We start from the raw sequence: 121,896 nt of genomic DNA, 5'->3' as shown, positions 1-121,896 counted from the left end.
ATTTATATCGAGGAAATTGCGTACCGTTTAGTAGATTTCTTCGATTTATCCCTCCTACCTTATCATAAACATTTTAATTAAGCCCACGAAGAATCGGCAACAGATTGAATGGTAATTTAATTTCCAGGAAGTCTCCGACGTTGCAGTTCGCTTTCAGTTCAATTCGCAGTCTAAAAACGTATTCACGGGATCACCTTTATTCACAAGTCTGTCAGCGATGCTCGGCTGGAATAATAAACGGTAGCCGAAGAGGTCGACGCTGCAACGCGGATTATTTTTCTGGCCAGGACATAAAGCTGTCAGATACATCGTCCAGCAATCGTCACCTGCAACCGTAAATACGTGAGTTTGATACATCGTACTTTATTCCACTCGCATGAACTTTACGGAAACGAGCTGTAAACAAGACACGTGACGCAGGAGTCCTCTTACAAAAGTAGAAACAGAAGGGGTGAGGAACATTTTACGGTGGTAATCAGCCTCTCTATTGGCTGATTCTTACTGCGAAGAAATATCGACTGTCAGTTTTTAACCCCTTTTATAAACCCTGTTTTAAAATTAACCCTTTGCAGTTGTTTATCTAGTTTTTAACCAATTATTGATTTTTGTTTCAATTGTCCAATATTATATTAAATACAGAGATTCGTTATACGTTATTGCAAAGACAACGGTACCATGTTCGATACTGCACATCTATATTTGGTACAATTATAAATGCGAGTACACGTTGAAAATAGCTGGAGACTACATAGGGTTGAAACTGTAATAGTAACGATCAATATATAAAGGTATGTGAAGATATAGCAAGGGTTTAAAATATTCTTCTTTTACACTATTGAAGCGAAAACAAATTAGCAGCAGCAAAAGTTAATTCTTTGCACTAGAAATTATCGATAAACACGAAGTGTTATAAATAACAGGAAACATTGGAATTTATATTTTTAGCAATTCATAAAATATTGATTTTTGCATAGCTTGAAAAAGTTATTAATAATTCAGTATACTTTCTAAGAGGTTTTACTGCACAGATCATTGAAAATTCTTTTTTTACATTTTTGTAATACAACATTAAAGTAATAGCGTACTCTATACCTTCTAAGAACTTTTAAGTCACGAAATGAAAGTATGAAGAAAAGTTATCGACGAAAACCAATCTCCTGAAAATTCTTCAAAACTACAGTCGATATTTCCTCATTCCTTCTGAGAATAAAGGGAAGATATTTTTCCTGGTATAGAACTGTCAACAAACAGAAAACAGCATTCACTTGGTGGATATATTTTATGCACATCCATAAACAAATTCATGAAAATATTTATATTGTTATTGAATTTTCAATTGTGCTGGACCACCAGTTTTTCATTCTTTCTTGTTTTATATTGGTTTCTATTTTTTTGTTTGAAAAACGTTCAAACGAAGAACTGTAAAAACTAAATTGTAGGACTGTCTGTATTAAGGCTCCATTTATCACCTCGCAAAAAAAAAGGAATGGCTTGTCAAAAAACTACAGGTAGAAATGCATTGAAAAGCGTCCAATGAATCGAGTCGCTGTGAAAAACGCAGTCCTTTTTTTCCCTGCATTTAATTTAATTTGCAAGCCAAGGGGGTTGAACGATTCACCGGAAACTTTAGTAATTGATTGTGACTTTATTCGTGCGTTTCGTTTTTGTTTCCGATGGACAAAGAGAGAAGAATTTATCCACCGTTCACGATTCACCTCTCTCTCTCTCTTTTTTGCTCTTTTTTTTTAGTTTTTGTTTCTCATCCCCCGATCGTTTAAAAACTCGCGCGACGATAAATCGCAATTGATAAAATTCATTGCGCATTCTTCTGGCGGATTCGATTGGTGGCACAATTTTATTCGAAATTTACGCGTCGTTGAAAAACTGGCTGCCCGAATATACGAACCGCGATGTTTCGGCCCGCTCTTTCACCAACCATGCACATTCGATGCTGCTCGCTATATATGAAGCGATGGCCTGAAAAGGGCACGCATTTTTCCCATCGCAATGATTTCCTCTCGTCAAACTGTTCATCTCTCTTCATCTCGTCATGCTGCACATACATTTTGGAAATCATCCGCGATACAGCTATGCGCCGACTGCAAGGGAGAGCATCGACTGCTATCGGCTAGCTGTCTCGTGGTTGGGGGGCAAAAATATGATAATTATCAACTTTTGAACCATAATCAGAAGAAAAATATTTTTCAATAATTTCAACGCATTATTTTCGACATTTAATATTTGAAATACGATTTATGAAATACGATTCCAAATATCTGATGAAATGGTTGGTAATGGGAGCAAATGGAGCCATCACCTATGACTGAGTGATGGAACGTGGGAACATTTAATGGAACATCCGGAATCGTGGAAATAGAACTTAGGATTTTTGTAATAATTTCAAAGCATTATTTTAGTCGTATTCGATATTTAATCCTTGAATAATTAAGGTGATAATTAAAGTTACTGAACCACTCTATAGAGGTTTTAACGATTCTACCGACGTCAATAACAAATGAACCTAGCAACACCCAGCTCAAATAGACACTGTAGAACGTTGAATAAAGGATTCGACGAACGAAAGTTCAATTAAGAGAGAAGCGAATGAAATTCTCTAGATATGGATTAGGCTAACAAGGCTCGCCGATCGAATTGTAGTCGATGTTACCGGTGAAAGGTTCCATTACGCGTACGCGAATCGAATTTTACCTCGACTATTCGTCGCTCGCATTCAATAAATTCAGACTCGCGATCGATTTCAATTCGGCTGTCTGTCGTGAATTCAGAGATAATCGGGGTCGAATCGAGATGACACGAATGGTTCCTCGGTTGCAAAATTTCCTCGTTTCCCCGGGGATTAATCGAGCGTGAAGCGTTTTGCATTCCGCATTATCGATCCGTGTCGCCCTAAAGTGTAGCCGATTAAAAGTTGAGCGACGCGTAACCTAGATCAACGTTGGCTTACCGAAAATTTTCCGGACTAATGAAATTCGTCGCTTGGTTAAGTCACATCATAAGCTTCATATTTATAGTAACCTAAATCTCCTCTGGGACAGACTGCGTTCAGTTTGCACACTATTGAACGATCCACAACTAAAGTTAGCATGGTAAAGTTGCAAGTATAAAGTTAGAGTCTTTGAGCTGGCCTATTGGATGCGTCGCTAAAGTAACTTTGTGCCTTTTATTTAGTAACATCGTTTGATAGAATCTCTTATATTAATAGAATTTATATAAACATTAATTTAATAGAAAGTTTAGTTAAATTTTTTAAATTACCCTTAATTATTTATCTACTTTATATTTTATACTTCACTATGACACCTCTATCTAAATGACACATGAATTTTAATATTACTAATAATAATTAGATTTTCAGAAATATAATATTGTTTCAACCGATCAAGCTGACGTAACCCTTTATCGTACACCACTGACGTGAGAACTGTTTTTGCATGTATCTAGCCAACGAATAATTGGCTGTGTCGCGATTTTTAATCGGCCGCTAATTTTCGCGGACAAGAGTTGCCATAGCCAGTACCGAGCCTCGACCCCTCGGTTGCGATCGTTATATAATGTTTCGCCTTAATTGCGGATTCGACCCCTGACGGTCCGTACACCGGCTGGCTTGGCTAGCCTGCAACTCCCGGGCGATACACTTTTAATTGCGTCCAGATTTGCAATTTAGATTCCCCAGGCGCAGCCCGACGCCTGGCTCTTGCATATATCCGAAATTCGAAATTCGCTCGAGTGCGGACGGAAGACAAAATACCCTGTACGCATCCTGTCGAAGGGGAAGCCTTCGATCACCTCGGCTCTCGCCACGGAAAAACGCGATGTCGGCGTCGAAGTGTGCGGTCATAGAAATAACAGGAAGGTCGAATCGATATAGTAACGTTAGGGACGACGTTAGACGGTAGGAAGATTAATTGCCGTTAGAAAAAAAAATTTTTTGCTAAAGGGGTGTCATTCAATTTTAATACAACATAGAACTTAGAAAAATATTTTTTCTTCATTTCAGTTAATTAGTAAAGTATATTATCTATTGAAAAGAGGATTCCATCGAATATGAATCAACACGTGGTGCACCTTTGATTTCTTCGTACACGATCATCCTGAAGGGTAGCTTTCAGAAGCAAATCGTGCGTTTTACAACTGGCATAATTTCTTTCTATACACCTTATCTCTTTTCCAATATATGCCAGGCAGATGCTACCGTTCTTTCGATAAGATGACCGAGTATACTTGGTAGCGTATACCGCAGGGATGGAGAGATCGATCGGAACGGACGATTCTCCTTTTGAAGGAGCCGCCGTTAACCTCGTACAAGATCCTCGAACACCAACGATACGTTCTCATTCTCCGTATTGGCGGTGCAAAAGGGGGCCAAAGGCGTTCTCTATCGCGGCGGGTGTTGCCATGACACCATGAAACCTCCAAACCCCCCCCAAGTCTAAATCTTTCCCTCCCGCCTGCCCTTTCTTCCTCGTGTACATACAGCCCTACGGCAACTACGATTCCTTGCTTCAAATTTGCTGGAATCACTCGTAAAACACGAGCTTCCACGTACACCTAGCCATTCGTCCATGCTATTTATTGCCAGCAGTCGCGTTACTCGTTTCATTCGATTTGTCACCGTTCGATCGTTCGACTGCGATCTTTCTGATCGAGTAAATTGACTTTTTTATCGGCTTGAAGAATCGCGAGGATTTTTATTGTGCGGATAATTGATGAATCGCTTAGGAATCCTTCTATTCCGTTGCTTGTTTTAAAGTGGAAACGATTTCTGATTCCATTGGGGTGTATTTGTAAAGGGTTGAAGAAGAATGGTTACGAGTGCTGTTATTTTGTTGCGGATCAATGAGGATTGCGATAACTAGTTAATATCGAATTACGATGGGGCTTTCAGTTTCCTTGAGAGAATTATAAATATATTAGTTATCAAGATTTCAACAATTAAAATGAGTATAATAATTAAACGATAATTAAAATTCAGTTGTGGAACATATCAGTCTATAACAATAATGTCATAATTAAAATAAATAATTAGTACAAAATTCTATAAATTTTACAATCTTTGCGACTTTTAGTGTTCCATATCTGTTCTCAAATTCTACGCTATCAAATTTTATTAAATCTTGTCTTATTAAGTAAAACGGAAATCATATACAAGTTCCGTTTATCCGCTTATCAATTTCGAGTGTACAGCAATGCAGGCAACTTGGTGTTTATTCGTAAAGGAGTTCGTCTTCGAAAGGAGCCAGGAGAAGGGTGGTTCGTGACATAACACAAGCTAGTCTCGTTCTTCACCGAAGGGGTAAAACGAGGATCGCTCATGAAACGTTATACGAGCGTTCCCGGTCGAGAATTTTACCAGCGTACCGAATTCCGCGCCATTACGCTTGCAGAGCTTAAAGCCACGATGCAAAATCTCTTTCTGGCAAGAACTCGAAACGTCCCTATCCATTCGAAAATGCAAGCCTGGCTCGGATCCAAGCACGTTGCTCTTTCTCCTTTAGTCCTTTCCTCTTTGACGCCGCGTCTTCCGCGATGTCGTACATCCTACCTTTTCTGCGCATTTCGCAGTTACTCGGCCTACCCTTGAATACTATTCCCCAGCCAGAAGGTCCGGGCACCTTTTTTTTACCTTATCGTGACGCAACCTTCGTCGAGTGACGGATGATCGTTGGAATTTAGATAGAAATATTTTACCTGGCTAAAAATTCGTTCGTTGGGAACGTGAAACTTTTGATTAAATAGAATGCACGACGTTAATTAAAATTATCTTAAAATTTTCTCTTCGTCCGTCGAAATATTACCCCTGCTCGCGAACAATGCAGGAAGGTGATTTAAATCCAATCGGCAATAAATAATCAGCGATGATCGATGTTACAGGGTGGCAGCGAGAGCTAGCTTTCCTTCGTTATGAAAATTTACCGTTGTGTACGGGCGGATTTATCGGGGGTTGAATTTACAGGCTGCAGCTCGGCCGGGCAGCTAGCCTTTCCAAACGATAAATTTCTTGGACTTTATCCAGCCACGTTTATCCGTGTTTGTCTTACGTTTAAATTCGCCCGGTTTTCTCGCTCGACAGGGAAAGGGGTGGACACCCCTTGAGATTCTTTCCGCGGCATAGCTCGTCCTCGCTTGTGCGCTTAATTAGCCGAGAACACGTTCTGAAATCGTGTGCTTGCTTTGATCGTCGCCGGGCTCGAAGGGTAAACTTACGCGAGCAAGGTGTGCAAACCACTCTCACCCCGGTTTCATCTTCTTCTCGTCGATTCGGATCTTCAACTTCTTAACGCGGCTCGACTCGAGCAATAATGAAACGAGCTCGTTAAACCTTTCGTCCCGAGTGCTGCGCGACATATAGTCATTCTAAATTCCACAAGTTATACTATTAAAACGAAATTGAATACAACATTTCAGAGGGAAGAAAAAATATTCACGCGGCAACGGAATCGTAGGTACATCGAACATTTCTGAAGGAACAGTTCTTCATTTCTCTTGGCTGATAAACGAGCGCATCGATTCGGACCACTTTGACGATTAGCTAGGCACCCGCAGCCATTTTCATCGGCAGGATAAACTCGCCTCTCCTAGACCTCCTTAGCCTTTGTTGTTAAGGCGGTTCCGCGGCCAAAGAAGAAACAAGTCGTAAGGGTGTTTCAACGACGAGCAAAGAGTCGTGGGATAGGGTTGCGCAAGGGTGGTGATGGTGGGTAAGGGTAGTTCGAGGATGAGAAACAGAGGCAGTCTTGAAAAAAAAGGAAGAAAGACAAATAAAAAAAAAAGAAAAAGAAAAAGAAGGACAGAGACGGCAAACGGGAAAAGAAATTCCCATTACTTCGGGGGAGAGACGTCTAGTACCGTTCTTCTTCATCTTCCTTGCCGATGGTGGTGCTTCTCTCCTCTGCTTCTTCTTCGTCTTTTCTGCTTCCTCCTACGGGTCCGCTACGCGGTCTCCGAACCCAAAGGGACACGAGACACGCATGTGCCGGGGTCATTCTATCGATTTCTCTGCTTCCCGCGTTAGTCACGAGGAGGCGTAACAGAAGTCGCGCTCTCGCTGCACCAGCACGCCACCCAAAACAGCCTCGCGTATCGTCGCAACCGGGTTGCCTTTTCAAGGTTAACCGACACCTATATGTATACGTATACACAAAGAAAAGAGAACACGGTTAGCACCGAAAGTGCCGGAAGTAGTATCGCCCCGTCGAGTGTTCGAAAACAACCCCCTCCGGGTTCGCTTGTTTTTCTTCGTCACGTGCGTGCCGGTGAAAACGAACCCGTTCGATTTGTGATTTCGAGCGGATTCACGGGGAAAGAAAACAGTTGTGCTCGCAGTGTTTCCAGCCTTTGATCAGTGTATTTCTTTTTCATCTACGGTGAGTAATAAAATTATATTCTCAAGCCTTGTAACGTTCGATAGAAACGAAAATTCAAACGTGGAGTTGTCATGTTTTTTTTAAAAGAACGCTGACAGTTCGGAGCGAAGTGCGCGACTTTAAATTCTCCGTTTTGCCGCTTTGTGACGGATCGTTCTAGCTGGATAAGTCTGTCAAAATTGAACGATTGGATTGTATTTTATCGGACAAATAATGGTCGCAGTTAGAATCGCAACGTTGGAAGAATAAATAGCCAGGTTCTATAGGGGTGAAATGAGCTACGACGGTGATTAACCAAAGGCTAATTAACGCGATCGCGTCTACCGAGCCAAGTTTTGTTTCTGCTTCCGTGAAATTCTAGAACAGTCGTATTGTCCGGCGTAATTTCATGTAAATGGATAATCGATCATAGCGTCGATATCACGCGAACGTGAAACCTCCCCCTGCCGCTTTCATGCTTTTGGATACCCACGAGATCGTGCGCGAGGGTAATGACCAGCGTTTCTTTTTTGTTACTCGCTATTTTTAATCGCCGTTAACGCGGTGTAGATTAATAGATAATCAGGTGCGTGCCAGAACTAATGTTGTACATTAACAGCGAGCAACGTCACTTTGAATTTCAGATTACGCTTATCTTACTGTTTCCTAAATCATCATTTAATTTAATTTAAACATTCTATGATAACTCTAAAAATAACAAAATTCAACCTGTTCAATAAGCCGTTATATTTGAAGATGATATAAATCTAATTCAAAAAGGAATTGAATTGAAAGCTAGTAAATATTTCTTTGAAGCTTTTGCCATTCGATACTATTCAATTCGACAAAGGTCGACAGTGGTATGGAACGGTGATTTAAGGGAAAAATCGTCGGATGTTATCCTGAATGGTAGAATACAATTTATCGTTTTGACAGAGTGAATCGTTTGCCTGTAGAAACGCGATTGCTCGCGGTGAACCGGTCGGAAGAGAAGCGCGAGCGTACGCGCGGTACGACAATGCGGCTGTAGCGAGTTTTCAGAGAATTTTTCTCCCTGTTTCCGGCGCGCGATAAGCGCCCGTTATCTTTTGTCGCGCTACGATAATCCAAAGAACCGTCGTTTCAGTTCTTTAGGCAGGTCGGACTGGCAGGCACCATCGGCGATGAACTAAACGCCTGTGGCTATGTAACCAGGCAGCGTAACGTCGGCCGAGTAATTCTCGAGCTTGTTACGAGGAGCACGTCGTGGATACACAGAAGAGTATCTTCCTCGTTTTCCCTCTTTTTTACTCCTCCTCCTTCCCCATTCTTTTTTCTCTCTCTCTTTGTTCCTTCTTCATCGTTGCCCATAGACTCTGCTTTTCCTTCCATTTTCTTCCCCCTTTTTTTCCACCCGTTTCTTTTGCTCTCTGCATCTATCGCTTTGGCTGCGTCCTTTCCCGCGTAGCGTTAGGTAATTCGAAAGCAATTTGAATTGACGTACAGCCGGCAGAGGAAAGTAATTACGAGGCGATGGCGAGCGAGAAACGCAAATTCCCGACTAGCTAGACGGATCGTGTACACGTATATACCTGGCAACGGCGTGCGCCACGCACAGCGTGTACACGCCGTGATCTACATAACACTGTGTACACGTATACACGCGTCTCTATATTACGGTTCGCGGTTAGATTGATTAAAATTTACTATGCAAATTAGATTGCGCCTCGGAGCGGTGCAGGCGGAGCAGCGTAGGAGGAAGATCCGGCTTCAGCCCGCAAGCTGAAAAGATGAATCGTTATCATTAACGTTTTCAGCATCGGTAGCCAGCTGATACCGAGGTAGTTTGAACAAGAAAGCCATGGTGGATCGAAATTTCCGCTTCTTTAGAAATTCTGTGTACCGAGTATTACAATAACTTGAATATTTAAAAAAAAATTCTGCGTCTTATCACGCTGTGGTGTTATTCAAATTTCTATGGATACAAAAAGCGATTTCCGGTTCAAAATTATTAATCGAAACGTTATATTCTGAGCTCGGAGAAAAGTCACCCCTAAGGAAGAGTTTCTCGTTATTTCTTTATACTTCTTTGCACCCCCTTTTTGTAAACGCGGTATCACTTTCCTCCGAAAATTCCATCCAGATAATCATTCTACTTTCCCGACTCTTTTCGTTCGTTTTTCTGAAATTTTCCTCTGAACGATACAATTTTTTTTTCACGGCTCCCCTGTACGGAGGCACGTAACCATCGAAGAAATTCGTCTTTCCGCTAGATCGGTCGGAAGCAGCGCGATTCGCGGCGCGGCAGAGCCGAGGGTGCGCGAGGGTGAGTTTCACCCCCGAGGCGTGTACACGCGTGGCAGGCGAATTGATCGCGTTGGGGTAGAATCATCCATCACCGAGTGACAGAGCCGAGCTTACCCCCCTCTATGAAAAGGTGCCCCTCTTCCCTTCCTGACAAGAGGAATGGACAGAGGTGGCGTAGAAGGGACGAAAGGAAGGGTAGGTGTGCGAGAGAGGGAAAACGGTGGCGCCCTCGAACGACGGGCGACGAAGCAAACAACCCCCTCAACAATACCCAACAGATCCCACGGGACGGCGTATTCTGTATTTTCTCTTTTTCCTACCTCCTTCCCTCTACTCTTCCTCTCTTCGTCATGGTTTACCCTCGTTGCCGTTTGCCGGCTTGCCTGGCGACGCTGCTGACGTTGGTTTCTCGCGAAAATCGAACCACTTAATTGCGTGATCGCCCCAGCTTTAAATTGCCACCTCTATTTATTGTGATGGGGTTGAGGAAACGGAGAGCCCAGAGTGTGTCGCATAAGTCAGGGGTGTATTATGTGTGTTAAATTTAAGAAGCCAATTATTCTCTTCGAATACGATTATTTCTAAATAAAATGCGTTTTGAGAGAATAAATAAGATTTTAAGGGGTAGGTAAAGAAAAGCTTCAAAATTAGAGGTATTAATTCCATTCATTTTCATGATATTAATTAGTGTTTTGTTTTCACAGTTATTAGTTCCATTAATCAGGTGCTTGTGATTGAGTTATTCCAATGTAACTTACGATGACTTTCAGGCAAGAAACTCCTCCCTATTCAGACTACTAGGGTCAATAACACACATTTCGCAGTATCACCCTTATATGATTTATTACACTCAGCACAAAGCAATCTTCTTTTGGATTATTTCTATCCCTCGTGGAATTTTTCCAAGTTTTTACAGTTTCATTCGATAACACCTCAATAAATGCCACGATTCACTGCCTGACCCTCTGTATTGTCCGAGATCTCTCATAGATGCCAGATAGACCGATGCTGGTACGAACCAACTTCTAATCACCGCGTAGAAAATTCACGATTCAGCTAGAGCAGTGATTTGCCGATCGTTAGCTAGCGAAGCTGAACTTCTTGGTCGATGCAGTTACTCTATCCACGTCGAACGGTGCACTCTCCGTCCAGGGGTAGGTGCACCACCATCCCCTCTTCCATGAAGCTCGTTTCCCGGCATTGATGTGCTTCCTCGCTAGCACCATGGCAATTTTCTTGATCACGCGACACAAAGGGCGGAAATCAATAATACGACGCGGCTTAAATTGAAATGTAACTTCCAGTCATATTCTTTACCTTTTAACTAATTCGTTGAGTATACGGAATACGATGATGCTCGATTAATAGTCGCAGGCTGAGGATCTAATCGCGATAACTATTCAGACAGATACAATTTCTTATAATTTAGCCTTTTTTTAATTAATAAGAAATTAGAAAAGAATCTATGTTAGACTCTTCAAAACTAGATTCTAGACTTTTTCAAAATTCTTTCTTGGAAATTATTAAAATACGATCGAACAGATTGAAATGATGGTACTCTGATTCCGCGATACTTCGTCGAGTGGTATTCCTGGAGAAAAACCAGAGAAATCACTGAGGTCGCGATATTCGGAAATAGCAGCAGAGAAAAGCTCGCTGAAGAGACGGATATTCAAAACACACAGGAGAAAGAGGGAAAGGCTCTTCGCGGAGGATAATACTTTGAAAGGACCGGATGCGGATATCTCTCGGTGTATTATTGTAAACAGCAAGGGTAGTAGTACTCGCGTCTGTAAAGCGTCGTAAAGCGACGAGAGGTTTCGGCTAAAAAATTTATACAATTTTCCTCGGAGGAATTTTCCAAGAGGCTGATATTCGAAAATGAATATGTGTATCCGACACAGAACGGCGTATAAATTTTCTCAGTTAATACGTTGAAGGAAAACTTCATTCAACAGATGCGTTGAAGAGAAATTCAATTTGTGCTACACTGTGTTCTCGGCTACCATTGTACGAGGTGCAAGAGCCGATAACAGGATACAAAAGGAAACGTGGCCTAGATCAGAATTGCACTTCGAGTAGCGTGTACACACGCGATCTCTACCTTATTCATCCGTGGGCAAACTCTGCGCAGGCTGGAACGAGAGTTTGATACACGAGGTGAGGGAGCATTATGATCCCGTAATGGACCAATATTTGGATACGTACGATAGAACGTTACCACGATTCACGCGCGCCTCCCTTGCGGCTGTTCTGTTTGCCAGATAATAATTCAAGGATCGATACACGTCTTATCGAACTGGTTCTCGAATAAATTCAACTCTGCAGAAACTGGTATCAAAACGAATCTCTGTTCTCTAGCAAAAATTATTTCAAACTCGAATCCTGAAATTATTACTCCTCGAGTCGATACATCTTTTAAATCAGACGAAAAGAAAAATGAAAGAGGCGTTGACATACTTGGGTCAGCTCTCTGAAGAATGGATCGGAATTAAATGCACGAAGCGTAGGGACAGTCTGCTCTTTTAATGGACGAGAATTTCTAGAGCATACGCAGCAATCTTTCTATACATAGAATATAACAAAAAGTCCACGCAATCTTTGCATCATTTTGCTATACCCATCAAGCCTCGAAAATAGAGTACACATCTCGCGAACGACACAATTTTTCAATCCTATCTACATGACAAATTCTAGCAACATACCGAAAGCTAAAGATCGATGGTTTGAACGTTTCTTTATCGCGAGGATACCTACCGTTACGGTAGGTTTATGTAGCAAAAGATTTGCTTAGGCTCCCGTATTCCCCTAAAGTTTGCTTTAGAACGATTCCCCGTACGGTGTAGCCAGATTGGTTTTCCCTTATCTCCGTGTCTCTCGCGAACCTCTTCGCAAGTCGTTCGATAAGAACGTGGAAAGAACTCGGGAACGAAATCGATGAAATTTCTGAACGAGTTCTACCGGCAAGACTACGCGGGGATTAGTCGTGTAGAAATGAAAAAACTCGATGCCTCGTCAGCGGTTACATCGTTTCATTGCGTTCGTAGCCGGTGTAGAGTACTCTAGGTGTCTAGAGTGTCTCGATTCACCGGCTGTTCAGTCTCACGCGCTCGAGGATCCATAGAACCGTGTGTCGTTGTCATAGCCAAGTCCTCGGCCTGGATGCGTAAAGAGGTTTGCAGCTTGTCCTCCTACTCTGTTCAAACGTATCGATGCGATGCTGTATTCGCCTAAGTGTCTAACGAAACACACGGGTGTGAACAACACACGTTGCGTGTCACTGCTTATCAATTCAGTCTTCGTAACAATAGCACAAGACACTTGATAAAAATATTGAAACATTTTGATGGTCTGTGAAAATAATGAAAATTAACGAAAGCTATCAGATATAATTGGATAAAAAGTCTATTAGAAAATTCAAAATAGACAAACGATTAAGGGAAAATCCTCCAACTTGGGGGTGTCATAAACAAAAACAAAAGGGCATACTATCGAAGGCAACGGGGATTCTTATTCTAAATCTCTCCCTTAACGGTGCAATCAGAATAAAGAATTGATATTATTAGTAATTTACACCAGTAAACATCAATTATCCTTACAAATCTTCTATTAGATATAAAATAAAACTTGTAAAATTGCAAAAATTAAAGCAGCTGTGCTCGTAGAGTATAATGCGTGCACAAATGGTCGCACGCGACTGTTAAGATATTCGTGAAAGTAAGAGGGGTAGTACCGAATTTTACGAGCCCCTTTCCGCATTATCTAATATCGTAAACTATCCCGAACGACCATTACCAGATACTTAAGTTGGTAAACGAAGCAAAGCAGCGGCTCGTGCCTTCTTTTATCGAGTCCCCCGGAAACGGTGCCACCCTCGGACGCGCCACGGGTGGCGCCGTTAATTCGTTATATACGTCGTAACCAGGTCGAAGGATGTACGAAGATGAGCGACGGTGGTCGGCGACAACCCCAGGCTCGTACGAACGCGACAAGTGGCTTTTGGGGTGCGAGTTTTACGAGCGTTTAACTACCGATTTATCGGTCGTTGAAAGAACGAGACGCGTCCTAGACGGCAGACCTGTCTGTCGCGGTCTGTTCGCTTGCGTCAAGCCACGCCACGTGACACGGCTAGACGCTCGATTCGAAGATTTATCGCTTCCGATTTTCAAACGAGCCCCCAGTTACTCATTCCTCCCGCGTCCGCTTCCACGAAGCTGATGTCCCCGCACACGACACGGAGATTTTCTTATTGCCGTCCCGTGCGAGTGTCGCGGGACGGGTCAACATCCGTTCACCTCATCCGCTCCTCGGGATTCCTATCTTTCTTAGTCATCTTTCACGGTAGCGTTCCATAAAAATGAGCCTGTATGAAACAAAGAAATCCATACGATGCAGTGAACGATTGCTACCCGTTGAAATTATCGGAGAATTTCTTCGATGTTCGATCAATTGGCTGGAGATCAATAATGAAGATTGGCACCTTTATTACTAGTTACTACTAGGTGCCATTTTCAACTTAAGAATCAGATCTAAACAAACGAAAATTTTCTTTCTTCTTTTATTTGAATATTACATCTTCTAAATCTTCCAATAGGACATTAGAAAATTATTAGAAAACACAAATCATTTGATTCACCCATTAAAATCTTTCCAAACCGAACAAACGTTTTTTTAATTTTTGTCGTGTCAGGAAGTCAAGTATCTCGTCGATATATCATTAGAAAAGTTCTCCGCGTCGATTCGCAGCTAGAAATCAAATCGAACACGACAAAGTTGCATGCCTAAGCGGGTCGAACACGCGAGAGCGATATCGAGGAAATAGTTGGCGGAGAATTTGGAATTCCAAACGGTCGAGCTCTCCAGTTCGTACCGAGTGCTTCTGTCTAGTGCACACTGGATGTGTTCTGCGTGCATGAGAATACTTCGATCGCTGGCTATGGCGCTCTGCAACGGACAATTATCGATAGATCCGTGAGCTGGAATAAATTTCCACCTACGGAGTCCTGTGCGACTCGTAGGAAACGATCAGTTCCATGAATTTCGACGAGCCACCAACGGACGCGTGAATTAAGATGTACGTAGTGTCGCAAGCACAGTGTCGGCGAACCGTCCTGCTAAGTGGTCATTTTATAATATTCTAACGGGACGAGAGTGTCAAAGCTGTCGGTGTTTACTGTGACAACCACGGGACACTACCGTTACGCTCTGACCGAAACGCTTTCACGCTTGTCCAAGAATTTCCCAATGGAAATCAGATTTTCATACAAATTATTAAGACTTTCCAATCACGTACTTCTAAGATTCAAAGAATCGCTCTCGCAGAGTGTTTCTGATAAAATTAATTCGAGTTTGATCGACGTGACGACGGTTGTTCTTAAGATAGAAACTTGTCAATTAAGTAATTAAGGGATTTTCGAAATAGATAACAGCTTGTCTGTAATCAAATAATTTTATTTATTAATTAATAATTTATAGTATGAATAATAACGACATTTTCTTATTAAAATTCTAATTTTAATTTTCCTCCGCGTTCTGAATGGAGGATCGGAGTAGAAATCTCACACAGTCATTTCTGTGGATTACAACGCCGTGACTCCAATCAGCCGTTCATAAAAGAGCTTCTGTGTGACACTGTATCAGCAGGCTTTGGGGTCCTCGATGTCCAACACAGGATGACGTAAACGCTTGTTGATACGTCGCTAAATAACCGATCAGATAATTTTCATCGCTTCCATCGAATCTGTCAGAGCCCGGTTGTGCAGGCTGCGCGTGGGAGAACCGTACGGTGGGTCGCTGGGTCGGCCATTGGTATGAAGACGTAATTGGACCGGTTGACAGTTTCCGAGCATTCATTTGACGTATGACATGATTCAGGAGCGTCCAGCCGTTGTCACATCTTCAATTGCCTTCTCCGTCATAAGCAATCATCATCCTGCGACTCGCGAGAATCGTATCGCCTCGCTTTTGTCCGACTAGCAACACGATTTCCTTTCTTATCTCTTGCGTATATATACCGTGTTACGTTTCTCCTCGACCGTTCTCAGAGCTTTCGAAACGGAAGTTTCCGTGTGATAACGTTTTCTTTGGAACACTGCTGCGTTTCATCCAGAATACAATTATTATTGTAAGTTAAAGAGTTCTAGGAAACGCTTGTTTAGGAGTTATTTTTAAAAAGAGCTGAGAATGTGGGACATTTCTGTAGATAACTCTTTGAACCCTCAAACGGCGGACCATGGAGAGAGTCTCAATTTTATATTCCATATTATTTTCATTTTCTAAATTTTATGCCATTCCTTCAAATATTTAGTATTCTTGTATATGTTTCTTAAGTTTGGGTCTAGATTGACCCAGGCTCCGTTCTTCAAGGGTTATACTTAGCAGTTACGGTCACGTTAGACCCGTCATAGCCATTCGAAGTTTAATAATTCTTGACCGGCGAATTTCTTTCCTCACGATATCGGATTCCGGATTGAATCGTTCTCGCATGGAACAGCCGGAGGTAATGCACGATCCGCTTCAGCAAGTTTTCTGGGATAATATTTGGCCGGAGGAAAGTCCTTAATAATAGAGCTACGATACGGTTGGTATCCGAGGGCAAGATACAAGAAGTTAATCGTAGCATTCGCAGAGTCGAAGGAAAGGATGAGAGAGAAAGAGTGCAGCTTTACGTCGAGACAGTGATTATGTTAATCGTTACGCCGGTTCCAGGTATTGATAACGGTATATTGCGACAGCCAGCACGAGATCGTGCACCTTGCAGCAGATTATACCTGGCTAACTCGACGGTAAATAGAAACCTTACGCGATAACGAGCGCAACGTTTCGTCGGCGAGCTTCCATCGCATCAGGTGAATTATCAGCCTGGATGGTATGCTATTCGGTGTACTGAATGTGTCCGACCGTGCTTCCAGGACGTCGTGGAACCTGTTTATCGAACCGTTTAGTTGGAAGCGGTATTCTTGCCAAGTATTAATTGTAATTATAGACCCGGCGCTAATTGCACGTTATTAGATAGCCGAGTAGCTGGCAAACAGAGACCACAGTTTCCTGCGAGTAACCCGTCTTACTTCTCACGTGTTAACGCGACACATCCAGGCTACGAGTTGCTGGAACTCCCTTGCCTCGACGAAACTTACTTGCCTCGACGTGAATAGAGAATTTCTGTTCCGATGCTTTCAAGTGATAAATTAATGTAGCGAGAACGAGTTCTTCGACGCGCTATCCCATGTGCGATGATTTAATCAGTAGGTATATTTCTGTCTGGGAAAGTTAACGAGTTCAACCGTTCCGATTCAACGTCGATTGATTGACACATTTTATTTTTAATTACGCTTAGCTTGCTCACGGTATCGAAATATAATAAATTCTGGCTCCATTATTTTATCATTTCTACACTGATAAGGGCTGTCGAAATGACAGTCACTTTTCAAAGTTACTTTGAGAAACAACGTCATCAGGATAGAATTTCCAGAAACATTTTTCCTCCGTACGTGTTTTGAAAACACGTCGGTAGAATGTCAGGATTTGTTGATTTTAAATGTACACGTGTTCACGGTAGAACATGGACGCGGAGGGTTTGCACCTTATCAGTTCGGACGGGTCGTTCGTGCGAGAGAACATCGAAATATTGTGCATCGAGTCGTGTTCGAGATCGTATCCCGCCACCGGCGAAGAATATAACGAGTCCTGTCGACCCGGCTGGAAATTACATTTTCGTTTTGAAATCCGATGGCGTTTCGAGTTTACCGTCGCGTCGATATGTCCGTGATACGTATTGCATAATTGCGCCCACCCCTCCCTCCCACCCCGTGTATTCATATTCATAGAAACCGGCTGTTATTGGATTTTTCGATTGATTCGAGCCCGTCCACTCGATAACTATCCTCTCCCGGTGTAATTTCATCGATTTTTGCCTGTCGTAATCATCGATCGGTCCACTGTACCTTTCGAAACGAGCTTCGCTGTAATGCTGATTTATCTTCGCGTTGATATTCAATTTCATCGAGGATTAATCAAAATTTTCGATTCAATTACCGTACGGGTAGGAACAACTTAATATCGGTGGAGAATAAATAAATTTCTTGTCGATTATTCGTATTGAATCGATAATACGTGTTCATAGTAGAATGAGAAAAACGAAGAACCGTGGAGCTGGCTCGGAAAAGGGGATTACGAGATATAACTCGATTACAGAACCTCGAGTATCCTTTATATTTCACTAGCGTGTTTTCTTTTTCCTCCACTGAAGTACGCTTGCGACGGGGTTAATTTTCTACCCTCTCCTCTCCCACCCGCCACGATTTCCTGTTCTCGCTTCTCTCTGTTTCTCGATTCTCGCGATTCTCACCCCCCCACTTGCTAGCGTATACAGAAAGCGCGACCGATAAATGCAAGATGAAGATATTATCTCAAATAGCCGAGCTTATTGTATTCGTGAAAGAACTGAAACGCGGATACCGCTGTTTTAAATAAAAAAGTGTTTTATACAATTTTTCGTACGAGAGAACGAATTTCCTTTCTTCTTTATTTAATTCTCGAACGGCGAACCAGGAAGAAAGCCCCGATTTTAATTTAGTTATTTTAATTTCTCGCAAAATTTAACAAGTCCCTCGCTTTCTTATTACTCAATCAAAGATTGCAATTGAGATAAAGAGTTCACGTTCGAATCGATCGCTTCCCGATTGAGCACCGCTGCAACAAATCAGCATAACAAAAGAGTAGAGAAGGAACAATCGTAGGGCTTTGGCAACGGTGTACGTTGCAGTTCGCTGGCAAAAGGGTGTGCGTGTGGCCAGCGAAATCTGTCACCCGGATGTCAATCAATATTTCGAGGGGTTCCAGACCGCCCCCTAACCCCCTTTCCTGGCTTTCCCTTATTCGAAACCCTCGTGACGGTGGCTGGCTCTCTCCTAAAGCGTTCTGCCACGTAGATCAACGGACCGAATCCTGTCGGTCGTGTAGCGACGTGTTCGCGTTCGTCTCGCGAGCCCCAACGCGGTGATTAATTTCCACTAGGAAATTAATCAGACGGAAAGAATTTGTCGCGCGTGGACGCGACGCGCAATGATCCAGCGACAGATGGTAAGACAGGGTTGGATTAGAACGTTGGCCTCCTTAATTTACGACCTCCACCCACGACCACCCATTTGCACTGTTTCATAAATCACTGCTCGCCTCGTACGAATATCGAGTTGACACTGGTTTATTTGTTATTTACACTCGTGGTACTATAACGGCACGGGTAGATGAGTTTATTTAGCCATTCTCGAAAGCAACCGATTTTCTTACTAGAAAATCTGTCAGTCCTTGTTTTGTGGTTTACTCCTAATTATTTAACAGCCAACGGAGACGATGTAACTTGTAAAAAGAAGAATCTCGCCCTTCGTCCATCCTTCCTGTTAAGAAGAACAGATTCTCCAAGACATCTCGAAGAAGTCGTACATCCTTTCCGCTTAATTTGTCTCCGTTAAAGATCGATTTCGCCCGGTTGCTCGTCCCGTTGGCCTCGAACGATAATCTTCCGGTACGGTAGCCCGCGTCTCGTAAACAGACTGTTTAAACGATCGACTAACAATCGTTGATCGATCGGACAAGGCGAAGTACTCGAGCGGGAGCGTGCACCGAATAATTGCGACACAGATGTTACGGGCGTTCCTGGCGAAGAAGCTAAAGCGAAGCTCGAAGAAAGGGCGAAAGGGGATTGGTCGGGGAGCGTAGTCGGTAATTCACGAATTATATACATATAAGCTGAGAGGAACCCTAGGCGTGACGTCAAGCCCACCCCGGCAACCCCTCGTCGTCGTCATATAACCGTTAACGTTATCTGTGCTGCGGAATATTGCACGGGGGGATGGGGCGCCCGGGATAGGCGGTTCCGTCGGCATACAGGAACCCGTACATCGTGCATGTCCCTCAAAATAGAGTTACAAACTGTAACTACGTTTCGGTGCATTAATGCCGCGTGGGGGTTGCCACGGGTCCCGATATGCCTTCGTCGGAATTCGCGGGGGTCGAATCGATCGCGGTTACATCGCTTTTCACCAGGGGGATGAAGCTAGCGTTAAGCTCGAAAGAGCCGTAGGCTGGATCAGTAGATCGTCGTTTCATGAGCCACTTTAAAATTTAAATCGACCTTTCGCTAGCATCCAGGAAAATCCTGCATACCGGTGTGCGTATATTACTTTGTCCCTTTGGCGAACCATGGCCACGGCAAGACAAAACACTAGACAAGAGCACAAAGTTACGACTGGAGATCGGCTTCCATTTTGTCCTTTGCAATCTGTGATTTATGCAATATTCCTTCTTCAAATCCCTCGGCTACTTTTCCGTTCTCTTTCACCACTGTTTTACCGGTCTCGATCTTCTTTCTGTAATGGATATCGCGTTTATCAACAATTCCTGAGAATTATTGTTTCATTCTGCGAGAACATTATTTAATGGCCAATGATTTATTGTATTATACGTGGACCGGTGATTTGATCCTTCTGTACATTTCTCTTCCCTAGATTGCCTATTTCATTTCCATAGATATTTCTTTGGGATGGAATCCAAGCAATAAAATTTTCTTCCCGGAAGTTCAGACACAAATTGTTGCCGAATAAAGTATACTTACAATTCCGCTATGCAAATATACCGAGCGAAACGTTATCCTATATTCGAAGTACATTTTAATTTATATGAGGTAATTTCTGACGAATAATTAACGACAGAATTACACGATTAAGGAAAGTTTCCCGGAACGAACCAGCCGGAAATAAATATTCAAACAGCTATTTTGAAACGTTAATGAACTCGTATCTTTAAGAAGTTCGCAGGGGTACGCAGATGAATATTTATTTTGAATTTTCGCAATTTCATTCGAAGTCTGCTTCAAAAGTTTACGAGGGGTGGATTGTTCTCGACGTAATCATTGTTGTAATTTAAAGCAAGTCAATTTCGTGAAATAGTGCATAGCCAGTTTATTATAGATCATGAACAGATGCCAAAAGATCGGTTCAGCTTAGTTCGCCGTTTCGGCCCACTTTTCCGCAACGTTCGTGCAGAGTTTGTGTTACCATTCTCTCGTGTAAGAGGATTAAGATATTACTCGAGCGTGGCGGCGAGCAAGCGTCATGAAAACACGGGCTTTAACACGCTTTATTCGCTTCGTGAAAATTCACGTCTGAAAGTGCAACCCCATCCTTGCGCCCCTACTCGTGTCTGAGGGTTTACGCCGCGCGGAAAGAGGGTTGGCGAGCATAAAATCGCTCGTGTACACGCGCGTGCATACACCTACTTGCCTATACTCCTTCCTTCCTTCCTTCTTTCTTTTCCTCTCTGACTTCTCGAAACGGATTTCCGCCTCGTACGTCGTGCATTTATCGAAAATGTTTCTTCCGAGTTTGCACGGGAATAGTCAGATTTCGGGATTTAGAGGATGGTACGGGGGAAACGCTTTTAGGAGATATGAAATGAGTTCTTCCTTTTTATCTTAAAAGTGAGAGGTTATTCTTTAGGATTTATGTAGCCGACATACGTGCAAGAGAATCTAACAGTCGGATTTCGAGCATGAATACTCCGGAATGAACGTGAATTCTTTTTGAGATCAACTAATACATATAATTTTAAAAAATTCAAGTAAATTATTTTATTTAACTCTTGAACAGAGGGGTCTGAGTCAATCAAGATCTAAACTTACAAGGCATACATAGGTACTTATGCAAGGATATTAACCTAAAGTTAAATGTATAATTCTTAAACTGGCCTCTCTCCATGGTCCGCCGTCAACATCACGTATCAGTAAAACCGTATGACATTTTCTAGAAATAAAATCCAGGAAAGAAATCTCGGTATTTCTAACACAAAATTATGTACATCTACTGCAAAATGTGTTCATTATACTATCGTGACCGGAATTTCGCAAGTCTTTAACAATGTTCACCCTACGATCTGCATTCCATGAAAGAGGAAGTAACGGATAGATAGGGAGTAGCTACGAAACGATCCCACGAACGCGATTCCGTAGAAATGTACGGCAACAAAATCGTACGGTGCAGCATGTACATTCGAGAAATGAAACTATGTTGCATTCGAAGCGGTAGCAAGCAAGTCGAGTGGCGTTCCGTTTATCCATCGGCGCTCTTCCCGTGGATGCATTAAATTCCCACACCGATACGCGTCTTCGTGGAAGCAACGCCGTTACAGGACGCCACGTACGACGACAACCACGACGACGACGACGACGACGACGACGACGACGACGACGACGTCGTCGACAAGGATGGCGGCGGTGCTTTGAGGGCGTGGAGTGCCGCACTCGACGTGTCATACGGCGCCCTCCAACACTGGCGTAGTGCTGTCTTGAATTATTTGGACCGTTCTTTGGCTACGTTTTCGCGTGACACTAAAAGTCGTAGTTTTTCCTATCGTGACACCGTGACATTTTTTCAAATTGTTTTCACATTGTTTAACGTCATACTTTTATATGACATCAAATATTCTGAATTTTCGCTGTCACGACACTGTGACATTCTTTTAAAAAAAAAATGTTATATTAGTTGAAATATGAATTCCAGTTTGATCTTCTAAAATGTCATTTCCTTTAATCTGCAAATCTTAAAGTAAAGTAATGTTGCCTTGAAGTAATTGAAAAGACTTTAATAATGGAAGACTAATATCCAGAATCTAAACAAATAATTTGAAATTTAGAAAATGAAATTGAAAAGAAATTGAAAATTAAACTTAAACTGTCATCATTTCAGTAAGGGTTAATTTCCACGCAAGACCTCATCGTGAAATTTCGCTATCGACCCCCAGTAGCTCGTCTTCAATTCATAGATCCAAGCTATATAGAATTTCAATTTCGACGTGGAGGAGCTACGCCAATGGCAAGCTAGCCGGCAATAGCGCGTGGCGGCGTCGACGATAGGGGTGGTTCTCCCCTCTACCTCTTCTTTCCACCACCACCATCTTTTCTTTCCTTAGCACCGCCACCCTTGGCTGCTGCCCCCGGTGAGCCCGGCACAGGGCAGAGTCGTACTACTTTGATCGCCACTCAAACATTTTCGCTACCCACACCCCTCGGCAGCCTGTTTTGCCGGGGTGCTGCTAGCTTCTGCTGTTGCTGGGCTGGCTGCAACGGGGAACAGGGGGGGATTGGCTCGCTGCGCGTTGCTTGCCACCAACTAATTACAGTGTGGATCAAAGAATTCATCGACGCGGCCGTCGAGCCTCGACGCGGCTTCCACCGTGTACGTGCGTGGGCGCGGGGGTGACGTGCATACGCCCGATGCCGGAGGAGAAGAATGATGCAAGAAGGGCGCGAAAGGGTGAGAGCTAACGGGAGAGAGCCGGTAGCCCCTTGCACCCTGCCTACAAACCTTGTACGTTCCTTCTCTGCGTACATATGACGTTACGACTTTGTGTCTGAGTATTTCTGGAAACGTTACTGCAAACGGGGCTATATAATTCCCTGTCACACTCTTATACGATAGGCAATATTTGGTATAGGTTTCAATTCTACGAGGATCAGTAGATAAGTAAGTCACCTTAATTAACAGAAATAAGAATACAAATAGGTATCAAATATTTTTTATTGGTGACATAAATGTACATATACAGCTACTATTTTTCAACATCTGCAAAGAATTCGGGACCGATTTCTTAGCACCATTTTAATGTTATTATCTCTTCTAAAATGATTATCAGTCAAATTTTTCTTCATTTGACCAAACACATTAAAATCGCATGGCATCAAATTGGATTAAAGGTGGATCCTTTAGGCATAAATTCAGCCAGTTTTGGAGTAATTACTTATTGACTTACCTTCGTAGAAGTATATTTATATTTTTTATATTTCATTTATGAAAACATACTCGGATTTAAAAGAAAGGATTATACATGCTTTATTCGTCCAATTGTTACAAATTAAAAAAATAGTTAATGCATCAGTTTCTACATACAGAACACGGTATACTTGGTTTCGTTGATACGAACACCGGAAATTGCGAGGTCGGTAAACATCAGATTAGGTCAGCCATGGCACAATCGTTTGGTAGCTGAGAAAATAAAAATCCTCAGCCCGTGGAAACGCTTTTTTATTCCGCTTGCTCCAGATTCATCTCCCCCTACTGCATTGGCGTGCAATTAACAATGGCTGCGTATAATCCGTCGGCTGAGCCGACGCAGGGACCGACACTACGGCCTCTCGTAATAAATAATCCGGTTCGCGATAACAACTGGAAACTGTTTGCGGTAACATCGCTTTGTGCCGCGGGTCGTTTGAAAAACGCGCTTGTAAATTGCCCGAGTGGGCCGCGGGCTTCGTTTCAAGAACGCCCTGTACACAGCGAACCGTTACGTTGTTTTTCATTAATTCTAGAATAAAAGCCAGACTTTTTAAATTTACTCTTCAACGATGCGACTCCTCGTTTTTTCGCGTCCGGGTCGCAGAAATCTGTTCGTTCGACGTTTCGCCCAGCAGAAAACGAAGGCAGTGGCTAAATGAATACTCGATCAGTCGAATGATTTATTCACTCGCGCAGATGTCCGTTCGTCGGCCTCGAACGCGACGGGGAGGAGAGTTACCGTCGCGGTATCGATGCCACGTAATCAATTTGTATAACCAAACAAAAACTGTGCGCGTTGCTTTTTCTCCTTTTTCTTGTATTTCTTCTTTTTTTCCCATCCGTTCGTAACTTCGAGTTTCACGATGACATCGACGAGACTGGAGTGCGATAGACACTCTGTGTACGGCGGGTGACTTTTCAAACTTTTCTGATACTATTCGCAGGTACACCTTTTCAGGTGCGAGAACAATTGTTTCGAGAGCCAGCCAACTAATGAAAATGTTGGTTAGTTTCTGCTACGTAGGCTTGCGAGTTCATTTGCCAGCGGCTGAACGAGACCCAGACCCGATGCTTCAGATGCTGCTTCAGCAATTTTCACGTTCGCTAGCAATTGGGTACATAGACGGGTTGGAAATTCCGTTTGCGCATTAGTGGCACGCGAAACAGATGCTGTGTGCCGGGTGCAAACCGGCGACGACGATCCTGCCTTCCCGTGGAATCGTTTATGCCCTGACAGCTGTCGGGACGGCTCGAACGAAATTAACAAGTTGGACGAAAATTGGACGTGTTAACTCGTTGCGCTGCGACTGTCAACTTGGCTCACGTTCCAGGGATTAAATGTTCCATCGGGTTGCAGGAAGTGTCTGTTTCTCGGTAGGTTTAAGTGAAAGTGTCTCGCATGCGCAAGATGAATGGAGAAAATTTGGGATGGGTACTGATTCATCAACTCGATTCAATATTTCAACTGGAAATAATTTTCTCAATCCATAATCGGACACATCTCGCATCGTTTTTATATTTTCACACGACCCTCCATCACGCACCAAAAAATGATCCAAAGATTCGAAGATCGAATTTAACCTGTGACCAACGATTCTCCGCATAGAACTTCTTACAATCTTTCTCACGAACGTCTGAGAGATGTCATTTTCAGCTGGATAGCGCGAGCAGGGGGTGAAAGGTTCGAAAAAAGGGGAGCAAAAAAGAGGCGTCGTTGGTGACAGGCGACGAACAAGGGAACACATAGAAAATACACTTCTTTCCTTCCTCGGTATCTTAGTTAGATACACTTGCTACAGCCTCGATTCGCTTCGATCATCTTCAAGAACTTTTTTCCTCGCTAGTTTCGACCTCGTCTGATCGACGACCCTTGTAACCGTCCCTTGAACAGAAACGCGGACCTCGGAGAGAGTCTTCGAATCCAGGAGCAACGAAGCGAATATATTCTCTCTGACGGAAAATTGTGTCTCTGGATATCTTTGAGTCGTCTCGCTGTACTTGCGGTCTAATTCGACCGTAACGAGAGGGTATTTCGTATCAGAAGAGAGTACTCGAAGATCAGCGTGTCTCTGAAAGTAGATCACCGATGTTGACCGGTAAAATTCGTTGAAGCCTGTTCGAGGATGTTTGTAGCACGCTGACCCTTCGTGTTCGACTATGCGTGCGTTGTGTCATCGTACTCGACGATCTTTCGTTGACAGAGGGGCTTTTGGTCAGGTTCGCGTAGCTCTTCGTTCCTCTCGTTGTTCGCTGTGACCGTGGAGCGCGAATCAAAGGAAGAAGGAGCGACGACGAGCAGCGGGTGAAAGGGAGAAAAACACAGAGGGCTGGGGAACATTTTCATCCATCCACGCACGCGGAACGTCCACCGTCCAATTGCAGGAAGAGAGAGCGGAGGCTGGATAGTCGACGAGGCTCGGGGACCGAAATCGTAATTGGATTCGAAGAGGAGAAAGGCGAAGCGCGAGAGAGGCAACCAACAGATGGATAGAGAACGAACGGAAGGGAGTGGATGCTCTTCGGCTTCATTGGCCGACCCCGGCGATGTCACAAAGTATAATACGAACTAATTACCCCGTCGTCGGCAAAGCTGCACTCGACTGCCACTCCGGGGACAATGAGTGGCCACTTCCGCAATGTTTTCTGCATACGCGGCATCGAAAGCAAAGGCACGGCCGCGAAAGAAACGCGTACGATGGCGGAAGGGTGGGAAACGAGAGGAACCAAGCTCGAGTCTACGTGGGTAGAGGAGGAGCTGGAACGCAGAAGAGGATGCTGTAGCGAAAACGTGGGCGGCAACGGTTGAACGACAAAGAGGAAAGGAGGAAGAAGAGCTTCTTTTTGGTTGATTAGCCCCCGCGACATGGAAGACGGCAAGCCGAGCGGAGTACACCTATCCTGACGCCGGTCGTCACAAAGCCGCGACTCTCTCGTAAAGGCATAAATCAAAGCAGGTACCATCCAACCTGCTACGATGACCATCGTGCGAATCTTGCCGGGGAAAAATACTCGGTAATTAGCCCCTTAAGCATCCTATCCTCCCGTTTCCATCATCTATCTTCTCTTAGCAGCGGCAAGTAGCAGCCCTCCCCCTCTTTTGTCGAACATACAGCCAACGTTCGACCGCATTATCGTTGCGTTCGCAACGCGTGGGTGGAGAGTCCGGACCTATTTCCCTCCCCCACGGGATCTCTCGTCTCACCCCTCGCCACGCGGCGGACCAAGCACCGTGTCACATCTCCATCCTCGACGCCATACGCGCTCCCGTTTGGTCCCCTTAGCTTATACCGTACATATATACCGTACCGCGTACGCTGATGGAGAACACGAACGAGGCGACGAGGGGACATGCGGGGGCGTGTAGCCGTGGAAACTTCAAAGCTCCCGAAACGATTGTTCGGCAACGCTCCCGCGTGTTCCTCGTGTACCTCGAGAGCAACGGGGCGTTTCGAGGAGGGGGTAAAGTACCCACGAATATACACCTACCCCTTTGATTACCTCGGCGGTACTCTCTCTCCTTGGTCTTCTTTTTTTTCTTCTTCGAGCTTCGACAAAAAGGAAAAAAGAAATGAGTGAGTCGAGCGAAGGAGAGAGAGAGAGAGGGAGATAAAGTTGCCGGTTGCATATGCGATGGAAAGGGCGAGCCTCTCGTGCAGCGGGAGCTGTAAAGAAAGAGGAAAAAGGGCTGGAGGGTGGACGAGCACCGTCACCGAGATGAAGAACAAGATGCTCCACATGATGCATCTAGCCAGAAGGGCCGTTTCGCGAGTACATGTGGGAACGCGTGTGTGTAGTACGCCTCGTATGACTCTACGTGTGGCCCCGCGAGAGAAGCTTCGCCGGTGAAAAAGGTTCGTTGCTTCTTACGAGCCTCTCTCGTTTGACCCTTGTATTACGGCACAAAGTAAGAGCCCGCGGGCCTGATAATTAACCTAACCTATCGGTTCTCCGTTCAATTTATTCCGTAAACTTGAAGAATACCGAAGAAAAAATTAGCAAATTTGCTGTATCCTTCTTTCTCTGATGCAAGTATAATATATGATAAAAATTTGAACGGTGCAGAATTTAAACAAACCGTACGTTTCGTCGTTCCGCTTCGATACATTATTCAGACGTTCATTTTGATTCCACGCCGCTGGTAACGAGCTTGCAAAAGCAAGATCCACGGTGTTGCAACACCATCTCTTTGGTTATTAATTTCGCTTGCAGAATTTTTTCGACAATACCGGTCCGTCACGAAAGTCGATACGAGCGCGACCAGTTTCCTGGACAATGGCCACGCACGATTTCAATGCCGATTCACGGTGCTATTCATCAGGGTGCATCGCGCGGCTTATCTCGTTTCCTCGTCTCTCCGTACCGCGCTTGTGGTTCTCCATTGTGCCTCGTATCCTCGGGGTTGCAGTTCGCTCACGCGACGAAAGCGATGCACGCGAGAAAACGAACGCGGCTCAGCCGCGGAAGCATTTACAGCCGTTTAATCGTATCGCCGAAGGAATGTCCGATGAAGGAGCATAAATAAACAGCCCGGTCACCAGGCGTCGTACTTCCTTCGTCGTCTAACTACTTTCTTCGCTTCCTTCGCGCTATTTCTTCTTCTTTCTTTTCTTCACCCTCTTCGATTCTCTTCTCGCGTGATTCCGTCGTGAGTTCACCGATACTCCGAGCATCAGGGTCTAAGTACCTGCTCCAAAGGTATAACTCATTTGGTATCGGAGCCAGGACGGCTTTCCCTTCGACCCCAGCCCCTCCGTTACTATCGCCGAGAATTACGAGCGTCATTACCATTAGTCGCGGTAATATAGTAGACGCTCCGTTACTCTCGCGTCTAAACAAGATACGGTGCTCCAAGTTTCAGCCGGCCTCTCGTTGGCCGGTCACCCGTCTCCTTCTGCTGAAAGGAATGCCACCACGAACGCCTTATGCTTATCGCGTTAAATGGAAGCCAGAGCCGGTTGGAGTATGACGTCGAAATATACGCGACACGTTCCGAGAGCTGAAGAATCGCTTCGATTCCTCTATGCCCGAGGGTAGGGCTTTCTTCTTTGTGCCTTTGTAGCTGGAAACGCTTTGTACCGACGCGAGCGAGCAAAATTGCACCTTTTCTTGATTCACTTTTCTTAGCAATTTTTCATCATTCTATCAGTTAACTAGTGTTTAACCCTTGAACAGCCGTGCCTGGGTCAATGGAGACCCAGACTTGCGAAATGTATACAAGGATATTAACCTGAAGTTAAATATTTAAACGAAAGGAAGAATAGTTCTTGGGAGGACAGTGTAAAATTTAGAAAAATTAAATTGTGGCTTTCTTCATGGTCCGCCGTCCGAGGGGGTTAATATTCTAAGTCAGTTTAAGTAGGGTCCAAGTGCACCGTCAAGTAAATTTACTAACGAGGCGCTCGATAATTAAATTTTTAATACTTGTCGGCACGAATGAAACGGTAGCAGGCGTTTGAGAAGTCGCCGACGAAGAACAACGCCGCTAAATAAATGTTTGCTGTTGCTCGATTAAAAATGTTTGCCAACGAGGAAAAATAAAAACGGAAAGATGAGAAAAGCGAAGCCGCCTATCTCGCCACGATTACAAAATATTTATCTATCTGCACCGACGAGCAGCGATTCGCCAATTCGAACCTGGTCCCCGATTCACCTCTGTTTTTCTTTCATTTTTCCGTCCCTCGGTTCGCGAATTTAACGTTCAAAAACGCCGCTATCCGCGACACCTACCATAGTCGCGTGGCTCATCGAAAATTTACGATTCGTTTCGCGAGCAATAATCTCTGCTCACGTGACGCCGCAACGCCGCTGCGAATTATCCCTTAACCCTTGATGAATTGATATTGGCTTGAGTGTTTTGCCGCACTTTTTCCACCCCCACCATCTCGCCGGTGCAGTGTCTGCCAGAATCGTCGTTGAATATGCAATTGATTACACGATCGGGGCTTACCAATGGCCGTGATTAATTCCGATTCCACGGAAGCACCGCGCCGGCTGCGTGTTCGATTTAACATATTTGATCGATACCTGTGCCCCCCTCGATTATTCCCCGGCACATTCGCTCGGAATTATTGGCCCGTTACCGTCCGCCAGTTTCGTCGTTACCAGGATCAGGTTCCTTGTTTGTGAATTAAAAATTGCTGTTTCGAAGGTTGCATTTTATGGAGGCCCATTTCGGCTGAAACGAGCCAGAATTGTTGCGAATATAGGATGGGAGGAATAATCTCACGATTTAGGAGGTTCAGAGTCGTCCAGTTAAGAGGTGTTTGTATATTCAAGGAAGTGGCTTTTGCTCGTTTCTTTGTTACTCTATTTTAGTAGAGGATCGTAAGGCACATTGGTGCGAAAGGGTTTTGTTTTATTAATTCTCCCATAAAGAATAAACCATAGAAATTTTCCTCTCGTTTTTCTTTTCTTTGATAAATTACATCCCAATGAAAAAGAGGATTAATAAGCATGCTAACGTTCGAGTTTGAATATAACCAGCTATACTTAACATCCATCTCATAAAGTATCATGAATGCTGTTAATCGCATACCTCGAACAAGACATCATACATCAGAAGGGAACACGTACGTCGAAAGAGGATCGCGGAGGACGTGGATTTAATCCCGGGAAATCTCGTCCTGTCTTGTAATACTGATCGACCAGACGTCCTCGCAAAAACGAGTCGAACGTAATTAAGATATTAATAACTCGACGAGGGCCACGCCAATGATCGCCGAATGATGTCGAACAGATTTGCATCGGTTGGCCTTGAATTAACAGGCAACAATTTCCAACGAATCGAACCATCGAGGAGTTCGCGTGTGATCAACGAATGTTAATCGAATAATTACCTCCAATAGAGAAGGTTGCTTCGGTGAAAGAAAAAAGAAATAGCCGACAGCTTGAACGGTTATTTAGAGCCTCCACGCTCGCTTTATTCTTCCGATTGTTGAGGGCTGTGAATGAGGTACGACTGGGGTTAATTGCGCTGATACGAAGCTTTCTAGTTCGCAAATTTATGCGCAATTCAAATGGCTAGTATCTCGCGAGTGCAACGTGTCGGTGAAGAGTGAATCAACTGCGGATTAATATATCTTGTTACGGATTATTTCACGAACAGTTTATATCTTGAATGGTAATGAGACTCGCTTCTTTGCGACTCGCAATTTAATACGTTTGCACAAATTGACAGGTTCGATGTACGTACCTGCGTACATCACTTCCAATTTGTTTGCTTTTATTTGAACGAACACAGAAATTCCTCGAGAACCATAACCAGCCAAGTATGAAATAAAAATGAAAATTAGGGAAGTTTCTGAATTAGATTAGATTTTCACAATTTTTAGTGAAAAATATTTTATTCGGTACGTGAAAATGAGCTTTTTAATGAAAATTAACGACGGTCATTTAAAATGGTATTCTCATTCGGTACGTACTTTGTTCGCTTGTACATTCAATTTATTAACACTCCCTGGTTCGTTTCGTGGACATTCATAGTTCACACGTATTTCGCGGTTTTATATCGCCGTTTTTTTCCCGTCGACATTTATGAAGCTATAAAATGCACACCGACTCCTCCTGGAACAGCGCACTCTAAATTTTACAGCGTTTATATTATATTCAATTATTCACTGCTGTCGTACGTTATCATTTCGCAGTTGCATTCGTTTAGGTTGAAAATTTTCGACAATCCGGGTATGAGAGATTTTCCTTATTAATTTTCTATGGTCAGGTGGTAGTACAGGTAAATATTTTAAACAAGAATATTCTAAGGTCAGTCATTTTGGACTAGGAGTAAGAAAACTTTAAATACGAATTTCTTTTTCATTTTAGAATAATACACGCTATGATTTTGTAGAATTATTTCTTCTGTGATATTTTACAATTGTGCCAAATTTGAAGCAAATCAGCGTCCCGTAACGCATACATCCCCTCGTCAAAAGACGTTAATCTCCCTCTGCACCAAAAACCACCGTCACCCTATTCGAACGCAAAAAATACTTCCATCTTCATCGAAATCGAAGCGGAAGGAAAGAGCAGTCGGTATCAAGAAACGAAATGAAAGAGCATACTCTTTTGGAGCGTGTTTCGCGGGCGGAAGGCGAGCCGTCGAAGCGATCCGGGGCTGCTCGTATCCGGTCGCGGATCGCGCGTTTTCATCTATTAAAACGAGGGAGAGTTTCGCGAGCGGCGGTTTCTCGGCTCGGCTTGGGAAAGGTCGGAAGTCGTGGCAGATCGATGGCGCGAGGCGACGAAAGAAAAGCATCCGCGCGAAAGGGGCAGCCGCGTACAGGCGATGCGACGCGTCTTTATCGGCGGCGGTGTGCGTACCCTCGTCGAGCCGAGTGTGCGCGTCCTCGCACACACGCGTGTCAAAGCGTCGCGCAGAGCCGTGAAGGAAGTAGCTTCGGTTGAAAGGAGAGCCGTCGCGAGGAGAAGAGAGAAGGAGAATACGCTTGCGCGAGCTCGAGAGCGCGGTTCTCGCGAGCGTCGATAAAAGCGAGCGCTCACGGGCGGAGCGTACATTTCTCGCGCGCCTTCCACGCCGGCAACCCGGCCGACGTGAAGCAAACACGCGGCGAATTGTTCAAACGCTATTTTACTTACAATAATTTCAGTTTTATCGCGAGGACAAAATTTATCAGCGTTTGCATCGGTTGTTTCTAATTGAATTGACAATTTGGTGGTTTTGAAAGGACTTTGAAAAAAATAGAGGACTTTGCGGTGATGTTTTAGTGTCACTGTTGAACTAGCGTGACTATTTCATAGTGGAAGTGCGGTGAAGTTTAATGAAAGACGAATCGTGTCGATCCTGTTTGGACCGAGTTGATGGAAGTTCGTGGAGCAGGATCGTGGTGGTCGACGAATTGTTAAATCGTCAGGGGTGAGTTTTCCCGTGACATTTGTTCGGTGAATCGAAGCTTTCTATCGATGCGGTAAAACGTTACTATGTCGGGAATCCCTTGTTGTTGACTGTCTACGAGGAGGGACACGCTACACGCTCGAGAACACGCGCGACGATTTAGCACGATCTGATCGGAGCCGGCAACCAGGTAAGAGATCGACGAAACGTGGAAAGTAGATGAGAGCTCGCGATAGGCTTGTGGTCACGTTTTCTCTTGGGGGATCAGTGATTTTCAAGTGGTGAGACGATTGGTGATAACTTTGAAGGTTCTTTGGTTGAATTTTAACTTGCTTAGTTGATTAAATCTGATTAAATCAAATATTTGACATTTAAAATCTGACAAAAATAATTGTGCAAATTTTTATTAAATTGCTTATACAGAATACAGAATGCCTAATTATGAAGTACAATGAAGTTCAGGATGAAATTACGAAAATTATAAAATTGAGTATCAAAACATTAACTAAGTTTCAAAATTAGCTTATCAGGATCCTGTTAACACGATGATATAAAATCACCACGACTGAAAATGATTCAATTTATTACACAAACAAAATTACCTAACTCCTTCAACAAATTAGCCAATCTTACCCAATATCACCAATTAACTCTACTCTTACTTTCGCACAATCAATCAATTTTTCCTCGAAAACACTGGTGCACTACATTTCCGTCAGTACTCTAGAAACATATCCAGGTGAACGCAAAAACCGTCACGCGATACAAACATCATCGCAACATTAACTCTAGGAAAACTAGAAAGGGGAAGAATTTATCGAGCCTTCATCAGTTATAAAATTGAAAATATATTTTCGTTATCCAGAAAATTGTCGAGATTATTACTGAAGAAATAACTTCAGTTTAATACAAATATTATTTAAGAAATGGGATGTAGGAGGTTTCTTTTCGAAACATCCCAAGGAAAAAGAGAAAACATTCATTCGACGCGGTCGGTTTCTCGCATTTTGCCGCGGCTTAACCGGAACATTTCTAGTAGAAAAGCATCTTATCGAGACGCGTTCTGTAACAGGAAGAGGGTTGCGAGTGTTCCTCTTTGTTCGAGGGAGGCAACTGTGCGGACCATACCCCAGTTCGTCACGGATCGCCCCCTCGTAACGAGCGCTTTGAATCGGACACACTGTCACGTCGAAACACGACGTTTCTAAGTGGCGGTCCTGCTTCATTAAATTCTGTTATCCGTCGGACCGCATTGTCCGCGGACGCGTCCCCGGGACACCTGGCGGTCCGACTGTCCCGACAATGGAACGCCACCCGCGCATTATCTCGCAATTATGCGAGCGTGCCGCCTCGCGTATTCGAGCGATCACCGCCAGGGCGTGGCGGAAGAAGAGCCATGAGCGATCCACTCGTTACGACGCATTGAACCGGCTCGAAAAACGCGTATGGGGGTCGCGAACCTACCTCGAACAGGGTGAATTGTACTGCTGCTGAACAACCCCTTCTACCATTCAGAATCAACTGAAGTTGCACGATTAAAGGGGACGTATATAATTTTGCAATATGATTTTGTGGCGAGTCGTAAGGGACAGAGTGTTTGATTAACCCTAGGCTGGCGGATCCTAGAGATAGCGATCGTTCAAATTCAATTTTATACTCTGTATTATACTCACCCCCGGGGTATAACGAGGCCATGATTTAAATCCCCCAAGAAACAGTACCAAGTAACGTTGTCACACTGAGGGTCGTATCTAGTTAGATTCGAACCTACCTGCAGTATACAACACCTGGATCCAGTTTCCAAAAGCCACCCTTAGTACACAGTAAATAACTATAGCTACCTTCAGTGTCAAAAGGGTTAAAGAGACATAGTGACAGACCTGTCCGACCACGTTACGCTTCAATCTCCACTGGAATAGTCAAAGACTGTAGAATTCGATACGATCGAAGCAATAAGAGCAGCGTGTGCAGCTAGTACAAGGGCGATTCGCCAAAAGGGAAGGTGGTTAGCTGGCAAGATAAAAGGACGTCGTAGGGTGGTTTATACAATGGACGGGAGGAGACAGGTGTGTAGAGGAACAGTATCTAGGCGGTACAATTACCTGGCCGTAGAATTACCTACGGGCTTGTGCATCACAATTAATTCGTAATTAAATCCTTTGGCTAGGAGGCGTGGTCCTTTTCAACAGCATATAGAAACGTGGCTCATGCCCACCGGTTGGGTTGGTGGGCACCCACGTCCGACCGCTCGACGTACCAAACGACGTCGAGCGTATCGTCGAGCCGGGGTGACAGCCGGAAATAAAGGGCCGGCCGTGCATTAGCGTCGACGGTCAAAGGGTCGCTCGAATATCGACCGAGACGGTCGACAGCGTTAAATTGCCATTTGTCGGCCGGGGAATGCCTCTGATTAGTACGCGGAGGCTATCACCCAATATGTCGCTCGGCTGGTGAGATCGTCGATGAACATTCGCTATATCCTTCTAATAAAAACCGAGCCATTCTTCTGATACGCTATCACTACTATGAAAGACCGATAATAACCAGCAATGGAATATTAAATGAAAATCCAGGTAGAAAATTTATTGCCATTTTGGCTACGATTATCGAAACTTTCAGCGTTTATGAAATGTGCAGAAAAACAGGAGCGAAAGAGCCGAAAGACAGGGAAGAAAAGTGTCGAACAAAGGGTCGAGTGGATTGTATGGCAGAGGGGGTTGCAAACGAGTCGAATAGCCGATATTACGGCCCCGGGCGGCAATTCGTATCGAGTTTTCCGTGTTGGCCGACCAACTCGATCGGAAACGCGATCAGGATGGCGAAAGTAATTTTCGGACGATCGAGGCTGATCCGACGATAAGGAGAATGAAGTTGTACAGAGTGTCGAGCGTGAAATTTATTCCGCTATATCTATCCCCCGGCCACGGAAACGGGGGGAGCCGTTTTGCTTTGATCGAAATTGCCAATTTAGCCTCGCTATTAATCGTCTTTGTCGCGGATATCAGTGTACCGATTGGTCCTTGTTCGAGAAATAGAAATTCCTATCGACTTGTTAATTGACGGTGGAAGAGAAGTAGAAGCTGGATTATTTGACAAAGAATTTGATAAATTCAGAGGAATCAATGAAGTCCGATTTTCTTCAATTTTATAACAGCAAGAAGCTACAATCTGATATAGAGAAAAAGGGAAAATACCGATAAAATCGCGATGTCACGCCTGGGGCATTCGTTTCCTATTTCCTTTCGACCTTCTTCATCATCCAGGATCACCGTCGTTCGTTTTAATCGCGGCCAAGTTTCTTTGTTCCGCATAAAACAGTGTTCAACTTGACGACGCTTAATACGCGTGCTTAACAAGGCCCTGAACGATCGGTAGCCGCGTTTCTCGCGCATGATTACCACCTTATCAGGAACAGGAAAATACCTGACGAGATTGAAAGAGCCCCGGTGACTACATAAACATGCAGATGGAACTAGGGAAAAATAAAGCTGTCTGTACTTTTATGCGAGCTCGCCACATCCGTCTTGTCTACGGACGAATGTACATTACTCTGGCCGCCTCGGTTCACCCTCGATTCGAGTTCGCGCTGTCTGCATAGGGAAGCGACGGGGTTGCTGCCATCCCCCGTATAGTCTCCGCCTCGCTAACCCCGTATCCCATCATCCATCCTTCGTGCAATCGTTTTTTCCTTAAATCCAAGACGAACATCCGTTCTTTCTATCTCCATCGAGCCATCTCGCGATTTCTCTTCCGCGAAATAAAGCCAAGAGAAGAAAGCATCCCCTAACGGAAGCTGCAGACTGGATGTTAATCGAACCTCCTTTGCGACCGGTCAAAGCTCGAACACCGAGAGGAATTTAATTGTTAGGAAACACGCTCCTCTGGAATGTATTTGTTGAGATATCAGTGAGATCTGGTATGTTAGTGGTTTCTTGATAAGGCCTTCGTGCATAGACGCACGAAGAGGCAGGAACGTGTTTCTTTTAATTACAATTTATTCGAGGAAAAAGCCGTGTGAACTCGTGTTCTATCTCGCGATGCAAACGACCCGTTTCGAGAGTTTAGAAGTTGTTTGTGCCGGCTAATACGGTGACAAAATGTCTTCATAGATCGATCTTGATAGATCGGGAATGCCATTTGGATGCTCGATAAGGACGGTGAAACGTGCTCGAATGCTGCCGCACGTTTCTTTCGATCACGATTTATTTGGAGATACCGGTGAAAGTTTGGGAGGTACAGGTTTTATGGTATAAGAACGGACCACTCGAACGAGGAATTCGAAAAGTTGTCAGCTGGTACATCGGTAATATGTTTCTATAGATGGAGCACGATCGAAACGCGGATAGTGCGAGTCCAAAGATAAGGAAATGTAGTTTCGAGCTTCTGTTATGGTGGGACTTTATATATTTGTGCAGCTGTATTATCGAGTGCCAGAACGGCCCCAGTATTATATTAATTTAAGACAAACAATTAGCAATATTTTAATTTAATTTTGCATTTCATATTATATTTTATTTCAATCACTTCATAAATTTCTGTAGGTATATTTTCCTCTATGTTTGGAAATTTACTGTGTTAATCTGTGCAAGCTGTGAGAAGTTGAATAACAGATCATTTATAAACTGGTAACTAGCACTAAGAATATTACATTTGGCTGCGTGTTCGTTTCGAAGCTGAAGCATCATTTGCAATTCAATTATTTCGCGTTTGTAAACGCAAATTCAGAAGAAAGTTGCCTCCAAAGGAATCCTCGACGTCTATGGTCGTGCTACCACGGCAACGATTCATCTTTAATGTCTTTGTGGCACTCCGCTTTGTCTTCCAGCTCTATTCTTCACTTTGTTACCGTTCAAGTTTCCCGTCTATTTAAAGTTTCTACTTGCACGCAGCACTTTTCTATTTAATCTTGACTCAAGCTTCACTCTAATTCTTTCAAAAGTCTCTCCCATGGCTCGTGTCGTGTTCCAGCATCGACTGCAATTAGATTATCAGTCGCGATATCAAAGGATAAAGCGCGGCAACAAATCAAAGCGAAAAGCTACGTTGCCTTTCATTTTCGCGAAATCATCCAGGTAAATCACAAAGAGGTCCATTTTAAAATTGACTTCCATGGCTTATCAACCCATTACCGGTATCTGTTTTACCTGCACACAATAGAGTGTCAAAAACTTCATTTTTCATGCACGTTTCATCAAACATGTATTTTTCCTTTGTTTTTCACATTTTCCCTACTACTCTTTCAGCCTGGCAAAGAGTGCTACTAACGATCATTTTCAGTGATGCTTAAATTTCATTTTCTTTCTCAACTTTTTTTGAGAATGTCATGTCATGTCATGTTAGAAATAGTCGTTTTTCCCGTGGTAGTAAAATTATTCGAAACGCGATCGTTTTCCAAAGATGGCGTATCGTTTCTCGTCTCGCTGATAGCGCATGGTGACAAAAGGTTCGCGATCAGAGACACCCAGAAAGGGGTAGTAATATTACAGGTAGCTCTACCGCGGCGTGTAACTTGCAGGTACACGAAAAACGATAGTGGTACGCGTCACACGAGCCACACGATCCATGGTGCTCGTTAAAAAAAACCTCTGTCGCCTTATATACATATCGGAATGGCAGCAGTTCAGAGAAAAGCCTGCTAGGCCGCCTTTGTGGCCCGTAGTCGCGGACTCGCGTGAAACGCTCTGTATGGACGAGTTCCGCTCCCGCTGCGCGCTACCGTCAGCGTACCGCGCCAAGGGAAACGGTGTTCGTAAACTTTCTGTATTTTCATGCAAATTCTCTCGGTTCGTTCGTCTGTTCTTTTTTCTCACTTTATTTCGTTCCGTTCAGCCCCCTTTCTCTGTTTCCTCGTTTCTCAATGCTCGGCCGCGGTGTTCCTTATATTCCTCCTTTGTCCATCCGATTTCTCTCTTTCTCCTGGTGTTCCTTAAAGCGACGTAAAACTTGGCCTCTCCTTTTTCGTCCCCTCGACTTCGCGTGCTTTCTCGTCGAACGTTTTTTCGGTTTGCATGACCGAATAATTAGTAGTCGTCGTACGTTCGCCGACGGGGCCCCCTCCTTTTTTCGTATGCTGCTCGACCAGCATTCGGGACCACCGAAATGCCGTGGAATGCTTTCCACGATTTTCCTCGGTTTTTCGATGCCACGTCGACACCGGGACGTGGTCGAATCAGCACGCGGCCACGAGCTACGATCTCGTACGCTGCCACGCCGATGCTGCTTGAATGCGAATTACTGTTTACGGTTGGCTGGGACCGGTGACCCGAGGGCTTCCACGTTTACTTGATTGGTCTGGGAGGGTTGGGCGCGATTAGGTGGGCGCTTCGAGGAGAAATTCGAAGGTTGTATCAAAGCAGGTTCAATGCTACAGATGATGGTCTTGAAAATTTCAGAATATTTCCCTTATTTCATTCCAATCTTAGCGGGTTGAAAAATGTTTCAATATAAAAATTGTACGATCTGATAGAGTGAAAACATGATTCAAAGTTTTTGATATAAAAGTGTGTATTCTTGAAGTAGGGAATAAAAAAGAACATTCTTTTTCTGAAATTATTGAATAAATTTTTCCACCAGTTTTCTCGATATAATAAATCAAAGGTCTCCTAATCGATAAGCTAGTGTCCAGCCTTCTTTGTGTAAATTTTCCCCCTTGATACACCTTGCATTATCGTACCGTAAAATACGCAGCCGACCGAGGGGAAGCATCGATAAAATCAGCAGAAATTTGTTTCGAGAAAAACTCGATGCCGGAGCGTTATTTACCTAACGTCGAAAGGAAGTGGAAAGAAGGAAGACGAGCTACGAAAGGGAGGAGATTCAGATTTTGATGTGTAAAGGGGAATCAGCTCTCTCTCATCTTTTCCCGTAAACATTCAGGAAGACCAGACACGTCGAATTCATTCGTGAATAACACGTTTGTTCCTTCCAAAGAGGATTACGGGTTTTCCTGCTCGTAAAGATTTCGGCCCTACAGTTAAAAGCCGTCGCTTTACGCGTTCCCGAGGGAATCTCAGGACCTGACTATGCATCCACAATTTCAGAACGTTCTTGTTTGGGATTAGGAACGCGTTCGCCACCTCTGAAAATAATATCATTCCACGTTTTTAAGAAAGAAAAGAAAAACGAAGGAGAAAGAAAAATTAATCGGGCAAGGTGTTTGAATAGACGAGACTTAAATCCCTTCGGGGACGAATAAGTCCTTGTCAAAACACGATTGGAGTCGCTTTGTAAAAGCCTGTCACCGTAGGATTTTTCGTCGACCATTTTGTCGCCCATTTCCGACGCCTTCTTCGGCTTGTCGATCAAGATACGACAATTCTTCCTTTAATCCGTGAAACTTAAAGTGTCAAACGCTTTGGCTTCTCAAGGGTGATTAAGTCGCTTCTTAAGGATAGCTGTGAATTTCTTAATCTACTTCAAAGTAATTATTAATAATCGCAGTTTAAGATGACTTTAAATTTAACTCCCAAAATTCTAAACATTTTTACAAATTTTTCTTTTATAAAATGTTTCAATCATATATTGGAACCTACTCCAACTCTTCAACTAATAATAGAATATCCGGTTAAGGGTTAATATATCAGTCTGTACATGAAACTCATTAAAATCTATATCTCCAATTCGATTTGCTTGAACCCGAAAAAAAGAAGAATTCTACCGTGTTCATAATTTCCATCAATATTTTCTTGCACCTCGATGTAACGCAACTAGAGTTCCATTCAAGATACTCGTCCGAGCAAATTGTTCGCCGATAAGATCTTCGAGAAGCGATTATTTCCATCGGTTAACGAGCCACGAAAGGCCGTTAGCCATCGGCGATATATCGGGAAGGAAGAAAGCTGATTGAATTAATGTGTCCGCCGATGAGAAGGCGGGAAAGGGATGGCGATAGCGGATGGAAGAGGGAGGAAAATAATCGAAAGCGCGTAGCTCGTGTAGCCGGTCAGAGAATATCCATTTTATCCGTATACCGGATCCAGAGGATTGTTCGTTGGTCCGATCGTGTCCTGTCCAACGTCGGTATCCCGTCGTGCCTTGGTGGCTGCCACGCAAGCGATAGGTATCTCGTAACCGAGGATAAATTGGCATTATTTATATGCCCGTCACGCGCTTCATTGTCTCGTAGCTCGGCGAGTAGCTCGTTCGCGTAGCCGCAATAAAATAATAAAACGTCTGTCTTCCCTTTTCTCCTCTACACTCGCGGTATCTTCTTTCTTCCTCGCCTCCCTTTTCCGTCTATCGTATCTGGTTGAAAATTCCCTATGTACAGTAGCCTTTCTCGTCAAAAGGCGTTCTTATGCATCGATCGTCGAATGCGAATCATCCCTGCTCTCGGCCGGAAGAGGTTCTCTCTGACTTTGTCCAGGATTCCGGCAATTCTCGCGGAGCGAACATTTCAGGGTGGATCGAGGCGAACGGGATAGGAGAATTTAATTTTCTAGTTGATACAAAGGTAACAAGACGTCGTTACCCAACTTTGAGCTCGTTACCACGGCCGTGTATCACAGAAGAAGAAATTTCAGAACGTTTCCCTCTTTGAACGTCGGTCTGCCTCTCTACCTCCTCCCCCTTTCCACTTTTCTTCTCTCGCTCGTTCGCTCAGCCTTTTTCTTTCCATATTCGCAATATTCCCGTGGCTTCGTCTCGCGAGAGCTTTTTAAATCGTACCCAGCCCGGTTGCGCCGCGTTACCTTTTTCCTACGGCGAAATGATAAATTAATTCTACCCCCGTAATCCAGCCAGCGTCGCGCAGCAAACCGAAAAGATTTCTTTCGCTCGACGGAACGTTCCCTTCGGAGATTTATCGCAGCCAACCAAGCTCCGAGTCAAGGGAGAAAGATTATAATTCCCGGTCGTCGTACGGCCCCGATAAAATGGTCCCGACGAGAAGCGCGGACCTGCCCGAGACTCCGCTCGAGCGGACCTCGCGAGAAAAGGAGCACGCGAGGAGCAGGAAGTCCGGTATAAAAAAGGGGGACAGGAGAAGGAGAAAGTGCGAGACGGAGGTAGCGGACAGGGAGGACCCGTGTCTAACGCGGCGTGAAATCCAACGGGCACGCGCCATTTCACTTAGCCCAAGGCGGCTCCTTTTCCATCGGACCGACTACTACTTCGCTGCTTCTTCCTCTCCGCGAGCTTTAACCTCTGCACCTCATTGTCCCGTCGCCCGGGGTCATCGATTCTTCTCCGGTGGACGCTTTACGCTCGTCACGAGGATTCACCGCGCAAAAACCACGTTGCTCCCTTTTTGAAGCCCCCGGTTCGAGGATTTTTGTAGCAAACTGCTGTGAGATTGATTTCATTGCTTAAGAAAGAAAGTGACTTTCTGGGCTACTTTGGTTAATTTTCTTGTGATCTTAACCCTTTGCGGACGATCGATTGTTCAAACATATTGTCATGGTAATTTATAATTCCGTACATATTGCATTATATTCTTGATAAAAAATACAGCTGTAAGCTCTACTTTTGCAATAAGAAAATTGTCATTTTCTTGAAACGAAGTTTATTTATTCAGATTTGAGAAAGAGGTGTATGTTAATTAGCTTGATTATTAGAGGATTAGATTTTTATTGGACCTACGTGAAAACTATCTAGGAGTGTAAAATAAGGGTGTAGCTGTATGTTATGCATTTTAGGGTAGAATATTTATTTGGGTGTACACGGAAGTAATAAAGCCATAAAGTCTGCAAATCTGGTGGCCACATTTTCCAAAAGAGATTCCAATTTAAATAAAACTTCGAATTTTCTGCAACATCTGTCTCCATAGGTTTATTGTTACCACGTGTTGTTTTAAGACTGTGAAGAATTTTAAGAAACAATTTTGTAGTTCTATGATTATTTTCATTTAATTGAATTTAAATTAGTTGTCATCGACAGATGAAAAGTAGAAAAGAAATCGATAGAACATTCAAGATACGTTCGTGACTCTAATAGCAGAGGGTAGTTAAATATTGAAATATGAACCAAGGTGGAAGATTAAGAGTCTATTACTTACATTTTGTGGAAACCAGGATAGCTTGATATTCTTCCGTAATTACTCTTCTCACGGTAAGTCAATGTAAACCGAAGTCTAATTATTTCTGCTGCGATACGCCAAGCGAAGTACAAACTGCGCGCACTACCCCTCGCGAGCAGATATTTAATCCAAGTTTAATCCAAACCCTGGCACGAGTAGAATGCAAATAATTACCGCAACTATGGTCGTCTACGGAAAATTCACAACCTACCCGGTCTTTGTTTTCTCGAATTATAGCGTCTGCGAGCGCTAGACATTCCATTGTTTCGCGAGGGTGCAACGAAAGTGCCCTAATAAATTTTATAAACTTGTACCTCGCCTGCATCGTTTCTGCAATGTTCTGGTTATCCTTTCTTCTATAACTTGCCCCTAAAATTTTGCTTATTCCGTTCACACCATTGCTGATTATTCTCCAAAGTTATATACCAATTAGATTCAAAGCACATTTCTCTATTATTCCTTTCCATAAAGAGTCAACGAACTGTACCTAGTCGTTGATTTTTCGGAACCGACTAAGCGCAGCAAACAGTGGTTTTTGCAATCGTTGCAATAAAATTGTTTACACGCGACGATAGCCGAGGCCTGGTTAAAGGAACAATACGACGCGAGCGTTGAATTTCCATTTAAATTTTCGAGCTGAACGCGAAAATGGCCTCGGGCTATTATTGTACGCGATAAATCCGTTTGTTCTCTCGTTGCCGGTTTTTCAAAAGCCGCGGGAACTCGTGACGCGGGAAATAAAACGAGAGGCTCGTACACCCCGTAAAGTCCTTTATATGCCACCGAAATCGTTAATAGACTCGGCAGTGGCTGTAACAACGGGAATGTAACCGGTCGAATTCCACGGACGACCCGGCTCTGCGACAGTCTGCGCCATTGCACGCGATAAATTCTCATTCTTTTCTCTCTCGCGTTCTTCCAATCCACCCCTTTCCATTATTTCTTCTCTCCTTCTTTCTCCGTCCCGTGTACACCTTCCTATATACCGTTCGAGAGTTCTTTTCGCCACGCGGTTACCACGGACGGAGGGTCGAGGTGTGAACGAAGAACCACAAGTACCCTGGAAAGTGGCAGCCCTCCTTTACCCCCTTGTAACCCGATCTCCCTCCAGGACAACGGCTTGCGGACGAGTTTTACACGGTTACGCATTTTCCTCCCACGTTGCGGTCGACCGAGCCAGTCTCGTTCACCTCGCGGACGTTCGACGGGCTACGATCGGTCACGCTCGATCGGATCGTCGACGCCCTCTCCATTTACGAAGAAATCGTTTCAAGGCGTTCGAGTCCGCGATCTGGCGACTAGCCAAACCCTCGCGCCGCACCGTGCCCGGAAATTCAGGTGCAACGAACAATTGGCCACACTGCCAACACGTTTCGTTCCACGTATTACCTTTCCCAGCCGTTACATCATTCTTGCCGTTGCTTTTTACGAAGACAGCAATTGGTGATCGAAGATGGTTCGATTAATACTTCGAACAGGATAGGGGTAATTATAATAGTAATGACCCAGATGATGGGTGAAGGATAATAACATAAATTTTCTTTAAATGTCACAACATGGGTCCAATGGACCACCATGACATTATTAAGGTAATATTTAAGATTAACATCGCAAGGTGTTTTATACAAATTTCCAAGAAGTCCCAACTAACGCCAGCCTCTTTCCTCGAAACGAAATGAATACATCCCCGTGGAAGCAAAGACACGGTGGAGAACGTGCCGTATTGGGCGAATAAATCGCGCGATACGCGTATACCGGTGATTTAGTAGCGATAATTCCGTAGAAACGGACGGATTAACGCGGCCGATTCGGTGGATTTATCGGTCGGCCGATGAAATTTATTAGCGGCGCGTCGGGATCCTCCTTTCCTACGAGGATCCGCGATACACGGGGATACCGTTAATTAAAGAAGATTATATCCACGCTTTCGATCATTGCGATACAAGCAGGGTGGGGGATGGTCTATAGATACAAGCGGCGAATATACCAGACACGCCCTCGAACGATCGAAACGCTCGTTTGTTCGATCATTGCATCGCATTGTTGAACGTTCACCGTGAAGAACTATTCGAGATCTGAATTTTTAACGAACGCGCGGTAAGAGTTCTAGTCTAATGGGAAAGTTGGCAATTTATGCACGATGTTGGTCGATCGATTTTGCAAGCGATGTGCCGTTTATCCGTCCTTCGTACGACTTAATCGGGCAACGAGCTGCGAAGCTGACTCACCGATCGCTCCTCCTGTCACTCCACGAAGCACCGTTTCGTTCTTTATTATACGCTCGAAAACGGTGCAGAGCTGTTTTTTTTCGCGGGCGATATTTTGCATTCCTTAAGGGTCAGTCGAAAGCTCGCGTTGTCAGTACGTTGGTGGGCCGCGAGGTATTCGAGGTTCGATTTACTGCACTATGAAACCCGAGACACGCCTTTCGAACCGGTGTTCATTAGTCATCCGCGTCAGAGGATCACGGGATCTCGAGTTTGCAAGTATAATATAAGCGGAGATGGAGCAAGGTAATCACGAGCAACGTGTTACGAAGCCCTTCAAAATTTTCATGGGACTGGTCATCGTTCTTTCGTCGACGAAAGCTTCGATGGTACCATCGCGTCTCGTTCGCGATTCTTCCTCCGCTTAATCTCCGAACAGATACGCCAAGTCGAACGTGTGCCACCGAGGAGACTTTAATCTCGCTCGATGATCGTTCCCTCGGGATAAGGAAGCACCAGGTACACGCTTGTCCGAAGAACGAACTCGTGGGCGTGCGATAAACATCGACAAACGAACTTCCAGATTTCACTCGATCTCTGTGGACCGGGTAATGATTTTTCGAATGGTAAATTCGGTGTCAGCAGTTTGCTGTCTCGTTTATTCTTGGATTTGGAAAATAAAATTAGGCTTATTTTTTATCTGTCAGATGAGGTGGAGTTGAAAGTTTTATCATTGTTTAACTCTCGAACGGCGGACCATGGAGAGAGACCCCATTTTCATTTTCTAAATTTTATATTATTCTTTTTTCAATTATTCTTCTAAAATTATACATTTAATTTTAAATTTGTGCCACTATTGACCCAAGCTCCACTGTTCAAGGGTTAATTGATAGGTTTAAATCGGAATGAATCATGGAGGTGTTGAATTTTGTGCGAAGTATCTTTTATTCGTAAGATGATTTTTGTTACACAATGCAATAATCAATCTTAATTTTCGTCGAGATAAATAGGATGGATAGGCTGCCTTTAAATATCACCCTTAATGAATTTGCCCGTAAGTTTTCGTAATTTTCCATCGAGAAATTCAATTGCAGTCGAGATAACTCTCTTAAATGAATTACTACACTCGTTTGCCTGCGACCAAATTGATTCCACTTCGCGACACGTGCGACCGCTACTTGAACCCGCCACTTGGGAATTGAAAGAAACATCGGTGCATGTGGGTAGCACCGCGGGAAGCGGCGAAATTTCAACGATGTAGCTTCCGTCGAGTGTTTTCGGCCCGCATGCGGACTCGTTGTTGAAATTTAAGGACACCGCAGGCGTGCAGGACTCGTAACACCGTGTTGTAACGCGAAATCGAGGAGATCGGAACAGCTAGAAACCGGTGAACGTACGCCAGCTGCCTACGAATCGTAATTGGAAAATGACTAATACCTAGCGATAGCAACGTTCAGACTGTTTGCGCAACGAATCGGTGGTAAAAACGATCCAGGCAATTTCCGACCCTTTTTTGGCTATCAACTGGTCTCGTTCGCGACTCTCTCCTACGATCTCGTTACCCGAAGTTTCACTCGATCGCGAAATCGGTCAGCAGCATCGTCGTTTGCTGACTTCCCGGTAGACCGGATAAAACTGTTGATTAAAAGGCGTGATCGTAGATAAGAATTTCAGTGCATTAAATTGCAAGTATATTTAATCTGGTTTTTATACGATTAAAAATTTTCCTCAGTTTTAATTCGTGCCAGGAAATTAAGATTTTATACAGTATTCTAAGAAATTCGTTTAATAATAACCTTGTTTACTGATAACGTAATAATAGCCTGTCTTAAAGAAATAACAAGTTAAGTTAGAAAGGTGCAGCAGGAATTCAATAGAAATTGAGAAACCAACTACTAAACGGTGAATATGAAATAAAATTCCGCTTGTCCTCACACTCGTAATTATAGATTCTAGTCTGGAAATACTGGAAAAACGTTCACGTAGGTGCAATAAAAAGTGTTACACTCCTATTAATTAACACGGTGATTGCCGCGCTCAAAATGGGCATTTCTTACGAGACGTATCGAAGCATTAATTATTAAGAATAGGAATAGTTAATTTTCAAATTTCAAATGTCATGATTTTTATTTGGTACCTTATTAGTATAATAGCAATACTATTGAAAATAATATTTCTCTGTCTTTTTTTTTAATTATTAGAGCACTGACTTCCACTGCACTCAACGTGTTAATATCAAATACCTATTTTGCATTTGGATCTTAATACCTCAGACATCAACAGTAAGCAATCACATTTCTCAAACTACTATCTAGCATCTTCATTAATATCCATATGAAAACTTCTACCTCGAAGAGTGTTTCTTAAGCTTCGAATGGGAGGAAAGAAATGTCTGGCTGGTTTCGAGGCCGGTCTGCATGAAAATCAGCCTGCCAGCGATCGTTTTCGGGGAAGCTAGCCGCGACAAGTCCCGGTATTTGCTTAACAACCGGTTTTCGTTTGCTTCGTGATGCTCCTTGCGAGGCGGCTCGCGATGAGAACCCCTGGCATATCGGTCGTCATAAGTCACTCAGCGTGTGGCGTACAAGGTACATGGGTCCGTACGTAGGACCCGGTGGGCCTTTCTCCTCTTTTTTAGCCCTTTTTCTCCATTTCTCCGTCGCTCTCGCTCTCCACCGTAACGGCTCTTACACTCCGAACACTCCCAGACTGTCCAGGACATCGCGTCGTATCCCGCTGTGTCTCGCGTCAGATCTAAGTGGTTCCTCTCATACGTTCGCTCGCTGATCTCTGCTCTACCCTTAATCCAGCATCGAATTCAGCCGGTCCGAAGGAAGATGGAAAACGCTGATAATTGATTCTACCGGCGACCAGCAGCGAGATACCAACCGAGAGGAACCAGCAGCAAGGGACCTAGGGAGACAAGGTACCACGGATGGGATATGGATGGGAATGAAGGTCGTAGATCCACCGTGATTGGAAGGACCCGAATAACTTTACACTTTTATGTACAAACGAAGGACATTATTTTGTTCACAGTGATCTTAAGATACACTTCGGTAAATCTTACCGATTGATCTTTGATAGGTACCAAGTTAACACATCGACTCCTACGCTAAAAATGTTGAAAGTTTCGTGAAGCAATCTTCAAGTATCAAATCTTGTCTGTTATTTTTATTATATCTACTATCCATAATTCTAAATGTCTAATAGGAGTAGGATTTCTAATTATGCAAATAGAAGAATTCTTTATAGTATTGGTGATGAAATTTTATGAAAAACTACTTCAATTATTTTTACAAGTTTCAAATAAGAAATCAAAAATCATTTTGACAGATCTAGTTATTCTAGTGTTAATTTAGACGTTCCACTGGATCAAGATATTTCACTGGGAGTCCGCATAAATTATCGGTGTTAATTGGTAATCACCAACCTCGTAACCGACCGTATTCTTAATTATTACGATCGTCGGTGTCATAAGCGGACGATCCTGACCGTTTGCGGCTGATTTGTGACCGACATTCGTCTCGGCCAGCAACGTTGGGTAATTAACGCGCGATCCGGCTTGGAACAGCGGCGGGAAAGTACGGGATAACGTCGATAATTGATTCCTGGCGAGTCTATATCAAGCGCAAAACAGGCCGAACGGAGGCCGATAGACTCCGTTAATCCAACAAATAGAATTCGAGCCACCTCGTGTCCGATGCAGTTAAGCCAACCGTGTAGCCTGATCCTGGTGTGCGGATACAATAAGCTCGACCTGTACGTACGTTCTTTTGGATTATTTTCTACGCTGTCCTTAATCCGCCACACCGTTTGCTTTGCATTTATCGAGAAATCGAGCATGCGATTAGCACTGTTACATACGATTTCTGTACCTGCCTTTAGCATTTTTTATTTAAATTCGTCTGATAGCGAGAGTTGATTATAGGAGCAGCGAGGAATTTTAATTGATTATTTTCCTGTTTCAATCTCGTTTATTAATTTTACTAATTTCCTTCGGCTCCGTTTCCCTCCGCGTTAACTCCCGATCATTGGCGTCGAATTAATCAATCAAGAATCCCGTGTCGACGTTGCCGTAGCTCGAGTATCGCTGTCTACTCGATCGAATTAACACGACTCGTTCGAGAGTCCGTCATTCAATTACGCCGCGTCCCTCGTTTTATGCGTCGCGAAGGGTCCGTTGCATAAAAATCATTTATCCGCTCGTTAAAGATTGAACAGGCATCGGGGCGTTCGGACAGGGCAGCAAGATTTAAGGGCCTCGTAAAATGTAAAAAGAGGATTTTTGCGCTGCTTCATGGACGCGGGACTCTCGTGTTTCCGTTTTTCGAGACTGGCTTCTTTCCTTTCTTATATTTTCATTTTTTTTAAATTTTTTTTCTTATTTTTCTCCAGGCGTTTGCCGCTACTTAGGTAGACGACAGAGGGGAACACGTTGTACCTTGCGCGACAACCACGGTGTCGTGTAACACTTTATTCGAAGTCTCGTGTTTCCCAGGCAATATTTAATCGATCCTGCCACGATAGAAAATGAAATCCGTCGAGGATCTCGACTGTGCGCATCAAGTCCCAAGATTTGACCTCGCCTCGTCTACTGGGTCACGCGTGTCTCACGACGTACCCCAACCGCTCGCGAGTAATTATTTCTCTGGATAAATTGATTCGATTTGATAGGAAGGAGATAACCATAGACACGACCAGTGTTATGTGTAAAACTTTGAACAATTTTGATTTTCAACCCTTTGGATCCAATACCGATACACTGTATTAACTCCAAAGGGTGATAAAATAAAAAATTAATTATCAAAGTTAATTACGTAAAATAAAACAAAATTTAACAGGTATATTTTATTACTGTTCAAGCATTAATTTACATCTGTTTCGAATTCGTGCAACAATAATTAACAGAATACAACTTTTGATGCGTTTCTAAACCTGGACGATTTCTTTTGCTAAAAGAATCATCGCCACGATTATTTCATCTCACAGTCTGGAACACGAGGCACCGTTGAAAAGATGGAAGAACATCCAGACGGAGTGTTTCGCACGTTGTAGCGAATTTTGCCGAAGAAATGGCATGGGTCCGATGCTCTTGAGGCTTCCATCCGAAAATAGATCCGACGAGGACGGATCTGGCGTTCGGCTCCGGAACATCTGTGGAATCAATTCCGCACGACAACCACCGGGGTAACAACGAATTGATCCGTTATTCTTGCGTCTCTTTCACCCTGTTTCCGGTCTCGAAGATATTCCAACGGTGAAATATCTGACGCTTGTCCTTATCCAAATGTCCTTTCTGACCGTTGTAGCAGTAAATTCTCCTATCTTTCGCATAAATAAAATCCTGACGACCGTTTGATACCCGAGCTTGTAGTTTTCTGCCCGGCCAGGCTACCTCGACAGCCTCGAACAGTGCTAATGCGTGGAATCGAGGTCATAGATAAACGTTCTGTGCCGGAAGTCGACTGTCCATTCACAGGGGAGGTTGTTCGATTCTTTGAAAATTCAGAGAAAATTCATCAAATGGATACAGTTCTGTTTCTCTAAAATTCTTCTGTCCGAACTGATCTCGGAATGCTGTATCTAGGAATGAAATTCTTATTCGATGAAATAGATACCTGTAGTATTTTGTCTGCTGGAATTCTCCAGGACAGATAAAAATGAAAAAAGAAGTAGAAGAAATGTCAATTGTGATAAATAGTAATAAGTATCGCTAAGTAATAACCGACGTTCCAATATGATCTAACCATACTCGGAGGAATATTACAATTAGTAGTCACCTGCTAACGATACCATTGGTAATAAAGTGTTAATGTCTCCAAAATGTACCACTCTAGAGTTCTAATGGACATCTGAGCAAACGTTCGAGTTACACTAACTCCTTTTCAACCTGTGAACCCTTTTCTAACGGGTATACTTATGGAAAATTTCAAAATAATCTCTTCTACACGAAATGTTTAACGAATCTAAAAAGAAACAAACCCAAGGGCTACCATATTTCTTCCCGTCCTACCTAATCTACGGAGCATCGATCACACCGATGATGCGCCAAGGTAACATCGCGAAAGGCAAATAAAAAGTTGGCCCAACACTCGATTAGAATTTACAAATAGACACGTCAAATCATCGTGAACGATTCATGGTGAAAAGAAAACCGCTAGACGTACGCACAGTCGAGTGATTGTTGGAGGAGCCGTTCTTATAGCTCGTTACACAGAGATCCATCATCCGTTTGGCTTAATGTTTTACAATGTTGTTTGGCTATCCCATTCACGGAATAACAGAACTATTTCTCTTCAACGCGATTGTTTTGACTGGCGTTGAATGCGAAACGCTGGACGAACCACCCACACCTTTTCCACTCGTTGCCATTTTTCTTCCATTCGTTGCCCGTCGCGCTCCTCCTCGTCATCTTACTTCCCGTTGCTTCTTTTTCCACGAAGAGAGCCGGCTTCCGCTTGCCACTCGAAACGGACGGGATGGAAGGATGATGATCCGCGTGTGGAAGGAGAGGACGTACAATGTCTATTCATCGGCGATCGAAGATGGACGTCCCTTCGACTTGGCTCCCATAGGCTCAGCCTAGCGCCCATTGGAATATGAAAATACCGGCAGGAATTAAAATAACACTGGCACACCGTGAGCACCGCGATCTTAAATAATTCATGGAGCTTTTTTACAGCCATCGGATCTCACGGAACGCCCCGCGCTCTCTTGTCGGCCGTGATCGAGCGTTTGTGTGCCCTCGGCGCTGGTGGTATACGCTTCTCGAGAGTTGCTTGATTTTACTTCTGCTCTCGAGAGTTTGGTTACTTTGACATTTCAGTTTGGATCGGTTAACTGTTTCGATACGAAAGATTTATGTACAGGATGTTGATTGTAATGGTAATCGAAGGAAAATAAGGAACGAGCTTAACTCGGAATGTTCTGCGCAGATAATTTATGACGGTAAAAGTTTAGACGAAGAATAGCGAAGATAAGAAATAAACTCTTCCATTGTCTTCAGAGCTATTCGGATAGCTGATCTTGAAATGACTCATCTTTGCAAGCTGACTGCCTCATCATACATCTGATATTTTTAGTTTCTCGTAGGGTTTCGGCAATCATAGTTAAGGATGTTGATTTTCAAACAAACTTTATCTTCTGCACTTTCCAAGTGACTTTTCGCCTTTTAGATAACAAAGATAACTCTCTATTTATTTCTGTATTAAACCTTCGAATGCCTCTACTTGAAATTCTTTCCTCAAATTTCATTCCATGTTAATTTTCAATTCCTGGTACCTATAATTTTTAAGTAAACAAGCGATTTAAATAATTAAACGTATGTGAACATGAAATATAAAATTAAAGAGGCGCCGGAACGGGTCGGGATCGAATGTAATTTAAGAAACTGCCAGTCGCTTCGCTCCTTAAATCAGCTTGGTTATCATTGAACACGCGTCGCGAGATTTCATTGGCACGCTGTTCGCGCGATTAATCAAGCCGCTTGCTCGTGTATCAAGATCGAAAGTGAAACTCCACGGCGTTCGTTTATTAACGGAGCCTATCGATAACTGTATCGCGTTCGACCCATTTGTCACGACGCCCCGAAAAACGCTCGCGGCCTCGAGTCGAGCGACGGTCTGGCTCTCGGGCTACTCGCGTGTGAGAACCGATCCTACGCTCGTTCCTCGCTAAATAACGCGATCGTTAATTAACCGCGAGAGGTTAAAGCAGCTACCAACAGAGCGGGCAGCATCGTAAATTAGGCAACACGCGAGCGATTCTTTCGAAAGCTCGCCTCTCCTGCAGCAGGCAATCGAATCGACAACCTCGAATCCGAGGAACACGCGCGCGTTTAATTGGAGGAGGCGCGATTTACACGGAAATTCTTGCGGCTTTTTTTTCTTTAAGACTGGATAAATGATATTTCAGAATAAGTAGTTGAGTAGATCTATTGCAGCAATTTTTTATTAAAAAAAAGGCATAGCAACGAAATTACCACTTTTTACAAGTGTGCAAGAGATCCTATTCCGTATGAAAATCCCTGTAATCTTAAACGTGAGAAATGCTCTTTCTCGGTGCTAACAAGACCCGTTTTATTCAAAGGAAGAAAAACCTGAACTGTTGTCAAGAACAGAAGAGAAAAGCATTATTCTTCCATTGTTTGAAATTAATTACACCGTAACGGGAAGAAGACAGCGTTCCTGGCGCGAAAACAAATGTCGTACAAGCGATGGAAATCAGGGAACGAGTTACACGACGACTCGTCCAGGCTTTTCTCTTCGTTTGAACAAATAGAAATTCAAAGTCCCGATCCAGCGATTTATGAAGGGGCGCCGTTTACGGTAGTCCCTTGGTTATCGCCGGCCTAATCTCGATCCGCGTAAATCATCGATACCGTGGGGTCAGTTCCGTCTCTTCCGACTTCACCGTCTCTCTCTCTCTCTCTTTCTCTGTACACCTCTTGGAGCCAAAGCTGATTCCGTGTAAATCATACGAAACGTAGCCGCTCATTAAACCCACGACTGTACATTATCGCGTCGGTACGATACTTTCTCCACGGTGCCACGGCTCGCCACACTTATCTTTATTTATCTCGGCTGACTCACGGCTAACCACGCGTGTACACACGACGAGTATGTCCGTTCAGAGGTAGACGGGCATGGCCGGTGCGTGCAATAATGCGAGGATTTCTGTTCGTGGCACGTTCGACCGGTCGAACGTCGCCGAGGACAAGCAGATTCTGGATCCCTACGAGCGTCAGCTACCCGTGTTACCTGCCGGATAAAAAGGTTATCCGGTCGATCACCAGGATCGTTATAATCCTTGCTGGCGTTTCCATTCGAAACTTTGCAACAGGATGAACGTCGGTGAAGAAGCTGAAAAGCAGACAACTCCAGTTCTCTGTAAAAACTAAATGAGAGGTCAGGTTGATTCAGCAAATAGGCTTGTTACCAATTACTTACAGGTCGAGAGTCTACCTTGTAAATAGAATAAGTATATTTACTTGGAAGTTGAACATCTCTAAGAAATCTTGACAAGTTTGAGAAACTTGGTGGTTCTGATAAATTGGCTTCCTGCAAAGAGTCTACATTTCTTGGAAGATTGAATCGTTTACTTGATAGTCTTCGTAAATATAATAATTTGACAAATTGATTTGTAAAGTAGTTTGTTGCTGAATTTCGAACGACCTCCTTATTGAAGTGCTTCAATATATTGATTCTAAGGAAGCAGAAAAATGTTTGTGAAAGTATTGAAAAGTTTTGAAAACCAGTTAACTTTCATAAATTGCCTTGTACGTATTGATAGATGTTTGTAACTCTCGTTGCAAGTTTCCAAACGAATCGATCAATGTAGAACTTTGAATTGTTGAAAGTATACTTGTTTAAAGTTGAATATTTTTTGAAAGTCTTGGAAAGTTTCGAAATCATGTTAGTCTTAATAAATTGATTTCTATTATAAGTAATGATGGGTGTTGATACAAGTCTGTAATTGTGAATATTTTTAAAAGTCAGAGAATTTTAACAAATGATTTAATCAATTCACTTGTAAGTAATGAATAATTCCGAAGCCCGCGATCAGATACGATTTGCTCGATAAACGGGCCCCGTGTCGATTCCCAAGGACCCCGGTCTACGGGGCACCATAGAGTTCTGCTGAAAGTAGATGTGCTGGACGATAACCGGTAGCTCCTGCAGTTCGTTCTGGTTGAAGGTACTTCATTTTTCTATCTTCTTATGCTAATGGTCGTTCAGCAGAGATCTTATACGGTTTAGCTGCTAGTAACTATCCATCTGTGGGTCGAGATTTAAATTCAATCGTTCTTCTTCAGAGCCAGAAGCAATTCATTTTCCCACCAAAACACGGAGAATTTTTATGCACAAACCGTCATGGTTCTTTAAACAGAGTAAACAAAAATTTTGTTATTATCCTTTAACATAAATTATATTAATCTTAAGATTTAACTGAGATTGAAAGTTAATTATTTATCTAATTAGGTAGGAGTCAGGTTGGATCCAAAATTCGGACTATCTTCCTTATCAAAACTTATTAGATTTTTACTCTAAAAATTCTACTTATGAAAATGAAATAAACTGTTACTCGTATCTCAAGATTAAAATTCAATCATTCTTCTTCAAACCCAAAAGCAATTAATATTCTCCTATTAAAAGACGAAGAATTTTCCTGCTGAAACGTACGCAGTTGTTTAAACAGAGAGGGTAGAAATTCTATTACCATCTAGCAGGATCTAATCCCAACAAATTACCTTAATCCTCCAACTAGGATAGCAACAAGAACATCTACTTAGCGGGTATCGGTCCGTGCAGCGTATAGGTCCCATCGAAGATCGAGATAGCATGCTTGATAACCGTTCCTCGCTCCGGCAAACAGGAACGCGAGCTCGAATGTAAATTAGAAAGCCAAGTGGAGGCGCGTCTCGATAGGAAGGTGGTAAAAAGGTTCCAAGGACCCCCCACGGAAGCGAGTAATATCGAGAGACGCGACGGGGCCAGGCTCGTACGTAATACGAGAGTATCGATATGGCGCACGTGAAACGACCCGTATAGAGAAGAACCAGGGTGCCCGGTTACGAACGGATCTGACACGTCGGTAAATTTCCTCGGTGATCACCTGGCCGCGACTTTACGGCAAACGAAACAGTCCCGTCCCCCCGTGTAGCCGGTAATATTATGTCGAATTTACGGGGAGAAGTGCGTTACGACTTTATTATGGGACGCCCGTGCCAACCTGGCAGCGCCCACCTTCTCTCCGCGCACCTTTCTCCGAGCGAGTGAGGAACGCTCCTTTGTAAATTCCGGCTTTTTATAACGCTACCACGTCGTCTATGGGAAAAACTCGCCCGTGGCGACGAAACCCTGGTAGCCGTTTAAATCGAGCGAATTCGAGCGAGAGAACGGCTTCGAGTCACGTTCTCGCGCGGATACGGGAAGTTCGAAGGGGCGAGGGTGGAGGTTTCTGATTTAGTGAGCGAAATTTTGGGGGATGAAGCTTGAAGAGGTAATTGATTATCGTGGAATGGTTAATGATTATTTGGGAAATGAGGGAGGAGGATGTATAAGGGGGTAGAGTTGATATTGTCCTGTGGTAAAATTCATTTTATTGGAGAGGATTCATTTATAGTTTTGATTGATTTATGTATTACATTAATTAGAATTATGATGCAATTAAGGGAATCGTATTATTATAGCAGGTGGGGAAATTTAAAACTTTTGAAAAATAACAAAATGTTTTATTTAAATTCATAAACCACTTTTTATTTATTTTAAAATTCTTGATTCGAATAACTTGTTTATTATCAAGAAAAAACAAAAAGCGCCAGAATTTTTATGTAAACCTTTCCGAACAAACATTCGTAAATAATTTTTTTTTAATTTATAATTCAGTAAGTAAAATTCGTTCTCCTAAAAACTTCAATTTTAAACTACATTAAAGAATCAATCACCTTACAAATTGAAGGCCTTAGGCCGTAAAAAATCTGCATACAAAATATCAAGAAAATTGAGTCACCATGAATGCTGACCAACGTTTAACATCCTCGACGTTTATTTTTTCTGTTGTCTGAGATGAACGCAATAACGAGGAATGATTTTCAAAGTAGAATGCAGTTAGTGGCCCGATCGAGCTGCTCACCCCGAGAAACAACGTATTTAACGATGAAACGTACGATCGGCGATAAGGCTCGTTACGAGTCACGATACAATAAGTGGCAAATTATCCGTAAATTGCCACTTACCGCAACGCTCGGACGAAAAAATCTGAAACTCCTCGACGCGTCGAACGGAATCTTTCGCGGGCAGCCCACATTTTATCGGTTATATTGCGCGCCCACGGTGTTTACGATCTCCTCGCGAACACTTTCTGTTACAAAATAACGTTCGATCGAAACAAACGCGGCCCGGTTAACGCGAAACGATCTCTATTTTATTGATACCTTTCGAGATCTCTCTGTTTCCAGAGGAACTTGAGAATATCGATCGAAATTATGACGGTTCAATCGTTTCTCATTTTTATCCCCTCGATTTTACAACTTCTATCGCGAACAATGTATTTCTGTTGAGGAATTTATGCCTGAAATTTATTCACCGCTGTGTTGTAATCCAAACAACGTATTCTCTAAAGGAATGTATTTTGTGCTTTATTCGTGAAAGTGTGGGATACAGAAGAAAATACGTGACCTTTATAAAGTATTTCGAAATGTTAGATTATACAAGAATACGTGTGAATATAAATATAAAAATAAACAAATTTAATTCATGGGAGAAGAAAAAGAAATTCCCAAGTAATGATAAAATAATTCATAATTCTACATTCTAAAATACTTCCCAATTAAAATTATTTCAGTTCATTTTCTTATTTCACGATAGAAAATTTCAAATATTATCTTTCAGAAAGTATTTGAAATACTACTGAATAGAAAAGAAAAGAGAATTCTTGGGTGAAATAAGAAAAGCTATTACAAGAAAAGAAAGTACCTACAAAAACAAGGATTCAATTAAACGATCCAGCGTTTCGGCATTGAATCCGCGTCATTTCATCGATTGTAAAACGAACATCGCCGGAAAGCGTGAAGAGGGTGGAACGAAAGCTGGTCCCTTTCGAGCGGACGCGACGAGTGGCCGGTCGATCGGCTTCTTTGCATAAAAATGGCCACGAATTAAAGCTCTTTTCAAGCTCGAACATTCGACCAACGCGTGAATAGCAACATTGAGCGACGTTCCACGACTCTGGGAAAAAGGAAGGGTGGTTGGTTGCGGCCGATTCGTATAATTTCAGCGCTCTTTGTAAAACGCACACGTCCACGCGTTCAAGTCTCCGAATACGAAATTTTCGATCGTGGCGCCAACGTCTCGATCATGCCTATGCCGATTAAAAACGATCAGACAATCATTCCATCAAGTCGTACGTGAAAAATTGTATAATTATACATTTCATAACGTTGCACATAAAAAAAATGATACCCTTGCAATTTACAGATGCAAGAGTTTTGATTAAATTTACAAATTATGATATCGAATGTATTGATATTTGTCTCATCTCTTTTCTTGAAAAATTGCCTGTTTCCGGTGTGCTTGCAGGGCGACACCCAGAAAACCGCCGGAACGTTTTCGGTTACCGTAATAAATGCACTCGTTAAAAGGACTCATGGGTGTCTGTTGGCCAGTCAGAATTATCGAAGTCTCAAGGAAATCTGACCTCCTCGTAGGCGGCTTTGCGGTGCTAAGACGCGTCGCCTACCTGTGGCCTGTGGCATTTATTAAATCTTATTCTGGCATCTTCTGCCTTTCCTTCGTCTCGGGTTACCCCGTCGCTCGTATCCTGGCCGCGTTCCCAACCAGACGCATTTTAGATACCAGCTTCGATTTTGCTGTCTTTTGTTGCGCGATTTACGGCCACCTTTTTTTCCTCTTCATCTTTCTATTCCTTTTTTTTTTCTCTCCCTCTATCCCCCGGTAACTCGTCTCAGCCACCTGCTCAATCGAACGATGTTTCGATTAAACGCTGAGTGGAAATCGTTGGAGCCTCTTCCGTAGGGAGGGAGTCTTTCTTCCGGAGAAACGGAAGAAGATTCGACTAAGGGGGTGGACTTTATTAAGTTCCTCGTGAAAAAGTCCCCCTTTTCGTCGAGTGAATAGGGATTGGCGGGAGGGAGTAATATCTCCTATAATTCATCGTCATAATTTCGAGACAGCCAGGAATCGTATAATCCGGTAAATAGAAGCGGAAAGGTTAGCCAGGTCGGATGAACGTGTCTTTTTCATTTTTGATAGATCGTCCATCTTAGATGGGCGATGATTTATTTTCATAATTTATCCCATGGCCGTGTAGCTGTCAATATGGCGACGAACGTACAGATCCTACGGATAAAGTTCACGTTTCGGTTTCGAAAACAGTGTCCAGGCCATTTCCGAAACGATCCTCGTCCATCATCGTCGCGAGACAGTTGCGTCCTCGTTGCGAGCCAGGAGGTCGGCCGCAGCGGTGTTTGCAAACTTCTGTGAAACGTCCGGGTTGGGTGCGTCGCATACGCACCCTTCACGTGGCGAACAATAGGAAGGAAGCTTGGTTTCGAGCTGGCAAGAAAGAAACAAGTCCATTCTGAGTGAAATACGCGCGTAACTGCGTCTTTTTTCGGGAAGGCTCGAGCGAGAAATGGTGTCCAGAAACTGGTCGGGAATGGACGGAACCCCGCAGCGTCGGTCTATCGGTCATTTAAGTCTCTCTCCTTGTTCCCTGCACTCTTCCTTCCTTTCCCTCTTGCCCGAGTATGGCGGGTTTCAAGAGGAAAGGAAGGATGACTCGACGGTCGCTACTCGCTCCGACCTTTCAAAGACACGGGGCTTTCGAAACGGAAGAGAATAGCCCGTAACTTTAGACCAACTGTATCTGAAGAATTTTTGTCATTGGACGCGTTGCTTTCTACGCTCATTTCCTTAGAACAAGCAGGGCAGATTGGGACTCTTCATACAGTTTTTGGAATTTCACGTATTAACTTCTCTTAAATGTTACTTATAGAGTTTTTTCTTTTTTCTTCACGAATAGTATATATTTACAGTTACATTAATCCTTTACAAACGTAGTATTTGAGTTCTTAAATCAGTTTAGAAAAATAAACTAAGTACGAAAAAAGAAGCGAATTATTTTCAAAGGGTTGGAAATAAATAACACATTGCTTTGTAGTATTGGTAAAAATTAAAGAGAAAATTTTATTCATACAATCTTCAGATATACAAAGGAACTTGTCCTCATAATACTTAATATGCTAGTGGTTGCTATTGCTGTTCCAAGAGAGGAATACTTCTGTAACGTATCACTAAACCGTGAACAGATAACGAACCTCCTCGCTGGAACGCTCGAGCGTTGAACCGTTACAATGGAAAGCTTAAAAAACAGAGACTTGCTCTGTGGCAGAGAAGAAGAAAGGAGGAAGAACCGAGTGCGGGAGACAGTGTGCCCCGTATATATTGCACCTGGATCGCGTTCCACGTTGCGCCGATATGGTCGCGTTATCTGTCGGTCCCGACCACCCGGCCGCGTCCCGTCGTCCGGTCAGCACACGATACACGTTGTGTACACCGTGGAAGATAGGTCGCAGGAAGTCGTAATCTTTAGCTGCTGGAGTATCTAACCTCGCGTTTCTCAGCCCGTGACCAGGTTGGATGACGCTCGATTATTCACCCGTTAACCCGAAACCAGGCATCCATTCGCACGCTGAAACAATAAGCCAGGAAGTTGGCAAGTAACCCGTGGGAGCGATTAGAAGATTTGGAAGATTCGTAGAAACTTCTTAAGTAGTTTCTGGTGTACTTAGAACAATTCCAAGTTGAATTGATATTATAATTTTTACCGATACGAGATCACGAATGCTCGTCGTTTTCGCTCGGAAGCGACGAGCGAGTAATTCACGCGATCGAAGCGTGGCAACGCGAAACGTAAGCTAATTTCACGTCGAATGAAAGCGTCTAATGCCGAGACGAAGAGAAAATCCGTTTAGCTTGGGCCGGGCTTCTTCTCAAGATAAATTGGTTTCGGGGGGGGATTTCTAAAGCGGCTCCTACCGCGCACCAAGTTGGAGGGTGCAAAAGCGGATCCTTTTGTAGACTGGCGGCCCTCCCTCGAGTGAGGATCGTCGGTGACGAAGAAGACGACGAGGAGGACGGGCTGGACGCTGTGAATGTCAACCGTGACCCAACAATGGTGTACGAGGAAGATGGAGCCGGGCTGCGACGAGGGAACAGACTTTCCAACTTCCATCACTTACAAAAACCTGTATTTCCGAGCTGCCGGTGGACGACGCTTCTGAGGACTTCATCCCGATAGACCTAGGTCTGTCACGCGTTGAAAAACACGGGAAAACAGAGTTTCCTTCCCCGTTTCGGTGTCGGTGGTTGCTTTATTTGGTCGCGAGCCGATGAAAGCACACCGAGACAAGCACAGCTGTTTGTTACTGAAACGAACGTGGTTATAATTTATTTCAATTTTCTTACAAATTATAGTATAATCATCTTACAATCTTAACATTTTTACGACCACCAGCTCAATAAAATTTACGACCTCTGTAATTTTATGTGTGCTTTTATATCTTAGCAGAGTCTACTGATTAGATTATCTTTGAATAGTTTCATTAATGCGTCAAGAATACTAATTTATAAAATTTTTAACATTTACGTATTACGAAAATATTTAAATTGTTTCGTGATAGAACGTAGTTTTCAAAGCTTCCAACAACGTCGGAAATACACGTTTCCAAGCAACGGGATGCGATAGTTGGAAAGCACCTGAAAGGACTTCGTTCCAATGGGGTTCGCTCTGTCACAGGTATAAAAACATGGGAAAACAGAGTTTCCTTCCCTTGTTGGTCAGCAGTGGCTTCATTTGGATTCACGAGACGTAGAAACACGACGTGATTTCATCGAGTCTCCTTAAATAGGGAAACTCGAGTCGCAGAGACGCGAGGAAAAAGTCGATCGAGGACGGCGTGCAAAGTTTCGTTGGCACCCTTTTGTCTCGCCGTGACTTCCCTCGCGAAAATTGTTCGTTTGCGCAAGTTCTTAGGTTTCTGTCGGCGACGAGGACGAGAAGTATCGTCGCCGAAGGCGTTATTATGGAAAGTTCGCTTTGACGCTCACCCTCGGTCAGGAACACCCTCTCTCGGTTTCGATGAAAAAGAACGAAATTGAATCCGCGGCGGCCACAATAAATTCGTCGAGGAAAAACCGTCGTCGCAGACGAGCGATCGGTGCCGCTGAGAAAGATCGATGAAAAACGGAGAAAAGTTGATCGAAAAGTTTCCTCTTTCCACCCTTTCTCTTGAATTATTCGTCGCGCGGAAAGTAAGGGTTCCTCTGGCGAGCCGCGGCTCGTTCGAGCGTAGGGAGAAACGCTTTTTAGCAAGGAGCTAGGTCGGCAAGTCCGTTCGTGCTAGTGACTCTTAAAATTTAAGTTCGACGTCGAGTTCCAAGCATTGTTGGCCAACGAACAATCGTGAATTTCTTCGGTCGGATCGACTTTTAGCTAGACTTCAGTCGGATACTTGCTGGCTATTGTCGAGAGAAGAATCTTTGCGACTCGAGACCGTTAATTAATATCGCTACCGATCAATCAACGGGTCGCGACTCGAGCCCGTGTACTTTTCGAAAATCCACCAACCGAGAGATTCGATTCGAATCGTTGAGCCTTGATGAATTTAATAAGAAGTGTTCGCCCGGTTGACGAGCAACCATTTCATCGTCTCTCGCCGTCGCACCTTGCAACGTGTTCCAGCTGAAGAATCATAATAGACCACCTTGTGCGTGCGCGGAATTACAGTCATCGTCATTGTCGCGCTCCTTACCCGTTGGGGTGACGTGAGATCGTAATCAGAACCAATCCTCCGTCGTGGTCGTTCGTCATTCCTATGCACCATAGTTGGATGGCTGCCTCTCCGGTAGAAAAGAGCCAACCCTCCGTTTTTCCCGGCTATTCCGGGGTGAAAGTGTCCGCGTCCCTAGGGCTGGGCGAGTTCCCTCGCGGCGCAACGAGACGCCGAGGATACCGTGCAAGGGGACACATGGCGTGTACTACTCGCGATGGTACGTGTCTGCTCGTCAAATGGGATTTTTTACCACGGCGTTTCAAACGCAACTGGAGGAATAGTTAATTTTTCCTACACGATGACCGTGCAGGCTGGAAGCTACGAGTTAGGTGGGTCGAGAGTTATTGATGTCGAAAACGCAGGGTGCTCGTAGGTGGTCGGCTGTTTAACCATTCAGGCAAATCATTTCGCTTTTATTGCAGAAAGAGAAGGATGAGAGAATGGATAACCGTTTCAGAGAAATCTATTGCAGGAGTGGGATGCGTGTAATAAAACAGTTCGGGATTGTAATTTAGCTTGAAATATTAACCCTCCGAACGGGGGATCATTTTCCTTCTGGATAGGTCTCTAGCTGGTACTGGAATTACCATCGCTATTTATTTATTAAGATATCCTCTCGTAAAAATGATACATGTTATATTTGTTCATCTTGAATATTTTTGAAACACTTAAATGCTAAATTAACTGTTGACGAATGATGTTTCGAGAAATCAAAATACAACGTAAGTTTCATTATTTATTATCAATTGCAATGTTATAATAGTACAGTCATTATTAATGTATGCTTGCAAAAGAAACGAAAGTACCGGATGTATCTGTCACGAAACTGCAATATCCTGTATCGCTCGTCTCCTATTATTACTCGTGAACGAGTGTCCGTCGTCGGTCATATATCGTTCCATAGGGTCGCGTTAAAAAAGCAAGAGTATAAAGAGCATGCGAGAGGTAACGAGCAAGGGTGATTAGCATTTTATTGGTGACGCGTCTCGCGATAGCTTTGGGCAGAGAAATAAAGGAGGAAAGGACGTTAAACTTCATCGTCCATCGGACACGCCTTGTCGCTGCAGGTGTGCTCTGCTCGGACGTTATTTATTGCACAAGGTCCGCGAGCCTCCTACGAGGGGGTGTTTCGTTATTTATACGTCGGACGCGACGCTCATTTTTGCGCGGGCCGGGCCGGGCCCGACGCTCACGGAATTCGTCCTCGTCCAAAACGAAGACGAGCGCCGTCGTTGCAGCCACGACGACGCAACACCATCGGCGCTCGAATGCATCGGCTCCGTGGTCCATGCGACGTGTTTTACACACCGGGTGAAACCTTAGATGGGGATTGTTCGGGCTCTCCTCGAGGTCCGTCCCGTGTCCTCGAAGTCGCTAGTAGATACTCGATCTTGATAGGAGGTAGGTCCCGTGGAACCGGTCGTGACTGTACCTACACGAGACATCATTAATGCCACCGGGGAACGAGCGGCGAACGAAAATCCTCGTCCGTGAGGCAAGGGTGACTGCCGGGTGCCTTCTCGGGCCAACACGATTTCTCCGTCTGCCAGCAACCGGCGAAAGAGAAAGGGGGGAAGAAAGAGAGAGAGAGAGAAAAAGGAAAAAGCAAAGGAGCCAGGGAACGAGGCGAAACCTCTAGGACGATAATTAGCGATCGAGGGTCCCGAGGAAGACTCGGGCCATCTCGTTATCCACGCCACGGCGCCCAGCGTGACGTCATCGCGCGTGTGGAGTCTGCCGCGAAAAGGTAAGGCGGTACGCGTCGCGTGCACGCGCACGCATAAACAGGTGTGCATGTACGAGGCACACGATGTTGGCTGGAGTAGCAGGTAAGAGGGATAAAAAAGAGATAGAGAATAAGAAGAAAAGAGAGAGGAAAGCAGTTCAAATACACATAGAAACTGATTCCATGAGGTTACATAGAGGTTGAGAGAATCTTATGGTTGTGTGAGATACGCTGGTTACTGGACGAAAGTGGAGAGGGAGCATGCGCGGCGAAGCGTTCCGAAGTCGACCGAAAGGCTTCCCCCACCCTAGCGGTTGACTCGATCGGATCTCGGATCTCCGCTTTCGTGTTTCCTCGGTTGCGCATTCACGTCAGTGCGCTCTTGGCCGTTGTTAGGGGTGGTTCGTGTTCTGAGTCGATTACTCGCACGTGTATCGATATACCCGTCGTGGCTTGAACTAAGCGTTGTGTCGTCGGACGCGTCGCTAGCGGGAGCGTGCGCACGAAAGAAAATATTTGGAGAAACGTGTCCGGTGTGTCTGTGCGAGGAGGGGAAACGCGTTGTGTGATCCGCGCTGCCGTGTGCAAGCATTCGACTCTGTTCGCCGTGACACGTTACCGTGCATACGTTTTACGGAGCTGATTTAGTGGCGGGCACCGGCCTCTGGTAGTGTATATACACGATTCAACGAAACCACGAGATAGAGGGAGAAAGAGAAAACGAGAGGCTGTCCGTGTCTGCGAGAAGAGAAAAAGCAGAGACCGGAAGAAGAGCGTAGAATCTGTACGGTGGTCTGCTTTTCTCGAGCGCTGCTACGTTTGCTGTTTGTTATTTCGTTTTCGTTTTCGTTCGGCCGATAATGGATTAATTTTCGCCGGGGAGCTTACCCCGGCGGCGGCTGTACCCGAAGAGAGGCCCCCCGAGCCCCCGAGAGCACAGCACACAGCACCGCGGCCGGCTCCAGAACTCTGCGATAAATCAAGGTGAGATCCGGCTTTGTTTTCGAGAAGGGTGTTCCGATAGCCGGCCTACCATTGACCAGCCTCCTCGCCCGAACCGTTTCGCGTTCTCCTTTCTTCCGTTTCACTTTATCCCTAGCCCGCTACACTCGCGATTATCTCCGTCCCTCCACGAACGCTGCAAACGAGCATCCACCGGCGTGCAGCATATATTTTGCGGCCTCTCGCGCGCCTCTCTATCTCTCTTTATTCTTTACCCTGTCTCACTGTCTCCTCTCCGGGCTCCGCTGCACTCTCGTGCATAGGGACGAACGAGAAACACATGCACGCAAACTCCACAGGCCAACCGAGCCAAGCACCCTACGTTCTCTTTCGGTCCTTCTGCATTCTGAATACCGAACGACAGACCTTGCTTCCAATTCCCCTTCTATTTTACCGATGCCTACCGAATCTCTTTCACCCAACCCTTCTTCCGCCTCCCTCTTTCTACCCTCGTCTTTCCCTTCGTTCCACCTACCATCTTCTTCTTCGAATCATCCATGCAAATCCGAGTCTAATTTTACGGATATACTATCTAACGATAAACAAACTTGTATCAAATTGTCGAGTTGATCTCTTTTTGGAAATGTATTTGCTTGTCGCGATGCACGGTTACGGTCATGAAGGTAGCGATGGGTAGTGTAGCGATGCCAGTTTATGCGCCATTGTTTCCTCGCGGAACATAATTGATACCCTTTCGAGATACATACTTTCGCGAATATATATAGGCGCGCATCGATCGTACGTGTGAATCGAATACGCTCCGAGTTGGCTTTATGACGGGCTGGTTATCGGAGCATCACGCGGTACGTAAATAATATACTACGGCTTGGACACGAGAGGTATTATGGGCATACTGCTGAAACGGGTCAGGTTAAACTTATTGTCTGACAAGTATTGACGATTATAAAAATTACTTACCCCGTGGAAACGGAGTACTACGTTAGATTTCATATCGTCAAGTTTCGAGGCTTCTAACAAGGAACGATCCCGAACTCCGAAAATTCAAAAAGATTATGAAGCATATTCACAAAGTTTTCTAATTTTTTTAATTTTCTGGTTCTGGATCATTCCTTGTAAGTATAAGCCAGGTTCAATAGGAAAATATTAATATAAGAAAATGATAAATTATAATGAATTTTAGATGGAAATTTCCTATGTTACTTTGGTGTATAAAAACATTGTCACAGAGATATTTACCCAGAAGTGTTTTGTTTGGCTGCCGATCCGAATCTTCGATGCTCCATTTCGAACGATCGTTGCTCCGTTTAAAACATTTGGTAATCGAGGTGACAATTTCGATCGCGATAAATGACGATAGCTTACGGTGGAAAAATCATTTTGTGGAACATTGTGTAAAATCAGTGTTCATTTGAGCAAGTAACAATTTCTGGTCGCTGCTATCGCGAGTTTACTTATCTATGAAGTCTCGTTTGCTGAAAATGAAATCGAGTACCGAATGACTCAATAAAATTAATAGATTAAATGCCTCTTATGATTTATGACTGATATTCTTATTTGCAATGTTATCTCAGTATTGGATTTATTATTTTTTAGGAAGTCCTTTGCATTATCAATAAGCAGAGTGATATAAAAATTAATCATATAATTTTACTTTTAATCAACTACATCGATATAGTGTTTTAAGATTTTCTATAATTTACAGGCGCGAAATAAATTTCACAATAATTCATGAATATTAACAGAAGACCATTTAAATGATTTATAACAAGCTTAACTCGAACCGTGTTCGCCGTTTGAACGTGGAAAATAAAATTAGCAGAGGCAAAACAAGATCTCCCATAAATTATGCATCAACGATTCCAAATTTGGCCGGATGCTTGTTAAACAAGTAGCCAATCACGGTACACCAAAGTTAGCCGGACGAGTCAATGCTAACAAGGCTAATTTGTATACCGTGATTAATCAAAACGCGCGAGATGGCGAAGAACGTAACAAGCGTAGCAACAGCAATCAATCCGAGCAACGTGAAGGAGAATCGTCGTTGCTTATTTCGTGACACACAAGCGTCCGGTTGTCGTATATATCGTTTTTCTCGAAATTTGCATAAACGTACGTTCGCCGTCGTGCATAGATACGAGCCGTCCTTGATCGAAGTCCTTATTCGTAAACGGAGCCTCGTCGCGTATGAATAACAGGTACGCAATTACAAGAGCGAACAGATGTCATCGGTAAACAAAGTTGACGAGTCTGATCGGGTTCGGGCAGCGATTGTCGAGTATTAACAACACGAAAGCGTACGTTGGTCGACTCGTTTCTGTGTTGCAACTATACGCGAGCACCTCGTTCCGTGACCAATGATGATAGGCTAGTGATCACTTGGAATCACTTGGAATACGTGTACATACGCAACGAGCTGTGTAATTTAGAAATGTTAGAGAGTTTCGAAGGTCTTGAAAAATCCTGATCTTTCGCAAGATATTGATTTTATCAGTGTTTGAACGAGCAACAAGTTAACCGGTGAAAGACGGTCATTCTATCAGGTCATTTCATAATTCCTTTATGTAATTTTACTTTGTAAACAGATATATTAGATATGATCGTTAACGGGATTTTCTACTTAGGTAAGGGTAAAAAGTGCTGAAAAGTTCCTTTTGTATAGCTGTACTCAAAGTTGAAATGTTGAATTTTTTATTTCAGGTATTATAATTAGATATTTTTAAGATAACCAGGTATCTATGATATATCCAGCTAGACAAAATTAACCAGGTATTTCTAAGTTAGATAAATTCTAATACACTCATCGATTTTAATATAAAACCCATGGAAGTCTGTTTTATTTCACGTTCATTCTCTATTACTAAATAAGGAAGAAACTGCTGTTCACTCCAAAAATCTTGAAATCTCTCAAATGAACAAAGTAAACGAAAGAAATAAATCTACCAGACGGACGCATATTAAAGTCAATCTTTCCAAGTACACCAGGAATGAGGTGTCGAGCTATTTCAACTCTCAATAGATCTCGTCCGAGGGGCACATATATTTCGGCGTTGGTTCGGCTGTTAAACGGATGGAACGAGGTAGTTACGAGGAACGTATTCATCGCGTTGTCTCCGTTCGTGGTTGTCGGTGAAACGTGCCAAACGGATCGCGACGAGTCCGCGACATCACCCACCTGGACGACGATATATCACGCGAAACGAGCACGGTTCGACTTCTTATTGGCTTGGCAAGCACCGCGAACTGTCACTCGAGCTACATGACTAATTATCGTTGTCCCGTTTCGCTACCGTCTAGTTCACCTTTGCCGTGGCATACACTCATGCACGCACGCTTTCCCGCTCGGGATTTCTCACGCGGAGAAGCTAGACCGTGGTCCGGTTTCACGCGATTCGCACTCCTTTTTCGCGATCCGGTCGAACGGGTGCCAACACGGAGAACAAACTCGCTGACGCCTCCGGGTTGCAACGGAATACGGAACGATGTCGATGGAAAGTAGGCATAGATTGTTTTCTAACAACGAGACTAATGTATTCTCGGTTTCATTAATTCTATCATCTTTTTACTGGGTTTATTAACACCAAACCTATCAATACTTCGTGTATAATTATTTCTACCGTGAATGGTAAGAATGGCACTTTTTTTTTTACAAATTATAGGATTCTTGATTGCATATTTTCTACATATGTACGTATTTTAAAAATAATAGGTTTAATGTTAACACTAGGTTTACGGGCTACCTGTTTCTACGAAAATCTGTCAAATTGACAGGTGAATATAAACACGTATATTAAAAAAAATTGATTTAGTTACTTTAGAAACAACTTAATTAACTGCAATTAACGTTTCCCATCAATATATGGTTGTACTATTATTGATAGGAAATAATAGTAATTTTGTTTGTGAAATTCAAAAGTAATTAATATTTCGATTTTTTTAAATATACCAAATGGAATATAACACATCAAGATGGAAATTTTGCGGTTATCGAACGAGAATGTCACAACATATTTAATGTACGAAAAATACGAGGCGTTTCGATTTATCACGTGGGCGCGTTTCCGTTCAAACGACACGCGCTGACGAATAGATATCGGGGGCGGGCTGAAGGAAGAAAAAATATACTGCCGCAAATATCATCGCCGTCGCGCGGCCTGCTGCAAATTTAACGAGACCGTCGGGATCTCTGGGACAGGAAGGAAGCTGGGCGATAGTCGTAAAACAACTGAGAGATAAACGACAAACTTTTCTCTATTTTCTTTCGCCTTTCTACTTTTCCTTTCTCATTCTTTCGCCTCGGGTTCTCCAATAAAAGTTCAAACATGAATATTTCTGCTTTTGGTTAGAACATTTGAGGAACGAAATGTCGTTAATTAATTTTCTGTTTCGTTTCGGGGTAGATAGTTATTTGATACATAGTATTGCTTTTTTATGGGGGTTAATTAAATGATCATTTCGGTTGCGTTTGTTTTCGAGCAGTCGATTATTAGGTTCAATTGAGTAACTTGGTAAAATGAGATTTGATGAAAGTTCATGCGGGATAATATTGGAAATTTAATGATTAATTAGTATTGAACTGCAATAGAATATAAGTAGATTTGTTATCAAGTGTTAGTAATTAATTACACTGCAGCCAAAGGGTTAAATTTGGAGTTAATTTATATTCACTTTTACCTTCCTCCTTTTTCTATTACTATTTCTATTTTGATCGAATATTCATCTCGCCATCAACCCCCTTTGAACCACTCCCCAGCTACTTTCTTCAAACATATAATCTATTTAAAACCCGTTTTCCCATCATTTTAAACGGGCAAATAGTCTGTATAAACAGATACATAGGAGTAAAACCACACGGAAGTGTATGTTTTTTCCTTCGATCCATACGGTAGAAAGCGATGAGATCAGCGTGTTCGCGACTCGAACTCCGCAACCTGTTACTCGGATCGAAACTTTCTAGCTTCCATTTGTCATGTTCCTCTTCCCCTTTTTCTCCCATCATCCGACGTGTCTTAGCTTTTTTATCATTCATTGGACCGATCGAATCGAGCCATACGTCGGGGCACACGCGGGCCCCGAATAGACGGCTCCCGGAGTCATTATCGACGGCGTTTCGCGCGTCGTCCCACTTGGACCGGTGGCAAAAAACCGCGTTCCACGCTTTAGTATCCGGTAAACCTACATCCAAAGGTGTCTCCCATTATACGAACGGGTTCCCCGAGAATCCATGGCCTTTTTTGGTCCACCCTCGAGACTACCCGGCCCGTGAAACCCCATGAAAGGCGAAGGTGAACGATCCTACTCTCTTTCTCTCTCTCTCTCTCTCTCCTTCTCTGTATACACTCGCATTCTTTCTCTCTCTCTTTCTGTAAGTCAGCGTGAAAAGAGCGCTTAATGAAAGAAAGAAAATGTTTGGTAAGGGAGAAAAGTGCGTTCGAAAAGAAGACCGGCTTGTGACACGCTTTCAAACGAACACGAACAATGGCTGTTACACTACCTTCGGTAAAATCGTACGAACGGGTGGCTGAAAGAGGAATGGGAGAAAGGACAGAGGGTGGTTTCGAAGTTTTATTATCGTTTGAATCGTCGTTCGTCTACCATTGAACGAGTTGCCGCCGTATCGATCGTACGACTCGAGCTTATAAATTTATTCAACTTCGATGGCGGCTTAATTGACGACAATTCGACGACAACACTTTTTGTAATTCAGTCGTTACGCTCGGAAAGTATCTTCTGGCCGGTTGCGCGTCTAGCGTTCTGTCGTTCGTTACGCTTTTACCCTTTTATCGGTTTTTCAAGCTGATTCGAGACTTTATCTTGTATTTTATATGTTACAAGTAAAAATACTCAGAGTTTCTAAATGACGTATTTAACCAATCGAGGAAATTAGAATTCTGTTAGAATTTTTAAATTAATTAAAGCAAAACACAAATTACACAGGTAATTCCTTAAGGATGGTATTTTAGTCTCTTTACATTTATCTGCTTGCCTGTATATTAAAAATTCCAGTAATTTTCTCGTTACGTAAAACATGCAATCTCGCACTTACCATCTGTTAAACATTACCATTAACGCTAATAAGCGCAAAAAGAAAGGACTCGTGCTCGCGGAACATTAATATCAATTTCCAATTTTTCACTGTCTCCCTAACTTATATTCCTTGCTCCAATAAAATAACACCTAGGGGATATTGATTTATTAAAAATCAAATAAAAGAAACGAATAATTTACACATTACACCAGCTGCAAGGGAGAAAAAAGAGGACTCCTCTTCCTAGGTATCCTCTTGCAATGAAACCCGTGGTCTCGAACAGGTTAAACGAGTACAAACCTCCGGCGCTAAAAACAAAAGAGTTCCAGTTCTCTGCTGCAATAATGTCAGCTTCAAAGTATACATACCACCTTCGCGATCCCGTTGCACGATACTTATTTATTGCGTTAATTACAACAGCCTGCCCTCCCTTGTTACCCAGTATCGTCGCTCTGTTATTGTGAACGCGTTAGGCGGGGGTGGTACGTGGTACAGGCAAGACAAAAAGAAAGATAGATAGACGAAATGGAAGGGTGGTGAGGGGGTGCGTATCGCCAGGGGGTGTTCGTCGCGCGGGCCTCGGTGTTGGTCGTCTCACAGAGTTTGCTTTTCGCACATCGTCGAAGCATTGTGGTTAAATGAATTATTTTTTAACGAGGTGGCATTATGCCAGTACCAGCGTTGTTCCTCTCCCGTTGTTTTCCGGAAAAACTTGGCGAACGTGTCTCGCTGTACACGGGACTTTTTCTCTCCCCCTTCGCCTTTCTTCCCCTCTGCTCGAGCGCTTTTCATGTCGCGTCAAGCTCGCTTCTCTCCGCCCGCAACCCCAACCCCTTCCCTTGTCGCTTTTTTTTTTTAACCCCTCTTTTTTACCCGTTGCTTGCACACAGGCACGCAAGAAGAAGCGTACGCGACACCGTCTCTTTGACTCCTCTCCGGTGGGCAGGTGAAACCGTAATCGACGTACGAGGCACAACCGGGGAAGCCTCTTCCTCTCTTTCTCTACCTCCTTTCCTTCCCTTTTACCCCGTTTCACGATGGAAACCCGCAGACGGCTGGATTAACCTTACCCAGGCTCGAGCTGTGTATATCCCGGTCTCTCGTTTAATGAAATCGCGCGTTAAATGCCGAATAGAAGGTCGAATTAAGTGTTGCCTTGGAACACGGAGGCACAGGGACGCCCCGGGTTTCGAGGATTTTTGAAGGTAGCCGAGAATGAACCCTCTATGCGCTTCAGATCCTTTTGGATTCGGTTCGTCGGTGACTTAAAGTATTGTTATTGGCAAGGCGTGTTTATGAAATGGGTGTCGGTACTTCTTGGAATTTTAGTGGGATCCTAAGTCTTGTTATTCTTGAACTTTTGAAACTGTAGTAATTATTAGCAAAGTATTTTATTGAAATAACGATAAGCTATGGAATTGATAATTTTAATGTTAGTAAATAATTTTGTAGGGAAAAATGGAATTGTCAAGTTAATATAAATTTAAATTGTATTTTTTAGAAATTTTTAATTTAGTTTTTAATAAAATTATCTTGAATACGAAACAGGTTGTTGGATAGCTATTTTGTTTAGATTGAGAAACGAGTTGAGTTTTGATAGATGACGTTGCCATGCTAGATTGAAAACGGTACTTTCCGTTTGACATTATTTCCTTACTTATTAACTTTCCATTCAGCTCTGAAACTCTTATGTTCTTGGAATTGCAGTTTACAGAATGACTTCATTCGTGGTCGTCAGGAGCCAAGTCATAAATTTCAGTTTTAAGTTCTCGTTAAATATTGACGTAGCAATAATTACACGAAGAAAAATATATATATTCGCACAGTTATTGGAACTTGTTTTCCAATCCTGCGAATCCGGCTCGACACCTTATTTTCATTCACTTTTTACAATACCTGAGTTCTTGAAAATTACACGCTAGCCGGTTCGTTATAGTATATTTAGCACGAAGCAGTTATTTTAATTAACTGAAACAACCTGACAAATGTAGGAGATTTGTCATCATGATTGGGATTAAGAAGCAGATTGTTGCACGTATTCGTCTTCATTTAAGGAGATAGAGATCGAAGATATTTATTATTTATGTAGATTGCAACTGACAGTAGGTTAGTATCTGTACTTGAAACTCGCGTTTAATTCAAGAAAATCAGGTATCTTGTATTTATACTATATTTCATTGAACCAAGTGATTTAATTTCAAACATATTTTAATTGATAATCTTTATATTCTTGGCTGCCATACTAGATAGAAGCATATGTAATATTGAAACTCTGATTATTAACCCTTAATTGGCATCGTCTGCAACTGTTCAGTTCTTGATTCTGTGGTTGCTAAAATTTCTATTTTCATTATTTGCATAATTATTCGCATTATTTTATGTACTTAACAGTATATCTAAGGGAAGATTTTAAAAAATTCATTCTCATTCCGTTTGCTTTTTCTTTCACCAAAACTCCACCATACTAATTAAAGATTAATTAATTCTTAGATTTTTGAATTTCTAATGCTTCCCATTAGAATTCCAAATTATTAGTGCAATTTTAATGATTTTTAAAACCCTCTTTCTTTTATTTTCTAATAATCAACGTTTTAAATAATCTTGAAGCAATTGACTGAAATAAAAAACCAGAATAAATGTACAATTTTTCGCAATCCCTCCATAAGTCAAAAATCATCCCCCATCCCCTAAATCACTCAAGCATCGAGACAGCAAACCGTTCATCACTGCTCGTGTAAATTCAGCGCGCCCTCCCTACGTCCATTTACCAGGCAATCAGCATGCATTCTCCACACATGCCCGCGAATCCGCGTGCACACCTTTCACGTGCAACGCTAGAAACAAGATTCATCTAGTAGCGAAATTTTTTTCACCCCATTCCGCGACACTCGTCCCGGCAATTCCTACGTGCGCCGAGTCCACTTTTCATCCGGAGGTTACACAATTCAGCATAATTCCGCGCGTGTCCCTGCGGATCTTTTCTACGTGTGTTGGACGTCCGTGTAGGAAGCACGATTCGCGGAACAGAGCTCGCGGAGAGCCACGTATCTGCATAACGGGTGCGCGCCGCAAAAGGGTCGAAAAAAATGGGCACGGCGTGCTGGTCGTGGTCGTGGTCGTGGTCGTAGTCGTCGTCGTCGTTGTGGTCTTCTCCCAGAGCCATGCGAGTTAACACCAGTTGCGAGACGGTTCCCTCTTCTCCCTTCACCCTTTTTTCCCCTCGGTTACCGGCCGTTTGCTCTCGGTTGCCTGTTCGTTGCTTCACCCTTTGCCTCTTCCACCGCCTTCTTTCTCTTCCTTTTTTCCGTTCTCCATCGTCTCTGTTCCGTTCTCCTGTTCGTTGGCTCGAGAGGCTGGCTCTGGCCTGTGGAATCTGCATCGAAACGCGGCGGGAAAAGAGGAGGGACGGAGGGGGTAGGGATGGTCCCTTCGAGAGGTCAGGAGAGCTCGGTGAATCCTGGCGAGATCGGTGATCGTAACTCTTCGAGGGTGGAATCCGTGTGGTTCGCCGTCTCGTTCCACGAATGACCGATAGATAAATAAAGGAGATAGCGGTCGGAGGGGAAAGAATTGTTCCTTTGTTGTCTCCGTGGCTCCTGTGCGGCCGGAAGGGTACCAACGGAGAGAAGAGGAACCGCGATAGAAATTGAAGCAACAAATAAGGAGGGTCGGGGGTGGTTCATTGATAAGGAAAGTGAAAAATTTCTTAAAGGGATGAAATAAAAAAAGATTGATATTTTTGGGTTTACTATGTATTTATTTGAAGTTTTATTCTAAATATACAGAAATTATATTTTGCTATAATATATCACAGTAATATAGTTAGAGTCACGGTTTCTAAGCTCGTACACCATCCACTTGCCCTTCTCCGTTATCTTTTATCTCTCCAGCGTACCTTGTAAGAAGCTAAGAAAGAAAGGAACAATATCCTAGCGAAACAAAAGCGGCGGTTAAGGAGTGAAAGCTTAAATGTATGAATGAAGGAGGAAGAGGAATGAAAAGAATAGTAACAATAGTAGTTGAGAAAGAATCTAGCAGTTTGTGTGGGTATTAGTTTAAGTATAACTCACAGTTGAGTGGACTCCTTTAAGCAAGTAGATCTTGAGCTTTTTAAAAATCATGAAAATCTGCTACTTTTCACCATTTTTATTAAAATTATGAGACATCGAATACGTCTTCGATTTTAATCAAATTTTGAGAAGTACATAAATGAAATAATTACAGATTTCTACTGATGACGGTTCGATTTTCTGTCCATTGAACAAAGGTTCATAAAAAATCAACGGTATAACAGCTTTGAAGATTCTCCATGAGACTTCTGTTCTTGAACGCGCTATTTGTTTAGGCAGTGTTCGATACTACGCCGCGGACCCCTTTGAATCCCGAAAGTAACTCGAAACTGCTAAACGTTTACGGGCTTTTTAAGGCTGGCGGGCAGTTTGCGATGGGGCACGCGTTCGATAAGGATCAAAGCCACTTTGTCGGGCTGTTCTTACCGGGTACCGGTGAAACTCGCGATATTTTCCGTTCGGTGTCACGTTACCTGTGGAATCCTTGGAAAAAGTGCGGTAAACGCGAAGATTATACTGTATCATGTATCCTGTTTTCCCTTTGTGTAGCCCGTTTACTTGGAAGAATATGCACGAATCACAGAATTGACGGCAAAGTTAAAAAGTTTCTGAAAAATCATTTGAAAGAAATCATTTCATTATACTTTTCTTTCTTTATTTTTTCTTATAATTATTTTATTAAAAGATAAAAAAAATGTTTTTCTTACATGTTCCTTATAGAATAATTGTAGAAAAAAATTAAATTAAGGGCAGGAGACCGGGAAGGGGAAAAGCCTATTAGAATTGTTATCTTGTATATTGCACAAATTATCCGTGTACCATTAATTGAGAACCGCTGATTTACACTAATACTCAACTGTATAAAATATGACTAGGCAAAAGTACATTTGTAACGGGTTATATTTCTATCCTGTTATCGCAACATAGATATTGTTCATAAAATTACTGGTATTAATGGTTTGTACGTAGGTGGGTTGGGCGAAAGAATTTTCACTCGTTCTTCACGATCTGATCTTTATTGCTCTTTATTGCCCTCCGCTCTAATACGCGCTCTCACGCACACCGCCTATATTTTGCACCTGTTTTTCATCCTACCTCTTTCTCTCGACCGCTCATTCACTCGTTCCACCTATCGCCCGTTCGCTTTGCCGATCATTAGCATCTTCCTCTCGCTCGTTTATCAACACTTTCTCGCTCGTGTTCACGTTGGATTATCCGTTTCGCAAGCGTCGCATTTGCAATTATTATTTTCTATTTGCCATTGGTATTCTTAGACAGAAGGATGAAGCAACGAGGACAATATTCAAATGTCTCTGTTTAGTCACAGATGCTTAGAAGTCGTTACTAGAATTAAATTGCTTTGATTTTATCGAACGATCATAAAGTCATTGCAATTTTAATTATCGAAACAGTGTTAATTTAAACGAACATTTATCTATGCAATTGGCACGATTATGGTTCTTTGAAGTCGACGAAATTTCGCGTATAGTCCTTGCGGGAAACTGTTGGGTCGATAGCCTCGGCACGGTCGGAAAGCTTCTGCAAGGGGAGAAGCTGATGGTGGTGGGTGAAATGACGGTGGTTGCGACGACGCTGGTGGTGGAGTGGCGGCCCTATCGACCGTGTGCCAACGAGTAACGTCGTCGCCGCACCATAAGATTTCCCCTTACGGTCTTCCCGTCGCAACGGTGTCTGCAAGGATACCACCGCATATTTCCTAGACGACAGTCGAAACTTCCTTTTTCTTCCGGATCAATACCATCACAGCTCGCCGTGTATTCGATTGTGTTTTCGGGCTTGATAGACGCTTCTCTTTGACAGGGGTTGGTGCGCAATTCTGTTTTCTTTCCTGTCAAAAGAGATAGGGGGTTTCGCTTTCAAGCGTACACGAGGTGCTTCCTATTTTCAAGCAAAGGAACGAAAAACGAAGGAAAATATTTGTCGATTTCAAGGTGAAGTACATTCGGCGCAACTGTGTACAATAAATTTCAGGGATAACAAGTATTCATTACAAAAAATTACAATCTTAAAATAATAATTATATTCCTGCTGAAAATTATAGCGGCAATGATTATCGACAAATTGAACAACTTTAATTGACTTGCGCCATGTAATTATCTTCCTGTTAACATAGGCAATTTCAATATTGAATCTCATTGGACTTTCACCGTGAAATTACGTCCGCAAATTAATAATATTTGCATTAATAATGTCGGTGATCTACCGTGTCTCAACCGCAGCGTTTAATAACACGAATTTCATTATATTTACCTTGGAAGTGCGTTATTTAATCATGGTATTAAATTTGGATGATAATAAATTTGATTAAGAATTAATTGAAACTTTGCAAATGAGTCGAACGATCGCAAAAACGTAAGGGATGTCCTAGATAATGACGAATGCCCTTACTGTGTTACTTGTTGTGCACGCCCGTTTTGGACCCACTTCACTCGTCCGATGACCACTGACGCACCGCGTAAACAACCTCCTCTCTCGTCCGCATACGCATATAAAATCTCCCGGCGATTCCTGGAAATGGAAGTTCGAAAGGGGGTTGTCGGTGTTAACAGACGGACGGAACGCCGCTGCCGGTTTCGTGATAACCCGTAGTCGGGTCCGTAGAAGTGAGGCGGCACGCTGAAGCGGAGTCTTAATTAGTGTTTTCCTCGCGAGTCAGCGGCAAGAAGCTCGGCGGGTTGGCGATCCGAGCCGAAGAAACGACCTCGTAAGTCCTGTATTGGTCAACGGATCGGTAGAGTACGGCTTTGTCAGCGATCAATTAAACCGCGTTCGTTCTCTTTCTCTGGGGGTTCGGTGGAATCGCAGAGGTCGAGCGAGAAATGAGATTTCTCCGCGTGTCGCAGGAAATTCCGCTCGCGTCCCGCCGCGTGCATACGTATATATATATACATACGCGTTCTGTCGGCGAACAGGTACTTTTTTCCGCGATCGGAGAGGAGAGAGTTTCGAAAAAGTCACCGTTTCCTTAAACGAGCCGCTAAATAATGACGTACTTGCTAGCCTCGTTCGTCGTCCTGTTTTTCGACCGGCGTCCGTTTTAAGCCGCGTGATAAGGCGAGAAGAGTAACCGAACGAGCTGCCTCTAATCCAGCGATCGATGCTGTTTCGAAAAAAGTTGCTGCCCTCGTCGATACTCGAATGGCTTTACGAGCTTTTTATGGAGATCCAACGGCGATAAAGTTGAGCCTAGCCTTGCCGAGATTAAGGGTAAAAAGAGGTTCAGGTTGAACGGCAAGCAAGGGTGTTGATTTTATTTTGATTTTTATAGTTTCCGAGATATTTCAGAGATTGATGTCCATTTAAGCTTTAAAATCCTTGGGTCTTCTCAGGGGATGAATGTGAGGTAATTTATACAGTTATCAACCCCTATATGATTGACCCTTTTCTTAAAATAGCAAAAAATATAACGCATATATAAATTATAATTCTTTTGAAACAAAAAGTATCGGGCTGCGAAAGATAATTATATTTTATTATTTAACTCTTGAACAGCGGAACCTGAGTCCAAACTTATAAAACATACAAGGACATTAACCTACATTTAAATATATTTGATTGAAATAAAAATTCAGTAGCTTTTATTACAACACTCGAAGTATGTAATAAAAATTTGAAGTAAAATAAAGATTGGGAAGCTTTACTGCAGGGGATTGATCGGAAAAGGGTCAACGAACACAAGGGGCGCGTTTGTTCGGTGTATTTCCACGAAAAGGGAGGTCGATCGCGACCCATCGATAGCTCGGTGTCGCATCGACCCAACGGATGCTTCCTCCAAGTGAAATCCGCCAGGAGCCTTCCTTTAATCACGCGTCGACGATGAACCTAGCCGATTCCAAGCGAAGGAACGTTTAATCTCCTCTGATTCGGCCGTTTTCAAACAGTAGAAAATGGATAGAAACGTCGAGTCAGGCGTTTCCACGCGATTTCTGCAGGGAATGGGGCGATGATGCTCGAAGAAAGACGCCTGTCTAATTATCTTTGGTGTGTGTGTTTTCACTCGTTTCAACTCGGTACCTCATCTTCGCTCGAAGATAATAAATTTGAAATTTCTTTTACTTTTTATTTTCTTCATTTTTCGCTTGATTGAGCATATTGATCTACTAGCAATCAGCTTTTTATAGCCTTTTTATGCTTCATGGTTTTGAGGGTAATTCCATTAGAGAATATCTAGAAATGAACCTTAGAATGTTAGAAAAACAATGACTTGATTTTAAATTCATTTAATTGATTTTTTATCCCTTATAAATCATTAAAATTCACACAGGATAAAAATTAAATAAGATAATTTCGATTTTCAACTGCAACAAATGTAGATTTATTTGAAATATATGATTTACATCTTCTCAAGGTCTGAACGTTGTTTCTCGTTCTCTGCTTGGTTCAATACCAAAGATGAATGGAGGAGAGAAAGTGTTGCTCGTTTCTTGGCTTTTCTTATGCGCATACGAAAATAGGAATGGTATCAGTAATCATCGACCTTGGTATTCATGAAAGCAGCCCGTTGTAAATGTAACGAAAACGATTCACGTCAGTTTGAATAAATGATTCGATGGTTTTCCTTCAATAATTTAACTTCTCCAGTCTCCGTGACTCTGATAGGCTTTTCTTTGAAAAATTATTTGCTCGAAGCTTTAGCAGCAAGTGAAAATGAAAAAGAATATTTAAAGATGTTTGACTGAAATCTTCCATCAAACACGAATAACACACGTCTAATCGTATCTAAAGCAATATTATCTATCTATGGCGATTTTAGTGAATCTGATCAAACGCTACCTTGATCATGTCAAACAGTAAACGCGAGTTAAACAAACAGATAAGATAAACATCGTGTACTGCATGCTCGTTTTATCAACGACAAACCAGTCACTATTTCTTTTTTCAGGTTTCCTATCTCCTTGTCCCTTTTTAACAACGCGTCGTTAGACCTTTTATTTGTAGAAGATTTTTTTCTTCCTGTTTCTGTAGGTAGAACACGCTACCAAGCACAAGTTTGTTTAACAGATTTTCAAACATACCTTATGTACACGGGGTTCCGTAAATAGATAAAGACCGTACAAGAAAAAGGTGTATTAAAAATTTAACGTGACACGAAATTTCTTCGTTTCGACAAGAAATACATATCTAATTGATTTTTTGACTCTACAGTATCGTCGGTGCTCAGTATCATTTTTCTACATTTTATCAATTCACATTTTATCAAGGTATGCGTAGTTTGATAACAAATTAAAAGGAGATAATTTTTCTTAGAAGTGATTAGATAATAATTGACTAATTGCTGTGAAAAGTTTTCAACACTTGACAGCTACAGTTAAATATTTCCAAATTTCAATTTAATATTGTCGAAATCTTTTAATATAAATCATAACTGAATATTTTATTTCTCAAATAAAATATTATTGCATACTAATCAAATTCACCATTTCACGATAACAATCATTCCATATCGAAGACTCAGCCCCTCGCTTCCATCCCCAATCGAAAGCTGGAATATTTTCCCTATCTCGATGCAATCGTTGGAGCATCCTCCCAGATGATGCCGAATTATCGGAATCTTGCGGATAAATCCAGGAATATTCGTCTCGCGACGAAACTAAATGTAACATCCCCCGTGGGATCAACCCCTGGCCACGTTGGCGAACGACTCTATTGTTTCGCCATTTACAACCGCGTAAACGTTATTTCGCGGTGTTGCTTTCGCAACAAGCTTCGCTGTTGGTGTTTCTATCGGGCTGGTGCAGGAGGGAAAGAGGCATGTTCCTCCCCGCCGGGCTGGTTCGAGGGGACGAGCGGGAAAGTTTATCGCGAAGCAACGAACGGTTGACAGGTCGGTGATGCATCGGTAGCGATTTGCATTGGCGTCGACCAGGACGGAAACCAGCAGCCAGGCCTCCTCCTCTCATCCTCCTGGATATCTCGACTCCTCGTGGACGAGCAAAAACGAGCCGTGAAGGTCGGGAATTAACCGCTTTACCGTTGAGCGACCGGATGCCGGGGAGGACGCTTCTCGATAACTGGTCGTGAAATTCGGACGTGGAAATTGATCGGTTGATCGTTTGTTATTTCGTTGATCGATGCAAAAAATTTTCGGGCGTTACAAGTTAGATCCTTTACGTGCCATTGGCGTAGCTACTGCGACATGCATATGCAATTCGCAGAAGCGTTTCAATATGTGAAATTCAGGTTATGCAAATTAACGAAGAAATAAGAATAATAAATTCATAAGCATTTATCATTTCTTCTTTGCAAGATAAAATTTGTAGGTTGCGAAATATTCATCGTAGAAACATACCTAAAATGGTATAAATGATTTTATGTACGAATTCATAAAAAAAAATTAGTTATTTTTGTCAGATGATTTTAGTTCATATTTTATACACTGTATGCGTAAAGGTACAGAAATTGGTGCGAATATATTTCTTCAATGCTCAAGCATTTTATTCCATTAACATTCTCTATTTTCATTTTCATTCTATAGAAAATATCAATCAGCAATAAATACATCAATGTCCCCCAGTTGTCCGAACGTATCCAGCTATAAAAACAATGAAACAGTTCATTTATTATTCAGAAGCAGTATTGTTTCAAGCGTTACCTGATCCCACAAATAAAAGCATCGTGTACATAAACCAGTTGCTATCGATAGAGACGCCTATCTTCTAAAGGTGCCATTTATTGGCACATCGAACAAGTCTCCACAGTCGTTCTGCCTATTTATAGACGATAGAGCAGTCACTGTTGCTTCATAAAGAAAGGTGCAATCGATTTTCTCCATATTCAAACCTATCTCTTTGTCGATGTCCCTAAACCATCGATCAATTTCTCCAAAGCGGATACTAGTTGTACGGATTGAAAAGAATCCCTGAAAATCGCTGTAAAAGCCGGTAGAGAAGCTCTAAATCATATCCGTGACAAGAGAAGGTAAATTTCGGTTGTGATGCAATTATCAGGGAGGAAGAGTTTCGCAGCGGGCAACAGATTCCTCGCGTTCCGTTCGCTAAGTTCTCCAATTTGTCTCGCGAGCCACGCTTCCCACGCGCTTCAGGAGTCGTTTAGTCAGCCTTACAACGCTCGTGGTCGCGCGATTTATCACGTGTCCCTCTCACTGTCTCCGTCGCATTGTTTCCAACGATTCGAGCCGTTATCGATAATCCTTTCGTCGCATTCGTTACGTCTAGAATCAACGGTTTCGCCACGTCACGCTCGTGCCATTCCATCATGGTCTCGTATACTAGTCTCGAACCTAATTAAGTGACAACGAGCCGTTTAAAGAGCTTGTAAACACGAGACACACCGAGCCGAAGGTTTATCCGCTTGCACCCCCTCATTAAGGGAGTGCCGCATCCTCGCCATAAATCCAACTGGCATTGGGTTCGCCTAATTAAGGGCGCATGTGGACAACACCTTGGCCCAGTGTCTCTCGCGGGCTAAACTGGTCGGTTCTACCATCTTGATGGATAACAGAGCTTCCGCCATGTGTCCTACAATATAGGAGGATCTCTCGAAGTTGTCGAGGATCGTGCAGGTCGTGAAGAGGTATGGTTGGGTGTCGTTGGGCGATGCGCACCCTGGGTTCAAGGCTAACCGTGGGTAGGAGACAGATCGTCGCGGATAAGAGCAGCAAGAGAGGTATAACGAGCACACCAGAGGTCCGTCCTTTCCTTCTCATCCTCCTTCTATCATCTCCTTATGCTCGTTCTCTCTCGTAGCCTGGTCTCCGGTTCGCTTCAGTTTCTTTTTCTCCCTTTTCACGTTCGCTCTTCGCTTCCTCCCTTTTCCATCAGATGCGTCATCTTCGAACAAGCGAGAGCCAGGCTCTGGCTGGCGAGAGTGGGACGATGATTTACGGTCTCGAGCCTCTTTCCAGCTCCTCTATCCGCGTCGAGGTCGAGAGCAGGACCTTCCCTTCGTCGTCCTACCTGGCCGATCTTTCGAGCTGGTTTCACCGTAGTATATACGAGCCCGAGGTGCACGCCTGCTCGCTCGGTTGTCTGCTTGTCTGCCTGCTTGCCTGCTGGTCGCTCGTGAAAAGTAAACAGCAGACCGTGGCAACGACTTGCCATGGTGTTCCGGCGCGTCATCGTTGCACCGCCTCCCTTGGCCGCTGGCTAAACGATAGAGATAGAAGAGTGGTGAAGAGGAACGACCAGGTAAAACGGCTGTATGCAAGCTTTCTATCGAGACCAGGGACGCACTCGTTGCTCGCTCCTTCGAATACTCTTGTATGTCACCGTGGCACTTTTAGCTCTTTCTACTTTGTGTTTAGCAGTTTCAGGAAAAGGGTTGGAGATTCTTGTGGTATTTTGTTAGGTAGGATATATTGTTTCAATGTTCGGATTTCTAACAATTCTAGATTTACAGATTTTTTAAGTATTATTTAACCCTTTGGTTAGGTGAAAGCTGTCGGTGTCGAATATGGACGCAGATGTTACTATGTTACTAATTATACCATATGTTATCAGATTATAATGATGTGATAATACGATGGGAAAAAAATAAGTGTTATTGACTTAATTCTTATTTCGTAGATACAGAACGTTTACACCTAGAGTACTTAGCAGTGAAAGGGTTAATCTGATGGATAGATAGTATCTTACTTTGTATTGTTCATAGCAACGGTATCGTGGGGCAACGGTTATTACTTTATTGTGAAATCTAAATTGCAAATTTTTCCGATTAAAATCACAAATATATGGATCGTCAAAATATTAATTTTCCCATGAATCCTCGTGAAGCGACCGTGCGGTTTCGCAAGACGGGTCGAAGTAACCGTAGCAAGATTGGCCGATGATAAGTCGATGGTTGCGGCCCTGTTAAACACCGGCACGGCAAAACGGCGCTCGATAACGTCGATAGCGCACGAGTTACGAGCGTGTGTACACCGGGTCGTTTGGTGCATCCGCCCCGAAGGAAGGAGTCACGGCCTCGGTTGCCACGTCGAAGAGGAAACGTCGAACAACGGACACGCATCGGCGTCGTTTCCGCGACGGTAGCAGCAGCAGCAGCGACGGATCCAATTAACGGGGCCCAGCGAATCCATAATTCACTGCTAATTAATTAGCGTACGCACGAGTACGGCCAGATGGAAGGGGGTTAGGAGAGATCGAGAGTTGGTATACGGGTGAGTGGAAGCTAGCTAGCGTTGAACAAAGGAGAGAAAGAGAGAAGGCGTGACAGGGCCGTGTAATCCTTTTCTGGCCGCGTTTACTCATGCCCGACGAGACGAGCGAGCTGTAAACTCGCCAGCTAGGACAAAAGCGGCTACGAACCGCTTCTGTCCTCGTGGCACACCGCTGCCATTAACCCCTGGATTATTGTTCGCGGTGCAAAATGCCAGTACTAGTCGGTTGCTTGGCCACCGACGCGTTTCACAGGCAAAGATCAAAATGTCACTTGCGCTGGAGACACAATTGTCCAGATAAATGTTAGACATTCCATGGCTTCAACATTCTTACGACCGGTATTACGCGTTTTCAACGTCATCTTATCCTTAATAATTAGGGTTTTTAATTCCAAAATGATTCCTTATTACTACCTTACACAGATTTGTTATTATTTCTTACATATGTTACCGGCAATGTATGAAAAGCAGGCATTGTATAGAATGCCCGGCGTTTTGGGGCAAAGTATGAAATGTCAGAATTATTTTTCCTGGGCACTGTAAGGATTTTATAAAAATTAGTAAAAATTTTTAATTGAAAATTTCAATTTAGGGTAAAATAATTATTGTTTATATCACCCCCGACCCCGTTGTACTATCCAACCTGAGACACCCTGTATTTTAGCATGCAATGGGTCTATTTGAATTCCTATGAAAAATTGATAAAATAGGATTCGATTAGAACGGATATTCCCGGATAGATCCCTCCACAAATTATTTCAATTCATCATTCGCTGAGCTGTCTCGCTTGTCCATCTCACGCCATCCTCCTTCTCCTCCACCTCATCGCCGTCCATGCAGCACGCATTAAATCTCAGGGCTAGTATTTCGCGATTAACAAGAGTAGAAAGGAAAGAAGGCGCACGGTGTCGCGTGATCAGGATGCAGACAGGCAGTAATCGCACACCGGAACACGCAACCGGTATTTTCGGCGGGAACCGTGTGCCTAACCCTTCTAACGAGAGCCGCAGAAAACGGGCCAACGCGAGAGGTGTCAACTTTAAAGTGGATCCCAATACCGACCACTTCCTTCGCGTACTGGACTCCTCTCGGGTTTCACCTTCGCGCTCGACTCGCTCGAACGTGCAGGGAAAAGGGTGAAGGGTATACCACGGGAAAGAAGAAGCCGTTTGCTAAAAGGAACTCTCACCGTGGCCAGAACCCGTCGCTGGTTAGTATCCCTGGACCCAGTAATACGAATACGTGTTTGTTTTCTCGCGTCGTGAATACCGCGCATCACACGTTGTCGTATCCTGTTTCCGAGTCGACGTGGAAACACGCGTTGAAAGGGTTGGCTCGAGGCAGCGACGATTTGATGGGTTGAATTTCAAGGAATCGATGAGACTGAAGCTTGAAGACGACCTGGCTGTTTAGTTATTTAGAGCTGTTTAATTGGCGTTTCAGGTTGATGACCGGTTGAATCAGACTCGGTCGAGTCGATATCTTCAGACCGTGGTCCAAAATTTGGTTCTTGTATCAATGGTCTTATTGCTTGAGAGATATATCGTACACGAAAATTAATTATTAGAAATCAAATTTTAAATGTATTAAGATTCATTTAAGAAATACTTATGGCGATTACAAATATGAATTATGACAGTAAGTACAGTGAAATAAAATGTGAAGTGAGTAGGCTGGCGTCTTCATCCACTTACTGCGGTCTGACAAGATTTCGAGGCTGGCGTCTTCCTCTACTTACAGTAGTAGTGTGATAACATCTAATGACATAAAAGTGCCATAAATTAATACTTACTCTACGTTCATTTGAAGCTTGAAGTTTGATGACCAAATAAATGTCAACTAAATTAGATTGACGTTGCCCTTAGGAAATACCTACTTCATTAATTGTATCAGCACGTCTTACTCTATATTTTGATTATAAAAGTAAGAAACGAACTTATTTATCATGTTTGTACTAAAAGTATGAAATCCAGAAATTAGCCCTATTGGTCAATGCGTTGAGTATCCAAGTTTACCCGGTTTCATTTCATACACAAGCATTTCATTATGCTTCCAGGAAACTACTTCAGTCTGTAGGAAATTCGTCAGATTAACGTAATATACACGTGTGTCTGAGTGTTGCCCGTCTGTTTCGTATAACACAGCCTCGCGAACTACTCTCTCATTTTCCCGTAAAACCAAAATTACCAAACTTTTCTCTGCCTCGAACAGTCTCGACGCGGTGCTAAACTTTTACGATGCTCGTCGCTCGTTTTTCCGGTATTGCAACCGGAACACCTCGACGATTTTACACTCGCCGCGAGTGTTATCGTGAAAAATAACCTGCGCTCTAGCGAGGTCCGAGCATTTCTAAGATTGCTTTACGTGCGGCTCTACTCGTTTCCGGCTACGGAAACTTCTATTCTAACAAGTTTATTAAGCCTTTCGCGGAGAGAAAGAGAACAGCTACGTGTATTTTTCGCCTTCGGTACCATTAGACCAATCGAATTTGGACTTCGAAACTTTTTCCTCGGTGTTCAGGGTCTTCTTCGTACCATGTCGCCTTACAAGTTCAAAAAGAATCTGTCCGGAAGGTCGGCGACGCACGGTACTTAGACTCTGTTTTGACTTGAAGTGATCACTCACCCCTTTTTCTTTCATTTAATAGAATCATTCTCGACTGCAGAGATCTTTTCCAAACGATTCTTACTGTTTATTTTATATTTTCCAAGCCTGACCGGTGTTGTCGATCCATGGTCGACACTAATAACTCTATATATCTTGTTCCGGGACAGGCAGCGATGGCGTACGCTCCTTTTTCGAACGAGTGACACGCGCTGCGCGATTACGCGGTCGCGACCAATGGACCGGTCAATAAAAACCGTGTACAGGTATTCCTGATACTCGCCCACGTCGCACCGTCTACTAAGCTGAAATACGAGCTTGCTCTGTTCGACAGGGAACAGAGTCGTAGCCACCGTGAAATTGTTTCGCGAAGTTGTCTTTCCATTCGAGTCATATTGTTTTGGGGAATTGAATCTTATTCGTAGGGAACTGAAAGAATTTGAATTTCTGCAATATTTGCTTTATTTTAAACGCTGATTGTTTCAAAATCACTACTATTTTGAATTCTTTTTAACTTCATTACGAATAACAGAGCAAACAGAATACATAGTATATTTTAACTCATCAATTCTATTAAACCACTTCTAAAAAGGGGGTAAATTTTCATACACACCATCGAAATTCACACGTGATTAAGTTTCAACCTCGCTGGCAACATGCCTCTAAATTTCCAAACGGGGTACGGTTAGTATTCCCATGTTTCGATTGCCATTTTAATCGCAATCCGCGATGCATCGCGTCGATTAATGAATAGAGTACGTTCATGGAACAGAAGTCGACCGGAAACATGATGTACCATGATCGATACATATTCGATTGCATCGATTCGGTTCGTTTCTTTCGCAATATCGTGCAAATTACAGGGCTCGCCATCGCTGGAAACACGGTCCATTAATCACGGTTTTCCATTCGCCATGAAAATGGACATCGAACCGAAATGGACATCTGTAAGAATCTCTGACGCGATTCGTTTCGATACTGCGGTTTATTTCATTCGAGCCGAGTGTCGTGTTTCGAAATGGCTTTAATTTGAATTTACGAGCCACTTCTCGTGTCGCGATGCACCACCCAGTAGTGGCGTTAATTAATACCAGGACATCCGGTTATTAACACGCGGATCATGAATTGTGTTTACACGAATCGCGTTAATGATCGGTTAAATAGCGGCCGCGTGTCGCGACACGGTTTTGCGAAATGTTTTATGGGACCACCGGCTGAACGTAGCGGAATATTTCGTCGGTGGTGCTCGACGAGTATTTTGGGAATTTGCACATTGTGTTGCCTTCCTGTTGGAGATATTTGAATGTGATTCGCCATGGATTATGAATAGAGTAATATGAAAATGGATCAATTTATCAAGGATTCTTGTACCGTGCTTCCCTAGAAACACATGACTTTGAATTATTAAATATCCCTGTACTATGCTTCTCTAAAGAGACCAAGGATCCTTGCTTCAGACTATGCTTCCCTACGGAGATCATGGTTCCTCTCACTATACTTCCCTAGAAATTCCAAGAGCTAGAAATACTAAGCTTTCCCAAAAATTACCAGGAATCCTCATACTATCCTACCCTAAACCTCGCCACCAAGGATCCATCCGGTAGGTCGGCGACGCAAGGACTCAGTTCGTTATACAGCATAAAGCAATCAGATAAATAACTGTTCTATTGCAATCGTATAATTTCGCCAGATGCGAGGGAATCCTCGTAAAGATCAACTTCCATGGAGAATTGGACGTGAAGGGAGGATGGATCGATCGATCGACGCGACGAAAGAAACGCTATGACAATTTTTCATCGTACAACGCACCGCGTGTCCACCGAGCGAAGCGAAACTCGCGTTTCTTTCGCGACCAATCGACGTATATCTTCGTCGAACGTAAAATGTTCCTTCGACAGCGAACATATTTTACCTGTCCCCTTTCGTTCGGTTACGACGAGTCAGTGCTTCTCATTCGTTCGACGATAATTTTAATTAATTAATTCGATACACCAGTCTTTCCTTATTTTCAAACGAGTGGTTATATTAATCTTTGGAGAATTTTCGGGTACTTTGAATTCCATCCAGAAGGAAACGGGGGAAGAGGAATTCTGTTTGAGACTGCTTACTTGCGTGCGGTGGCCACTTTGAAGGGATAATTTATTATTGTCGTTATTTTTAATATAGAAAGCGTGAAACCCAACCGCGAAACGTGATAGTGAGGTGGAGGTATAGAGTTTCAAAGTGGAGACCTGTCTGTTAACTTCCTTTACTCTCGATATATTTTTAACGCTTCGTTATTAAAAATTTTCTGTGAGATGACTTTTTTTCATACAGTCTTGGATAGTTTCATTATCATTAATAAAAAGAAATTTCCAAAGTTTAAAGTTACCTTGCTGCTTTGAATAATTACGATATAAGATTGGTATAATAAAAATTTGTAAATTAAGATAATAGCAGGATCAAAGTGTTCTCCGGTGAAGGAATTTGAATAAAATATCGCGATATGCAAATATTGTGATTAAAAGTAAAATATCGAAGGATGCTAGATTTTTTTCTTAATTCAATATCTCAAGGCTTTATAAATTCCAGAAATTCAATATAGCGGCGAATATGCATGTGATTATCATATCAATGACTTCAAAATTTCATTTAATTTTGTAAAAGAGAATAATATTTCATATAACTTTTAAGAAATTTTCCTAAAACTGAATACCACTTCCAAAATCTCTGTACAAAAAACCACCCCTTTCATAGTATCGATTACTTTACCATCTAAAAATGCATCAACCCTTTGTTCCTCTCTGAAGACGTTTACTCTACGCGAAGAGAGGGTTGGTTCAGGATGCAGTTTTCAAATTCTGATCGCGGTTAACATTTTTATCGGCCACCCTCCGGTCGAGAAAAATATCTCCGCTCGTATATTTTTCGAGAGGTTGCCGGGGTCCGTGGCGTTGGTTCGAGTCGAAACGACCCCGTTGAAGAAACAGGAAAAAGAGCAAAGACAAAAGCGAGAACGAAGGAAGGAACGGCAAGAAACACGAAAAAGAGGAGCCAGGGAGAAGAAAGACGAGCCGGGCAAGCGCGAAATAAAACGAGCGTCATTCTGTCGCCGGATACGCGGCAGCTTCTCCACGCTCGCAAATATTTCCCCTATCGAGAAAGGAGCAACCTTGCGACAGACCTCCCGCGGTAACAGGATTGTAATTTATGCAAAAATCTTGTAGAAGGATCGAGCGGGGGTGCGAATAGAATTTATTCGCCGCCAAATTTGTTTCTTCTTTTTTTCGATGAATTCTTTGAATTAAACTTCGAACTTTATGTATTCAAAACAGACTGACAGGCGGTATATTCCATTAGGTAAATTTGGAAAAATCTGAGGCTTAATCCTTTGAAGTTGAATTGTTCTCAATCGCGCGCTCTCTACTGTGAAACCTACAATTTCTTTTTATTTTAATTAAAGTGTTTTTTTTTTCATATAGAAAAAAAATATCCAACAGCTAAAATCGTTTATCTTGCCACGTGTTTGGCATAGACTGACTCACGTCCAGAATGGTAAAAGTATTATGTCAGGCATATCCCGCCTTATGAGCGCAAAGGGTTAAAGGGTTAAGCTACTTAAAATAAAGCTATCTGATTTTTAATTATCACCTGTAAATTTCGACTGCCTTCTATTTGCATAGTCGTCTGTAAATAGTATCAAGTCGCGAACGACCATAGTTACCCTTAGTAGCGAAAGGGTTGAAATCGTTCCCTTCACTTTTGCTATCATTCCACTTCTTTATTTCCTCTTATCCTTTACATTTACCCTTTAAATATTCTTCAGGACTTCTTCGAAACTCGTCGGTCACTCATGGTAAACCGTACCCACCCTTTCTCCCTGTTTGAATTCTTTTTTCATCCCAAATCTCATACTCGCAGTATCTTTTCGCAGTTTCGCCGATCCATCATTTGACGACACGACTCGCAACGGGATACCGATTTGAAATTCCGCCTTAAGATTTCCGTCGCGATCGAAGGGGAGAATGAGCCGAGGAAACGAATCGCGCGTGTTTCGTCTATAATTAACGCCGCTGCCACCGATCAGACTTCTCGGAAGGAATTCATTTCGCTGTTTATGGAGGCCCATGTTCTTCGCCATCCGCCTTCTTTATTCATTCGCGATGAATTATACGATTCTTTCATGCAGAGTCTGGCCTTTTTGCCATTCTTGGATACGAGCGATTTCGGGGAACGGGAGATCGATGAATCGGAATGGTGATCGGTGATTGGCGATGCAAAGAAATGAACGGATATGGGTTCCAATAGAAAGTAACTCTTGAGATATAAGGAATCGATATTATACTTTGAATTCTCTTTTTCAACTATTATAAATTCTGGGAATTGGAAATGAAAAGGACGGGAACTTGAAAGAGGGATAGGGAGTGTCATCGTCATTTTCTCTGAGGAAATTTACTAAAATTATTATACTGTAATTATTGCAAAAATTATCCGCGTGCCATTCAGCTGGCTCTCTCGTACAATTAGTGGTACATGTACCACTAATTAATAACCGCTGATATAGTGTATAAAATTAAATTTAAATTGTGATTCGAAGCTTAATAAATGAGAGTTGTTAGCGTTTTCAAGGTGGTTAATTGTGTTTCAAGCGAGAGCTTTTTATTTTTGCCAAATTTTGGAGGGCTGAAGTGGAGAGAATGGCGGTGGAACGTGTTGCAGGGCAAAAGTGGCACATTTCCTGGCTAGAGGCTGTAGACGGCAACAGGTGTCTAAAGTTTTGCTCGTTTTGTCGAATATTGTTCGAAATAAAGGACCGTGGTACGTTTAGATAGCAGAATGTTTATTAAGCAAGTGAATAGAGACGACGCTTTAGCACAACAGGTCATGTTGATTTTTATCTTTTACTTTCATTCTGCTTAGCAGAGTGTACAAGATTTTTAAAGTTCCTGTTGCTTCTTGAGTACTATACTTATTCGTTCTCAGTGAAACTTTACTATTCTTTATTTTATAAGATTTTCTTAGTAGCTTTCATCTTTGGAAGTGAAAGAGCTAATCAAGCATACGAGGTTCAATCATCGTCAGCCGAATGATTGGTACCTTTCGAACCAGACATAAATCTTTAAATATGAACAGATTACAGTTATCCATCATTTTCATTACTCATCAGATTTTTTTTATTCCAAAATGAACCTACATACCAATAGATACAAATGTCCTCAATTTTTATTTTAAAGTGTGTATTGTCATACCTTTTATTAAAGAATTTAAACTTTTACCAAATTAATGATAAAAGAAATAGAAAAAAATTTAATTACATAACTCATGGTTCTTAACTTTAAATCTGTAATGAACTTCTTCAAAAATAATAATTCAGTCAATCAAATTTCAAGCTGAAGTTAAATAAAAATCTGAGGTTCATTTATCATGGTAATTATTTCATGAATTGACATAAGTAGGGGGTGAATAACCCGATTTACAGAAACATATCCATATCGTTGAAGCAAGCGTGGAATCAGCGATAAAGGAGCTTTTCAATTTCCTCGGTTAACACCTTAGGTCCTCGTTTCATGCTCGATAATCATACCACGCGAAGCAATAACCCGTCGAAGCTCCATTAGAGTTGCAAAAGGGGTCCTCGAATCGGACAGCGTCGCGAATGGATTAACAAGTTTGTTTCATCCCGAGCTGATAGGCTCGTTGCATCTTCGGTTATTAACATTCCGCTCGTTTCGAAGGTACAATGAAAGGAGACGAGTCCTCGGCGGAGAAGGTTGCAAGCGATTTCGTTGTCCCCTTACCGGATTCATGATTAATACGCCTGTGACGTGCGCGATTTGATATAAAACCCGACACCGTGGCCCGTCAGTTTTGCCAACTAACGAGCGAGCAGCGAGGCTGGCGCGTACCTTATCCATACCTCGCCATAAATCTCGTCGACCGCTTTGATTTATGCATCTTTTCGGCCCCGTCGTTTCTTCCTTCTCGCTTCTCCGCTTCGTCAGAGGCGCCTCCGGGCGAAACTGCCTTTACCTTTGACCGACCAGATTAAAAATCTCGGCGTCGCGCGTGTTCGCTCCCCGTGTACGCTCGAAACGCTTCAACTCTTCTCCTCGGCGACTTTTCGCGAGCTTCCACGACGCCGCGCCATGGAGATGCTCGTTCGCCGTGTGAGTTATGATCACCTGGCGTCGACAAATTGGCCGCGATCAGCGAGCTCCTTCTCGTCCCATCGTCAGACCTTTCTGCCAGAGAAAACGCACTCTCTAACGAGATAAGCTTCTAGAAGCGAGATGAATTCTTAACTCTTCCTGGCGTTCCACAGAAGCGGAACGCGACTGAGCATAATTTCTAGGGGTGCCCGGGTACTCGAAAAATCGAGTCGGGAATCTTTTTTTCAGTTTCAAATGATCTTTAGGTATTTGAACAAATTTTAGAGTTCCCTTCTATCCAACGCACCCCTAATAATTTTTGATTCTCGCAGGACGAATATCAATTTTCTTAAAATTTAGAAATTAAAGTAATACAATTTTCACGTTATTAAGAGATTTACTTTAAAAATTGCTTCACACGTTTTTATACATGTCCTTTATGAAAGATGTTGAATGATCTTTCGTTCGCTTGGAGCGGAATTTACTTTTGATTTTTCCGTTTGTTATACGGAGTGACGTGTTATTTTGACAGGGTGACTGTTCCGCTGCGTCATGCTTTTCGAATCGAAAGCATGCTCGGTGTGAGAAGAAGGAGAAGGTGATTGTTATTTCATGTTGGTTCGCGATGTTCCATTTCACTGGTCAGTGATTTGTTGTAATGGTTTGGTTATTTCATAATTCTATCGGATTTTGATTGTACAATCGAGCACAGTGTATTGGTAATACAATTACGTTACAGGGCAGATTTAATCAAGGTAGCATTAATAGTTCAATTTCAATATGAATTGTATGGAAGAATGGTATACATGTAGAATATTAATAATATAATTGCGATGCATAATTAATTCCACTCGTGATAACGTTAAGAAATTAGAATATTGAATTTGTAGATCACTGATATTGAATATTGGCAATGCAGTTAATGCGGCTGAAGAATTCCGATCGGAGCGATATCCGATATGATTTATTGCCTCTGTAGCTGGCTTTATTCAGAACGAGATGCTAATGAAGTATCAAGGATAACGTGAACCACCTCGGTCTATGCATACGTAATGATTTACGGGTGTAAAAGTGTTCATCAGCAGAACACATTGTTCTTCTAGTAATAATAGCCGAACGTTTCCATGATTTCCATATGAAATTGTTGGTGTTACTCTCATCTTGATCTGCATTGTTTGAACGGAAACAGGTAGTATGCATCAAGAATAGAAACTCATATTTAACGTCATGTAACGTTTCATTTAATCGTGGGATGCATTGATAAGAAGAAATTTATTCACAGTGAGAATAATTCGATTAATTGAAACAATATGAATTCGAATCATTCAATTATTTTTATTATTTTGAAAGATAAAATCTATCTGTACAAGGATGATCATTTATGTGGCCATTATAAATGCGAGGTTTGAGCAAAAACTTGGCAGCTCGAGTGAGATAAAAACTTCTGGCAGACGATCGATTCTTCTTCTTGCTTAACATTCTTTTGGCACTTGTTATCCTCTTAACATTTTATGATCTAATCCCGTTTATGCGATGTTTCAACGACTCACATCTTTACGCCAATTTTCCTTCCCATGTTTTTTATATTTTGTATTTTCAGATCAATGCTAAAATCGAAAGCTAAATATTAAATACAGTAAAATCTTTAATTATTGAACAGCGAATAATATGAAATAAAAAATTCAATTCAAAATTGGGCTCTCTCCATGGTCCGAGGGTTAATAGAGCAAATAGCAAGCATAGTTTTGCTTGGAAGCTATTTCAATTATCATATCTTGTATATTAAATTTCGAAGGGTATTTTAGGGTTAATATCATCGTTCCAAAGCAGATCGCTTCGACTTGCCAAAGAATTCTCTATTTTCAACACCTATCCCCCAGCATGATCTTCAACAATCCTCAACATACAAATCTACTACATAAATCATCCAAAAGCTTCAATCAATCAGTCAGAAAAGCATAAGTCTTCTTGAAGACAATTTCTGCAGACGAGACATCCAGTTCGCGTAGGCAGACAAGAAAGAAAGGAAAAAAGGGAGAGAACTGGAGGATTTACATACGAGAAGAGTAAATCATAACCCAAACAACAGAGGCAGAGCAGCGTATTCCTGGCAAGGGCGAGGTCTTTGAAACTGATTCATTACCCTGAAACGATCCAGCATCCTCTTCACCATGAATCCCCTGGTACCTCCAAAGTATACCGCGAAAATGTTCCTTAATGGGAAATTATAGCGCAAAATGCGCGAAGGGAAAGCGTATCTCCGTGGTCTGTTCGCATTCCTGTCAGTGGTAGTCACGTAGAAGGAAGCATAGTAGATCGTTCCGTGGTGAGGTAGGAATAATAAGCGTGTTCCCTCGAACGATCGAGCTGCATCGCGTTTTCGAGCGTGATAATTTCTCGATCGTGGGCCTCGCGTCAATAAGCGGCGCACGTTGTTGTACGGCGATTAACGATCGATCGGTTGGGTCGCGCGTGACCGTGTTCCGGTATAAGGCACGTGAGATTCGTTTGGCCGGATGAATTACGATGACTCGGCCACGTGGCGATTAATAATCGAAAAGGCGTCCGCTCCTTCCTCCTTGTTTCACCTCCTGAGATGCACGCGTGTGTAAAACGTTGTTTAAGACGTCGTTCGGACACCGTGGGAGTCCACCTTCAAGCCAGTCGTTTAATTCAATCGATTTTCATGTTTGTTCAACGGACGCTTTTTTTTTTCACTTCTAATACATTGAAAAATTAATTTTTCGCGGTGTGTCTCATCGTCAGATAATGGATCATTAGAGAAACTAATTTGTTTTGGAGCAAAAATAGCATGTGTATAAGGTAAAGAAATTAAAATTTCAATTTAAAATTTTATATTGATGAGAAGAGAAAAAAGAAATTTAAAATTATAAACTATCATATGACCAAATAATCAATTATATTATTAATTAAATGTATTTGGAAAAGGTTTTACCAAACACATAATCACTTATAGTAATGAAAAGTGTAACCATTTGATTAATGAAACTAGTTTTCTTTTAACACAATATTTCGATGTTACATTGTAACGAAATGCGCATACATATACATAATTCTCATCGTGAGTGCAACTCGCGCTTGTCACATTAGTTCCAGTTAATTTGCACGAGTGTATCTCGATATAGAGCAACGGGTTTCAGCTCGAACAGTGTGCTGTGGTAGAAATACCATTTCGCCAGACTCTACTTGTTTAATATGTACGAGTGTGTGGGTTTCCATGTGGGTTGCTAGTACTTACAAGGAGATATTCGTTAAAATATAACAATTAGCATAACAATTTGCAATTTTAATTAGAAAATCAACTAAAATTTACAATTGGCGAAGTATGAAAATTTTAAATGACTCGCACGAATCGCCTGGATGATCGATCGAGAAATTCGAGACGCAAGGGGCGTCGACGTCGTCACCGTGCCTCTGGCGAGGGGGTGGTTGTCGACACGGAAGAAAAATTGTGGACCCATTAGTCGCGTGTCGATTAACCATGCCGAAGGTGCACGTTCGCAGACGCGCTCGTAAATCCAAGAGGGTGTCCATCGTGGGCGTGGGGACCGATCGAATGAGTCACGTGTTTCCAAATACCAGGGAGAACTGACAGGGTTGGCGGAGTGTAGTTACCCTGCTCGATGAATCCTGAGAGCGACGTCGATGCATCGCAGGAGACCGATTAAAATCCAGCATTCAGACATCGCCAGCCGTCGGCCATGAATATCGAATTCTTGTTCCGGCCGGTTGACCTTTCCTCGCGATGCGAATGTGGGAACCACGGGAAAGAATGTTTCTTTAAACACCTTTTCTGTTCATTAAAACCCTGAACCTTTGGATAACGATCGCTCTGTTTGAGTATGTCCCATATATTTGCTTAACTTTATTAGACTTTTAAATTCTTTTAGTTCAGTCATTGTAGCTGATTCCAAATAGCTAATTATCAAATAAGGGTCTGTAGATTTCCTCCAATTACTGAATAATTAAACGAAAACAATAGAAAAACATTATTTTAAATAATATTACTATCGTACAAGTAAGGTAAAATAGCAAACAAAAAGCTTGAAATTTTAAAATTAACTATTCCTATTTTTAATAATTAGAGCTTCAATACGTCCCTCAACAAATGTCCATTTTCACTGCGGCATTCAACTTGTTAACGTATTCTACTTCTACATAAAAAGTCTCGTTTGCATGTACTCGACCTTCGGAATACACCAGTTGATCATTCACAAAAGATTAAAGGTCTTCGATCTTAGAGGTCTGAATACAGTTCACGATCAACCTTGCTGAATGCCATTGTCTCGTGAAGCGAGCAACGTTGGGGATATTTTCTGCACCCTAAGGCGCCCTCTATTAGCCACTCAGCCGGAAGCGATGCGGATGAAAATACAAAAAAGCGTCGCATCTCCGTTGACTAGACATCCGCGATTCGGCTCAATCCTTCCGTCTGGTGCTGGGTCTACGTCCGTTTTCCTGATCCTTTCCTTGCACGCGTCAATCTCCGCTCGTGCCGCGAAGCCACACACGTAGCTGGCTCGTTGAATCGGGGATGCTGCACGGTGCCGGGTTCCTCGGCTCTTTATAAATAGCCAGCGAGCGCGTGTCGGGGTGCTAGCAGTTAACAAACGGTAAAACTAACACCGCCTCCTACAATAACATTTCGCTCCGGTCACGTGTTTTCCGCGGCCCGACTATTATAAGATCCACGACTGTCGTCCCGTCTCATCTCCTCCCCACTGCCTTCTCGTTGCTTCTCGTATTCGCTCAAGTCGCTTCTGTCCGTTGCGAGACCAACCCTTTCCATCGATCTTGGCACCGTTTCCCGGAGTTAACTTGCACCCAACTATCAGACCTAACTCGTGCGATATCATCGAACGCGTAGATTTCTACCCTCCGGCGTTCACGAGGGATCTCCAAACGAGGATCTAACCTCTTTGAACACGTTGATTTATGCGCCGGCCGACCAACTCCCGCACCCTTTGTTCGTTAAGGTCGCAGACAACCTTTCGGCGGCCCCTTAACGATCGAACGAGCGAATCGAGATTCGGTCGGCGGGTGGTTATGCAAATACGCGGCTGGTTAGATCGTTTCGAGCGGGTGCCCGTTATATAATGCTAGTTCTGGCTGGCCGTTGTCTTTTTTCCGGCGAGAAACGTCTCGTTGGGCTTAATTAGGACCACCGTAAAGGCCCGCTGAGATTGGACACGTTTTTGTCCGACCCGGCGTACGGAGGAGTAACTATATTTAGGGGGAAAGGGAAGGACCGATGATGCGGCGAGATGGATGACAAGTTGGGGAGAGATTTTACTTCTCGTCGGACGATTTTATTGCGGTGGTTGTTTTTTTACGGGATTTCAGGGTGGATTTTGATTCAATCCTAAACGATTATTTCTTGAGTAAGAATCACGTCAGAGGTTTTGTGACTACTTTTGTATTCGAGGAGAAATAACAACAATTACCGTTACTTGAAGCATTTTCTATTTGACCAGCAAAGTGGATACACGTATCGAGGAGAAACGTGCTAAAACGTGCATCAACATGAAAGTAATTCACAGGATATTAAAGTAAGAGGTGTGTTTTTTAGGAACATTATTCAAAAATCCTTGCGAACTCGTTTTAGCCTTCCTGTTAACTAAGCGAAGCTGTGTTCGTTTATTTTCTTCCATTTTTATCAGTGAAGAGTAGAGATCCTTACAACTAATGATCATACATGCTGGGGTATATACAGATAAGAATATGAAAAGTGTGATTTTTATTTATAGAACAATACAACGAAATATGTTTTATTTATTGTTCCAGGCCGGAGTGATGCGAGCCACGCAGGAGTAAATCAAGGAACCTTTACGATGGGACTCGTTCGACGGACGAAGTTGCTTCCAAGCCGAACGATGGCGTCCCTATTACCGCTGTTGCTGCTCGCAGCGTTACCGAACGCTCGATTAGAATCAGCAATCAGTCCAGTGAGTAACGTGGGCTCTGTATCGAGCGGTTCACCGTCGTCCTCTTCGTCCTCCTCCTCTTCGTCGATGGTGGGTGTCGTGTCTAGCAGTGGCACGGGTTCCGGCAGCATGGTAGGATCTGGCAACAGCGTGGTTGGGGGTGGCAGCAGCAGCGGTGGACACTCGTCTCTAAGCGGTGGAGCGGCTAATGGAAACGGCAGATGCGAGGAGATCACTATTCCGATGTGTCGCGGAATCGGATATAACCTGACAGCCATGCCAAACGAATTGAATCACGATACCCAGGAAGAGGCTGGCATGGAAGTGCATCAGTTCTGGCCTTTGGTAGAAATCAAATGTTCACCGGACCTAAAGTTCTTCCTCTGTTCGATGTACACACCGATATGTCTGCCCGAGTATACCAAGCCTCTTCCAGCGTGCCGAAGCGTTTGCGAGAGAGCGCGAGCTGGTTGCGCGCCACTGATGCAACAGTACGGATTCTCTTGGCCAGAAAGGATGGCATGCGAGAGATTGCCCGCCCATGGTGACCCAGAAAATTTGTGCATGGAGCAAGACAATCGTACTACGACCACCGGTTACGGGTCTGGTAACGGGGGTGCTGCGAGCAGCGCTCCCTTACCAGCGGCAGCACCGCCACGTCCAACTAGGCCGTCGAAGACGACCCAACCACCGCGGTGCAAGCCAGGCAAGAATCAAAAAAACTGCCAGCATCCCCCGGGGGAAAGGGCGAGGGACTGCACGTGCCGGTGCAGGGCACCCCTCGTACCCCTGGGGGCGGGGGGCACGGTAATTCCGGGTCCGATAAGCGGCAGCAGCACCGGCAACATAGGCAACGGGGCTGGACTGGCAGGCATGGCCGTAAGTGGGGCCATACCGGCTCCACCGATAAGCATCGCTCGGAACATCATACAGGACATTGCAGGAGTACCGAATTGCGCGCTACCCTGCCACGGGGCGTTTCTCACCCCCGAAGAGCGAGGATTCGCAGCCGTGTGGCTGGCTCTGTGGAGCGGCCTGTGCGCCGCAAGCACGCTCGTGACCGTCACCACATTCCTGATCGACACCCAGCGCTTCAAGTATCCTGAGAGACCGATAGTCTTCCTCTCGGCCTGTTACTTCGTCGTCTCGGTCGGTTACCTGTCGAGAAGCGTGTTCGGCCACGAGGAAATCGCCTGCGACGGGCCAGCGTTGAAGTCAGGGGCGCAAGGACCTGGAGCATGCGTCACAGTGTTTCTCATGATCTACTTCTTCGGCATGGCGTCCTCGGTGTGGTGGGTGATACTCGCGTTCACGTGGTTCCTGGCAGCGGGTCTGAAGTGGGGCAACGAAGCCATCGCCTCGTATTCCCAGTACTTCCACCTGGCAGCTTGGCTAGCGCCAACGATACAGACAGTTTTAGCCTACGTGGCCGGGGGAGTAGCCGGGGATCCGGTGGCGGGAGTCTGCACGGTAGCTCCCGAAGGAGTACGCTCGTTCATTCTGGTACCACTGTTCGTGTATCTTCTATTGGGAACGAGTTTCCTTCTGGCGGGATTCGTCAGTCTGTTCAGAATTCGATCGGTCATCAAGCGACAACCGGGAGCGAAAGCGGACAAACTGGAGAAGCTAATGATACGAATCGGCGTGTTCAGCGTGCTGTACACACTGCCGGCCGGAGTAGTGTTGGCATGTCACATGTACGAGACAGCGCTAAGAAACGAGTGGCTCGCCTCGCTGGCCTGCCCGTGCGGCCCGAGGGCCAGACCTCTCTACTCCGTCCTAATGCTCAAGTACTTCATGGCGCTCGCGGTAGGTATCACGTCAGGCGTGTGGATCTGGAGCGGCAAAACCGTCGACTCGTGGAAACGTCTATGGAGGCGCTTGTTCGGAGGCGGGAGCGGAGGAGGAGGTCACGGAGGCGGTGGAGGCGGTATGGTAGCAGGCGTGACAGGAGTCAGCGGAGGCATCGGCAGTACCAGTATCAAGGGCGTCGTAGGACGTGTCGGAGTGCCGTATCCACCGGCACCGGGACCGGGAAGCGCGTTACTTCCGCCTGGCAGCGTGGCCAGCGCGTCGCAACACCATCTTCATCATCACGTTCTCAAACAACCACCCCTTTCGCACGTATGACGTCACCAGTCGGCGGGAGGCGACATGAACACCGCTGGCTGCGATCAGCAGCAACAGCAACAGCAGTCGGTGCAACAGGAGAGGCCTTCCGCCCTTAGCAACTACGGGCCCATTTAGCCCTTCGCCTCGGCCTCGCGGAGGCACACGCCTCATACGGCGCCGCACACGGCGCCCCATACGCCCCACTCCGCGGCCACTATATACTCGAGGAGGTCGCTGGCGTCGACAACGGGCCCTCTCACGCCAGCACACGGACTCGCACCCTCGTACACCCAGGCCACCGAAGTATGAATCGATTTTCCATTACAACCTCGTCTCCGTAGCGATGCTGAAACGGTAATAAACGGGTCGAGGGAACGATGATAAGGTTCTCGGTACCTCCGTCGATCAACTCGCGACGGTGCTTCTCGATTACCCGATATACGTATTAGCCCGTACGTGTCTTTTCCGTGGATCTCGAGTCGCTGTCTTAGCTGATTTTTTTAACGGAATCATCGACGATGTAAGAGTGTACGTTCTTTTACGATAATTCAGATTTTCGACGCCATAACGTATGGACCCTCGATACACCGACGTCAGAGGGCGACAGTTAGAAAATGGCACTCGAGACCATCCGGTTAGTGAGATTGTGATGTTCGCGCGTGGATTTTAAGATAGTGTCGACGAATGAATGGTATGCGCGAATGCGAAACGCGTGACAGTTCAATTTTTATTCGTATCTATCTGTACTTTTTTCTTACTTATATTATACCGTAGCGGAGCTCGTACAGTCCGCATGTCCGTCTAACGTGTATCGTCTCGTCTATTTATCTAATCTAGCCATTAAACTGAATATAGGTGTAAAACACGATTTTTCTAGATATCGTACGCGGCTACGGCGGTGGTCCGGCATTCCAGACGCGCGTTTTTTGTAATTTTGATATTTTAGTCACTAGTCGAAAGGTCGATAGGAGCTAGAGCATACAATCGACGACGAGCAGCCGACCGATCGTCTCGACATGGTTCACGGACAATGAAAGTACTCGTAGCCGAATACAGGTTCACCGCCATCGATCGTGCGATGGTACGACGAGCAACTGTTGTATAGCGCAGACGTTTTTAGCTGATCAGCAGCAGAGAGAAGGCGGAATAACTAAGCGAGGTAAACTGTAAATATCATTTTTAGATGTTAGGTAAAAGCGCTGTAAATAAACAGAATAAGGAATACGGTCATCAGAAACGATTTATAATCGATCGGCACACGAGATGCTCGAAGGTGTACAGATGCAAGCATGCGCGATCGCGACGAACACGCGTTCCTTCTTCTCCTTTTTATTCAAATCTCTCTGTCCGTGGAGCTTTTAAGTCTTTCGAAGAGGATCGATCGTCTCGCAAGAGACACTCACGGTACAAAAGTTACAGATTCAATTGGTTAAGCAACTCTCGGTTGAGAATCGATAGAACTCTCGGGGTCGAATGGGTATTGATTAACCTGGCGGCTGCCGGGGTGAAATTTTCTTCATCAAATCAAGAACTATCAGAGGTTTCAATGAAGGAAACACAAAAATTCATGGAAAATTACTTGATTTAATTTCATCTGGCATCCACCGGGTTAACAAAGATAGAAACATCTGAGGAAGAAAGTGCCGCTAGTCTTGCCACGGACGAAGGAACGCGCCGATCGAAGCGTATTCGCGTCCGGAAAGAGCGTGATATATATATACATACGTTATGTACACATAAAAGTTAAACGAACCGCGTAAATTTTACGCGTCGAACACCATTTTTTACCGCCGAACGAATTCTCCCAACCCCCGAAATCCTTCACCGTTTTATATATATATTTACTCGTACGTACGCGTCCTCGAACGTAGCAGACAGAAATGAAAAAGAAAAACAGAAAAGAAGGGTACAGAAACAATACGACCCCAAAACAACACCTGTTTCATGTACTTGGTATATGGTGTACAGGTCTCTGAGGCCCAAGCCATTCGTAACCTACGCACACGCATAACATCCTTACACTCACACGACACAATCGTATGCATACGCGCACGTGGTAGAGGAAAGACAAAAGGATTCTGTGTACCCCGAGTAAATCGTAGGTAAAAAGAAAAAGAAATGGAAGAAAGGGAAATTGTGTACATGGTTCAAGTGTGTCTATGCCACGTGATAGACAGGTAGCTGTTGACACAGCTCGAAATCGGATACACGCATAAACGAATGGATCGTTAAGCACGTAAATATATATATAAATATATTACAGATACATATAAATATAAATAAATATATATATATGTTCGTGGAAGCGTGCGCGGGACCTCGAGACGAGGACGCGTTCGCTTCTCCGACGCGATGTCGATATCTCACAATTTTTATAATCGCTGAAGAAGAAAAAATAAAAGAAAACGGGGAGGATAAGAACTATACGAAGGAAGGTTTCTTATCACGACCACTCTCGGGACGTCTGGTGGTTGAGGTCGCGTGCGAAGCCCCCGATGGATTCCTTCGACGAGGCCTCGAAACACGCGGCAAACGAGATATGTACACTTTTGCCGCTGTTTCTTCGTCTGATGGTTTCCTTCTTTTTATTAGTTTTCGTTTTACCTGTCGTTGAAAATTTCGACGGCTCACGCGATCGTTCCGCGAGATGTCTCGCGAGAGGCGCAGGTGATGAGAACGCGGGAAGGAAACGAGAAAGCAAGAATGGAACAAAAGGACTGAAAAACGATAACTGCCTCAAGCAACTTAAACAAAAAGAAAAGAAAAAAAAAAGAGTAAAACAGAAAAGAACACGAGCCGTATCGCATCTCGGACGGTCACCCCCTGCCAAACGAAACGTACACGTGTAATGTTGTAAAGTAGTGAGAGTAAAGAAACCTTTTAGTGTCACATATCACGCCAAGCTGTTACGAGCGGAAACGGACAATGTCGCGTTCGCGGACGACGAGTGATGATGATAGCGGATAGCGGAGAGGAAAAAAAAAATGGCGGGAAGTAAGGAGATTGTAGGCGGCGCTGCTATCGCGACGGCAGGTATGATTGATAGGGACTTATATGAACGAACGCGACTTTAGAGAAAGGAGAGGGAGGGAGTTTATAACGAGTATCTGTAATCCACTTTTTGTCACGATGATTGTCAATAAAATTGAAGATAATGTGTGTAACGAGTGTGTCCCGGAATTTTCATTCACGATGATCGAACTCTGGTATGTTCTTCTTTCTGTTTCTTGTTTCGTATTTTTTTGTTTCATAGAAGAAAAAAAATGCTTCAGTGATAAGGGAACACTTATCGAGGGCAAGGTCTAGAATAGTCTCCCTCTGTTTTTCTTTTGTGCGTTTTCCTCGTTTCTTAGCTTTTACGTTCTTTCCCCCCATGATAACACCATTCTGTCTGGGTCCGATTTTTATGCTCGCCGCCATCTTTGTACAACTTTACGTTGCCATAGTAGTTAATCGAGTATCCGACGACCATATCGTTATACATATATGCATATACTGAAATCAAAATTGTATACGATTTTTAATATACTTTATTATTATTTAAGTTCCTTGCGTTTATTGCTTGCCACCTCAGCGTCTTCCTCGATCCTCGCAATAGTTACTGTTTCTTGGGCCATCCTAGGGACCTTTTTATTAAATCTTCCAAATATTTCAATCTAGAAGGGAATAGATTATAAATTAAAGTATATTTCAAATATTTTTGTAGTGATAAAATTTGAGGCAGAAAGGGTAGTAACATTTTTTTCTTCGGTGCTTAAGTGGAAGTGCAGGAAATATTTAGATTGCTCTTCTAGATAATACTTGAGCCATCATTGTTTAAAGCACAAACTATCTTAGGTAAATATTTCTCTTATTAGATCGTGGATGAATATAAACAGGGGTCCTGGAGACGAGCACTTCAGTTTGTATAAAACAAAAAAAGGTCCCTTCTGTTTAAGTGGTTCGAACAAGTGGCTACATTCTTCTGTCTGGAAGTTGAATAAAGTAACCAAACGAAATGGCGCCGTAAAAGGAGTTCAAGTTTGAATAATAGTTTCATGTGTTTACTTTTTCAATATTGACGTTTGTTGACTTTTTATGTCGTTTAAAGAAGGGATAAATGTTTTTTCAATTTTATCGAAAAAGTTTCTTTTGGACTTAAAGGATACACAGTTTAGATATTTGAATAAAAAAGAAGAAATGATTACCAGTAGAATATTTTAAATGATGAACTGTTTGTCTAGTTTTTCACTTTCGAAAATGCAGGTAAAGCTGTGGGTCAAAAGAGAAATTTATTTTACAATAGAGAGTGAAAAGAAACACCCTTGAATCTCGTTTCGGCTAAACGTAACCATAAACCGTAAACCCCGTATAATCCGTCCAACGAGACGAGTCAAGATGTGTTTATAAATTCGCGCGCTCAACGCAGGGTCGAAGCTCAGTTGTTTCCAGTTCTTCAAACGGTTCGGTCGAGGTTTGTGCACTGTGAATTTGTAACACATTTATTGTCTCGTCTCGTTGGATGAGCTGTAATCCTAGCTGCTCGTTGCTATAATAAAGTACGTGGCTAAGAATACTTGAACCGTAAAGGGGTGAACGCCGAAGAATTTCACCCTTTCCTTTAAGGAACATTAATAAAGCACCCCATTACATGATCCAAATTCGTTTTTAACTTGCTCATTATGATAGTGTACATAATAGAGACCCTGTTCATATTATTTTGCAACCCCTAATTTTCAGGCTGTAGAAATGAACTCTCAGAAAACATAGCAGAATTTTTGCTGACTCTACGTATAATTCTTTTTATTTTAATTTCCATTTTCCTAAATTTCATATCATTCCCTTAGATATTATTTTTCCAATGTATAATTTTCCCGTTTCCTAGCTCTGGGTTACGTTTGACCCGGCCACCTCCTTTCAAGGGTTAATGCAAAGGCAGACGGCTGGTTTCACCGGTCACTGGACCTCTCTATTTACACGAGATTACGAATCGTCCGGTGAAAATCGCAGTTTAACCCAAAACCTAAGTAAACTAAAGTCCGTGACTCATTGCTGTCGACGGAGTCAGCAGCGGAGGGTGGCAAACACCCCCGCGATCGTTGAATTTACGAGCCGTCGTTGCACCTCGAGTATCAACGCCATAAACAAACCGTATTAAACCGACTGGACGTTTTACGGTCCCCGGTGGTCGGTCCGGAAGATAAGGATCTCCGTTAGTCATTCACTCGTTAAGTTAACCGGCGGTGCGTTGTGTTGATTTCCCTAATTGCAGCTACCCGATGCGCCTTCCATGGCGACGATTGTCCAGCCGACCATACCGTGGCCGATTCGCGTGTCTCTGATGCATTTGCCGGCACGCGGCTGTCTCTCGTTAATTAGCCTCGTGAGAAATTGATTTCATTAACCCTTTGAATACCACGCGTTACTGTAAAGGGCAGTTAGATTTTACTGAATGAATATCCTTTGCTTATTTTTAGATTCTGTAATTGAAAATTTATCAATTTTATGTTGCGTAATACGTTTCTATTTTTCTCTCTCGACAAACGAGCAGAAAACAGTTTTCGCTTCGATAATCTCCTAACGAGATCGACGTATCGTCGACCTCAGACACGCTCGACGAAAATAGACGTTGAACTCCATTATTTACCGAGAAAGAGGCGTTCAAGAACGATTTACGAGCAGATTTGCCGAAAGGTTTCACAGATCGGTAGCGAGCCGTGATCGACGACGACTAATTGCGCCTAAGAAAACTAATTTACGAAGGCGGAAACGGATCCGGGTACGCCCTCGCTGTTTGTCGAGCGTAGGAGGAACATTTTCCATGCGGCGAAGGAAGGACCTCTGAATTTTCAGAGGATCCCTTCCAGCCGTCTAACATTAGATCGTATCGTGAACACGCACTCGCGTTTCCCGCTTTTTCCTCGAATACTCGTTCATTGCCGCTCGTTTTCTCTAAATCTAGATCGTCATAACCATTCGGGGTTAACGCTGAAATAATATCGTGTCCTGTTGTCGGACCCGGTTACCTTTTTTCGTCTGTTTTCTGAACAGCAAATTAGAATACTCTGGTTCATCTTCAAAAAGTTTTCCTTCTCGTGAATATTTATTAATATGTAATTCTAGCATTAATATATTTCATTTTTGAAAATTATTTTTAACAACTTATGTTTAATATAAAGCTACCACGTTTTTTAGTTTCAATGATTCTTTAAAGATCAACAGAAGTATTAATTTAAGACAGTAAAGAAATTGTTTGCTATTGCAAGATTTTCTTGAAAACAAGATAGAGTCGTGAAAGCAGCTCGATGTCCGCTTATCAGTTATCTCGTCGCTCATTATATTCGCGCGTGTAGGCAATTTATGCGTACAAACGTCACCACATGTCCATCCCTTATCATCGTGTCAAGGGTCGTCCCGGCATTGAGATCGTTTCTCGCATTCATTCCAAGGGGAGATTAATCGCTTTCTGCGACGATAATCTATCGTCGTATAAATTACCGAGAGCGAGTATTAAGATACGGGTTTGTAAATTGAATTTTCTTTTCATCGAGCTTCTTAGCCAACAAGTGATTTACTGATGGTTATGGAATTCAGTTTCCACATTCATGCTAAATCTGCACGTGTAGGTGAAACGCATTTCTAATTGTTAATTTAATAGATAAATTAACAGAAAAATAGGAATCATTTTAAAAGCTAAAGACGAAAAACAAATTTCTATTTTATTTAATTCTATATTTCTCCATTCACGTGTTAAAAATCTCCTCCAAAAGGATCCGTGTTCCGCAACCTTTGGTCGTGAACGTCTTTGAAATGAAAGAGCCTCTAAAAGGGAAACCATTTTATATAGGTAATAAAATGGTCAGTTCCGGTAGTCATAAACGACGACCACGAGGCAGCCTGAAATTGTTTCAGAACCGATTTACCGAAGGGTTGGTCGATAGTCGAATGCCGGTCACTTCGAATAGACATACCACGGAAAGAGGTACTATACCTCTTTTGAGAAAGGCTTTTTGAGAACCCTCGATTCCATTGAAATTAGATTCTCTTGTACCGTTAATCCTTCTTTGCGATGCCAACAGCTGCGAGAGACGACGGCTGATCATTAATTATTTGCGCGTTGCAGATTAACGGGTTAAACGAACGCTTCTGAGCCTACTCTAACGATTACGTGACTGTTGATACTTGAAATGACTATTTTTGCTCATTTTATCTTACACTCTTATGTTAAACATAATAAAATACATTCATTTACTAAGATACTCTATATTCAAATATCCTCGTATTCTTTTTCGAATTCATAAATTCTTAAACAATAATTGATATTTATTTATGTTAGTTGCAAAAAATTTATTATATAATTCTATAGATGGTTATCTGGATTGTTAGAGTGTAAGGAAAGAATATTATTTAAAGTGTCATGTTTGCTATACTTCTTCGTTTAACTATACAGTATAGTCAGACGAGGAAATGTAGCAGATACACATTTAAACATATATATCACACCTTATCACTTAATTTTCCCCCGTATCCAGGGTACAAACCTACTAGATTGCTTCACTGATGAGCCCATTAGAAGGTCCTGGACGAAAGGTCATACCCTTTCTCATTTTATTTCTCGCAATTCAGCTGCCATAGGGTTGAAGATCCCCTATTTGTCCCACGTCAGAATGGCAGAACGAAACGAGACCGCCTCGAACTCGGGAATAATAGCGGCCGTAAAGACTCTGGGCTCGCGTTGTTGAAACAATATTTTCACAAGGGGCGCCTCGTAAGCCACGGATCTCGCCGGCTTTATAATATCGTCGCATTTCCGAAGAGACTGTCGTCCAAAGAACCGTTCGCTGGTCATTAATACCTTAAATCTCATAATGAAAACGAACATACTGTAATTATAATTTAACCCTCGAACGATGGTTCCGCTTCGACAACGGTAACTGAAATTTTATTTTCGTTTTCTAAATTATATTTCCATTTGTTTAAAAATTGATCGCGCTGTTTTTCACGATGTCGCGACCGGAACTCGGAAACAAGAGGATGGGTAACGGCTTTCGCCGTCGCTGATCGATCCCTCGTTGGATTCGAGTCTTTGTTCGAGATGAGTCGAGTACACCGGGGAGGCTGGAGTCGAGGGTTGATTGGGTTTTCTGTGTTTCCAGGGAGAAGGAAACAGGAAACTTTTTTGGAAGCTTATTTGCCCAGGGATTATGGGTGTTTAGGAAAGTCTTGACGTATCGTTTTAGGCTGATTTTGTAGGTTTTAGGAATGTGAGGATTAGAAGATGTTTATAACAGAGTTTAATATTAATATCATTTATTTTATATAAGGGTAATAACATTTTGTATTATGTTTCCTTTATCTCATTTAAAATGTCTTTTGCCTACTTTTATCACTTTTCCACAATCACTGAACCTAGGATTAAAATTTCAAAAAAAAGAAGAGAAACTTAACGTTTAACTTTCTTACCTTCCAAGAATCCTTATCAGCCAGGAAAAAACGTAGCGTCCAAAAGGTAGAAGGAAACAATGCTCGTATATCACCTAAAACGCTTCTCCCATTTGTCCCATTTCTTCTCCAAGTTTTTAATTCCGTGGCAAATCGTCGAGGCAGACGTAATTTTTTTTTTTTTTTTTTTTCATTTCCCCGGTAAAGCGATCTTTGTGCGCGTTGTCGACGTCCAAACGAGCGGAGCACTTTGCTCGCGACGCTTTTCGCGGCTCGTTTTGCCGGCTTGGTTTTTACTCGCGTCTGACGCGATCGGGATTAAGCGGGAGACGGGAGATCATGGGCTTTGCGTGGGCAGCGAACGAATTACCATGGGGTTCCAAGGGCGAAATCGGGGCTCGTTTGGCTGTCAACACGAGGAAACATGCGTGTCGCAGAGGTCTGCTTACTTGGACTGTGAAACGGAAGACATTTCCCTGAATTGTTCCCACAAGTGTGTGCACAAGGGTCCTAGTGTTATCACCAGGAAGAAGTACCTTTAGTGAGATAAAAATGAGACGGTTAGAAATATCATTTTTTATCTTCCACCTGAAAATCCTTATTTTGTTTATATTTTACCTAGCTGTAAATTATTCAGTACACTTGGGTGAAATATAAGGTTCCTTTTAGTTAAAAGTAAGGATACCATTTTGGATGATATTTTTAAAGCAATCAGACTGACAGTTCGTACTTTTGAAGATTGGAATGTTGCAAGGAATTTTAAATAGCCCCGGCTAAAAATAGTTTAATTGATACAATCGTTTGAAAGCGGAGGTGATCCCTGTCGAGATACGCGTCGGAATAAAGGGGAGAAGCTTAATGAACGTGGATATGAAAAATGTTTCGTTTTCGAGTTACACGGCCAGTTCTCATTTATCAGCTGTCGGCTGTTTATGGGGCCATTTAAACAGTACAGTGTACACGTACGCCGGTTAAATAGCTTAGCACATTTGAAATAGCCAGCTTAACGCTGTTCTGAGGGTATAAGCAGAATATATGGAATGCTGAAACGAGTTCAGCATCCTTTTTTTATATTTATTTTTCATTAATAGTGATAATCTGATATGTTATATTACCTGAAAAATAAAACTCAATCGCAGCTTTTAATTTTACTGTTTGCAGTTTTAGTTTTTTGTAAATTAATATATGGAAAATAAGTTACTGACAGAAACAAATTTAAATACAAGAAATTTTATTAATTCACGTTTTAAACGATTTAATCGTCTTTGAAAGGAAGCAATAACGTGATTTCTGTTCACTCGAACATTACTCTAATTAATAATCTTGAAGATCTATCGAGCATTAAAAATGTCCCAAGATCTCCAAGTCCTTCGAAACAGCGAAGAATTTCAAGACTTCCGAGACTTTCGAGAGTTTCCAGTCTGTCGAGCTCGTTAACCCAATTTACTTCATCACTGGACTTCCTCAAGATTTCAAAGAGCCACACTTTTGACACGAAATCCGCTAGACAATGAAACGAATTAGCTGATGTGCACGCGATTTGAAAAAGCATCGATGTAAATTATAATTTGTCTTCTCTAACGAGCACAGGCCGATCCTTCGGCCTGTTCGGAGAAGTTGAATTATGACAAGATTCATTGGTGAAGCAACACTTGAAGGACTTTATGAAAGAGTCTGGCGAAGTTCAGCAACAAAACGGAAGATGAGAATGATCATCTATACCTGGAGGATGTGGAAAGAAAACCGTATTTCTTGTCAAGTGTCGTAATACCTTAGTCAACGGGGACACATAGGGAGGGTGGGGCCTTGAAATGGACAGTAAATCTTTGTTATTTATAGGTATATGAAAAAAACATTCGATATGAATTCGCACTGAGATATATTCCCAAATATATTACATTTTTGACATTTACAAAAATAATAATGAAAAATTCTTTTTTTATTCTCGAATTATGGAATATTTATCAGTTTCGATGGAAATAATTGTGAAATTACCTTGGAAATCGATCGCAAACAAAGTACTCATAAATTTTTAATTATCTTATAATTTATTTCCTTCATTAACCCATGGATAATGAACGTCAAATATAATATAAACCAATAGTAATAATTTTAGATGAGCCTCGTATTTTATTACATATTTTAATTCTTTAAATTATACTAATAAGAGAAAGAAAGTTGTATATTTATTCTCTAATTAAACAATTCTCCTATATGGTGTGTATAGAGGATAATCTAAGACCATTGAAAATTTATGAATCCTTTTTTAAATAGAATTAATTCTTTGTATGCAATTCATTTCCAAGGTGGTTGCACGACTATTTTCACGAAAAATCCTTGAATGAGAGAAGCTGAGGCATGGATTGTGTGCTTGGAAGCTCGGGTCAAGGGTATGGTTCCCATAAACCTGTCACTTCTTTCCTGGTACTTAGTTACGCTGGTTCCTCGGGATTCTTTTTTCCCTTTCTTTTTCTTTCAGGAACGCTACAGTTGGGAAACCTTCGGTCACAAATCATACAATTTTTTTTCTGCTTCCTTGGCAGGTTAAAGGAAAATTAATTCAAACACGTGACAATTTATTATCGTGGTTGTCGAGCTTCGGTAAGCTTTTCAATAAAATTCTTTCAGATATTTTATTTAACTTTTCAAAAATTTTGGTATCTCAACGCGAGTCATAGATATTACCCAGAGAATGAAATAAATAAAAATAATATTTCTATTGATATTAACGTCGATAACAACAATATTAATTAATTTAACGCGGCGCCGTGTCCTACATAGCGAACGTATTAACGTTTAAACTGTAATTGACATTAATTAAAAGCTGTTAAGTCGTTTAAGATCGAGGATGCGGAATGATAAGATTCGCGATTAAAAACTGATCACCATCGGTCGATTTAAGGAAAACCAACGCCGTCTTTCGATTTGATTGAAGGGAACGATCCGTGAATAACCGATCAGCCTCGCAGGGACGGGTAAAAATGTCGATGAACGATTTTCAGCATCGGGGGGTCGTCGTGAGACGATAAGTTTATAATAAGACTGTAATTACTTGTTTTAATAAACTCGACGACAAACTGGTTCCCGTCGTGGCCGTATCGATCAATCCCTCGGGTGAAACGGGCTGCAACTTCTTATAATAGCTCGGCCGTTTCAATTAATTCGATTCAACGCCACGGTTTCGAGTTTCCTCCATGTTCGACGAGAAGTTCGTGCAGGCTAAAAGGGAACCGTTTTACGAGCCCCAACGTGGTAGAGCCTTGAATTCCGTCGTTAACGTCACACCCCTTGATCGCCGAGACGAAACAATGATCGATGTCGATTTATCACGTTCCTCGGAAATCTTTCCGTCGTGATTCAACTGTTTGCGAGAAATTTCCGGGAAGCCAGTGATCGATCATAAATTTTTCACCGGGTGATAAGAAATTTTCAGCAGTTTTAAAGTTTTAAAGATTAAAATTTTCAAAGTGACCGGCTTCAGATTTCTTATTTTAAATTAGAGAATTTATTTTTGTTAACACATTGAAATTACACATGCCAGAATAATTAGATGAAGACAATAGATAAACATTATTTTGAATAATATTGCCATTTTCACTGTGGCAGTCAACGTGTTAAAAAATAATTATAGGTACGTGGGAGTAGTTAGGCACTCAATGGTGGTCGTTATAGTGCTAAGGATTTCTTGGAGCGTTTAATTACAGGCAGTTTAATTATCAGATAGTTGATGATTAGAAATAAATATATTTTTATTTGTAAAATACTTAAGATTTCCTACTATTGTTTAAAAATATTGCTTTTATTTTTACTTAAATATAGAATATTAATTCTAAAATATTATCAATTTCAATTTGTTACACATAAATAACACATTTTCATTTTACTGAACAATTTTTACCTTGTTCGGATAATCTGTTGCTTATCTATTCCATGAATAAAATACATGAAAAGGCATGCAGAATAACGAAAAAAAGGGGGGCTAATAAATGTACCCAGCAATTAAGATGGTGCACGATAGTAAAAGAATTCACGCGATCCAGACGAGACATGAATTTATGCTCGTGTACAAACATCAGTATCGAATCATCGATTTAAATCTTGCAGCGTGTAATTATGAAGAAGCACGCGATAGAATTTTTATAACGATTCGCTCGATATTTTCCATATACGTCAAAGGAAGTCACCCTTCTACAAGGCTATCATTTCTCACATGGTTAGATTTATTCGCAATTTAAGAGAATCCGAGGAAACATAGGAAGGAAAAGGGAAATTAAGATCCGGTAATTTGTTGATATCTCATTCAACGATCGCAAGACATAATTAAGGAAAGATCGAGCGTGATTGTATAATCGTGTTCCACGTGCAAGTTAAAATGTTGTTCACGCGTCGTTATGGTTTTCGCACGATTCATCTTCTTACTGAGCAGCTACCGTTTATCAGATCACGCAATCAACAGGAGCGAATTTTATTTTATTCTTGAAGATATCAAATTTATGGGATGAAATAGTGCTTCAAATTTCTGATATTTTCTGAAGTTGTTTCACATGTCATGAAATACGAACGATATTCATTGAATATTTATCACAGAAGGCCTCTTCAAGTGTTTCTTTCGATCAGCTTCTGCTACTTCTCTGAAGTTTTTCTGAGTTTTTGCAAGACTGTTGGTGACGTTTCGCAGCATTCATAGTGTAATGACCTCTTATTGAATACTGCTGCACTTAAACCATTTACACTTTTTTCAAGGAATAATTGAACAGTTAATTATTGAATGCGGATAATTACACTTGAGAAAGAATACTGAACGTTATTGTACATCTTGGAGCATAATTTTTCTGCTACAATAGGCAATGAATAATACATTCAAGAGGTATATTTAATTTCTTAATGTTAATTACATTGATTTTCTTCATTATAAGACTTTTCATCAGCATTGTAAGAAAAATTTCTATAATTCTTTCAAGGTGAATAAGAAGTAGAACAAAAAATTTGTATATTTAATCCTTTAAAAATGTAAAAAATTATAAAAGATGTTCTTTCGAAGCAGCAGCATTATCTTCCATTGTGCAGGCCGTTCTATCTGTTCATCCCTTTAGATCATAACCATGGAGGCGCCATGCAAAACACATAGAGCTTGTAGCACAACACACACCTTGGTTGCATTTCGACATACCCCGGTCAAGAACCTCACCGATCGAGGTATACTAGTGACTTTTACCGTCGGAAGTACCGAAGATTTATGATCGCGAACGACGCTAAATTCGAAGTTATTTTTGCAGCATTTTACGATCCTCGATATTGCTCACCTTTGTTATATACGGCCCCCTGTTCGTTGCTTTTGCTTTCATATTAAACAAGAATTTGCCGTCAATTGAACGAGATAACGAAGGATGTTCATCTCGGTTATACGACTATCTCCTTGTTTTCCAATCTTTTTCCACTTTTCATTAGTGTGATTAACCTCTTCAGCTTAAAAATAACCTGTCACTGAGAAATAATTGATTTTAACGAATGATTTATAATTGAGAGGACAAATAAATCAAATTATCCCCAGGGTGCAATCGATAATCATCGACATTCTCATGACTTCTATTTTTATTTTTAATTAAGTCATAATGAACAATCAGTAATTATCATCCAGCACATAATAAATAATTTTCTGAAAATATTCTCCAGAATGAAAGGGTTAAAAGTCGAAGTAATTAAATTAACCCCTAAAAATGCGATAATATTCACCCTTAGTTCCATCCTTACATTTCTAAGATATCTCTTCGTAGCAATAAAAATAATTTCATTTGAAAATAGTGATAATTGCATGGTTAGAAAAAAAACTACCTTTTACTGTCAGTCTTGTTTTCTTCCGCGCAATGGCTCTGATCGGATCCGATCGGCAAATCGCTTAGGGTAAATCGGCTTGGATTAAGCTGTCTGTTTCTATGCCAGCTTAGGAATGGAACGCGGTAATCCGACACCCGGTTAATGCTCGACAGGAAGTCAACGGGAAGACGAGGAGAGGAAACACGGTCGATGAGTGATACCGGCCGCTTTGCAGCTATCGCTTACGGAAAAAGGCTTATGATGTGTTTTTTTTTTTCATTTTTGCCCACGATGTATCGGTTTATTCTATCATTTTTTGGGTCTCTTTCAATAGAATGCACTTTTCCATCAATTCACATAGGCTATGCTCTATTTGTGTAAAAAATTTGCTTGCCTCTGGCACTTTGGAAGATTAGGAAATTTGATTTTAAATTATTGTACATTTTTTATATTAGCGTTACGAGATAGTTAGGTGATTTAAAATTGAAAAATAAATGAATATATTGATTTTATATTGATAGTAGATTCAACATAATTGCTTTGAATTGCAAAATGCTCCTCGAAATCGGACGATTTCAATTAGATAAACATATTTCTCCATTAACAGAAATTAAATCTATTTAATTGCAGCTGGAAATTGATTTCCAATTAAAGTTTTCTAAAATAGCTTCAATAGAGAGAGAAACCACTTCATATCCCAACTCGGCAGTTAAGTATCTCCCTCTGGACTTAAGAGCACTTTATTTTGTTAAGAAAAAAAAACGATTCAAAGAGCCTTTCATAGAACTCTGTTGTAAAAAAAGGATGCACTGTAAGATGACTTGTCTGTTCATCGGAAAAGAGCGGAGAAATTCTGGATTAAAAAGGCGGAATTCAACAATTTATCGCCGAGTTGGCGCACGCAAATGGTAACGCGCGATGAACACCTCACGCACGCAATTGTACGCGCGAAGAAAACGCAAAATCGTGATCATTCTGCCAGCAGTCGCATTGTTCGCAATTTTCTTCGCGCGAAGCCGATGATGATGAAGGTGTTCTGCCCCTCGGCATTCGCGTCGTTCGAAGGAAAATAGAAGAAAATGTCATTGGCCGGGTGCGTGAGTGTTTCCCTTTGAAAGGTAGCCGCAAGAGAAATCCTATCCGTTGAAGAATTATTAAATATTAATATTATACGGTGAAAATTATTAAAATTTTGTCAGAAGATGGAGGCTTAGAGACACCTTTAGGAGCATAGAGTTTTAAATTATCTGAAAATTTATGCAAATTATTATAGTTTCCATTTATCAATATTATAAAATCATTTTAAAGACTTAGTATTAGAAGGCTGATAAATTTGGAAATTTTAAGAAGGGTTAGAGCAATGAAAATGAAACATTGTGGACAGCTGCAAGTGAAGACCATAAAAATCGCATTTGGTTAATCAAGATACAATCTTCTTGGAAACAAGACGTTTCTACATGAAAGTTATCCCTCGTATAACTTGCAATTACTGTTTAGATTGCTTGTTGCTCGTAGTAAGAATTGCGAGTTGTAGGTGTTGGTCGCACAATACGTAGCCAAAGTTATCTTGTAGCTTCCCTAATCCAGGAAATTGCTCGTCTCAGCGCGGCGATTTTGTAACGTGTACAAGGTGAAATGAGTTTCCACCAAGAGGTGGAGGGAAAATTTCCGAGGGATGCGAAACAGGGGAAGGATATTGGGCGATATTTTCGCAAATTTCGTTGAAATTATGAGATTGAGGGAAGCAGATTTTTTTTATGCGGGAAAATTTTACAAATTAAATTCATAGCTCAAATACAACACAATAATCTTAAATATTCGGAATAATATAAAATGTAACTTTGATTATTTTTTAAAACTATTAAATTATCAACACAAAAATACACAGATATTTACATTTATTGCAATATCACGTCCAAACAAGATCAATTCCAACTAAAATCGCGTGGAAGTTAAAATTAGATCGAACGATCTGCGAAGCTTGAGTGCAAAAAATTTGAATAGAGATTAAACCAGCAACGATAACAGTCCGATAAATTATACACGCCACGTTGACTCGATTCGGCAATTATTTCGATCACAATTAAAACAAAATCATTAAAACACGCGTCTCCTAATTGCGGATCACGATCGTGTGCGAAATAAATGGCTCAATCTCGATTAAGACAATGATAGGCGGTAATGGATCTGGAAATGACTTCCCATCTCATTAAAATTGCAATCGTTTTCGCTGAGACTCGCTGAGAAAGGGAGAAAGAAAGGGGGACAGAATCTTGTAAAAAGACTTCCTTGAAACGTTATCGACAACGGATCATTCTGACGATCGCGTCATCGATGACGGGACATCGTTAAACACGCTTCTGCTCGTCTATCATCGTCGATCGTGGCTGGTTCTCGCTCCAGAAAGCTTTTATCGCGATTCTGAAACGCGTTACAACGTATTACATCATACTCGACACGACGCTCGTCTTGACATTAACGAGCGACAGTGTTCCCCATCGTGCAAACTTTCGCCATCGCGAAGAACATCGTCGTTCATGGGAAAATATCGAAACCTTCTGGCTGGACGAGCAATCATTTCTTATTGCGAATGTCGTTTCGACGTGTCTCTGGACATTTCCACTGACAGCTTGTACAATATCGTCTTTCGAAGGTGTGAAAAGTGGACAGTTACCTCATCAATCTTCCCCTACAATTAATTGTTTAAAAATTGAAATATCCCGTTAATTTATTTTTCATATATGGAAATTTTTCAATTTATCCCAATGGAATTAATTTAATTTGAATTTTAAAACACTAAATGGCACTTGGTCCGGGTTTCAAATTTGATAGGGGTAGTTTTCTCGGAGGATACGAGAATAAAGTAGCGAAAAGGAAGAAAGAAGGGCGGTATCGTCGATTGTTTCCCGCGGGATCGGGATAAGTTCGAGGACAAATAGACGCGGAGGTAGGCGGTGACCGTCCAGCCAGGCAAATTGAATTTAACGGGCGCGATGCGCGAACATGGAAGAACAAACAAAGAGAAGGGACCGCGTAAGGAAACGGTGTTTCACGGGAGTGCCGCTTTTCGTGTCCAAACAATTATGCAGAGGGGTGCAGACGAGCACATGCTCACGGTAACCCACTTACCGTTCGCTAAAGAGTGAAACGCTACTCGGCGAAGGCGGTTGTCGTATTAATGGCCTGTCGCTAATGTGCGAATATTCCATTACGCGGACTTGAGATATTTACCAACCTCTCGCGGTACGGATTTTCATATTTCCAGACGGTGAAATTTCTGTCCATTGGTTGTAGGAAACACAGCCGAGGACGCGGCGGACGAAAATTTCACGGCGAGGAATCCTTAAGCAAAGCGAGAGAACGGACAAATTGAAATATGTATTTTATTCGGTGCATCATTCTGAAGGAGACGTTGCCATCTTTCATACCTGTTCCGTTTGCGCTTCGTGGAAGAAAAGGGGAGGCTCAAGTCGCGACCAACCGCGTTACGATGCTTGAAAGACTCCGCTGCTCGTGGACGGTAAATTCGCTTGCAATTGGATGCTGCTAGATGAGTGCATCAAAACGAGTTCATTTAAAGAGATAACTGCTCTTTCAAATTTCATTTTTTTTTTTAAATTATGTTTGAAGACGAACGACAGGTCGATGATAGTGATGCTATTAACAAGGAATATACAAGTTTTTGTACTTCCTACAAAGTTATTCTAGAAATTATTCAGATCGTTATCTTTCATACACGAAGAATGAAAACTTTCTATGCATCCATTGAAAACCAAGAGGATTACTGTACATTCTCTTCTATTGTTCCAACAAATTATTGAAATAGAGTGTTTATAATTATCGACACCCCCCTCGCGCTATTATCCCGGTGAAAAGAATCGGATGCAAAGTGTATCCTCTTTCGTTCATCGGCAAACGTGTCGCCGTGCACAAAACCAACCCTCGATGTGCAGTACGTATTGCAAGAACGATCGTGGCGAGGAAAAAAAAAAGAAGCGCCAGGTTTTCCCGGCAAAAGAAGACCCCTATGCTATTAACATCAAAAACGAGCGTGTGCAAAACGCAGCCTCACAGAGGCTCGGCCACGACAAACGCAGGAAAAGCGGAAATTCCTTGCAGAAAGTGCGAACGACGCCGTTTAACGCGCGGGGTACTCCATATTTATACCATTACGATCGCAAACCTCACGGAAACTCGCGTACACGCTTTCAGTGTCGCGCGCAGACGAACGCGTTCGTCGTGCTCTTAATTCACGCACAGCCGAACGGATCGCGAAGGGGGTTGAAAGGCGCGGGGATCGCTACATCGTTTCCCTACTACTAATTGCTAAATGCTAATGTACGCATACGCTTTGGCGACGCCTACTTTCGCGACAGACCGTGGATATTATACGCGGCTGACTTCACCGATCGCGCGCGGAGGAATCGTCGCGGATGGCTCGTCATCCACTTTCCTCGATGCCGGTGTCGCGCGTCCTGGGACCAGCCGATTGGAATTTGCATTTTACCATCCCCGCCGTCGTCGAGGATTAATCATTCCGGATCGCTACCTGCTGATTTATGAAAATGGAGAACGAAGAGCCGCGCCCGCGAATGAGATTCGACGGCAACGCTTCCTGTCGCTTGATTTTTTTTTCTCTCTTTCGCTTTTTTCTGGCGCAATGATAACACGGTCGGAGGGATGTTTATCGTGATATCGAGCCTGAATGCTGCTGGGTTAGTCGCGGACAGACCCTTTGTGGACGACGCTTTGTATGACGTGGATAGATGTACATCCGGGGGTGAGTTTTGATAGATGAACATATGCTGTGATAAAAATTTCAGGCAACCTGTTCCGCTCTTATAATTGCTGTGATGTATTGGTTGTTTGACTGGTTAATAGGAGGGTTGTATTGTTGGTTGAAATTATGAGGACGTTTGGATTTATTTTCGTGGATTTTGTATTTCAGTGAATTTTCTGTTTGAAAAAGAAAAATAACGTAAATGATTTATTAGTAAGAACTAACATGGATTTCTTGGTGCAGCAATATATTTTATAAATTAATCCAGTTCAATGAAATTTTTCTATATAATTATTATCATAATATTGAAGTAACTGATCAGTTTAATATGCGAAACGCACGCCCTATGTTTACAAAAAAGTAATGACATACAGTGTTCCCGTTTCCACCTGCTTGTACTTCCATTAAAAAACCATCATAAATTCCATAACCACATTTATCAGCCACGATGATCAGTTAATGCCCATAATAAGAGCGTCGCTTAATTGAAAACCTATAAGAACTCCATGTTTCGCGACGAAAAATGAGCAAGAGCCAACCGTACCATCGCTCAACTTCCGTTCGCCAAGAGGCGTGTTGCGTTATCATAAATTTTTGAAAGGAAAACAGGCCATTAGCCCGCGCAAGATAATCTCGAAACCCGCTGAATTTTCCCCCCCCACGTATCTCGAATCTCATCGTCCTGTGTAACAACCGCGCCCTGAGACGAGCCTGAGATTTCGAAAAGGATTAAACCGACTTGACCCGACGACCTTTTTATCGTTCTAATGTTTCCTGCGAGCAACGGTGAGGAGAACCACCTTAGATACCAGCGACGATGACCTGCGAACCGACCCCTCGTGCCAGAATTGCTTACTTATTATCGCGGCCAATTACCGGATCGCGAGTTAATTAACGAGCTACACATACATGGTTGTCGGGTATACGTAGACGATGAAGTTCTTTCCGAAAATCGTCACGATTCCTACAGGTGTTTCCTTCGTTAGTTAGGGTCTATTTTTATCGCATGTTATAATTTTATTGACGCCTTTCATGGGTATTTAACGAGATAATTAAGTTATTTTATGAATACAAAGGGGAGTTTAGTCTGACAAATTATACACCTTATGCATCTTATGGTACTATTCAATGCAAGTGACGATGCACCTTATGCATTTTACGCTATGCATTCATTGCAATTAATGACGCCCCTTATGTGTCTTACAATATTTATCCGATTTAATTGACAACGCACCATCTGCGTATTTGATTACCAAGTACAATCGACGGTGCATCTTATGCATCTGACGGTGCATCCTATGCATCCGACGTTGCATCCTATGGTATTTGAAGCAATCAATGACACACCGTATGCGTCTTACCTTGTTTATCCAGTATAATTGATGACGTATGCGAGCTACACCCTCGGTTCAGTCAGTAATCACAATGTGCATTCAGGATACAATTATATGCATTGCATTGATTCAACCACAGCGATGTATGTAATTACACGTGAAGGCCGTGATGAACACATTGAAGACAAGATCGTACCGTGATATACCGGGAATCGTGTGAATTAACATCGAGCACGAGTGATTTGGAGCGTGTTACCGGTCACCGCACACGAATTCCATTATAAATAGAACGCTAGCTGAGAATTCGTATCTGGATCGTGTCGCTTGCGGATCAGTTTCGTTTTTCAAACAAACCAGTCGCCCGACGTTTTAATCCTTTTTCGGATTTCCAAATTTAGTTCCATAGATGATTTTCTTGGTACGTTCGTTTAATCAAATTGGTAAATGCAAATTAATTTAAAAAAATTGACAAAATAATACGTAGATTCTCAGATAATTATATCGAGATGTATTAAAATATGCTTGATTGAAAATTTCGAGGGGACACCGCGGCCCCCATAATCCGAGAAAGGGTTAACCAGGATACAGAAGCCCGTCGACGGTTTCCTCGTGCAGGGGAGGCCGAGTGGTGCCATTAACACCAATTGTGGTTTCATTAATTTTCATCGGCACTTTGGTGCGTTAACGACGAACGAAGGTGACGGCCGGGAATCTCGAATTGGGAACCCGTTCCAGGCCCGCGTTCCATGGATTGGGTCCAGCTCTTGGCCGCAAGGCCGGTTGCTTGAATGTATGGATGGCTTTTTTGCTCTGGGTGTCGTCGATGGTGGCGGATTGATGCATTGGGTGCCGGCCGAGAGCTGGTTAGACATCGAATTTGCACTCGGGGAATTTTTTAATGAGGATGATTGTGTAATTAAAATTGAGGGG

General features: G+C 42.7%; 1 protein-coding gene across 3 annotated transcripts; it reads left to right on the top strand.

Moving 5' to 3' along the window:
* Positions 1 to 7,135: 7,135 nt before the first annotated feature.
* On the top strand, positions 7,136 to 104,161 carry LOC114876847 (frizzled-2-like). Of its 3 annotated transcripts, none has more exons than XM_029188717.2 (2): positions 7,136 to 7,385; positions 98,366 to 104,161. In XM_029188717.2, the coding sequence occupies exon 2, from the start codon at positions 98,413 to 98,415 to the stop codon at positions 100,633 to 100,635; it is 2,223 nt and encodes a 740-aa protein (XP_029044550.1). In that variant the 5' UTR covers positions 7,136 to 7,385; positions 98,366 to 98,412; the 3' UTR covers positions 100,636 to 104,161. The 3 variants fall into 3 exon arrangements, with proteins under 3 accessions (XP_029044550.1, XP_029044549.1, XP_029044548.1); XM_029188716.2 differs by lacking the exon at positions 7,136 to 7,385 and adding an exon at positions 32,009 to 32,514; XM_029188715.2 differs by lacking the exon at positions 7,136 to 7,385 and adding an exon at positions 64,017 to 64,615.
* Positions 104,162 to 121,896: the final 17,735 nt, after the last annotated feature.

The sequence above is a fragment of the Osmia bicornis genome, chromosome 6 (assembly GCF_907164935.1).
Source record: "Osmia bicornis bicornis chromosome 6, iOsmBic2.1, whole genome shotgun sequence".
In the NCBI taxonomy this organism is placed as follows: Eukaryota; Metazoa; Arthropoda; class Insecta; order Hymenoptera; family Megachilidae; genus Osmia; species Osmia bicornis.
The sequence above is the reverse complement of the archived record's forward strand: the minus strand, read 5'-3'. Positions and strand labels throughout refer to the sequence as shown.

Bases quoted from the DNA above. Each gene is read 5' to 3' on its own strand.
- LOC114876847 (XM_029188717.2), top strand. From the start codon at position 98,413: ATGGGACTCGTTCGACGGACGAAGTTGCTTCCAAGCCGAACGATGGCG.